Below are 113,590 nucleotides of genomic sequence, written 5' to 3'. Positions count from 1 at the left end.
CCTTTCCCATCCCGCTGCCGCCCCCGGGCTGGGAGCTCTGCCCGCAGGGAAGGCGATACCCGCGGCACGGACGGACAGACGGACGGACGGAGCGGAGCCTCTGGAATCTTCTCCGGGAGCCGCCCTCCCACCCAAATCCCGCTCCCACCCCAAATCTGGGATTCAACCCCGTGAATTCCCGGGGAATCCAGGCTCGGAGAGCGGGGCGGGGTTAATTAGGGCAGGGTTAATTAATGAGCAGGGATTAATGAGGGGCGGCGCGGGTCCTGCTGAGGGCAGCAGAATTCCCGGGCAGCCTCGGGGCATCCATCGATCCCGGAGGATTTATCCCCGAGGCATTGCCAGGAAATGGCTCCAATCCATCAATCCTGAGCCAGTGATCGCCCCGGGAGCGGGGGAAGGGAGAATTCCCGAATATTTCCCGAATATTTCCCTAATTCCCGAATAATTCCCGAATATTTTCCGAATATTTCCCGAATAATTCCTGAATAACTCCCGAAAAATGTCCGAATATTTCCCCAATATTTCCCGAATATTTCCCAATATTTCCCAAATATTTCCCAATATTTTCCGAATATTTCCCGAATATTTCCCTAATTCCCGAATATTTCCCTAATTCCCGAATATTTCCCGAATATTTCCCAATATTTCCCTGATTCCTGAATATTTCCCTAATTCCCGAATATTTCCCGAATATTTCCCGAATATTTCCCAAACTCCCGAATATTTCCCGAATATTTCCCTGATTCCTGAATATTTCCCTAATTCCCGAATATTTCCCGAATATTTCCCAATATTTCCCTGATTCCCGAATATTTCCCTAATTCCCGAATATTTCCCGATTATTTCCCAAATTCCCGAATATTTCCCCATTATTTCCCGAATTCCCTCCCTGCGGGGAAGCTGGGACAGGCTCCCAGGACATTCCCAGGAATGGAATCCCCGGGAATGAGGGAAAGGGGAGCACCCCAAAACTCGAGGATCCCCCTCTCCCATCCCCTCCCTGCTCCCACTTTTCCCTCTCCTCTCCCCCAAATCCCGGGATTCGCGCCCAGGGAGCCCCGGGAGCTGCTCCTCTCCCTCTTTTTTCCCTCTCCCGGGATTTTTTGGCCGGGTTTCCATTCCAGCCCCGCTCTCCTCGGAGCCGGGCGGTTTTTAGGGAGCCGGAATTCCTTTGTCTCTTTTTCCTTTCCCTGGGAATCCGAGCCCCCGCAGCTGACAGAAAGCAGGGAAGTGTCAGCTGCTGGAAACTCCGATTCTGGGAATATTCCCCCCAAACCTCCCCCGGGGGGGGGAAGAGGGGAGGGAAATCGGGATAAGGTTTCCCGTGGAGGCTGTGCTGGGCTTTGTTCGGGATGAGGTGATGATTTCCCGGGATGATCCCGGCCTGGGAGGGATTTATGGAGCACTAAAACCCCGCAGATTTTCCCTCGGCCTCAGCTGGGGAATTTGTTTTCCTGCCGAAAAGCTCCGGGATTTTTCCTTCCTTCCGCCATAAATCCGGGGAAAGAGTTCCCAGCTCCTTCCAGCCTCGGAATTCCCACGAAATCCCGTCCTGAGATTCTCACAAAAATCCAGCCAAGGTCCCATCTGTGGATCCCAGGGATCCCATTCCAGGGAATTGGGGGAGTCAAGCCCCTTCCCAAAGGATAAGGGATCCAGTCCTGGCCCTGCATCCATCCTGGAATTCCCAAATCCCCCCCCCGCTAAATTCCCACATCCCCCCAAATTCCCACATCCCCCTGGAATTCCCTCATCCTCCCCAAATTCCCACATCCCCCCAAAATTCCCACATCCCCCCAAATTCCACATCCCCCTCAGAATCCGATCCCCCCTAAATTCCCACATCCCCCAAATCCCATACCCCCTCAGAATTCCCACATCCCCCCACCACATCCCCCCAATCCCCCCAAATTCCCTCAGCCCCCCTCCACCCTCCCTGCCAGGTGCAGCCGGAGTTCCCTCGGCTCTCCCGGAGCGTGGGAAGTGTGGGGGGAGCTGGAGCCGGGAATTTTTCCTGGGAAAATTCTCCTTTTCCAGGTGTCCATCCCCACCCAGAGGAGCCCCCCTGGACTCACCAGCCCTGGGATGTCCCGGGGGTTCCTAAACCGGGATTGGGGTTTGGGAACCCGGGGGGAACAAATCCCTCAGGATCCCAAATCCTTCCAGATCCCAAATCCCTCAGGATCCCAAACCCCTCTGGACACCAAATCCTTCCACACCCCAAATCCTTCCAGATCCCAAACCCATCTGGACACCAAATCCTTCCAGATCCCAAATCCCTCAGGATCCCAAATCCTTCCAGATCCCAAATCCTTCCAGATCCCAAATCCTTACGGATCCCAAATCCTTCCAGATCCCAAATCCCTCAGGATCCCAAATCCTTCCAGATCCCAAATCCTTCCAGATCCCAAATCCTTCCAGATCTCAAACCCCTCTGGACACCAAATCCTTCCAGATCCCAAATCCTTACGGATCCCAAATCCTTCCAGATCTCAAATCCTTACAGATCCCAAATCCTTCCAGATCTCAAATCCTTCCAGATCCCAAACCCCTCTGGATCCCAAATCCTTCCAGATCTCAAATCGCTCAAGATCCCAAATCCCCCTGGACCCCAAACCCTTCCACACCCCAAATCCCTCAAAATCCCAAATCCCTGGAGATCCCAAATCCCTCATGATTCCAAATCCTTCCAGATCCCAAATCCCTCCAGACCCCAAATCCTTCCACACCCCAAATCCCTCAAAATCCCAAATCCCTCATGATCCCAAATCCTTCCAGATCCCAGATCCTTCCAGATCCCAAACCCCTCTGGATCCCAAATCTCTCCAGATCCCAAATGCCTCCAGATCCCAAATCCCTGGAATCTCAAATCCCTCCGGATCCCAAACCCCTCCGTGCCCATCCCAGGTGGGGGTTGGGGCTCTTTGGGTTCTCCCCCATCCCGGGGGGATCCCAGGGATCCGCCATGGGCTGGGACAGGGTCCCCTCCCCCAGGGGACCCCCAGGACCCCGGCCCGGCCCAGTCGCTCCCAGTCCAGACTGGGAAGGGGCCGGGATCGGGAAATGGGGGCGGGAGGCGGGGCCGGGGTCGCGACCCCCGCGCCAGGGGGGGATTAAAGGCTCAACCGCCATCCCAGAGGAGGAAATTGGAATTAAATCCCTTCCCGGGGGGGGCATTCCCGGCTCTCCCGGGGGTCCTGGAAGGGTTCAAGCGGGTCCCGAGTGCCCGGGATGAGCTTCCCGCGGGATATTTTGGGAAATCCTGGGCTCCAGCTGGGCCCGGGGGATGGAGCAGCGCCCTTGGCTCCAACTGCTTCCCATTACTGGGGAATGCGGCTCCATCTGGGAGGCAGATTGAGCCTTTGGGGGGATCGGGAACGGCTCCGAACCCTCCAAAATCCGGGATGGAAACGGGGAGGAACCTGCGGGAAAACGGGGGAGGTTTGGGGGCAGCTCCGGGAGGGAATTCCGGGGAGATTTGGGATCGTCGGATGCAGCTTGCCCAGGAAATCCAAATTTCCCTTCCCGCTTTTCCCTTCCCGCTTTTCCCTTCCCAATTTTCCCTTCCCGCTTTTCCCTTCCCCCTTTTCCCTTCCCAATTTTCCCTTCCCCCTTTTCCCTTCCCAATTTTCCCTTCCCAATTTTCCCTTCCCTCTTTTCCCTTCCCAATTTTCCCTTCCCAATTTTCCCTTCCCCATTTTCTCTTCCCAATTTTCCCTTCCCGCTTTTCCCTTCCCACTTTTCCCTTCCCGATTTTCCTTTCCCAATTTTCCCTTCCCGCTTTTCCCTTCCCACTTTTCCCTTCCCACTTTTCCCATCCCGGATTTCCTTTCCCTGCTCGATCCCCCTCCAAGGGACGCTCCCATCTCCCCTCAGGGGATGAAGGAAAAGCTCCTCCACCGAGTTTAATTTGGAATTTTCCCCTCGTTTTTTCCCAGCCATTCCTGCGTTTTCCCAGGGCCTGGGGCTGGGGAGGAGTTTGGGATTTTTCCCGGTGGATCCAGCCGGGATCTGGCCCTGTCTCCCCCCCTGGCAGCAGATGTGGGATGAAGCAGCTCTGACCCTCTCCAGAGCCCCATAAAAAAGGGGAAGGAGCTTTTCCAGGGATTTCCCCCAGGCCCCTTTCCAGATTTATTCCCAATTTTCCCTTTTTTTTTCCCCCTCTCTCCCCATAAATCCGCCGTCCCTGATCCCACACACGAAGCCCTCCTCCTTTCCTGCTTTGGGAATTCAGGGATTTGGGATCGGAATGGGAAATGGGAAAGGGTGAAAATCCCACCAGGAGCACCTTGAGGCCTTGTTCCCACCCTGAATTCCCGGGATTTTTTTTTGGGAGGGGGGAGAGCAGGAAGGAACGAGCAGGACGACGACAACGATGCTCTTTATTGGCATCCCAAGGATACACACGGACAAATTCCACCCCCCTGGGCCTCCCCCGTGCATCCCCCCCCGGCTCATGCTGCCCCCAGACCCCCCCAGACCCCCCCAAATCCTTCTACTTCCTACGAAATCGGCCCTGGAATTACAGAGTGGGGAGTGGAGCAACACACGGGCTTGGTACGACACGAAACGAGCTCTGACTTTGGCTTGGGTTTCCCTCCTGGCTTTGGGGTTTTGGTGGCTTTTTTGGGCTTTTTTTTGGGTTTTTTTTAATTTTTATTTCATTTTTTTCCCCTCAGCCAGGGGGGTTTGAGGCAGCCCCCGGCTCCTCTTTGGATGCTGAGTTTGTCCCCGTTCCCTCAACCCTGAAAAATCTGATTTTTGGGATTGGGGGGTGCTGAAATCCCTTCCCGTGGCAATGGAAACCTGAGGGTGAGGCAGGGATGTCCTGAGGAACGGAATTCCCGGAGGGAGAGGCCGGGCTGGGCTGGATCCTCCAGGAAATTCAGTTTGGGTTTGGGCAGCTCAGTTTGTCCTGGAGTGGCTTTCCAAAAAAACCCAGAACAATGGGAAATACCTGAGGGTGGCCAGTGATGGAATCCATCCCAAATCCATCCTGAATTCATCCCAAGTCCATCCCAAAATTCATCCCAAATCCATCCCAAAATTAGTCCAAAATTCATCCCAAAATTAGTCCAAAATTCATCCCAAAATTAGTCCAAAATTCATCCCAAACCCATCCCAAGATCATCCAAAATCCATCCCAAATTCATCCAAAATTGATCCCAAATCCATTCCAGACTCACCCCAAATCCATCCCAAATCTATCCTGAATCCATCCCAAATTCATCTCCCAAATCCATCCCAAATTCACCCCAAATCCATCCCCAAAATTCACCCCAAATCTATCCCAAATTCATCCCAAATTCACCCCAAATCCATCCCAAATTAATCCCCCAAATCCATCCCAAAATTAGTCCAAAAGCCATTCCAGATCCATCCCAAATTCATCCAAAATTCATCCCAAATACATCTAAAATTCATCCCCCAAATTTATCCCAAATCCACCCCAAAATTAGTCCAAAATCCATCCCCCAAATCCATCCCAAATTCACCCCTAATCCATCCCAAATTCACCCCAAATCCATCCCCAATCCATCCCAAATTTATCCCCAAAATCCATCCCAAATCCATCCCAAATCTGTCCCAAATCCATCCCAAATTCACCCCAAATCCATCCCAAATCCATCCCAAATCCATCCCCAAATCCATCCCCAAATCCACCCCAAATCCATCCCCAAAATCCATCCCAATCCATCCCAAATCCACCCCAAATCCGTCCCCTCGTGTGGCTCGCTCTGGCAGGAGCTGGGGGTTCCCAGCCCAGAGGTGCCCACCGTGAGCGGGGTTGGAAATTTGGGGCAAATTTCCTCGGATTTGGGTGGTGGGAGGAGTTTGGGACCGGGATTTGGGATTTTCAGCCCCAGGGGGGGCTCTTCCCAAGGGATCTTGGCAGGAATCCCCCAAATTTCCAGAACATTCTGGGGGATCTGGATGCTGGAATCCCCAAAATCCCAGCCTGGGTTCTCCATCACCCAGAGCACACCAGGAGGGAAATTTCCAGAACATTCTGGAATCCCCCAAATCCCAGCCTGGGTTCTCCATCACCCAGAGCACAGCAGGAGGGAAATTTCCAGAACATTCTGGGGGATCTGGAATCCCCCAAATCCCAGCCTGGGTTCTCCATCACCCAGAGCACAACAAGGAGGGAAATTTCCAGAACATTCTGGAATCCCCCAAATCCCAGCCTGGGTTCTCCATTATAAAGAGCGCAGCAGGGAGGGAAGTTTCCAGAACATTCTGGAGGATCTGGGTGCTGGAATCCCCCAAATCCCAGCCTGGGTTTTCCATCACCCAGAGCACACCAGGAGGGAAATTTCCAGAACATTCTGGGGGATCTGGAATCCCCCAAATCCCAGCCTGAATTCTCCATTATAAAGAGCTCAACAGGGAGGGAAATTTCCAGAACATTCTGGGGGATCTGCCATCCCATGGATGCAGCTCCGGCCCCCGGGAGTCTCCGAGCTCTGCCGGGCACACCCCGACCCCGCTGTGGGGTTTTGGGGTGAACGTTCCTCTGCCTCCCCGTGGAGCCTTTAGGGCCAGAAACGAGGTGGGACCGAAGGGTTGGGATGGGAATTCCCAGCTGGAAGTGGAGAGGGGACAGGGCTGTCCCCAAGGGGGTCACATCGAGCACTGGGTCAAACACCAAATCCTATTTACAGATCTCTCCTCCGGGAGGGCCGGAAAATCCCGTTCTGGGAAAATCCCATTCCTGGAATATCCAGTTCTGGGAAAATCCAGTTCTGGGAAAATCCCATTCTGCCTTCAGGGAGGAATTTTGGGATGAATCCAGAGGGGAGGGATCGGCCACACCTGGCCCGGGGCAGTGCCCATACCTGGCCTTGGGGACATTGCTGGGAGCTTGGTGGCAGCTCAGGGGACACTCCCCAGGCTGGTGACAGCTCAGGGGACATCCCCAGGCTGGTGGCAGCTCAGGGGACATCCCCAGGCCGGTGACAGCCCAGGGGACATCCCCAGGCTGGTGACAGCTCAGGGGACAATCCCCAGGCTGGTGACAGCCCAGGGGACACTCCCCAGGTTGGTGACAACCCAGGGGACATCCCCAGGCTGGTGGCAGCTCCAGCTCACCCAGGCAGACCCCAAACACGCTTTGAGTGATGTCACCTCCCCGGGAGGTGACAGAGGGACCTGTGGGGACATTCCTGAGCCACCCTTCACAGTGCTGGCACAGCAGGAGCCCTTTCAGCAGGGTGGGGACAGTGGGGACAGTGCAGTGGTGGCAGGGTGGCCTGGCCCAGCTCGGGGACAGCAGGGACAGGGCAGTGGTGGCAGGGTGGCCTGGCCCAGCTCGGGGACAGCAGGGACAGTGCAGTGGTGGCAGGGTGGCCTGGCCCAGCTCGGGGACAGCGGGGACAGTGCAGTGGTGGCAGGGTGGCCTGGCCTGGTCCCTGCAGCTTGGGGACAGGGCGGGAGGGAGGAGCGGAGCCCTGGGGGTGTCCCCACGGGGGCAGGCACTTGGTCAGCGCTTTCCACCTTCAGTGTCCCCTCAATGTCCCCTCGGTGTCCCCTCAGTGTCCCCTGCAGCCCCCACGGGGGGGGGTCGTGGCACCCCAAAATCTGCTCCTCGGTGGCTGGGGTGGTCCCGGCTGCTCCCCCCAAATCCCAGCGGAGCTCTGGGGGGGCTGCACCCCAAATTTCACAGTGTGGGGAGCCGGGTCCCCTCCCCCAGCCCCTTGGAGTCCCCAGGGCCCCCAGATTGGGGGGAAACCTGCCGGATTTGGGGGTGCCAGAGGGAAATGGGCAGGAGGAAGAGGAGCCCCATGGAGAAAGGGCTGGAAGGAGAGGAGAGGAGAGGGCTGAGAGCACGGCGGTCTCTCCGTGTCCATCTGTCCATCCGTCCATCCCACAGCCGGGATTTGAGATCAGGAACCGGTACCGTAACCGGGACCTTCACCGGGGCCACCCCACCAAAACCGGGTGGGGGACAACCCCCTGTGGGGCCACCCCTCAGACGGGCGAGGTGGCCGTGGACTCGCTGGCCAGGCTGTCGGCGATGTCCCCTCGCTGCAGGCGGCGCAGGGCGGCCAGGAGCGCGTCCAGCGTGGCCGACTCGCGGCCGGCCCAGTGGGCCAGCAGCGCCCGCGCCGGCGCCTCCTCGCGCGTGAACGACTCGATCAGCTCCTCCTTGTAGCCCAGCTCGCCCGCCAGCTGCCGCCACGTGTCCTCGGCCGAGCTGCCCAGCAGCTTCTCCACCTCCTCCTGCTTGCTGGCCGGCAGCGCCGAGTAAGGGCTGCCCTCGGCCTTGGGAGCTGCTGGGAGAGAGGGGGAACGGCCTGAGGGCCTGCCCGGGGGTGTGTCTGTCCTTCCTGTCCTACCCTGGGGGTGCCTGTCCTTCCCAGATTGTCCCTGTCCTTCCCAGATTGTCCCTGTGCATCCCTGGGTGTCCATGCCCATCCCTGGGTGTTTGTCTGTCCTCCCTATCCTTCCATGGGGGTGCCTGTCCTTCCCAGATTGTCCCTGTCCTTCCCAGATTGTCCCTGTGCATCCCTGGGTGTCCCTGCCCGTCCTCCCTGCCCTTCCCAGATTGTCTCTGTCCATCCCAGATTGTCCCTGCCCATCCCAGATTGTCCCTGCCCATCCCAGATTGTCCATGCCCGTCCTTCCTGTCCTACCCTGGGGGTGCCTGTCCATCCCAGATTGTCTCTGCCCATCCCAGATTGTCCCTGTCCATCCCTGGGTGTCCCTGTCCTTCCCTGGGTGTCCATGCCCGTCCTTCCTGTCCTACCCTGGGGGTGCCTGTCCATCCCAGATCGTCCCTGCCCATCCCAGATTGTCCCTGTCCATCCCCAGGTGTCCCTGCCCATCCTCCCTGCCCATCCCAGATCGTCCTGGTCCTTCCCAGATTATCCCAGTCCATCCCCAAGTGTCCCTGTCCATCCCTGGGTGTCTCCTGCCCACCCAGGGGGTCTCACCTGGCCCCTGGGTGCCCCCTGCCCACTCTAGGAGGTCTCACCTGGCCCGTGGGTGCCCCCTGCCCCCCCCAGGGGGGTCTCACCTGGCCCCTGGGTGCCCCCTGCCCCCCCCAGGGGGTCTCACCTGGCCCCTGGGTGCCCCCTGCCCACCCCAGGGTGGTCTCACCTGGCCCCTGGGTGCCCTGCCCGGGGGGCTGCTGCTCGTGCAGGCTCTGGCTGTCCACGGAGATGCCGCTGTCGCTGTGCAGCTTCTCCCCCTCTGGGGACGGTGTCTGGTTCACCGGGCGGTTGTTGGCCCCTTGTTTGTTCTGCTTGCAGCTGTTCCACCTGAGGGGACAGCGACACGCAGGTGACATCCCCGGGGCTGGCAGGGCTTGGTCACCTTCCCTGGGCTTTGTCATCCCCATCGTCTGGGGTTTGTCACCTTGGTCTGGGGTTTGTCACCTTCCCTGGGCTTTGTCCCCTTCTCTGGGCTTTGTCATCCCCGTCGTCTCGGCTTTGTCCCATCATCTGGGGTTTGTCCCCTTCCCTGGCCTTTGTCACCTTCCCTGGGCTTTGTCCCCTTCCCTGGACTTTGTCATCCCCATTGTCCGGGGTTTGTCCCCTTCCCTGGGCTTTGTCCCCTTCCCTGGGCTTTGTCATCCCCATCGTATGGCCTTTGTCACCTTCTCTGGAGTTTGTCATCCCCATCATCTGGGGTTTGTCCCCATCGTCTGGGGTTTGTCACCCCCATTGTCTGGGCTTTGTCCCCTTCCTTGGGCTTTGTCCCCTTCCCTGGGGTTTGTCATCCCCATCGTCTCAGCTTTGTCCCCTGTGTCTGGGGTTTGTCCCCTTCCCTGGGCTTTTCATCCCCATCATCTGGGGTTTGTCACCTTCCCTGGGCTTTTCATCCCCATCATCTGGGGTTTGTCACCCCCGTTGTCTGGGCTTTGTCACCTTCCCTGGGCTTTGTCCCCTTCCCTGGGCTTTGTCATCCCCATCTCTGCGGTTTGTCCCCTTCCCTGGGGCTTGGTCCCCTTCCCTGGGCTTTGTCACCCCCATTGTCTGGGCTTTGTCACCATCGTTTGGGGTTTGTCCCCTTCCCTGGGGCTTCTCTCATTATTTTCTGGTTTCTGCTCTGGTGCCAGGCCAGGGACAGGGACAAGGAGGGGGACAAGGACAGGGACAGGGGGTGCAGTGGGTCCCCCACTCTGCTGCCACCTCCCTCCTCACCCCTCACACAATTTTGGAAATCCGCCCATCCCGGTGCCCTCGGTGGTGGCAGCTGTGGGACATCCAGAGCGGGGGTCCCACTGCTCCCTGTCCCTGTCCCTGCCCTGTCCCTGTCCCTGTCCCTGCCCTGCCCTGTCACCTCTTGAAGGCGATGTAGGCCACCAGCCCCACCACCACGGCGGCCAGGATGGAGCAGTAGACGGGGATGAGGTTGTCACTGGTGCCGTGGGTCACCACGGGCTGCGAGCTGCCCATGACGGTGGTGGCCGTGTCCCCTGCCGTGCTGGCCCCTCCCTCGGTGCTCAGCGGCTCCCTGGTGGCCACCTCGGGGCTCTCAGAGCCCCCCAGGGACGGGGCCTGCGTTGTCCAGCGAGGGTGGAGTCCTGCCAGGGCGGAAGGGAAATCGGGATCAGGACAAGTCACAGCTGTCCCTGCCCCTGGGGTGGCTCCTGTCACAGCTGTCCCTGCCCTGGGGGTGGCTCCTGCCACAGCTGTCCCTGCCCCTGGGGTGGCTCCTGTCACAGCTGTCCCTGCCCTGAGGGTGGCTCCTGTCACAGCTGTCCCTGCCCCTGGGGTGGCTCCTGTCACAGCTGTCCCTGCCCCGGGGGTGGCTCCTGCCACATCTGTCCCTGCCCTGAGGGTGGCTCATGCCACAGCTGTCCCTGCCCCGGGGGTGGCTCCTGCCACACCCGGGCGTGTCCCAGGAGCAGCTGGAGCCGTCTGGGCTTGCCCCAGGGAAACACCTGGGTGCCCCAGCTGATCCCATCCTGAATTCCCTGTGCCCCCTCCAGGCCTTTGCCCGGTGCCAGGGCTGGGTTACACCCCCCAGCCCATCCTGGAGTGAGGCTGAGCTGGGAATCACGGCAGGAGCTGGGACCTCGCCCTGCCACCCCCCTGCCACCCCCCTGGGATTGTGCCAGGCTGGGATTGTGCCAGGCTGGAATTCTGCCCCACCAGTCCCGGGTCAGCAGTGCTGTCACTGTCACAGGGGTGTTGCTGGGGGGTTGGTGCCATCCTGCTGTGCCGTGTCCCGGTGCCATCCTGCCCTGCCGTGTCCCGGTGCCATCCTGCCCTGTGGTGTCCCTGTGCCATCCTGCCCTGCCGTGTCCCGGTGCCATCCTCTCTGCCCTGTCCCGCTGCCATCCTGCCCTGCTGTGTCCCTGTGCCATCCTGCCCTGTCCCGCTGCCATCCTGCCCTGCCCTGTCCCGGTGCCATCCTGCCCTGCCGTGTCCCGGTGCCATCCTCTCTGCCCTGTCCCGCTGCCATCCTGCCCTGTGGTGTCCCTGTGCCATCCTGCCCTGTCCCGCTGCCATCCTGCCTGTGGTGTCCCAGCCCCCGCTGCCCTCTGGGAGCCGTTCCCGAGCCCACCAGGGACAAAGCCAGCCCTGTGTCCTTGACTTGTGGCTCCATTTACTCGACCCTTCGGCGGAGCTGCCCGGCCTGGCGGTGGCCGGGACAAAGCCGGGGACAAAGAGCTTTTCTCTGGCCGCCCTCGGGGTAGGGAGTGACAGCCGCTCCAGCCCTGGAACGCTGCTGGGCTGCCAAGGAGCCCCGGGGGAAGCAACCCTGGCTGGAGCAGCCCCTCTGGAGCAGAACCCTTTGGATCAGCCCCTCTGGAGCAACCCTGGCTGGAGCAGCCCCTCTGGAGCAGAACCCTTTGGATCAGCCCCTCTGGAGCAGAACCCTCTGGAGCAGAACCCTCTGGAGCAGAACCCTCTGGAGCCGCCCCCTCTGGAGCAGCCCTGGCTGGAGCAGTTCCCTCTGGAGCAGTTCCCTCTGGAGCAGCCCTGCTTCCTCCAGGACCTCAACACAGCTCTGACTTTTGCTCTGTCCCTTTTCCCCCCTTTTCCCCTTCCCCGCGGGGCTGGAGCTCTGTTTGGGATGCAGATGGGGACAGGCTCGCAGCCCCAGATCCAGCCCTGCCAGATCCCAGCACTGCTGCCTAAACCCAGACCCAGCCACGCCTCGGTGGCTGCACCGGGAATGTCCCTGTGGTGGCAGCAGAGCTGTGACAACGACACACACCGGGAATGACCCCGACACACACCGAGAGTGACACTGTGGTGGCAGCAGAGCAGTGACAATGACACAGCCACACCGGGAGTGACCCTCTGGTGGCAGCAGAGCCAGGACAACGACACACACCAGGAATGACCCTGACACACACCGGGAATGACCCCGACATACACTGGGAGTGACCCTGCGGTGGCAGCAGTGCAGTGACAATGACACAGCCACACCGGGAACGTCCCTGAGGTGGCAGCAGAGCCATGACAATGACACAGCCACACCGGGAACGTCCCTGAGGTGGCAGCAGAGCCATGACAACGACACACACTGGGAATGACCCCAACACACACCGGGAATGACCCTGACACACACCGGGAGTGACCCTCTGGTGGCAGCAGAGCCGTGACAATGACACACACCGGGAATGACCCTGACACACACCGGGAATGACCCCAACACACACCGGGAGTGACCCTGCGGTGGCAGCAGAGCCATGACCCCAACACACACCGGGAGTGACCCTCTGGTGGCAGCAGAGCCACGACAAGGACACACACCGGGAATGACCCTGACACACACCGGGAATGACCCTGACACACACCGGGAATGACCCTGACACACACCGGGAATGACCCTGACACACACCGGTAATGACCCTGACACACACCGGGAGTGACCCTGACACACACCGGGAGTGACCCTGCGGTGGCAGCAGAGCCGTGACAATGACACACACCGGGAATGACCCTGACACACACCGGGAGTGACCCTGCGGTGGCAGCAGAGTCGTGACAATGACACACACCTGGAATGACCCTGACACACACCGGGAATGACCCCAACACACACCGGGAGTGACCCTCTGGTGGCAGCAGAGCCGTGACAAGGACACATCCACACCGGGCGCGCCTCTTACCCCGGCACTCCGCATCCGCCACGGCCGTGCACTCCCGCACCAGCACCTCGTTCTCCTCGCAGGTGGTGCAGGGCAGGCAGGGATCCACGAAGTTGGCCTCGCTGGAGAAGGTGCCCTCAGGGCACTCCTCGCACACGGTGTCCTGCAAGTCCTTGCAGGGGAACATGAGGCCGAAGCCCACCTGGCAGACGCGGCACTCGCGGCAGCTCCCGCTGGCCTCGTCCTGGAAGTAGCCGTAGGCGCAGCGGCAGACGGCGTCGTCGGTCTCCACGCAGGGCGCCGACATGCTCTGCAGCCCCTCGCACTGCGTGCATGGCTTGCACGGCTCCGTGGCGCTGGCCGTGTCCGAGAAGGTGACGCCTGATGGAGGGAGATGGTTTGGGATCAAAGCTGGGGTTCTGCCTGAGGGGTTTTCCTCTGGGGTCAGAGGGAGAGGGGTTCCCCCCTCTGCGGCTCTTCTCAGGCAATGCCTCCAGGGTTCCAGCAGAATTCCCAGCTCCTCATCTCCCAGGATCTTCAGCCCATTCACATCTTCACCATTCCCCAGCAATTCCCAGTTTGGAGCACCCTTCCAGGCTCATCTTCCCATCTTCCTCTCCATTCCCGCCTCATCATCCCATTCACACCTTCCCCATTCTCCAGCGATTCAGTTCCCATTAACATCTTCTCCATTCTCACCTCCTCATCCCATTCCCTGCCGTCCCCATTCCCCAGCAATTCCCAGTTTGGAGCACCCTTCCAGGCTCATCTTCCCATCTTCCTCTCCATTCCCGCCTCATCATCCCATTCACATCTTCCCCATTCTCCAGTAATTCCCAGTTTGGAGCATCCATCCAGGCTCAATATCCCATTAACATCCTCCCCATTCCCACCTCAATCCATTCCCACATCCTCATCCCATTCCCACCTCCACATCCCCATTCCCGCCTCATCATCCCATTCACACCTTCCCCACTCTCCAGGGATTCCCAGTTTCAGGCTCAGTTTCCCATTAACACCTTTCCCATTCTCAACTCCTCATCCCATTCCTGCAGTGCAATTCCCAGTCTGGAGCATCCATCCAGGCTCAATATCCCATTAACATCCTCCACATTATTCCCACCTCACCCATTCCCACCTCCTCATCCCATTCCCGCCTCCTCACCCCCATTCCCGACTCCTCATCCCATTCCCGCCTCCTCATCCTGTTCTCGACTCCTCATCCCATTCCTGTCTCTTCATCCCATTCCTCATCCCATTCCCGCCTCCTCATCCCATTCCTCATCCCATTCCCACCTCCTCATCCCATTCCTCATCCCATTCCTCATCCCATTCCCACCTCAATTCCCAGCTCTGGCCCAGCCTGGCTGCCCTGCCCGGTGCCCACCCCAGCTCTCTCTGCTCACATCCCCACTCTAATTCCCGATTTTTTTCCCCCTTTCTGACCTCCCGCCGGTCCCTCCGTGCATCCCGCGGCCATTCCCACCCCTCCCATCCCATCTCTTTCCCTTCCCCATCCTGCCACCCGCGGGGCCCCGCGTGTCCCCGGCTCGGTGCGGTGGCGCTGCGGTGACAGCGCGGAAGCGCTGACTCTGCCTGACCCCGCCGCTCCCGCGCTCCGGTTTCGCCCCTCAGGACGCGCTGCGGGGGAAATCAATCCCCGCGCCTCGCCGTGCCCGCTCCCGGAGGAGCTCGGGGATATTTTTAGCCCCGGAAGAGGCAGCGGAGCCCGTCCTGGAGGGCGCAGCTGCTCCTCTGCCCCCGCGCCGGCCACTCCCGGCCCATCGCACCGGAGCCCCCGCCCCATCGCGGGGAAATTCCAGCCCCAGGGGTGGAGAAGGGGCTGGGGAGCGAGCCCTGGGCAGCCCCAGGGGTGGAGAAGGGGCCGGGGAGCGAGCCCTGGTCAGCCCCAGGGGTGGAGAAGGGGCCGGGGAGCCCGGCTGAGATCCCTGCGAGCCCTGGGCAGCCCCAGGGGTGGAGAAGGAGCCTGGCTGAGATCCCTGCGAGCCCTGGGCAGCCCCAGAGATGGAGAAGGGGCTGAGGAGCCCGGCTGAGATCCCTGCGAGCCCTGATCAGACCCAAGGGTGGAGAAGGGGCTGAGGAGCCCAGTTGAGATCCCTGCTAGCCCTGGGCAGCCCCAGGGGTGGTGCTGGGAATGGTTTCCTGCTCCCAGCAGCTTCCCCCACCTGGGGACACCGAGGACAGGAATCTCAGGCTGCTCCAGAGGGGGATGAAGCACCCTGGGAGAGGGACGGAGGTTCCATCCCACCCCCAGCACCTTCCCTCACCCTGTGCCTGTGCCTGGGTGTCCTGCCCTTCCCCTGAGGCTTTCCCTGGACCTGCTGAGAATGCAGAGTGACAAAACCCTGGAATGATTTTAGGAGGGGACAGGGACACTTCCTGCTATCCCAGGCTGCTCCCAAGGCCATCCTCAGCCACTCCTGGGGACGGGGCAGCCACGGCTCCCCTGGTCCCGCTGTCCCTGCCGCTGCCAGCCCCTGCCCCGTGCCCGAGCAGGCGGAGCAGCCCCGGGGCGGCACAGGCGGCTCCCATTAACCTGGGCTCATGCCTCGCATTATCCTGAATTATTGATGGGCGCCATTAGAGCGGGGAAGTGGCCAGGAAAGGCTTTCGGCTGAGTGGGCACATTTGCAGTGGCAGGCGAAGGGATCTGAGCTGAGCAATTACAGCCCAGCTCCAAACGGGGCCCTCGCCCCCAGCCCCATAAATAAATCATGAGGCAGCCCCCGGGCCCTGGGGGGGCTGGGATGGGGGGAAAAGGGGGAATTAGAGCAACCCCCCCTCCCTTTTGGGGTGGTTTCTGGCAGCCCCCCCGGGCTTTGGCGGGGCCGTGCTTTGGTTGCCGCGGATTTTTTCCGGAACGATTCCCCGGCGGGTCGGGAACGCGGCCAAGGGAGTGCTCGGAGGAGGCAGCCCCGGGTGCAGGTGGGGACCCTCGGCCCTGGGCCGTGCCCACATTCTTGGGGTGCAGTCTGGAGGCTGTGCCAGGAGCGGGGCTGCCTCCACCTGCCCGGCCTGTGGCAGCGGGATCTGGGGGATTCCGGGGGTTCCAGGGGGATCCAGGGGGATCCAGGGCCACAGGGGTCCTCTCCCCATCCCAGCAAAGAACAGATAAAGGGTTTACAGCTTTCCTTCCCTCAGCACCCCAAAATCCCTCTCAGGGAAGAGCTGAGGGTGGGGAGGAACTTTTCCTTTACTGGGATCCATCCCTCACTGGGATCCATCCCCCACTGGGATCCATCCCTCACTGGGATCCATCCATTAGTGGGATCCATCCCTCACTGGGATCCAGCCCCCATCAGGATCCATCCCTCACTGGGATCCAGCCCTCACTGGGATCCATCCCCTCAGCCAGGAGGGATCCAGCCCCGTTTCCCAGCCAGGCTCAGGGAGGCAGAGCTGTGTCCATCGATTTCTCAGGACGCTGAGGTATTTTTAGCCCTGCCCTGGCTCTGCTCTGTCCATGCCTGGCTCCTCCAGCCTCCTCTGCCTCCTGTTCACTCACTCCTTGCCCCAAATTCCCCTGAGCCCATCCCAAACCCCCCTTGAGCCCATCCCAAACCCCCCCTGAGCCCATCCCAAACCCCCCCTGAGCCCATCCCAAACCCCCCCTGAGCCCATCCCAAACCTCCCTGAGCACGGCACTATCCCAAACCTCCTGTGCCTGGGACCACCCAAACCCCCCTGAGTCCATCCCAAACCCCCCCTGAGCCCATCCCAAACCTCCTGTGCCTGGGACCACCCCAAACCCCCCCCGTGCCTGAGAGCACTGCCCAGACCCTGCCCTTCCCCACACCCCAAACTCCCATTTTGGGGGCAAAATCTCCCATTTTAACCCAGATTTTGGCCCGAGCCCCTCCTGGCTCAGCTGAGGGGTGCCCTGGGGACGCTGTGACACCCCCAGGGGGTGTTTGGGGGTTTGGGGTACTCACTGTCCAGGCAGGGCTCGCAGACGGTCTGGTTGACCCCGCAGGGCTGCACCACGCCCTCGCCCACGTTGCAGAGCCGGCAGCACTCCCCGCTGGCCGTGAACAGCTTGGAGACACAATCGTCCTGGGAGGCGCCAGCCCCGGGGCCCTGGAGGGAGAGCAGAGCCGGGAGGTCACTCCTGTCACTCCTGTCACCCCCCCTGGATGTGACAGCCCATGAAGGACCTGCTCTGGGGACACCCCACTGGTGCTCAATGTGTATTTGGGGGAAAAAAGCGCTTTTCCAGGCAAAATTCACTGCTTGGGAAAGGCTCTGCTGAGTTCTGTGTCTGGAGGGAGCCGGGAGGCCCCCAGGGGGTTTTGGGGTGATGTGGCCTCTGTTTGTCCTTGTCCCTCCCTCAGCCACCTCCCCTGAGGGCACTGTGCCATCCGCGCGGGGCTCAGCCCTGGGAATGGGAGAGGAGAGGAGGAATTCCTGCCTCGATGGAGGGTCTGGAGAGCCTGGGTGGCACCTCTGCCCCCCAAAACCCCCTGGGCACCCGAAACGAGACAGAACCGGGGAACTGAGGGAGCAGCGGGAGCTTGGGTGACCTCCCTGTCTGGTGACACCGGCTGTCCCTGCCGGTACCAGCTGTCACCACACCACAAACACCCCACGGCGCCTCTGCAGCCCTGGGAGGGCCGAGCTGCTCCCCAAAATCCCCTCCTGGCCAAACCCTGGGGTGCAGGAGCCCCGTCCCGCAGGTCCCAGCCCTGCCAGCTCTCCTCCCGCTCCCTCCGCTCGCAGCTCCGGGTCGGTCCCTCCCTCTGCCACCCACCCACGGCTGATTTTGGGGAAAGGGGAAGGGGGGGAGAGACTCGGGGGAGCATCTGGCGGCCTCGTCAGCGCCTTGGCCGCGTCCCCGCGCTCGGTGCGGCGCTGGGAGCTCCGCACGCCGCATCCGGCGGGGCCGAGACAATGGAGCGCCAATTCCAGGCAGCTGAATGACAAAGTGCTCCAATTACCCTGCGCTGCGAGGCGGCCGCTCCCCCTCCCCGCCAGCCCGCCCTGGCAGCCCCTGCTTCCAGACCCTTTCTCCAGACCCTTTTCCCAGGCCTTTTTCCCAGACCCTTTTTCCAGACCCTTTTCCAGAACATTTTCCCAGACCTTTTTTCCGAATCCTTTTCCCAGGCCCTTTTCCCATTCCCTTTTCCCATCCCCTTTTCCCAGATCCTTTTTCCAGCCCTTTTCCTATCCCCCTTTCCCAGATCCTTTCTCCAGATCCTTTTCCCAGGCCCTTTTCCCAAACTCTTTTCCCATCCCCTTTTTCCAGCCCTTTTCCCATCTCCTTTTCCCATCCCCTTTTCCCATCCCCTTTTCCCATCCCCTTTTCCCATCCCCTTTTCCCTCTCCAGGCTGGCAGGAGGGATTGGAATATCGGGAACCCTCCCAGCACCCCACACGTCCCCTGGGAAGGGGTTTGGGGTGAGGGGGTGCCCACACACTGCCCGTGGGGGGCACATTTGGGGTTTTGGAGCCAAGCTGGGCACAGCCCATCCCGCTGCTCCTCCGGGGCAGGCTTTGGCAGCTCACACTTTCCTGGGATGCGCTTCCAGCAGCCGGGAATGGGGCTGTGACTGGTGATGGGTATGGCCAGGGGGCATCCAGAGCATCCCACGATCCCAGAGCATCCTACGATTCCAAAGATCCCAGAGCTTCCCATTATTCCAAAGATCCCAGAGCTTCCCATTATTCCAGAGATCCCAGAGCTTCCCACGATTCCGGAGATCCCAGAGCATCCCATTATTCCAGAGATCCCAGAGCTTCCCATTATTCCAAAGATCCCAGAGCTTCCCACTATTCCAAAGATCCCAGAGCTTCCCATTATTCCAAAGATCCCAGAGCTTCCCACGATCCCAGAGCTTCCCGTGATCCCCGAGCTTCCCGTGATCCCCGAGCTTTCCCTGATCCCCGAGCTTTCTGTGATCCCAGATATTCCAGAGATCCCAGTGCTTCCCACGATCCCAGAGCATCCAGCAACCCCAGAGCATCCCCTGATCCCAGATCTCCCCCTATCCCAAATCTTCCCCAGACCTTCCATCTCCCCCACAGCTGCGAGCTGCCCGCGTGGGACGGGCCTGGCCGGGCCACCCGGATCCTCGGCCGGGCCACCCGGATCCGCTCCCGGGCCACCTGTCCCCTCCCCGCGGGGCCACCGCCGGTTCCCCCGCCCACGCTCCGGGAACGCTGCGGAAAAGGCGATTCCCCGCTCCAGGTGCCGCGGGCCCCCCTCGCTCCGGGGCTTTCCCTTCGGGGCTGGGGGCGCCGAGTCCCCCCCCCCCCGAGCCTGGGAAGGGGCACCTGGTCCGCGTTAGGCCGCGGAAATGCGGCGACAAAGCCGCGCTATTAACGCCATAAAGCATCCTGACAGCTGGCCCGGCCCGGCCGCGGGCGGAGGGCGCAGGCGACACCTCTGGAAGCTCTGAATTGATTTTGGAGCCGGCTCGGGCGGGGTTGGAGGCCGGGCAGGCGCTGCTGGGTGAGGACGGAGCCGCTCCGAGCGGGATTTCGGAGCCCTGGCACGGCGGAGCGGCCGGCACAAGGCAGGGGATGCTCCAGCTGGAGACGAGCCCGGCTGCGAGATCCGAGCCTGACGGGCGCGCTCTGCCTCTCTTGGCCGAGCCCCGCGTCTGGGAGAGGCCAAATCCCGGCTCCCAGCGATTCCCGAAGTTTGGGCAGCTCGGGGAGCCGCGTCCGAGCGCTGCCGCTCCGGCCGGCCCTGGGAGGTACCGAGCGGCGAGCGCGGGGGTCCCGGGGGGTCTCGGGGTGCGGGGGGTCCCGGGATGCGGGCACAGCTGGGGGGGCACAGCCGGGGTTCCTGTTGTCCCCTCCCCGGGACACTCCCAGCCCCGCAGGTGCGGTGCCGGAGGGCAGAGCCAGCCCCCCGAGGTGACCCCGGAGCAGGGCAGTGGCGATTTGGGGACATCTGCAGCAGCCGGGGGAAGGCGAGAGGGCGATGCCTGGAGGGGGGAATGGTTGGGATTCATCCGGCTGGGACAGCTCCGGGCTCTCCTGGCCCCCCCAGCGGTCCCGGGGGAGTTTGGGCACCCCGATCCCGTGGAGGTGAGGGGGATGAGGGGGACAGGACCCCCCCGGCACTGCGGTGCCAGCCCCGCTCCGCTCCTCACCCCCTGCCCGGAGCCGCTGAACTCCGCCTTTAATATCCTGCCCGAGGGGTGTCCGGCTGCCTGACGGCTCCCCCGGGACCCCCGGCAAATCCTGACCCCCAAAAAAGCCCCGTTCCTGCCCCAGCTGCGGGCCTGGACCCCCCCGGCCCCACTCCGGGCACTCCCCTCTCTGCTGGCCCCCCCTGCCCCTGCCCTGAAGTTTTTTTGTCTGGGGCACACGGCGAGGGCTCTGCTGGGGCCAAAAGGGTCTCAGCCTCAGCTCTGGGGCAGTTCGGAGCCGGGAAAGTCCGGGAGAGGTTTCGGGGGTGCGTGGGGGGCCGGTGCTGAAGGTACTGGGTGGGTTCTGCCCCCGCTCGCCTCGGGCTGGGGCTCCGTCACCCTTGGCGGTGGCAGAGCTCGGGGCAGCGGCACCGGAGGGGCTGCGGGACCCCCATCCCCACCCAGCTCCACACGCCCCCTCCCTCCGCACCCCAAAGAGCTCTGCCCGCCCCCCCCGGGATCTCCGGTGCCCCCGGGACCCTCCAGCCCCGCACGGCGGGGACCCCGCTCCTGCCTGCGCTGTCCCCTGCCCCTCACCCGCGAGGCTCCCATCCCGGGGTCCCCGGGACCCTCCGAACACCCCTGTGTGAAGCCTCCGGGCCCCTCCAACCCGCCCCCGCCCGGTGCATCGGGGACTCTCCATCCTCCGGTGCCTCCGGGGCCGCTCCCGGTGCCCTCGGGACGCTTCATCCCCTCCCCGCCGGGGCTCTCGGGGCTGCCCCGGGCGCTGCTCCCCGCACTCACCGCCGGCAGCAGGAGCAGCAGCAGCGGCAGGAGCCCGGCCATGGCGGGGGGAGCGGGGCCGGTGACACCCCCGGGAGCCGGAGCGCGGCCGGGCTGCCCTCGCTCTGCCGCTCTCCGCCGCGGCGGCGGCCAGAAAAGGGCTGCAAGTCCCTCCTCCTCCTCCTCCTCCTCCTCCTCCTCCTCCTCCTCCTCCTCCTCCTCCCCGCCCCCGGAGCATCACGGAGCGGCCGAGCCCGCACCCTCCGCCGCCGCCACACAAAGCCCGAACCCCCCCGACCCCCCCCCCGGGACCCCTCCCGAGCCCCCCCGGCCCCGCCACCCGCCCACGGAGCGTTTTTGGGGTGCGCTCCCCCTGAGCTCTTCGGCCCATCCATCGCTTCTCCTCCTGCGCTGTCTGTCCGTCCTTCTGCCCCTCTGCATCTCCCCCTCTCCCCGTCCGTCTGTCTGTCTGTCTCCGTCCTTCCGTCCCCGTCCCCGCCGTGTCCTAAACGGGGTAGGGTCACCGGTGCCACCGCAGCCCCGTGGGGGTGAGATGGGGTGACCAGACCCGCTGCGGCCGCAGGGGACAAGGGACAAGATCCCCACCCTGGGGACACCCCGGGCCTGTCCCAGCTCTGCGGGTGACACCGAGAGGCTCCAGAGGGGGGCAGGCGGCGGGGGCTGAATTAAATCTTTGTACTTCTGCCCTCCACAGCAAAGAAATCCCATCTGCGCGTCCCGTGGTCCCCAAAAGGTCCCCGCGTGCCACCCTCCTTTGTCCTGGCGCTCCAGGGTGACTCTGCCCGGCCTCGGGCCCTCCCCGATCCCACAGCGCCGGCAGCTGGAAATGCCAAGGCTCCTTCCCCGTCCCGCAGCGCTGTGTCACCCCCTGGCACGGCTCCGCGGGGTCACCCCGCAATGCCATGGGGTCACCGGTGCCACTGGGAGCGGCCCCGACTCGCTGTCACCGCCCCGGGGCCGCTCCTGCGGGTTTGGCCTGGTGTGCGAACAGCTCCAGGTGTTTCCTCCCCGCTCCGGGCTCTGCAGGTGCTTCTGGGGCTCCCAAAATCCCTCAGTTCCCACCCCTGCAGCCCCAAAATCCCGCGGGTCACGGCGGGAAGCGCCGCTCCGCTGGATTTCCTCTGGAAAAGCCAATTCTGGACCCTCTGAAGGGCTCTGCCTGGGAAGGGCTTCACGGAATTCCCTCTCTTGCAGCTCCTCCGCGGGATTAAAGCCGAGCCAAAGCTGCCGTTTGTTCTCCGTCACGGGCAGAACATCTGCGAGCCACATGGAGGAGAGTTCACAGCCAAAAACGCCACGCTGGGGCCAGGTGGGAACGGGCTGGGAGCTGCCCGGGGGCTGGGGTGCCCACCTGGGGCTGGGGTGCCCACCCAGGATTGGGATGCCCACCCAGGGTTTGGTTGGGATGCCCACCCGGGGGCTGGGGTGCCCACCCGGGATAGGGATGCCCCCCCAGGATTGGGATGCCCACCCGGGGGCTGAGGTACCCACCCGGGGGCTGGGGTGCCCACCCAGGATTGGGATGCCCACCCAGGGTTTGGTTGGGATGCCCACCCGGGGGGCTGGGGTGCCCACCCGGGATAGGGATGCCCCCCCAGGATTGGGATGCCCACCCGGGGGCTGAGGTGCCCACCCAGGATTGGGATGCCCACCCAGGGTTGGTTTGGGATGCCCACCCGGGATAGGGATGCCCACCCGGGGGCTGGGATGCCCACCCGGGTTTGGTTGGGATCCCAGCCACAATCCCAGAGTTTTAAGGGTTTTTTCTGGGATCACCGCTGACACCGCAGCCCCAGCGGGACGGGCAGGGGGTGACAGGCAGGGGACAAGGGACACCATCCCTGGGGACATTCCGGGAGCAGACGGGAGGCAGGGCTGGCACAGCGGGGGAGCAGCCGCGGGATCCCACAATTAATTTACCGCAGCAAGTGGCAAATCCAGATGTTTTCCTCGGATAAATCCCTCCTCCCCCTCCTCCTCCTCCTCCTCCCCCTCCTCCTCCTCCTCCTCCCCCCCCGTGCTGGGGACACCGAGGTCGTGGCCCGCGGTCCCCGAGCCCCGTCCCTGCCACCCCCGTGTCCCGGTGCCAGTCTGGGAACCATCCCGGGAAATTCCCCAACCCTGGAAGAGCCCATCCCGCCCAGCCGGGCTCCCGGCGCTCCCTGCAGGAGGAACGGGGACAGCCCGGGAGCTGCGGCTCCAAGTGGAGCCCCGGGAGCCCTCAGGAGCACCGGGAGCAGCCCCGGGAGCCCTCAGGAGCACCGGGAGCAGCCCCGGGAGCCCTCAGGAGCACCGGGAGCAGCCCCAGGAGCCCTCGGAGCTGTTTGGAATTCGGGGTAAAAAAACCTTTCCCTGGGTTTGGGCAGCCGGGAAGCTCCCACCCGCCTCTCCCTGAATCCAGCCTTGCCCATCCCATCCCATCCCATCCCATCCCATCCCATCCCATCCCATCCCATCCCATCCCATCCCATCCCATCCCATCCCATCCCATCCCATCCCATCCCATCCCATCCCATCCCATCCCATCCCATCCCATCCCACATCCCATCCCATCCCATCCCATCCCATCCCATCCCATCCCATCCCATCCCATCCATGCCCTGGGTGTTGCCTGGGAAAAGGGGGGAGTGCTCTGGAAAATCGGATCTGAGGGGAGATTTTCCCCTTGGGATGGGGCTGTGATTCCCACAGGGATAGGGTCAGTTATCCCATGGAAATGGGGCTGTGGTTCCATGGAAATGGGGCTGTGCTTCCCACAGGGATGGGATCAGTTATCCCATGGGAATGGGGTCAGTTCTCCCATGGAAATGGGGCCCAGTTGTTCCCACAGGGATGGGGCGATGCCGCTGTGGGTGGAGCAGGGAAGGTGAATTCCCACCGGGATGCACCGCAGGGCCGTGGGGACACAGGGGACTCAGAGGACACAGGGGGCACAGGGGACACAGGGGACTCAGAGGACACAGGGGGCTCAGGGGACACAGGGGGTTCAGAGGACACGGGGGACACAGGGGACACAGGATTGGCCCCCCGGTGCTGCCCGGGGGTCCCGAGCCCCCGCTGGGGCTGGGATGTGACCCCGAAGGGCCGGAGCGATCCGGGGCTCCCCAAACCCCCCAAACCTCCCCAAACCCAACCCCGTCCCCTCGGGCTGTCCCGCTCTGCCCTTCCCTTTCCCTCCCTGTTTTCCAGGCCTGCAATTCCTCCCTCCCTCCCCCTCTCTGGCAGCTCCCGGCCTCCCCCCCTTCCCTTTTTCCCTTTCTTCCCGTGTTTTCCAGCGCCATCCATCACCCTGCCGGCAGCAGCGGGATTCGGGATGGATCCTCGCGCCCTTATAAGGCCGGACTGGAGGAACCTCCGGGAGAGCCGAGCCGGGCTGGGAAAAACAAACCCCGGGGAGAAACCGGGGCCCGGGAGGCTCCAACAACCCCGGGGAGAAAATCCCGGGAATGGGGAAGGGGCAGGGAGGGAGGACGGGGCCACACCCGGCAGCGGCTGCAGCGTTATCGATCCTTATCGGTGATTGATCGATCGCCCGGGCGGGGCTCGGCTCCTTCTGAGCCAGCCCGGGGCTGGATCAGGAATTCCACAGCCCGGAGGAAACGAGTGTCAGTGGGGATGAGCCGGCCGAGAGGAGATTTGTTGTTTTCCTTGGCTCAGGGCTGCGCTTTTCGCTTTTCGCGGCGCTCGTTTCTGGTTTGGGGGTGGGGATTTATTTTAATTGACTCAGCGCTCTCGGCTGGAGGAGAGCGAGAGGAAGGTGGAGTGGAAGGGGGATGAAAAGGATGGAATAGAAATAAAATCAAGGTGAAATAGAAATAAAATAGGGGGGGGAAATAGAAATAAAATAGAAATAAAATAGAAATAAATTAGAAATAAAATAGAAATAAAATAGAGGCGAAATAGAATAGAGATAAATAGAATGGAATAGAATAGAATAGAGATAAATAGAAATAAATTAGAAATGAAATAGAGGAGAATAGAATAGAATAGAATAGAATAGAATAGAATAGAATAAATTAGAAATAAATTAGAAATAAAATAGAAATAAAATAGAGGAAAATAGAATAGAGATAAATAGAATGGAGTAGAATAGAATAGAGATAAATATTAGGAATGGAATAGAATAGAATAGAATAGAATAGAATAGAATAGAATAGAATAGAATAGAATAGAATAGAATAGAATAGAATAGAATATTATTTAAGATTTCCACAGGAAGGGCCCTAAACCAACCCTCTAATCCCACTGTGGATCCAGTGGATTTTTGGGCTCCTCCCAGCCCGCTCCAGGCCGGGATGTTCCCCGAGGCTGTGCCGGCAATTCCAGCTGCCCGCTCAGCCGTGCCTCAGTTTCCCCTGTGCAAATGGGGGTGGGAATTTCGCCTCCGGGTGGGAATTTCACCTCTCCAGAGCCTCTTCCCAGCAGAGCCTGACGCAGGAGGTGGGAGCTCTTCCTCCAGACCGCCGACATGATGAGTGAACTTAATTGCTGCCTTCATCGCTTATGCAAATGAGCCGCGAGCACCTGAGGGAGCGGAGCCGGGAGCGGGCCCGGAGCCGGCCCCGAGTCCCCGCACACCCAGAGGGATCCCGCAGCTCCGATCCCCCCCCCGCCCCCAGCCCCTTCCCGGCCCCGCCGCTTCCCTCCCCTCAATTATCCCGTGATTGGTTTTGTTTTAATTAACGCTTTCCCAGTGGGACGGGGCAGCTTTGGTGGGAATTGGCGCGGGGAAGGGCCGCGGGAGGGGGCGGCGGGAGCTTCGGGAGGCAGGTGAGAGCTCGCCAAAGGTCAGGAGCCGAGGATCGATCGGGTCGGGATAATCGGATTGGGACGGGCAGCGCTGGCGCGGCCCCGCTGGAATTCTCCGAGCCAGCAAACAGCCAGGAGGAAATTGGGTAAAAGCAATTTTATCCTGGCTTGAGGAGGGGTTTGATGAGGGCCAGGACATGACAGCGACAGGGAGAGTGCTGAGAGGAGGGCCCGGAGCGGGGAGAGGCTCCTGGGAGCACTCAGGGCTGCCTGGGGGGGGTTTAAGGAGGGATCCCAGCGCTGGATTTATGGGGAGATGGATCCCTGGCAGCCCCCAAGGTGTGCATGGAGGTTTGGGGAGCTGGAGAGGTCCCGTGCTGGGCTGGGGGGGCTCTGCCAGTCCCAGGGAATTCTCTGCCAGCCCCACGGGATCCTCTCCCAATCCTATGGACTGCTCTCCCATTCATCCATCCATCCATCCCTGGATCCATTCATCCGTCCGTCCATCTGTCCATCTGTCTGTCCATCCATCTGTCCTTCCATCCATTCATCTGTCCGTCCATCCATCCATCCATCCATCCATCCATCCCTCCATCCATCCCTCCATCCATCCATCCATCCATCATCCATCCATCCATCCATCCATCCATCCATCCATCCATCCATCCATCCATCCATCCATCCATCCATCCATCCATCCATCCATCCATCCATCCCTCCATCCATCCATCCATCCATCCATCCATCCATCCATCCATCCATCCATCCATCCATCCCCGTTTCCCCCCCGTCCTTTCCCGGGCTTTCCCCTCCCCCTCTCTCTCCCCACCCGGGATATCCCAGGACAGACCCGGGTCCTTTCCGGGCTCTCTTTGCCCCAGGCTCCCCCAGCCCAGGGGGGTCCGGGGGTCTCTCCCTCTCCGGTTTCCCCCCCGGGCGGGGCCGGGCCGGTGGCGGCAGCCCCGGTGAAGCCCGAGCCGCGCCCTGGCAGTGACGGATGGGCCCGGAGCTGCTGCCCTGGCGAATCCTCCGCTCCTGAAAGCATTCCCGGCTCCCAGGCCGACAGCGCCGGGGATTTGCTGAAGCCGCTTGAGAACCCATTTTCCCTGGAACCCATTTCCATGGCATGAATCACCGAGCGGAATGAACTCAATTAGTCCAGACAGAGGCAGGAGATAAATCAGGGTCCCATTAGGAAACCTGGAGGGTGATTTATGGCCCCGAGCGGCAGCGCTGGCTGTCTCCCTTCCCTGCCCATCTGCAGCCGAGCCGGGACCGCCGAGCTCTCCCGGGACCGGGGATGCTCCGGGCCGGGCCGGCCCCGCCCTGGCCGGCTGACCCAGATCGGAGCGTGCTCCTTTTCCAGCCTCATTCACCCTCCTTGCTCATTCATCCACCGCTGCTCTCCTGCTCCCGGAGCCTTCCTGGAAATCTGGGCTGGAATTTCCCCGGTTCCAGCTCCTCAGGGCGCGTCCCGACCCCGCTGCGCCATCCGGGGGGTTTGGATCCCCCTCAGGGGAAGGGGCCGGGAAGGAGCTGGATGGGTTCGTTCAGAGTGATCAGCCCGGATTTGGTTCGGCCACCCTCCCTGGGGAGGGTCTGTGTGCGGGCAGGAGCCGGAGCTGATTTTATCAATCATTTCTCAATCGTTTATCAATCGTCGTTATCAACCCAGCTGCTCCGGGCTCCTTCCAGTCAGCGGGGAGGGACCGGGCTCTGCCAGGGACAATTCCTGGTGCAGCAGCCCCAGGGCTCTGGGGGCGGCGCGGGGGCTCCCCCACATCCCTGAGCCAGGATTTCCCAGGGCTCAAAAAGGATTTTTGCCTCCCGGGTAAAACCCGAGTCCGGCGCTGGCCCCGGGAGCCTCTCCAAGGGCTGGGAATGCCCCGCGCCGCCCGGTGCTCCTTCCAAAAATCAACCACAAAAAAGTGTCGGGGGCTGCTGTTCCCCAGGGACAGTTCAGGTGCGGGGCTCGATCCCCTCGAGTTGACCGCTGCCTTTCCCGAGGGTTTTCCCGCAGCCAAGGGCAGCTTTTGGGTGACACAAACTTTGCCTCTTTCCCGCCCTCCAAAAGTGGATTTTTCACCTTTTCCCCCCTCGATTCTCCGAGCGCGGCTGGATCCGACCCCCCTCCCCCTTCCCCAGGACCCGCCAGCCCGCCCTAATGGGAGTCAGCGGGGAATTTGGGGGATCAATGGCTGGCAATTAACGCGCCCCGGAATCGGGGGAGGCGGCGGAGAGGTCCCACCCGGGAGGCTCTCGGTGCCGGGGAATGGGAACGCTGGGACGGAGCCATGCGGGAAGTGACGCCTGGGGAGCGCTGCGGGCGCATTTGGCACGGAAAGGGCCCGGCCTGGCAGCGGCGGCAGCCGAGAAATGGAAGCGCTGAGGGGGGCTCAGACAGGGCTGGGGCTGGCAAACCCCCCCCGTGGGCCACCCAACCCCCCCCCCCCGCGGGCCCCCCGGCCGGGCTGCTGAAGGAAGAGGCTGTGCTGGGGGGGGAGCAGGGGATGGGAGCCCCCCAGGAGTGGTATCTGTGACCCCCGATATCTGTGACCCCCTGATATCTGTGACCCCGATATTTGTGACCCCCTGATATCTGTGACCTGTGACCTCCCCAGTGTCTGTCACCCCCCCTTATCTGTGACCCCGATATTTGGGACCCCCCCCGATATCTGTGACCCCCCCAGTGTCTGTCACCCCCATATTTGTGACCCTCAGTGTCTGTGACCCTCAGTGTCTGTGACCCCCCACCGAAATCCGTGACCCGCCCCCCGATATCCGTGACCCCCCCAGTGTCTGTCACCCCGATATTTGTGACCCTCAGTGTCTGTGACCCCCCCCCGATATCCGTGACCCGCCCCCCGATATCCGTGACCCCCCCAGGGTCTCTCACCCCGATATTTGTGACCCTCAGTGTCTGTGACCCTCAGTGTCTGTGACCCCCCCCGATATCCGTGACCCACCCCCCGATATCTGTGACCCCCCCCAGTCTCTCCCTGCCCACCCCTGCCCTCGTTCCCAGCCCAGGGGCCCCGCGCTGTCCCCCCCGTCCCCCCGGGGCTCTGCCCGAGGCACAGGAGGCAGCGGGGGCTCCCTGACCCCGGGCCGGCTCCGGCTCCACAAAGCTCCGGATTGTTCCCCCCGGCGGCTCCTGCGAGACACAGGAAAACGGGGGGGAGGCGTTTCCAGGGATTCCTGCGGGCCCCGGGGTGCTCCGGGCGGAGCCTGTGCCCCAAAGGGCTGCGCATCCTGGGGGGGGCCACGGTGTACCCCACCCCATTGATCCCTTCCCTTCCCATCCCACTGATCCCATCCCATCCCATCCCATCCCAGTGATCCCATCCCATCCCACTGATCACATCCCACTGATCCCATCCTACTGATCCCATCCCATCCCATCCCATTGATCCCATCCCATTGATCCCATCCCACCCCACTGATCCTATCCCATTGATCCCATCCCATCCCATCCCACTGATCCCATCCCATCCCACTGATCCCATCCCATCCCACCCCACCCTACTGATCCCTTCCCATCCCATTGATCCCATCCCACTGATCCCATCCCATCCCACTGATCCCATCCCATCCCACTGATCCCATCCCATCCCACCCCACCCTACTGATCCCTTCCCATCCCATTGATCCCATCCCATTCCATCCCACCCCACCGATCCCATCCCATTCCAGTGATCCCATCCCATCCCATTGATCCCATCCCATCCCAGTTATCCCATCCCAGTGATCCCATCCCACTGATCCCATCCCACCCCACTGATCCCATCCCATTGATCCCATCCCATCCCATCCCTCCCGCGCAGGAAAGTGCAGGGATCGGGACACGGACAGACACACGGACAGACACACAGACAAGGCGTGCCCGCCGCTCGGCGCTGAGCGCGGACCCGCCCCTCTCCAGGGCCCGATCGATCCCGAGCCTTGGACCGGGACCAGGAGGGACCCGCCGGGGTCACCCGGGCGCGGAGAAGCACCTGGGACTGATTGCCCGGAACAAATGAGCAATTAAGGGCGCACCGGGAGCGCTGGGACATCCCGGAGCCCTCGCTGACCCCCGGGCGGTCTCCCTGGAAACGGCCCCACCGGGATGCTCGGCCCCGCCGGCACCGGCCGCACCGGGGCCCTCGGAGCCCCCCCGGCGGCGGAAGCGGCTCCGGCCCCACGGGCAGCTGGGGAGGCCGCACTGAAGGGCCTTTGTCCGGTGGCGGCGGGGATGCGGCCGGGAGGGCAGGATCTGTCCGGGGTAGGGCAGGATTTGTCCCGGGTAGGACAGGGTTTATCCCGGGTAGGACAGGATTTGTCCCGGGGAGGGCAGGATTTGTCCCGGGTAGGGCAGGATTTATCCCGGGGAGGACAGGATCTGTCCCAGGGAGGGCAGGATTTATCCCGGGTAGGACAGGATTTATCCTGGAGCGGGCAGGATTTGTCCCGGGGAGGGCAGGATTTATCTGGAAAATGCAGGATTTATCGGGGAGGGTAAGATTTGTCCCAGATCGGGAAGGAATGGGGGGGATTTGATGGATTTGGGAGGATTTTGCGGGATTTTGGGGGTCCCCAGCCCCTGTCCCCCGCTTTCTCCCCCCTCCAGGACATCAAACCCGAGCCCAGCTCGGAAGGAAATGAAAAACCGCAATCCCAGAGCTGGGCCGGGCAGGGTCAGAGGCTCAGGATTCATTAAGTCATTAACTCCCTTTTAATTGCAGCCCTTGCTGGGGACGCCGCTTCACCTGCGCGGGGACAGCGGCAGCCGCGGGGGTGGCACGGGCTCCTCCCGCCGTGTCCCCGCGCCCCGGGAATGTCCCCAACCTGCCGGGATCGCCTTTGGGTGCCCAGAGCCCTTCGCAAATCCCCTGCGAGCCCGAGGAGGAGGAGGATGGGGAAAGGTGGGAACCGGGGGGATGCGGGGTTTGGGGGGAATGCGGGTTTTGGGGGGATGCGTTTTGGGGGATGAGGGGTTTGGGGGGGATGCGGGGTTTGGGGGGGATGAGGGGTTTGGGGGATGCAGGGTCTGGGGGGGATGCGGGTTTGGGGAATGAGGGGTTTGGGGGGAATGAGGGTTTGTGGGATGAGGGTTTGGGGGATGCAGGGTCTTGGGGGGATGCGGGGTTGGGGGGATGAGGGGTTTGGGGGGTGGGGTTGTGGGGGGAATGAGGGGTTTGGGGGGGATGCAGGGGTCTGGGGGATGCGGGGTTTGGGGGGGATGAGGGGTTTGGGGGGATGCGGGGTTTGGGGGGGGGGGTGGGGGATGCAGGGTCTGGGGGGGATGCGGGGTTGGGGGGGAGGTGAGGGGTTGGGGGGGGATGCGGGGTTGGGGGGGATGCGGGGTTTGGGGGGGGATGAGGGGGGTGGGGGGTGTGGGTTTGGGGGATGCGGGTTGGGGGGATGGGGGTTGTGGGGATGGGGGTTGGGGGGGGTGCGGGGTTTGGGGGGGGTGGGGGTTTGGGGGGGAGGGGGGTGGGGGGGTTGGGGGTGGGGGTTGGGGGGGGGTTTGGGGGGATGAGGGGTTTGGGGGTGGGGGTGAGGGGGGGGGGGTTTGTGGGGGGGTTGGGGGGTGGGGTTTTGGGGGGATGCGTGGGGGGTGGGGTTTGGGGGATGCGGGGTTTGGGGGGGTGCGTGAGGTTTTGGGGGTTGGGGTTTGGGGGTTTGGGTTTTTGGGGGATGCGGGTTTGGGGGGATAGGGTTTGGGGATGTGGGGGGTGCGGGTTTGGGGGGGTGCGGGGTTTGGGGGGATGCGGGGTTGGGGGATGGTTTGGGGGGTGCGGGGTTTGGGGGGCTGCGCTTTTCCCTGACCCGATCCCAATTTCCTTGGAGCTGACAATTCCCAGCTCCCGGAGCCTTCCCGGATAACGCGGCCGGTTCCAGCCGGCGGATGAAATTCCTTTAAGGGCCGGTAGCCACCGGGGAACGGCGACAAGCCCCGGGGAGCGGCGGGGACCCCGGACCGGCAGGACCGTCCCGTCCCGTCCCGTCCCGTCCCGTCCCGTTCCCCCCGCGGCTCTGCGGGCACCGCCCAGCCCGGCACGGGGGGCTCAGCTCGGGGCTGCCCCACTCAGGGTCCCTCCCCGGTGGCATCGGGGACAATCCCTCCGCCATCTGCCATCCCCAAACCGGGGGTCCCGGTGCCACCCGGGGGGGGGGGGAGGGATTTTTGGCTTCCCCGGGGCGAGGCGGGTGGTGCTGTCTGAGCGGAAGACAGGCTGGGTTTTAAAGCAGATTAATTGAGCTGCACTGCGGACAGAGTTCAGAATGCAAACAGCCCTAATTCGATTTCTCTGACTTGCAAATCGCGGCAGGGAACTCGGCCGAAATCACATTAAGGCCGTTTCCACTCCGAGCCGTGTCCTCGCAGGGCTTTAATGCAGTTTCACTAATTGGATTTAAACGCTTATTGAGCCTAATTCGGGTTTGTGCCGGGCGCGGGGCTGGGCTGGGACCCCCGGGAAGGGTTGGGAACCCCCCGGGAAGGGCTGGGACCCCCGGGAAGGGTTGGGACTCTCCTGGGCTGGGCTGGGACCCCCGGGAAGGGTTGGGACTCTCCCTGGGCTGGGCTGGGACCCCCGGGCTGGGATGGGACCCCCGGGAAGGGCTGGGAACCCTCCTGGGAAGGGCTGGGAACCCCGAGCTGGGCTGGGACCCCCGGGAAGAGTCGGGATCCCCGGGAAGGGCTGGGACCCCCTGGAAGGGCTGAGACCCCCGGGAAGGGTCGGGACCCCCGGGAAGGGCTGGGAGCCCCTTGGGCTGGGCTGAGACCCCCGGGAAGGGCTGGGCTGGGACCCTCGGGAAGGGCTGGGAGCCCCCTGGGAAGGGCCGGGACCCCCGAGAAGGGCTGGGAACCCCTGGAAGGGTCGGGACCCCCCTGGGCTGGGCTGCGACCCCCGGGATGGGTTGGGACCCCTCCCTGGGCAGGGCTGGGACCCTCCCGGGAAAGGCTCGGGCCCCTCGGGAAGGGCTGGGACCCCCGGGAAGGGCTGGGAACCCCCCTGGGCTGGGCTGGGACCCCCGGAAAGGCTGGGACCCCCTGGAAGGGCCGGGACCCTCTGAGCTGGGCTGGGACCCCCTGGAAGGGCCGGGACCCCCTGAGCTGGGCTGCGACCCCCGGGAAAGGCTGGAACCCCCTGGGCTGGGACCCCCGGGAAGGGCCGGGACCCCCGAAGGATGGGGTGGGTGGGAGTGGCATCAGCACCAGCCCCACACGGGATTTGGGGTGGAAAACCCCCCAATCCTGGCCCCCCCCTCCCACCCCCGGAACCCCCGCGGGTCCCCCCCGGCCCCGGGGCTCGGCGCGTCCGTGCGGCGGCGGTTCGGGAGCGGGGGGAGGAGAAGAGGAGGCGCTTTGTTCCCAGCCCGGGGGGGACAAGGGGACAATGAATGAGCCCTTCTCGGGCCGCCCGCGCTGCCCGCCAGGAAATGTCCCCCAAAAAGGGACCGCGGCCTCGGGACGGGCTGGGGAGGGGCCCGGCGCTGGTTTGGGGTGCGGGTCTGCTGCCATCCCCCCAGAACGGGGTCCCAGCCCAATTTTGGGGTGCGGGTCTGCTGCCATCCCCCCAGAACGGGGTCCCAGCTCAATTTTGGGGTGCGGGTCTGATGCCATCCCCCCAGAACGGGGTCCCAGCCCAATTTTGGGGTGCGGGTCTGCTGCCATCCCCCCAGAACGGGGTCCCAGCCCAATTTTGGGGTGCAATCCCACAGCCACCCCCCAAAACAGGCTCCCAGCTCAATTTTGGGGTGCAATCCCACAGCCATTCCCAAGAACGGGGTCCCAGCCCAGTTTTGGGGTGCGGGTCTGCTGCCATCCCCCCAGAACGGGGTCCCAGCCCAATTTTGGGGGGCGGGTCTGCTGCCATCCCCCCCGAACGGGGTCCCAGCCCAATTTTGGGGTGCGGGTCTGATGCCATCCCCCCAGAACGGGGTCCCAGCCCAATTTTGGGGGGCGGGTCTGCTGCCATCCCCCCCGAACGGGGTCCCAGCCCAATTTTGGGGTGTGGGTCTGCTGCCATCCCCCAAGAATGGGGTCCCAGCCCAGTTTTGGGGTGCAACCCCACAGCCATTCCCAAGAACGGGGTCCCAGCCCAATTTTGGGGTGCAATCCCACAGCCATCCCCCCAGAACAGGGTGCCAGCCCAATTTTGGGGTGGGATGGGATTGGGAACGGGAATGGGATTGGGATTGGGAATGGACAACATGAACCCGGCACGAGCGAGGAGCAGAGCCCGAGGGGTGCAAATCCCCATCCATAAATCCCAGATTTAATGGGATTTTCCCTGTTGGATCCCGCGTCCTAAAGGGTCACCTGGCAGCGGAACCCGGGCGGTGTTTTTTTCCCTTTTTTTTCCCGTTTTTCGGGATTCCCGGAGCCAAAGGGAGAGCGCTGCTTCCCTCTAGCGGCTCCGGGGACAGGAGGGGACATTAAATCCCGGTGTCCATGGCTCAGGAAAGACAAGAAGCTGCTGGAAAGGGCCCGAGGGAGGGCATAAAAATGATTTGGGGTCTGGAGCAGCTCGGGTGAGGAGAGAGAGGGAGCTGGGCATGGTGAGACTGGAGGAGGGAAGGCTGAGAGTGGAAATATCCCATATTTCTATGGAAATATCCATGGGAATCTGTCACTGGAGAAGGGATCCCGTCAGTGCATGGAAATAACCTCAGATATCCATGGAAAGATCTCCGATATCCATGGAAATCTCTCATTCTGGAGAAGGGATCCCACCAATGCATGGAAATACCTCCAGGAGGTGTCAGACTCTGCTCAGCAGTGCCAGGACGAGGAGCAATGGCCAGAAATTAACCACGAGTCCCACCTCGGCAGGAGGGAGAGCTGTCCATGGAGGGTGGCCGGGACAGGTGACCAGGAAGGGTCTGAGGTGTCCCCCTGGGCATTCCAATCCCACTCGTGTCACCTGCTCCAGGTGGCGCTGCCTGGTCAGGGGGTTGGACTGTGTGACCTTCAGAGGTCCCAGCCTATTCTGGCATTCTGGGAACGGGCAGTGCTGCCCCCAGAATGCTGCCCGTGTCCCCCGCCTGTCCCTTGTCCCCGCACGCCCCCCATGTGCCTTCCCCCGCCAGGACTACATCTCCCAAGAGCCCTTGCGCGAAGCGCGCCCTTCCAGCCAATAGCGCGCGGCCTTGCTCAGCCCCCGGGGCGCCGCGGGGTGCACCGGAATCTATAGGCGGGCCGGCAGCGGGCACGGCAGCTGGGAACTACATATCCCAGAAAGCCCCGGGAGGCACGGACCAATGAGGATTGCGCGTCTTGGCACGGCGCACAGGCGCACTGGGGGGGGGGGCGGCCGCGGATTCATGTGGAGGTCAGCGGCGCGGCGGGAGCGGCGGGCGGGAGGGCGGCGGTGGGTCCGGGGAACCGGGGAAACCGAGCCGAGCTTAACCGAGCTGAACCGAGACAAACCGAGCCGAGCCGCGGCCTGAGGCGGGCGGGCAGGGTGGAGACAGCGAGGCTTTGGCCCCTGGGGTGCCCGTGCTGGGGTCGAGCGGCCTAGCGGGGAGCGGGGAGGCCCGGGGGGCGTGCGGGGCGTGGGGCCGGGGTGTGCAGGAGACCGGGGTGGTGTGGGGGACACACGGGCGGTGTGGGGGCACCGGAGGGGTCCGAGGCCGCGGGGTCCGAGCCTGGGCAGGGTCACGGGAGGGAAACCCCCGGGGCCGAGGTGTTTGTGGGGCAGAAGGAGCCCCCGGTGCGGTTCGGGGCTCTGGGCAGGCATCACTGCCCGGTGGGGTTCAGGGCTCTGGGCAGGGGTCGCAGCCCCTCCGGTGAGGTTTGAGAGTCTGGATGTTTTCAGGAGGGCTCTGGAGCGGGGCCTGGAGCGCTGAGATGGCTGCCAAGGTGTTCGAGAGCATCGGGAAGCTCGGCCTGGGCTTGGCTGTGGCGGGGGGAGTCGTCAACTCCGCTCTTTACAATGGTGAGTGGCGCGGGCTGGGTGCCCCCGATCGCTTCGTTTGGTGTTTCTATCCAAATCCTGACTTGTCAGGAAACAGACTGAGGGCCTGCAGTGCCTGTGAGCTCCTTCCTCCAAAAGTCACAGAGCTGCCCTGTGAGGAGCAGACTGGGGGGCCCTGGAGCTCCACCTGCAGCTCCTCTTTGCTCCAAACCATGCTGTTAATTAAGCCGTGCTGTTAATTAAGTCTCCAAGCCCCGCAGTAGCAGCAGCCCTAAGTGTTCTTTTTCCCCCGTGCAGTGGATGCAGGGCACAGAGCTGTGATCTTCGACCGCTTCCGAGGGGTGCAGGACGTGGTGGTGGGCGAGGGCACCCATTTCCTGATCCCCTGGGTGCAGAAACCCATCATCTTCGACTGCCGCTCGCGGCCCCGCAACGTCCCCGTCATCACCGGCAGCAAAGGTGGGTCTGGGGGCTCCAGGGCTTTGGGTTTGATCCTTCTGCACCTGCACTTGGGCTCCTAAAAGCTCTCAGGGGCCAGAAACGGAGCAAGGTCGGCCTCAGTGTGAGGTAAGGGTGACTGAGCTCTGGGACAGGTGACCAGGAATGGCCTGGAGTGTCCCTCTGAGATGCCAGCCCCAGCTGTGCCACCTGCCTTGGCTGGGTGATGGCCAGAGGTCCCTCTGAGATGCCAGCCCCAGCTGTGCCACCTGCTGCAGGTGTCCCTGCCTTGGCTGGGTGATGGCCAGAGGTCCCTCTGAGATGCCAGCCCCAGCTGTGCCACCTGCTGCAGGTGTCCCTGCCTTGGCTGGGTGATGGCCAGAGGTCCCTCTGAGATGCCAGCCCCAGCTGTGCCACCTGCTGCAGGTGTCCCTGCCTTGGCTGGGTGATGGCCAGAGGTCCCTCCCAGCCCCAGCTGCTCCTGGAAGAGTCAGGAGTGGTTTGGTCTCTTGAATAAAGAACAGCTTGAGGAACTCTTTGGTCCCAAATATTTGGGATCAGAAGGGGCCTTTGGAGATCCTCCAGTCCCAAATATTCCTTGTCTCTGGAGATCCCAGGAACATTTGGAGGGTCTCCAGGGCTTCTGGAGATCCTCCAGTCCCAAAAGATCCCAGGTGTCTCAGTGTGACACGGGAATGGTTTGATCTTCCTTTGGTGCTCTGAATCACTGAATCCTCCTGAGCAGCTGGGGCTGGGAGGGACCTCTGGAGCTCACCTGGGGCAGGTGACACAGGTGGGGCTGGGAGGGACCTCTGGAGCTCACCTGGGGCAGGTGACACGGGTGGGGTTGGGATTCTCCCTCTGCAGCAGCACAGAGCAGGACCCCAGAGGGGAGCAGGGCAGCAAAGCCAGCTCGGTTTTGGTGGCAAAGCGCAGCTGGGGAGTTTGCTGGGCAGCATTCCCTGCTGGTGCAGCATTCCCTGCTGGTGCAGCATTCCCTGCTGGTGCAGCATTCCCTGCTGGTGCAGCAGCCCTGAGGGAGGTGCTGCTCCTGCTGCAGACCTGCAGAACGTGAACATCACGCTGCGGATCCTGTTCCGGCCCGTGACGGCGCAGCTGCCGCGCATCTTCACCAGCATCGGCGAGGACTACGACGAGCGGGTGCTGCCCTCCATCACCACCGAGATCCTCAAGTCCGTGGTGGTGAGCACGCCCTGGGCTGCTGGGCTCTCCTGGCACCGAGTGGGGAATGTGCCGTGCCCTGGAATTGGGGAGTTCCAGCCTGGTTTGGGTGGGAGGCTCCTGGAAGCTCACACAGCTCCAGCCTTGCCGTGGGCTCCAAACCCCACCTGGGGTTCCAGCCTGGTTTGGGTGGGAAGTGCCTGGAAGCTCACACAGCTCCAGCCTTGCCGTGGGCTCCAAACCCCACCTGGGGTTCCAGCCTGGTTTGGGTGGGAGGCACCTGGAAGCTCACACAGCTCCAGCCCTGCCGTGGGCTCCAAACCCCATCTGGCCTGGCTGTGGACATTTCCAGGGGTGGGGACTCCAGACCTCCCTGGGAGGCCCTTTCCATGGGGAAATTGCTGCTGCTGTCCTCCTGGTGCAGCCTGGGGCTGTGTCTGGTCACTGTCTGCTCCCAGCGGTGTCCATCCTGTTCCCAGAGGTGTCCATCCCATTCCCAGCAGCATCCATCCTGTTCCAGCCATTCCCAGCAGTGTCTATCCCATTCCAACCTGTTCCCGGTGGTGTCCATCCTGTTCCATCCCATTCCCAGCGGTGTCCAGCACGTTCCAGCCGTTCCCAGCAGTGTCTGTCCCATTCCATCCTGTTCCCAGCAGTTTCCATCCTGTTCCATCCTGTTCCCAGCAGTGTCCATCCCATTCCCAGAGGTGCCCCATCCTGTTCCCAGCAGCATCCATCCTGTTCCAGCTGTTCCCAGCGGTGTCCGTCATGTTCCATCCCATTCCATCCCGTTCCCAGTGGTGTCCATCCTGTTCCAGCCATTCCCAGCATTGTGTATCGTGTTCCATCCCGTTCCCAGGAGTTCCCATCCCGTTCCCAGGAGTTTCCATCCCGTTCCCAGGAGTTCCCATCCCGTTCCCAGCAGTTCCCATCCCGTTCCCATCCCGTTCCCTGCCGTTGCAGGCCCGCTTTGACGCCGGCGAGCTGATCACGCAGCGGGAGCTGGTGTCCCGGCAGGTCAGCGAGGACCTCACCGAGCGCGCGGCCACCTTCGGCCTCATCCTGGACGACGTGTCCCTGGTGAGCTCTGCCTGCCTGGGACGGGGGGAGCCCGGGGTGGCCACAGCGTGGGGACAGGACAGGAGGGGATCCTTGAGTGCCCACAGCGTGGGGACAGGAGGGAGCCCTGGGTGGCCACAGCGTGGGACAGGACAGGAGGGGATCCCTGAGTGCCCAGACTGTGGGGACAGGACAGGAGGGGATCCCGGGGTGCCCACAGTGTAGAGACAGGACAGGAGGGGAGCCCTGGGTGCTCAGGGTGTGGGGACAGGACAGGAGGGGAGCCCTGGGTGCCCACAGCGTGGGGACAGGACAGGAGGGGAGCCCTGGGTGGCCACAGTGTGGGGACAGGACAGGAGGGAGCCCTGGGTGTCCACAGCGTGGGGACAGGACAGGAGGGGAGCCCTGGGTGTCCACAGCGTGGGGACAGGACAGGAGGGGAGCCCTGGGTGTCCACAGCGTGGGGACAGGACAGGAGGGGAGCCCTGGGTGGCCACAGCGTGGGGACAGGACAGGAGGGGAGCCCTGAGTGGCCACAGTGTCCACAGTGTGGGGACAGGACAGGAGGAGATCCCTGGGTGCTCAGGGTGTGGGGACAGGACAGGAGGGGATCCCTGGGTCTCCAGGGTGTGGGGAGAGGACAGGAGGGGAGCCCTGGGTGGCCACAGCGTGGGGACAGGACAGGAGGGGAGCCCTGGGTGGCCACAGTGTGGGGACAGGACAGGAGGGGAGCCCTGGGTGGCCACAGCGTGGGGACAGGACAGGAGGGGAGCCCTGGGTGGCCACAGTGTGGCAGGCTGGACGCTTGGACACGTGTGACTGTGTTTGTAGGGATGTCATGGTCACAGCTCTGCTGTTGTCCCCGTGACCTTGGGCAGCCTTTGGTGGCCTCTGGGTGGCCTCAGCCCTCCCTGTGCAGGGGTTTTGTCGCCCCACAGGAGCTGCTGAGGGGGGTGGATTGGGCTGCAGGTGCTTTGGGATTGAGCAGCAGCTCCACAGGCACCTCTGGAAGCACCAGGAGGGAAAATTCCCACTGGGACAGCAGAAAATTCCCACTGGGACAGCAGAAAATTCCCACTGGGACAGCAGAAAATTCCCACTGGTTCCTCTGCTGAGCTGTCCAAGGAGGGAGCTCTGCTCTCCCAGCTCCCTTCAGAAATAAAATCGATCCTGCTGGGAGCACAGGGCTGGCAGGAAGCCTCTGCAGAAGGTGACTTTGTTTCTGCCAAATCGGAATTTGGACACTTTGTTTCTGGAGCTTTCCCCGTGTGGGATCCCGGTGGGATTTCTTTCAGGGATCCCGGTTTCTGTCCCCATCCCGGTGTGTCACTGTGGCAGCAGAGCTGCTGGCAGCGATCCCTGCTGTGACCTGGTTTGGTTTGTGCCCCCAGACACACCTGACCTTTGGCAAGGAGTTCACGGAGGCGGTGGAGATGAAGCAGGTGGCACAGCAGGAGGCAGAGCGGGCCAGGTTCATCGTGGAGAAGGTACCTGCTCCTTCAGGAGATGGGCAGCACCTCTGCTGTCCCCTTCCCTCTCCAGGGGTTCTTCCTTGAGTATCCTCTGCCAGCCATCCTGGAGTGCTGATCAGAAATGGGTTTTTCCCCAAGATCCAACATGAAACCCAGCTGGAAAGGCTCCACCTTCCACCCCACAGCTGATTGCAGCTGTGCTGGCTGTTTGCTCCCGGGAGCAAACAGCCAGCAATCATCCCAGGATTCCTTCTGGCTCATCCCTGCTTGGATCCACTCTGCATCATCTCTGGGAGCCTCCAGTGGGGTTTTCATCTCTTGTGGCAGCTCAGATTTCAGCTGGCTGCAGATCTCTGGGTTTGGGAGCTGCCAAACAAGGGGGATCTCCGGGTGGGACAGGACAGGAGGGGATCCCTGAGTGCTCACAGCATGGGGACAGGACAGGTGGGACAGATAGCCCAAAAATCACCAAAATTCAGCTTGAAATTGCCTTTTTTCCTTTTCCCACAGTGGGCAAATCAGTTTAATTTATCCTAGGGTTCATCCACCCAGTTTAAAGAGCAAAACCACAAATCAAAACCATAAATCAAAGCCATAAATCAGAACCTGCCATGGCTGGGGGAGCCCCGCGGGGCGGTGCCGCTCCGTCCGTCCGTCCGTCTGTCCGTCCATCCCCGTTTCCCCGCTCTCCCTGCAGGCCGAGCAGCAGAAGAAGGCAGCTGTGATCTCTGCAGAGGGCGACTCCAAGGCTGCAGAGCTGATTGCCAACTCTCTGGCCACGGCGGGGGACGGGCTGATCGAGCTGCGCAAGCTGGAGGCGGCCGAGGACATCGCCTACCAGCTCTCGCGCTCGCGCAACATCACCTACCTGCCCTCGGGCCAGTCCGTGCTGCTGCAGCTGCCCCAGTGAGCCCCTGCCCTGCCCAGGCTGGGGGGAAACACCAAAAAAAAAAAAAAAAAAAATAGGGGGGAAAAAGGAAAAAAAAAATCATTGGAATTTCCTCGCGGAGGAAACGGAAATTTGGAGAGTGGAGGGATTTTTTTCTTTCTTGGATGGGGAATCAAATAAAAGTGAATGGTGGCGACACCAGGACTGAGGTTCCTCCCCTGTGACTCTGAGTTGGAATTCCCAAATTTTCTTGAACTCCCAGAGATTTGGGAATTGGCCCTCTGCGGGCAGTTGGAGCAGCAGGAGCAGAGTTTTCCTGGGGTGGAGCCCAGGTGAGTCCCTGGCCACGGGCACGGCGTCCATCAGGGCTCAGAGGTGGCTCAGGGCCTTCAGGCTGGCTGGGCTGTCCCCACCTGGGCTGGGACAGGGATGCTCAGGGCCCTGAGCAGTGTCAGTCCTTCAGGTGTCACCTGAGAGCCTGTCACAGTCCTAAGGCTGGCACCCTGGGTCCTGGCATTTTGTTTTTGTGCTGCTGTCTCAGGAGAAGTGAGGGCTGGGCTGGCTGGGACAAGTCCTGGCAAAGAGGGATCGATCCTGACACCTGCAGGGCCTGGAAGGTGAGTCTGACTGGGTTTGTGTCATCAAGTAAGAGCACCTGGGGCAGCCTCAGGGGCAGCCAGGATCTGCTGGGCACTGGGACAGGCACCTGGCCCTGCTGCAGCCACCCCGGGTGGGGCAGGGCCCAAATCTGGGATAATTCCTGCCCTGGAGGGAATTGGAATCATCCCCCAGGTGGGGCAAGACCCAAACCCAGGATAATTCCTGCCCTGGAGGGAGTTGGAATCATCCCCCAGGTGGGGCAAGACCCAAACCTGGGATAATTCCTGCCCTGGAGTGGGCTGGCAGCTCGGGGAGAGCAGATGGGGAGGAGTTTCCTTGTGGCTTCTTTTGTGATGTTTGCCCGAGGGGATCCAGCAGAAAATGTCCGGGAAAAAGAGGGGTGGGGGAGCAGGAACGCCATGGAAAAGAGCAAGAATCACGTGGAAAAGAGCAGGAATAAGATGGAAAAGAGCAAGAATCACGTGGAAAAGAGCTGGAATAAGATGGAAAAGAGCAGGAATGACATCCCAGGTCAGGCTGGAGACGGGCAGCGACCCTCAGGGCCAAGCTGGGGCTCAGCACTCCTTGGCCGCCCCTCCTGTCTTCCATCAGAACTGCACAATTCCAGTGGGATCCTGGGGAAGAGGCTGGGAAAGGACAGGGCTCCAGTTAAACCAGTTTGTTCCTCAGCAGCCAAGGACCCTCCCTGCACTCCCCTGGTGCTGGTGGGAGCAGAGGTGTCCTTTTCCACGGGGCACAGAAATGCCCAGCACCTCCTGAGGTGACGTTTTCATTTAATGATTGCTCCAGCACGGACTTTAGAACTTCCCTGGGGAGGAATCTGTTCTGTGCTTCACTTGAAAAGGCAAAAAGGAGCCCAAAGCCAAGGCTAGCCAGAGGGGAATTTAATTTTTTTGGTGTTTTTTGTGCAGGGGCTGCTGGCTCTGATGGCAGCCATGAGAAGGAACCACCCCAGACGGAGCTGCCCAGCACCAGGAGATGCTGCTGGGTGTGAGCTCTGCTGCCTGGGGGCAATTAATCTTTTAATTGTGCTTTTACACTGGGAAAGGGAACAGGAATTTCCTCTGCTGGAACTTCTCCTCTGCAGTGACACGGCCTCAAAGCCTCCCAGGGCTTCCTGTGGCAGAAGCCAGCAGGAAAATCCCTTTGTTCCCCTTCTGCTTCCTCTCCCGTTGCTCCAGGATCCTGTCAGGAATGGGGATGAGGCAAATCCAAAGCTGCTCCAGGTTTCCCAAGGATCCTCCTGTCAGGAATGGGGATGAGGCAAATCCAAAGCTGCTCCAGGTTTCCCAAGGATCCTCCTGTCAGGAATGGGGATGAGGAGCCCAGAGCTGCTCCAGGAGGAATTTCCTGAGATTCCTGTCAGGAATGGGGATGAGACAAATCCAGAGCTGCTCCAGGAGGTTTTCTGAGATCCTCTTGATGAGGCAGAGCCAGAGCTGCTCCAGGAGGAGTTTCCTGAGAATCCTGTCAGGAATGGGGATGAGACAAATCCAGAGCTGCTCCAGGAGGTTTCCCGAGGATCCTCCTGTCAGGAATGGGGATGAGGAGCCCAGAGCTGCTCCAGGAGGATTTCTGAGATCCTCCTGTCAGGAACAGGGATGAGGAGCCCAGAGCTCCCAGCCAGGCCCCTGAGCTGCACGGCTCCCATGGCCTTGCCAGAACATTCCAGCCCTAAAATCCGTGTGGGACACCGGGAGCAGGCAGAGCCCTGAGCCTGCCCACGGCACAGCAACCTCCAGCTGGGGACATCCCCGAGTGAGGGACATCTGTGTCCCTGAGTGAGGAGATCTGTTCATCTCTGAGTGAGATCTGTGTCCCTGAGTGAGGAGATCTGTTCATTTCTGAGTGAGATCTGTGTCCCTGAGTGAGATCTGCTCATTTCTGAGTGAGATCTGTGTCCCTGAGTGAGGAGATCTGCTCATCTCTGAGTGAGATCTAGGTCCCTGAGTGAGATCTGCTCATTTCTGAGTGAAACCTGTGTCCCTGAGTGAGGAGATCCATTCCTCTCAAGTCAGGAGATCTGTTCCTCTCTGATCCCCTCTCCCCACAGCCCTGCAGCTGCTGCTGGTCCCAAGCAGAGCTCCCTACACCACAGCAATAACCCAAATCTGCTTCCTCAGCAAGCCCAGGCCACTGAAAGCCCAGCAGGTGGGTGACAGCACATTCTGCTGTGTCTGCAGCCCTCGGCCCAGCACATTCTCCCACTTTTGCTGTACTTTTTTCAGCCCTAAGCTGCTCAGACAAAACAAAATCTGCTTTGTAGGGGAGGCCAACGCCACCCACAGCTGTGGGACTGCAGGGGCTCAGGAGGAAATGAAGATTTGTGTCACCTTTACCTGGCACAGGAGGGGTTTTCAGCTGGAGAGAAGGAGCCAGAGCTGCCTCTGATGGCAGCCAGAGCCAGAGGGGACTCGAGGAAATGGGGCTGACAAGGACCTGTGGCTCTGGGACAGGTCCTGCTCAAGCAGAGCTGCAGGGGTGGGGTTGGTTCCCCTCTCTCCCTGCTCCACTCAGACAGGGATGGCTGGGAAGAGGAGCCCCTGTGGAACTCCAGGATGTTTTTATCTGATGCCCTTGCTGGCTGTGGAAGGGGTTGATGGCTCCACTCCCCCTCTGTGCTCCTTTGCTGTTTGCTGTCCCTCAGACCCCGCGTTTGAAAAAGGGGCTCTGTCGCTGCTGCTTGTGCACTCACCTCCCAAAAAAATCCCCAAAATTCTTCTTCCTTCTCTCTCCAAGGCAGGGAATTCCAGCACATCCTCACCCAGAGTTATCCAGCAGCACCTGCCCCATCACCCTCTCCCTGATTTTCCTCCACTGTTTGGGGCTGTTGGGCTGAGCTGGAGCAGGATCCAGGCACTCCAAGGTGACCACGTCCAGCAGAGATTGGGACAGCTCTGACTGGGTCAGGCAGCACCGGCTGCCCCAGGGCTGGGTCAGCGCGTCCCTTTCTGCTGCAGGAACAGCCGGGGCAAGGAGGAGAATGGGGAGCATTGTTCTGATCCCGCCCCGGGGCTTCCCCAGCTTGCCCTACCCTTTTAACTCCATCCTGAACTTTGCCTCTGCGAGCCCCAATCCCCGCTCGCCACGGGAGCTCAGGTCGGGACTTTACGCCCAGGAATCCAGAGCGAGTCAAACCCTCTGGAATTTGGCATTTGGAACTCCGCGGGAGCCAGGGCGCCGAGATTTTTTTTTTTTTTTTTTTTTTTGGCAGAATCTCAAACCCAGCGCCCTCCGCTGCTGGGAGGCATTTGCAGGTGAGGAAACAAACCCCAGGTGGAGATGGTGGACTGAAGGATTTAGGAGAGGAACACAGAGCTGAGAGCAGCCCTGAATCCCTCGGGAAACAGCGGCGCTGCCCAAGGGCTCGGTGCCCTTCCCCCTCTCGGTTCCTGCTGCTCTCGCTAATTCCTCCACGGCTGCCAAACCCAAACCACAGCAGCGCTCTCCCCTCCTACACAGCCCCAGCAGCGGTTTTGGGGCTGCGGCCGAGGCTCGGCAGCTTCCCAGGGCAGGTGGCACCTGGAGAAAGCAGTGCCAGCCCTGCAAGGGACAGCCACAGGTCACCATGTCCCCCAGGATCCTGCCTCGCACCTGTCACCAGCTACCTGCCAGAGGTGCTGCTCCTTGTCGCACCGCTCGCACTCATCAGGGTGTAATCACCAAACCGCAGGCTGGAGTTAAGTAGTTATTAGCGTGTTAAGGTGAGAGGAAGGTTTGAGCAAGCGGGAGCTGGGGTTTGGCACCGACTGCTCCGGCTCCTGCAGAGCGCTCCGGGCCTCGCTGAGGGGGCTCAGGGCCTCACCTGGGCCTCAGGGCCTCTCCTGAGGGGCAGCTCCAGGACAGGAGCCATCCCTGACAGCCCTGAGGGCCCCGGAGCTCCGTGAGGGCTCGGCCACAGCCTGCCCGCCTCCCCTCGGTGCGCTAATTAGGGCGGGCTCGCTAATTACCCGCGCGGAGCAATGGGCGGGCGGGGTTGAGGGGGAGCCCGGGGTGCCCCCCTCTCCATCAACCCCCTCACGCAACTGCTTCACCCGCGCGCCCCGCAATCACCGGACAGCGCTAATGAAGGCACGGTCGCTAATTACCGACGCGGGTAAGGAGCCCGCTCCCTCTCCCCGCGCATGCGCACCCCCCCCGCCTCACCTGCGCCCCGCGTGCCGCCGCCTCAGGTGAAGCAGCGGCGGGAAAGGGGCGGGCGCGCGGGAACGGCCCCCGGCGGCGCATGCGCACAGCGCCGCCTTTCCCCCCCACCTCAGTCTGCGCGCGTCCTGCGGGTGCCCCCGTTCTACCCGTGCGCGCTCCCGCGCTCCCCGCCCTCTCGCTCTGTGTATGTAACCCCCCCCAGCCCGCCGCTATCCGCGGGCGCGTACCTGCTGTCCCCGCTGCCCTCGGCCTACGGTGCGGGGTGTTTCCCCCCCCTCTCGCCCCACATCACGGTCTGTTCCCTCCCCGCCTCCGCACACGCGCACTCGCACACTCCCCCCCAAAACCTTCCCGGCCCTTCAACCTCCGACTCGGCCCGCGCGCGCTCCCGCCGCGCGGGCGCGCTCTCCACCCCCCTACACGCCACCCGCGCGCGCGCTCCCGCCGCGCACCGGTCCGGGCACGGGGCGCGCCCCCGCCATTTCCCCCCCCCCACCACCACCACCGAAACCCGCGCGCGCGCGCCCCCGCGAGGACCGGCGGCGGCTGCGGCGGCGGCCACGTAGCGCTGCGGCGGCGGCGGCGGCGGCCGAGGGACAGCGGGAGCCGCGTCCGCCCGCGGCGGCAGCGCCTGGGCCTGAACGCCGGCCCCGGGCCGAGGCAGCGGCGGCGGCGGCCACTGGAGCGCGGGGGCCGAGCGGAGAGGCCGGAGGGAAGGCAGGGAGGGAGGGCCCCGGCCGCCCTGCCCTCCGCCCTCCGCCGCCGCGCCCGCCCGCGCCCCCCTCCCCGCGCCGCCCGGCATGGACGGCGGCGGGGGCGGCCCCGAGGGCACCGGCCTGGGTGAGTGCGGGGCCGCCCGCGAGGCCGCCGAGCCCCTTTCCCCTTCCTTCCCCCCGGGCCTGGCGGCGCAGCCGAGCAGCGCTAGGCCCGGCCCGGCGGTGGGCGGCGGGGGGAGCGGGGCACGGGCCCCTCACGGCCCGGAGGGGAGCGGGGGCACCGGGGGAGCCCCGGGCAGCGGGAGGAGGAGGGGGCGGGAGGGCAGGGATGGGACTGGAGGGCTCTGCCCGGCTCGGGGGGTTCCCCTGGGGCTGGGGGCTCTGCCCGGGATCGAGGGGGTTCCCCCGGGGTTGGAGGCTTTAGCCGGGGCTCTGCCCCAGCTCGGGGGACTCTGCCCGGGGTGCGGGGGCTCTCCCGGGGGTGCGGGGGCTCGGTGTCCCCTCCCGCGGGCACGGGGCCGTGTCACCTGCCTGGGGGAAGGGAGGGAAGGTGAGATCCCGCAGCAGAGCGGAGGGAAGGCAGCATTCCTGCGGGATTGGGGTTTGCTTTGGAGCGTGTCCCCTCGGCCCCTGCCCTTTCCCGGCTGGTGTCACCCGCGGGCACGCTCGGTTCGGTGCCCGGTGCCGTTCCCCCGGGCTGTGGATTCGGGGGGTTTTTCTCCCTCTCAGCCTTTTCCTTCAGGTGTTTTCCCCTTCCCCCGTGCTCTCGGCTCTGCTTGCGCCCCGGGGTTGAGATTTTGGGCGTGATTTTTGAGCGCCTTCCGCGCAGCTTTGGGTGCCGAGTGGCATCTCCAGGATTCCATCACCAGCTTTGATCGCAGGCGAGTTCGGTGCAAGGGACGGGAAGGGAGAAGCCCCGGAGGTTCCGTGGGCAGGGGGGAATGTGAGAGGACCGGGAGTTTTCATCCTCCCGGGGATGGCGAGCTGAGCTTTGGGAAGCACCTGGGCTCTTCCCAACTGGAAGTTCTGTTCTGTTTCTCTCCCTCACCGCCTGACCTGTGCTAAAAAATTGAATTTTTTTAGATGGTTTTGAAAGGGCTGTGAGGTTGCCAAGTGTGATTTTCAAAGGGCTTTGTGCCTCTGCTATCTGATAATTTCCCTCGCGTTTATCAGATCTGATAATTTCCCTCGGCTTGGGCGTTCTCAGCTTGGTTTTACCCCTCCACCACCTCCCTGCCCGTGTGCCAGGTGCATTTTTTCTCTGCTGCTTTTGTGGCTTTTCCCCCCCATCTCCTGCAGCCTGCAGGGATGCAGATCCCAGTCCCAGCGCCGCAATTCCAGGTGTGATCCCAAATTTTGGGAACAGCTCTCAGGGCAAACAGGGACGGGAGTTCCCAGAGCTTTTCCAGAGGCTGTGTGAAAGAAAAGTGCAAATTCCTGGAGGATGTTTGGTTTTTCCAGCTGGGCAGTTGTGTTTCCTGGGCTGGTTTAGAATTTTATAATTTTGATTTTCTCTGGGGGGGGGGGGGGAAGCTCAGAGCTGCACGAGTGGGGATTTGGGGTTATTTGGATTATTGGTTAAAACACTTTTGGAATGTTGACGTGATCAGAAGAGGCTTTGGCAGTGGAGGTGATTGTGAGTTTTGAAGGGTTTAATTAACTTTATTATCTAGTAATGCTTTAACTGATGCTTTCAGAGGAAATCTTGCTGTGGGAAGGGAGGAAATTGGGGTAAATCATCCAAAAATAGAAAATATTGTGGTGCTGTGCTTTCCTCCTCTCTGCCACAATCATGAAACGCAGGGATTTTACCCCGAGAGCTGCAAATTCACCTGAAAATGTGAATTTTTTATCTATCCAAAGTCTCTTTTTGGTCTCAGAGCAGGAGATTCCCTTGGGAAGGGTTCCCCGAGTTCTGGGATGGATTTTTGCAGTAAACAGGAGGAGCAGGGACGTGCCCAGAGCACACCTGAGATGGCACAGGTGGATTTCAGGTGCTTACAAAACTCCTCTCCTCACTGACCTATTTCTCTCTACAGCTCTCAGGGGCCTGGCCAAAAAAAAAAAAATTAAATTAAATTAAATTTATTCCTGGTTCCTTAAAAAAAAAGAGACAGAACTGGAAGAATGCAGCAGGGAGCTGAGGAGAGGGAGATTTTCTCTGACATTCTGTGAATAATTATTATAGTAAAACATTTAATAATATAATTAATATATAGTATTTTATACAATATTTATGTGTTACATATTGTATATTCATATATAATACAGATATTTATTATGTATCACACATTATATATAATGTATTATTTATTATATGTTATTTATATTATATATTATTTATATTATATTATATTATATATTATTTATATTATATATTATTTATATTATATATAATATGTGATATATGACCTATAAAATACATTTTATATCTTTATTTACATTTTATATATATTTTATTTCTCTTGGTTCAATTCCTCCAGCACAGACTCTCAGCCTGCTCTGCTCTCTCCCTGCCAGATCCATCTAAAGTCGATTTTTAAAGATAATTTTACTTTTCCAAGCTGAATCTGTGCTGTTTGTCCTGTCAGGATTTTATTGAGTGAGCGTTTGGAAGTTTCCCCCCCTCAATAATGAGGAAAAAAAAGTGGATTTTTCTACAGAGTTCATTTTATTCCCACAAAGTTTCACCCTTGAAATATTAAAGCAGATCCAGGTGAGATCTCCCTGCTCTGCCCTGAGCTCCTTCAGGGGAAGTTGGCTGAATTTTTCTGGGTGTTTTCCACCAAAAAATGTGGAATTTTTTTAACCCCTTCTTCCTGGATCCTTCAACTCCACCTGTAAACACAAAACCTTAAAATCCTTTCCTGGATTGGAGCAAAATTTAAGGAATCTCTGGACCCCAAGGGTTGTTTCAGTGAAGCCTCAAAGTTCATTTTAATCAAAATCTGATTTTTTTTAAACACATCCCCATAGAAACGAGACAAATTCCATCCCAGTTTGGACCTTTTTGGGGAGTTTTTCCAGGATTTGGGGGCAAAAACCCCAATTCCCAAATTCCTGGCGTTTCCCAGCTGCTTTTGGACCTGGGATTTTTTGTGGGCTGTTCCTCCCTGGAGGAAATAAAGAAAAAAAAAAAAAAAATAAATGAAATAAATGAGAAGCAGGGAGTGAAACCCTGGCAGGTGCCAGCAGCAGCTCCTGCCCTTCCCTCACCCTTCCCTCGGGAGGTTTCACACTGGGAACTCTCCCAGCAATTCCCAGCAGCTTTTCCAGCACCTTCTGCTGCGCCTGCTCGCCTTGGAAATTGGGGTTTTTACCCCCTGGAAATGGGATTTGTCCCCCTGGAAATGGGATTTATCTCCCTAGAAATGGGATTTTTTTACCCCCTGGAAATGGGATTTTTTTCCCTAGAAATAGGATTTGTTCTCCCCCCTACAAATGGGATTTTTTTTTACCCCCTGGAGATCGGAATTTTTCCCCCTAAAATGGGATTTTTTTTACACCCTGGAAATGGGATTTTTCCCCCTAGAAATGGGGTTTTTTTACCCCCTGGAAATGGGATTTTTCCCCCCTAAAAATGGGATTTTTCCCTCCTGGAAATGAGATTTTTTTCCCTCCTGGAAATGGGATTTTTCCCCCTAGAAATAGGATTTTTCCCCCTGGAAATGGGATATTTTTCCTCCTGGAAATGGGATTTTTTTACCCCCTGGAAATGGGATTTTGTCCCCCTAGAAATGAGATTTTTTTTTACCCCCTGGAAATGAGGTTTTTTTACCCCCTGAAAATGAGGTTTTTTTACCCCCTGGAAATGGGATTTGTCCCCCTAGAAATGGGATTTTTTTTTTTTTTTTCTCCTGGAAATGGAATTTTGTGCCCCTAGAAATAGGATTTTTTTTTTTTCCTTGTAGAAATGGGGGCTCCCCCCCTCCCCAGAAATGGGAATTTTTTTTTCCCCTTAGAAATAAGATTTTTTTCCCCCCATATAAAAGGGATTTTTTTTTCCCCCCTCCTGGAAATAAGATTTTTTCCCCTTGGAAATGTGATTTTTTTTTTTCCTGCCAGGGAAATGTCCAGGTAGGAATTCCAAGGTGGCTTTGGGGCAGGATATTCACACTTCATTTACACCTCTGCATATCCAAGGACACTGAGACACCTCCGGGGCCTCTTTGGGGGGAAAAATGCGAATTTTGGGCAAGAGATCTTGATGACAGATTTCCTTTTTGGGGCTTCCACCGTGGTGCTCAATGGGAAGTGCCATAATTAAAATAAAATCTGAATAAAATCTTAGCACAACTTGAATTTTCTTCAAGACACATCAGCAGAGAGGGATGAAAATGAGATGGTTTAAAGGAAAAAAGGAATTTTGGCATCTATTTGGACAATTTTACAAATTTAAAGGTTCAGAAGACCTTTTAATGTGGTCATAAAAAGCTTTTTTTTTGGTTTAAAAATGATCAAATAATGATAAAAAAGTGATAATAAATTGGAAATGTGAACCAGGGAACCATCTGGAGGTGTTTTAATCTTATTTTCAGGACTTTTTTTGCATTAAAAGATGCAGGAATAGATTGGAATACCTGGAATTTCCTAATTCAGCCACAGCTTTTTAATTTTTTGAGGTATTTCAGGTGGTGGGAAGGGCCTGGAGTTGTGATTTGAGGGTAAAGAACTCAAAGTTATTTTAAGTTTATTTTTTTTCCTACTTCAAGAAAAACTTCGAGTTGGTGCCTGTCAGATCTCAAACCCCTTTAGATTCAATAAAATCTAAATTTTATTGCAAAATCCGAGGGATTTTAATGCTGAATTCCCAAATGGAAACCTCTGGAATGGATTTTTTTTTTTTTTTTTTGGAGATAATGCTTGAAAAATATCCAAAAAATATTGAAAAATATTGTGTGTCTCCCAAAAATTATTTTCCTGGGGATTTGGGAATCTGATTTTCCAGGAGTTTGTGGAACACTTGGAGGGAAATTCCCAGCTCCAGAAAAAAAAAAAAAAATAAAAATTAAGATATAAATGTGCTGAGTCAGCAAAATACCCAGCCCGGGTTATTTTGGGAATGGCCCAAAAAGCAGCTGGAAAAGCAGCAGGATGAGGTGGGAGCTATGGGAATTCCAGGATTTATAGGATTTTTCCCATTTTCCCAGGGTTTTCTGTCCCTGCCCAGGCTCTCCTGCACCCACCCTTGGTTATTTTAGGAAAACTCAAGGAAAAAAGCTGGAAAAACCTTGGAATTCCAAGATTTATAGGATTTATCCCATTTTCCCAGGGTTTTGTGTCCCTGCCCTGGCTCTCCTCCACCCACCCTTGGTTATTTTAGGAAAACTCAAGGAAAAAAGCTGGAAAAACCTTGGAATTCCAGGATTTATAGGATTTTTCCCATTTTCCCAGGGTTTTGTGTCCCTGCCCAGGCTCTCCTGCACCCACCCTTGGGTATTTTAGGAAAACTCAAGGAAAAAAGCTGGAAAAACCTTTGGAATTCCAAGATTTCTAGGATTTATCCCCTATTCCCAGGGTTTTGTGTCCCTGCCCAGGCTCTCCTGCACCCACCCTTGGTTATTTTAGGAAAACTCAAGGAAAAAAGCTGGAAAAACCTTGGAATTCCAGATTTATAGGATTTATCTCCTATTCCCAGGGTTTTGTGTCCCTGCCCTGCCTCTCCTCCACTTTCCCATTGTTATTTTAGAAATGTTTAAGAAAAAAAGCTGGAAAAACCTTTGGAATTCCAGGATTTATAGGATTTATCCCCTATTCCCAGGGTTTTGTGTCCCTGCCCTGGCTCTCCTCCACCAACCCTTGGTTATTTTAGGAAAACTCAAAGAAAAAAAAGGTGGAAAAACCTTTGGAATTCCAAGATTTATAGGATTTATCCCCTATTCCCAGGGTTTTGTGTCCCTGCCCTGGCTCTCCTCCACCCACCCTTGGTTATTTTAGGAAAACTCAAGGAAAAAAGCTGGAAAAACCTTTGGAATTCCAAGATTTATAGGATTTATCCCATTTCCCCAGGGTTTTGTGTTCCTGCCCTGGTTCTTCTTCACCCACCCTTGGTTATTTTAGAAATGTTTAAGAAAAAAAGCTGGAATTACAGAATTTATAGGATTTATCCCCTCTTCCCAGGGCTCTCAGGAATGGAAGGAAAAGCTGTCCAAGGGAATCCGGGGCTGGCAGTGGCAGGAGGGTTTCCTGATTTCCCTGTTTTCCTCAGGGTTTGGGAATGCTGCTCCCAAATCCCCTCCTGCACCATTCCCAGGTGGGATTTCTCTTCCCCCTTTCCCTCTCAGGATTATTTTCCTGATGATTTGAGGTGGGTCCCGAGCTTTGGGAATGGGAATAGGGTCGTTAGCAGCACTCAGCGCTTTGTTTTGCATTTATTTTGCATTTATTTTGCGTTTATTTTGCATTTCCATGGGCTCAGGCAGCTCCAGCACTTCCCATGGAAATGCAAAACTCCACCGGGATGGAGTGAGGCTCTAGGAGATAAAAACACTTAAAACCACATTTTCAGGTTCTTGGTTTTTTTTTTTTCACCTAAAAAAAATGCACAAGAAAGAAGGGATTGAGAGCTGAGAGAAATAATTGAATTAATTCCCATCAGATGTTGTTTGGGAATGGCCGGGCCTGTTGCAGGCACCTGTGCTTCCAACTGGGAGAGTTTATTGAGGCTTTTTTATTGCAATATTGCTCATTTATTGAGCTGTTATGGGCAAGTTTATGGAATCGTGGAATATCCTGATATTGGCCTCAGGGATCGAGGCCAATTCTTGCACAGGACACCCCAAAAAAAGTCATTTTAGCCCTCACTTTTTGTTTTCGCCGTGCGATCTGTGGTTATTCCCTGGTGGTTCATTCTCCAGAATTCACATGACCTGAAGATTTCACAGAGTTTCAGTGGGAAAACATCTTCACACCCTCAGCTTTTCCTGAAATCTTTAATTTTCCTCATATCTTTAATCAGTTTTCCCTCAATTTTCCCCTCACACCCTCAGTCAGTTCCCCCCCATTTTTCCCTCACACCCTCAGTTTTACCTCAGTTTTTTCTCACACCCTCATTTTCCCTCAAATCCTGCTTCCCTCACATCTTCACCTTCTCCTGAAATCCTGTTTTTTCTCAGTTTTTCTCCACTTTTCCCTCAGTTTTTCCCTCACACCCTCAGTCGGTTTCCCCCCCATTTTTCCCTCACACCCTCAGTTTTTCTTCAGTTTTACCTCAGTTTTTCCTCACACCCTCATTTTTCCTCAAATCCTGCTTCCCTCACATCTTCACCTTCTCCTGAAATCCTGTTTTTTCTCAGTTTTTCTCCACTTTTCCCTCAGTTTTTCCCTCACACCCTCAGTCAGTTCCCCCCCAGTTTTTCCCTCACACCCTCAGTTTTTCTTCAGTTTTACCTCAGTTTTTCCTCACACCCTCATTTTTCCTCAAATCCTGCTTCCCTCACATCTTCACCTTCTCCTGAAATCCCGTTTTTTCTCGGTTTTTCCCACTTTTCCCTCAGTTTTTCCTCAGTTTTTCCTCCGGGCCGGCCCCGCTCCCCCGAGCCCAGGCCGGGCCGAGGCCTCCCCGGCCGAGCCCGTCTCTCTCTATTTTTAGTGCCGGTAACACCAAAAAATGCGGTTTTTCTTCAGAAGCTCGGTGTGAAGTTGCTCCCACACACTCACCAGCTTCCTCCACCCACTCTTTTGTCTGCAAATTGTGCTTTTTTTTTCTTCAGAGTTCGAGCTTTTCATGTCGGAGCCTTTGCAAACCTTTGATTGCTGCAGATATTCCCCAGGTTTGGGGCTTGATAAGCATCAAAAATCGCTTTGAAACTCTTGTTTCCTTTTTACATCTTAATCACAGCCTGCATCTCTCATTTGGCAACGTGACTGGAATTTGTTCTGTGGAAAAATCTGCCTTGACAAAATTAAATTCACCTTTAAAACAACAAAAAAACGCTTGGGTGTTTTGGGGATTAAAAACACCCAAACGCTGCTTTGGGATTAGAAATTTAAAAGTGTTTTAAGAGCGTTTTTAGGGCAGTATTTCAGAGCTGCTGTTTGTACTGAGTGGCCAAGGAGGGCTTTGCTTTTTATTTAAATAATGGTTTTGAAAGTTGTGGCTCCCTCGAGGGTGGCAGTGAAAGGTTCAAAGCCACGGCTGATGCTGCAGAGTGAAGTGGTTTTCAGAGCAAACACCTTTGATAATTCAGAATAAACCCCACTGTGGCCTTGATTTGAGGTGATTCCTCTTGATAAAAAGGGTTTTTTTTTTACACACAATATCCCTTTAGTGAGAGGAGGTGAAATATTGGCAGGAATTTTTTGCCGTTTGGTAAATGGGGGAAGAGGTGAAATTTCCTTTTCCTGGCTCTGCAGTGGAATTCCTGATTTCCTTCTGCAGCTTTCTAGAGATGCTTAATATGATGAGGAAATAATCAGGTTTTTTCTATGTAAAACTGAGAATTTCTTGAATAATCCTGAATAATCCATCCCACTGGAAGGAGAACCTAAACTGGGATTCATCCTTCCCACGGCTTCCTGGGTGTAGGATTGGGAATTCCAGCTGGCCAAAACCAGTTGATTTTATAATTTTTTTCCCTCTGAATGCTCACAATGCAGCATTTAGAGCCCATCTCCAGGATTTTCTGTGGGGCTGGGAATGTGGGGTTTGAGGATGGAGCAATGGGAATGGGCTCTGCTCTGGTGCTGAGGCTGCAGTCACTGCCAGGCACCTCCAGGAAATTAATTTGGTGTAATTTGGGAGCCCCAGAGAAGTGCTGGAGTGTTTTAATGAGGTTCATCATCAAACTGGTTATTTTTTGCTTTCTTTCCCCGGTATGGCACTTCCCAAAGATTCTCTTTATTGCTATTAATAATTAATAATTAATATTACTTATTCAGGCCCTGGTCACTTCATCTCCTGTCCAGTTAAAATTCACTCCAAAGTGGGGGGAAATTCTGGTGGGACAGAGGTGACAACACAGGAATCTCTGGAAGAGAGGATTGGGTGGATTTTGGGCAGGAATTCCTGGCTGGGATGGAATTCCCAAGGAAGCTGTGGCTGCTCCATCCCTGACAGTGTCCCAGGCCAGGCTGGAGCACTCTGGGATCATGGAAGGTGTCCCTGGGTGGGATTTGCTGTCCCTCCCATCCCACTCTGGGGTGTCTCTGCCCTTCATTCTCCTCCCCTGCACCCTCTGATCCCAGCTTTAGCTCAGGAATTCCTGGTGGGATCAGCCCAAAACCTCGGGCTCGCTGTTGCCATCCCGAGCTCCCAAACTGGAATTGTCCCGGTGGGAAAAAAGTTTTAAAAAAGCTAAAAAAAAATTAGAAATGTGAGGGATTGATTGCTTTGTGTCCATGAGGGACCACGTGGCGATTCCTGCAGGAGGAAGTGGCAGCAAATCCCGGGCAAATTCCAGCTTGGAAAACCGTGGGGGGAAATGTGGATGGGCAAAGTGAGGTTGTGCCGTGGGGATTAAGGAGCTGGGGGAAGGGAGGGAGAGACAAAGGAAGAATTCCTCAAATCCCTCAAAATCCAGGATCTCCGGGAGCGCTGCAAGGTGAGAAGGGCTCCGCTGAAATTCCTCAGTGGAGGAATTCCTCCCTGGTTGGAATGTGGCTCTGGAGTAGGTGAGGATGGGCTGGGAGTGGGTGTGCCCCGTGTCTGTGGGGGCAGAGCAGAGTTTGGGGCCGTGGGTTCTCCCAGAAACCCAGGAGAAACAGGTCTGGTGGGTGGAGAACATTCCCTGCCTGGGTTTCCATTCCCTGGGACTCTGCTGGGAATTTTCCCAGTCCCTGCTGGTTTTGGGGCTGTCAGTGCTCCCAAAAATCCAGGAGGAGCAGTTGTGGTCCAGGGGTAGTTCTCTGGTGGATGGAGATATCCCTTGCTGGATTTCCATTCCCTGGGAATCTCCACTGCCGATCTGTTTGTGGGGCTGTCAGTGCTCCCAAAAATCCAGAAGGAATGGTTGATGGATATCCCTTGCTGGATTTCCATTCCCTGGGACTCTGCTGGGAATTCTCCTGGTCCCTCCTGGTTTTGGGGCTGTCAGTGCTCCCAAAAATCCCTGAGGAATGGTTGATGGGGAGTTTCTTTTGCTGGATTTCCATTCCCTGTGACTCTGCTGGGAATCTCTCGCGGGACGTTCCCTCGGTGCCTGGTTTTTGGGGCTGTCAGTGCCCCCAAAAATCCAGGAGGAATGGTTGATGGATATCCCTTGCTGGATTTCCATTCCCTGGGACTCTGCTGGGAATTCTCCCGGTCCCTCCCTGTCCCACCCTCAGCTCCCCCGGGCTGTCCCCATCCCCACTGACGCCGCTCTCCCTCCCTCCCGCTGTCTCCCGCAGATAAAATGCTCGAGGGCTCCGCTCGCTGCCGAAGATCCCTCCCCGCCCTGCCCCTGCCGTGATCCCGACCCCCGCCGCAGCCCAGCCAGGACCCCCCGCGCCCGCCGGGCTCCGATGGAAGAGGCGCCGGGCCGGAGCAGCCCCCCCGGGACGGAGGGCGCCCCATGAGCCCCCCCAGATGAGCCACGCAGCCAAGGGGGAGCCCCCCGGGGCCGGCATGGCACAGGAGGGGCCGCCCGCCTTCTACCCCAGCCAGGAGCTGGACCTGTCCACCAAGGTGTACAAGAGGGAGTCAGGGAGCCCCTTCTCGGTGCTGGTGGACAGCAAAGTGAGCAAGGGCCACCTCCACGAGAGGGAGGAGCAGCCGTTTTTCAGGGAGAGCAGAGCGGTAGGAGAGGTCCGGGCTGTGAAAGAAGACAGGGAAAACTCTGACGACTCTGAGGAGGAGGAAGAGGAGGAAGATGAAGTGACTTACAAAAGGGAGCAGATTATAGTGGAGGTAAACCTTAACAACCAAACCTTAAATGTGTCCAAAGGGGAGAAGGGTGTCCCCTCCCAGTCCAAAGAGACTGCTGTCCTTAAGAGCAGCAGTGAGGAAGAGGAGGGTGACAGTGGGGAAGAGGCCACGGAAGACAGTAATGATTATGAGGAGAATGAGAGGCAGAAGAAAAAGGAGAAAAGAGTGGAGAAGGTTAGTGTTGGCCAGAGGAGAAGCAGGAGAGCCGCCTCCGCCGCGGCCGCCGCCGCCTCGCCGGCGCCCCGGGCCACGCGCGGCCGCAGGAAGAGCTCGGAGCCCCCCAAGCGTAAGAAGAAAGCTGCAAAGGAGCCCAAGGCACCTGTGCAGAAATCCAAGTGCGAGGAGAAGGAGACTCTGACCTGTGAGAAGTGCCCCAGGGTGTTTAACACACGCTGGTACCTGGAGAAGCACATGAACGTCACCCACAGGCGGATGCAGATCTGCGACAAATGTGGGAAGAAATTTGTGCTAGAGAGTGAGCTGTCCCTCCACCAGCAAACTGACTGTGAAAAAAACATCCAGGTAGGTCTGCTCGCCTGCTTGCCAGGTCCCCACACCTCCTGGCGTGCCCTGGATCCGGCTGGTGGACGCTTCACAGGGGGAAAAAATCTCTTTTGGCACGGCCCCAGGTGCTGAGCTGGGCCTGGGCTCTGCCTTATCCCACATTTTGGGGTCTCCCAAAAGGAGGGGATGGCAGGGAAAGAGGGCTCAGCTGCTCTGAGCAGTTACTCCAGGAGTAAACTGTGAGTTGGGAAGGCAAAGCTCCTTTAGCAGGGTCAGAATCTGGAGTGAATGGTCCCAAAAATCTGAAGTTCTGTGGTAAATCCTCCTCCTGCTGAGCACCCTCAGCTCTCACTGAGTTCAGAATTCCAGGGGTTTGTGTCCTGAAATGCAGTCCCAGAGCCTGGGAACCAGGTGAGCTCTCCAGGGAAACAGAATTCCTGGAATTCTGTGGTAAATCCTCGTCCTGCTGAGCACCCTCAGCTCTCACTGAGTTCAGAATTCCAGGGGTTTCCATGTCCTGAAATGCAGTCCCAGAGCCTGGGAAACCAGGTGAGCTCTCCAGGGAAACAGAATTCCTGGAATTCTGTGGTAAATCCTCCTCCTGCTGAGCACCCTCAGCTCTCACGGAGTTCAGAATTCCAGGGGTTTCCATGTCCTGAAATGCAGTCCCAGAGCCTGGAAACCAGGTGAGCTTTGCAGGGAAACAGAATTCCAGGAATTCCCTGGAATTGGGAAATCTGTGAGATCCCAGAGGCAGCAGTGGAGTCAGGATCAGAGCTGGGGTTCAAACGGGCTTTAAACCCCTCTGCAATTCCCAGGGTGGTTCCCAAGGGTTGGAATTCTGCACCTGCCTCTTCCCAACAGGAAACCCCAGCAGATCTCCCTGAAGACACAAAAATTCCATTTTTTTGTCCCCCCCAGCTCTGCTGGGAGCCTTTGGGAAGAGCTCCAGAATTCCTGGTCCCTCTGGGGTTGGGAACTGGGGCACTGCTGCCTCCTCTGGCACCCCAAATCTGCTTTTTTTGGCCTTTTTTTCACCCACCTCCTCCTGCAATCCTGCCAGCAGCGTTGGATTTTTTTGGGCAGCTGGAATTTTTAGGGCAAGGAGTTTTTTTTTTTTATTATTTTGTGTGAGGGTTTGAGCACAAGAATTGAACATTTTTCATTGTTTGTTTGCTTTCAATGCTGGACTGGGTTGATCCTCAGCTCCCACTGTGTGGGAGACGTGGAATATTTATTTGCAATTTCTTTTTTCTGAGCTCTGGGCTGGTTTTTTTTCCCCTTTAAGTTCCAGCTCAAGGAAGGATTTATTAATATAAATTTAATTTTTTGCAGCTTTTGAAAGAAATGTTTTAAAAGTTCAGGGAGGATTTAAATGGGAATTTAAGAGATGGCCCAGCAAGCAGGGGGTTCATTCACAGCATAAAATTTAAGCAGGAATTCAGATTTAAGCAGGAATTCCTGAATATTTTAAACACATAAAATGGTGAAATATCCTATATCCATCTACACATGCGTCCAAAAGTGATAAGAAAAGGAGAAATTACAGAAATTTTGATTTAAATCCAGAGGAATCTGGTCCAGAAGCAAATCCAGCAATTCTTGTTCTGTCCTGCCTTTGGGATGTGTTTTTATTCCAATTGCCAACAGGATTGAGGGAAAATTAAAAATTCCCCTCAGTTCAGGGTTCAGTGTGTCCAGGGGGAGCTTTGTCCTGGAATAAAACTGGTTTAAAATCGGGCTGAAATGAAACTCAAGGCTGGCTCCTGCCAGTTTTTCCTCCTGGGGGTGGAATAAATGTGTTTTTCCAGGTAATTTCTGCTTTTTCACCCATCACAGTCAGCACCTTCAGGGGATTTCTGAGCTCTGTGTGGTTCCCTCCTGAATTCTGGTGTGGCCTTGGCCTCTCCCAGGGGCTCCTTTGTGTAAATCCAAGGATTTGGGGGTCATTCCGTGGAATTTCTTGGCTCTCCAGGAATTTTTTGCCCTCCCAAGGGGGGGAATCCCAGCAGAATTCCAGGTGAGAATTCCCAACCCTGCGGAGATCCCAGCCCCGCGCAGGCGGAGAGGAAACATTCCCAACCAGCAGAATTAATTAATTTGTTCGTTAATCAGCACCCAGCCCTTCTGACTGATGGGGAAAGGGTGGGAATTGCTGGGCTGGGAAGTGGAGACATCCCAAAAAACCCCAAAAACCTCCAGGACAAGGCACAATTCCGAGCTGAAGACGATTTGCTTTCCTCACCCTCCGGTACTTCCAGCCGGGAATTTCCACGCTGGAATTTTTGCTGAAGTTTTTGGGAAGATCTGCCTGAAATGCCATGGTGGGGAGATTGCCTGGACATTCCACAGGAGTTTTGGGAAGGAATTCTCAGCCTCCAGTGCCACTTTGGACCTTGGATGAACCAAGAGATCACAGCAGGAGGAGCCGATCCCGGAGCGTCCGGCGGGATGGGAGCTGCTTCCCACGGAGATCCAGAGGGATGGGAGAGCCTGGAGTGGCCACACCTGGATTTGGGGGAGGGGGGCAGGAAGGGCTGGGTGGAATTTGGGAATTGATGGTGTCGGCCTCCTCCAGCTCTGCTGGGTTCTTCCCTCTCCAGGAGTTTGGATTTTCCCACTCCGAGGGTTTGGATTCTTTACCTCACCAAGGGTTTGGATCCTTCTCCCTGAGAATGTTTGGATTCTTTCTGCTCCAAGGGTTTGGATTCTTCCCTCTCCAAGAGTTTGGATTTTTCTGCTCCAAGGGTTTGGATTTTTTTTTTCCTGCACCACGGGTTTGGATCTTCCCTCTCCAAGGGTTTGGATTCTTCCCTCTCCAAGGGTTTGGATTCTTTGCCCTCCAAGAGTTTGGATTTTTCTCATTCCAAGGGTCTGGATTCTTCCTGCTCCAAGGGTTTGGATCCTTCTCGCTGAAAATGTTTGGATTTTCCCACTCCAACAGTTTGGATTTTTCCATTCCAAGGGTTTGGATCCTTCCCTCTTCAGGGGTTTGGATTTTCTCATTCCATGGGTTTGGATTTTCCCAGTCCAAGAGTTTGGATCCTTCCCTCTCCAAGGGTTTGAATCTTCCCTCTCCAAGGGTTTGGATTTTTCCATTCCAAGGGTTTGGATTTTTCCATTCCAAGGGTTTGGATTTTTTCATTCCAAGGGTTTGGATCCTTCCCACTCCAAGGGTTTGGGTCCTTCTCACTGAAAGGGTTTGGATTTTCCCTCTCCAGGGTTTGGATTTTCCCTCTCCAGGGTTGGGCTCTCCCAGCCCAGCAGCCCCAGGGCCTGTGGAGCTGCCCCTGTGCCCCTCCTGGGATTTTGGGATCAGGATTTTGGGATTTTGGGGTCAGGAGGCACCAGAACACCAGCACTGCCTCCCCTCCCCTCAGTGTAATCCCAAAATCCACATCCTCTCTGGTGGACATCCCAAAATTCACATTTTTACTCTCTCCATTCTTCTCAGGTGTAATCCCAAAAATCACATCCTCACTGCCTCCTCTCAGGTGTAATCCCAAAATCCACATTTTCACTGCCCCCCTGAAGCTGTAATCCCAAAATTCCCATTTTTCACTGCGTCTCCTCAGCTGTAATCCCAAAATTCCCATTTTTCACTGCCCCCCCTCAGCTGTAATCCCAAAATTCACAGGTGTAAATCCCAAAATTCACATTTTTACTCCCTCCATTCCCCTGATCTGCAATCCCAAAATTCCCATTTTCCACTGCCCCCCTGATCTGCAATCCCAAAATTCCCATTTTCCACTGCCTCCCCGAGCTGCAATCCCAAAATTCCCGTTTTTCACTGCCCCCCTCAGGTGTAATCCCAAAATTCCCATTTTTTCCTGCCCCCCTGAGCTGCAATCCCAAAATTCCCATTTTCCACTGCTTCCTCTGATCTGCAATCCCAAATTCCCATTTTCCACTGCCCCCCCCTCAGGTGTAATCCCAAAATTCCCCATTTTTCACTGCCCCCCTCAGGTGTAATCCCAAAATTCCCATTTTCCACTGCTTCCTCTGATCTGCAATCCCAAAATTCCCATTTTCCACTGCCCCCCTGATCTGCAATCCCAAAATTCCCATTTTCCACTGCCTCCCTGCTGCAATCCCAAAATTCCCATTTTTACTCCCTCCATTCCCCTGATCTGCAATCCCAAAACTCCCATTTTTCCCTGCCCCCCCGATCTACAATCCCAAACTCCACCTTCTCAATCCCCTTTTTCACCATTTTTGTGCCTTTTTTCCCCACCCCCCCTAACCCAGCTCCCTCTGTGTCCCCCCCAGTGCGTGTCCTGCAACAAATCCTTCAAGAAGCTCTGGTCCCTCCACGAGCACATCAAGATCGTGCACGGCTACGCCGAGAAGAAATTCTCGTGCGAGATCTGCGAGAAGAAATTCTACACCATGGCCCACGTGCGCAAACACATGGTTGGTGAGTGGCTGGGAAGGGAAACGGGGCTGCAGGGGTGGGGATGGTCAGGGAAATTGAAATTATTGGGGGGTTGGGATGATCGGGGGGGTTGGAATGATCAGGGGAATTGGAATTATTGGGGGGTTGGGATGATCGGGGGGGTTGGGATTATTGGGGGTTGGAATTATCGGGAAATTAAAATTATTGGAGGGGTTGAAATTATCAGGGGAATTGAAAATATCAGGGGAAATTGAAATTATTGGGGAATTGAAATTATTGGAGAAATTGAAATTGGGGAGATTGAAATTATTGGGGGGATTGAAATTGTTGGGGGAATTGAAATTATTGGGGGGATTGAAATTATTGGGATTGAAATGATTGGGGGGATTGAAATTATCAGGGGGGTTGAAATTATTGGGGAAATTGAAATGATTGGGGGAATTGAAATGATTGGGGGAATTAAAATATTCAGGGGAATTGAAATTATCGGGGGGGTTGAAATTATTGGGGGGATTGAAATTGGGGAAATTGAAATTATTGGGGGAATTGAAATTATCAGGGGAATTAAAATATTCAGGGGAATTGAAATTATCGGGGGGGTTGAAATTATTGGGGGGATTGAAATTGGGGAAATTGAAATTATTGGGGAAATTGAAATTATCAGGGGAATTGAAGGATCCAGGGAGAGCTCAGAGCCCCTTCCAGTTCCCTGAATTCCTGAATTTCTGTGCTCACCTTCAGCTCTGTGTGGTTCCTCTCAGCATTTCCATCCTGAATTAAATCCATCCTGAATTAATTCCATCCTGAATTAAATCCATCCTGAGTTAATTCCATCCCTGGAGAAGGGAAGGATCCAGAGAGAACTCAGAGCCCCTTCCAGAGCCCTGAATTCCTGAATTTCTGTGCTCACCCTCAGCTCCGTGTGGTTCCTCTCAGCATTTCCATCCTGAACTGAGTTCATCCCACCCCTGGACGTGCCCATGGCCAGCTGGGATGGCTCGAGGTGTCCCTGCCCAGGGAATGGATCTTCAGGATCCTTCCCACCCCCAAAATTTGGGGATTCCATGAAACCCAGCCAGTCCCACCTGTGGCTGAGCTGTCCTTGTCCCCAAATCCCCAACCTGTGCTCCCAAACCACCCCCAGGAGCCCCTGCCCCGCCTGGAATTCTCAGGAATGTCCCTCCCAGGCCTGTTTTCCCTGGATTTGCCCCGCTGTGACCCCCAGCCTGTCTTTGCTGCAGCCCACACCAAGGACATGCCCTTCACCTGCGAGACCTGCGGCAAGTCCTTCAAGCGCAGCATGTCCCTCAAGGTGCACTCCCTGCAGCACTCGGGGGAAAAGCCCTTCCGCTGCGAGGTGAGGGCTGGAAGGGGTTAAATCCGTGGGGGAAACCCCTGGGAAGCACCCTGGGAGCCGGGATGGACCTGGGTGGGGTGGGAAGGAGGGGCGGGAATGGTCCTGGGAATGGGAATGGGAATGGGAATGGAACTGGATGGGGTGGGAACCAGCACAGGTCCCTCCTCGGGGGTCTCTGGAGGGACTGAGAGGGTTAAATCCATGAGGGAAACCCTGGGAAGCACCCTGGGAGCCGGGTGGGAATGGGAACGGGAATGGAACTGGATGGGGTGGGAATGAGGGGTGGGAATGGGAATGGGAAGTGGGGATGGCCCTGGATGGGGTGGGAATGAGGGGCGGGAATGGTCCTGGGAATGGGAATGGAACTGGATGGGGTGGGGGGGAGGGTCTGCGGAGGGATGGAGGGGTTAAATCCACGGGGTAAATCCATGGGAATGCTCCAGGGAAGTGGGAATGGCCTTGGATGGGGTGGGAATGAGGGGCGGGAATGCTCCTGGGGATGGGAATGGCCTTGGATGGGCTGGAAACCAGGGGTGGTGCCAGCACAGGTCCCTCCTCGGGGGTCTCTGGAGGGATTGAGGGGTTAAATCCACGGGGGTTAAATCCATGGGGGTTAAATCCACGGGGGTTAAATCCACGGGGGTTAAATCCATGGGGGTTAAATCCATGTGGGTTAAATCCACGGGGGTTAAATCCACGGGGGTTAAATCCATGGGGGTTAAATCCATGGGGGTTAAATCCACGGGGGTTAAATCCATGGGGGTTAAATCCATGGGGTAAATCCACGGGGGTTAAATCCATGGGGGTTAAATCCACGGGGGTTAAATCCCTGTGGGTTAAATCCACGGGGGTTAAATCCACGGGGGTTAAATCCACGGGGGTTAAATCCATGGGGTAAATCCATGGGGGTTAAATCCACGGGGGTTAAATCCATGGGGGTTAAATCCACGGGGGTTAAATCCATGGGGGTTAAATCCACGGGGGTTAAATCCATGGGGGTTAAATCCACGGGGGTTAAATCCATGGGGGTTAAATCCATGGGGGTTAAATCCATGGGGGTTAAATCCCTGGGGAGCTGGAGAGGAGCTGGTTTGGAGGGAGGCAGAGTCCTCTAGTGGAGAGAGGCCGGGACACCGCAGAAACCCTTTCTGCCTGGAATAACCCCGTCCCTGCCAGGCTGTCCCCACTCCATCCCAGCTTTCCCCACTCCATTCCAGCTTTCCCAACACAATTCCAGCTTTCCCCACTCAATCCCAGCTTTTCCCACTCCATTCCAACTTTCCCCTCACAATTCCAGCTTTCCCCACTCAATTTCAGCTTTCCCCTCACAATTCCAGCTTTCCCCACTCAATCCCAGCTTTTCCCACTCAATTCCAGCTTTCCCCACTCAATTTCAGCTTTCCCCACTCCATTCCAGCTTTCCCTTCACAATTCCAGCTTTCCCTTCACAATTCCAGCTTTCCCCTCTCAATCCCAGCTTTCCCCTCTCAATCCCAGCTTTCCCAACACAATTCCAGCTTTCCCCACTCCATTCCAGCCCTTTACTCTCCCAACCCCAAACCCTCCTTCCATCCCTCCACAAATCCCTTCAACCCCTTCTTCCCCTGAGCTGTTTCTGCCCAGCCCCATCTCCCTCCCAGCCCCTCCAGGGCTCATTCCCAGCTTCCCAAATCCCCAGAATTCCCATTTTTTTCCCCCAGAACTGCGACGAGAGGTTCCAGTACAAGTACCAGCTGCGCTCCCACATGAGCATCCACATCGGGCACAAGCAGTTCATGTGCCAGTGGTGTGGCAAGGACTTCAACATGAAGCAGTACTTCGACGAGCACATGAAAACCCACACTGGTGAGGGCCCTGCAGGCCATTCCCAGGGCATTCCCTCGGGATCTGGGGCTGGAAAAGCAGCTGGGAGAGCTTCGTTCCCTGCTTTGGATCCTTTTCTGTTCTGGTGTGACAGTCGCAGTTCTGGGGTTCCCTGGGGGGGGAATGGGGATTTGTGCCTGGGTGTTTGGGTCTGGGGGAGCCCCTGGATGGAGCTTTTTGGCCCCAAATCCTGATGAGAGCCAGGATTTCAGAGCCTTTTGGGCCCAAACTGAGCAGGATTTCAGAGCCTTTTGGGCCCAAACCCAAACTGAGCAGGATTTCAGAGCCTTTTGGTCCAAAACCCAAACTGAGCAGGATTTCAGAGCCTTTTGGTCCCAAACTGAGCAGGATTTCAGAGCCTTTTGGTCCCAAACTGAGCAGGATTTCAGAGCCTTTTGACCCCAAACTGAGCCAGGATTTCAGAGCTATTTGGCCCCAAACCCAAACTGAGCAGGATTTCAGAGCCTTTTAGCCCCAAATTCTGAGGGGAGCCAGGATTTCAGAGCCTTTTGGCCCCAAACCCAAACTGAGCCAGGATTTCAGAGCCTTTTAGCCCCAAATTCTGAGGGGAGCCAAGATTTCAGAGCCTTTAGGCTCCAAACCCAAACTGAGCAGGATTTCCTAAACCCCTGTTGATCCCTTAAGTCAGTGGTGTTTCCCAGGGCTCAGGTGATTTTTTCCAGGGGGTTCTCCATGGCTCCAGGGGGGGTTCCCAGGGTTCTCCCAGGGCTCAGGGGGTTCTCAATGGCTCAGGTGATTCCCCCAGAGCTCAGGTGATTTTCCCAGGGTTCTCCATGGCTCAGGTGATTCCCCCAGAGCTCAGGTGATTCTCCATGGCTCAGGGGGGGTTCCCAGGGTTCTCCCAGAGCTCGGCGGGGTTCCCAGAGCTCAGGGGGTTCTCCATGGCTCAGGGGAGGTTCCCAGAGCTCAGGGGGCTCTCCATGGCTCAGGGGGTGTCCCCAGTCTCTCTGACCCCCCATCTCTGCGTGTGCCTGGCAGGAGAGAAGCCCTTCATCTGCGAGATCTGCGGCAAGAGCTTCACCAGCCGGCCCAACATGAAGCGGCACCGGCGCACGCACACGGGCGAGAAGCCGTACCCGTGCGACGTCTGCGGGCAGCGCTTCCGCTTCTCCAACATGCTCAAGGCGCACAAGGAGAAATGTTTCCGTGTCACCAGCCCTGGCACCAGCCCCGGCCCCGGCCCCGCCGGCCCCGCTCTGCTGCCCGGGCCCTGCCCGGCCCCTCCGGCCGCGGGCGCCGCCGCGCTGGGGCTGGGCCCGGCCGCGCCGCCGCGCCCCGTCCCGCACCCCTACGGCGCCCTGGCCCTGCCGCCCCACGGGCACCACCCCCACGGGCACCACCCCCAGCACCTGCCCGTGCCCCCCGTGCCGCACCTGCCGCCGCCCCCCGCCCTGTTCAAGAGCGAGCCCCTGAACCACCGCGGGCACGGGCACGGGCACGGCGGCGATGGCTTCCTGCGGCACCTGGAGAAGGGCAGCCCGGCACAGCCGCACTGACACCGGCTGGCACCTGGCACCTGGCATCCAGGTTTGGGAGCTGGGACACGGGGAGGGAGCTGGGGTGGGAGCTGGGATGGGATTGAGGTGCTGTGAGTGAGCACGGGCACGGCTTCCTGCGGCATCTGGGTGAGGGCAGCCTGGCACGGCTGACACTGGCTGGCATCCAGGTGTGGGAGCTGGCATCCAGGTGTGGGATCCAGGATGGGATTGGACCACCATGGCCATGGGCACGGCTTCCTATGGCACCTGGACACGGGCAGCCTGGCACAGCCACGCTGACACCGGCTGGCATCCAGGTGTGGGAGCTGGCATCCAGGTGTGTGTGGGATCCAGGATGGGTTTGGACCACCATGGCAATGGTCATGACTTCCTATGGCACCTGGACACGGGCAGCCTGGCACAGCCACACTGACACCGGCTGGCATCCAGGTGTGGGAGCTGGCATCCAGGTGTGGGGTCTGGGATGGGATTGGAGCACCATGGCCATAGGCATGGCTTTCTATGGCACCTGGACATGGGCAGCCTGGCACAGCCACACTGACACCGGCTGGCATCCAGGTGTGGGAGCTGGCATCCAGGTGTGGGATCTGTGATGGGATTGGACCACCATGGCCATGGGCACGGCTTCCTATGGCACCTGGACACGGGCAGCCTGGCACAGCCACACTGACACCGGCTGGCATCCAGGTGTGGGAGCTGGCATGGGACTGGACTGCCATGGCCACGGGCACGGCTTCCTGCAGCACTGGGCAGGGCCAGCCTGGCACAGCCCCACTGGGATCAGGGCCTGGCACGGGATCGGGCTCTGGGATCCCATCTGGGGTCCAGGTTTGGGATCTGGGATGGCATCGAGACCCTGAGGCACCTGGGTGAGCCCACCTGGCACAGCCACACTGGCACCAGCTGGGATCGGGGACCCGGGATCCAGGTTTGGGATCTGGGATCCAGGTTTGGGATCTGGGATCTGCTCTCCTGCTGCCCCACTTTGTGCTTGGGGTCAGGGTTTGGGATCTGGGACGGGATGGAGCCCCAGAGCCACCACGGGCATGGGCACACCTGGACATGGCCACGGGCTGGGGTCCAGGATGGGATCTGGATCTGGGATCCAGGATGGGATCTGGGATCCAGGATGGATCTGGGATCTGCCCTCCTGCCACCTCACACAGCGCTTGGGATCTGGGTCTGGGATCCAGGATCCAGCTCTGGGATCCAATCTGGGTCTGGGATCAAGGATCCAGCTTTGGGATCCAATCTGGGTCTGGGATCTGGGATCCAATCTGGGTCTGGGATCCAGGATCCGGCTCTGGGATCTGGGATCCAATCTGGGTCTGGGATCCAGGATCCAGCTGTGGGACCCAATCTGGGTCTGGGATCCAGGATCCAGCTCTGGAATCCAGTCTGGCTCTGGGATCCAGGATCCAGCTGTGGGATCCATCCTGGCTCTGGGATTTCTGGGATCCATCCTGGCTCTGGGATTTCCGGGATCCATCCTGGCTCTGGGATTTCCGGGATCCATCCTGGCTCTGGGATCTCCGGGATCCCTCCTGGCTCTGGGATTTCCGGGATCCCTCCTGGCTCTGGGATTTCTGGGATCCCTCCTGGCTCTGGGATCTGCCCTCCCACCATGCCCCAGGGCCGAGCTCTCCCCCCCCCCACCCCCCCCTCCCCAGGTCCCCTCTCGAGGACCCCCCAGGACTGAAATCCCCCAAATTTTTGCGTTTTCCCGGTGACTTTTCTACAGCCCGGCCCCCGAGCCCGGCGGGATTTTCTAATTTCATATCAGCTGACGAGGTTTGCTTGGCTTTTATATCCCGGCCCTCTCCTCAAAGAGGAGCTCTTTGTACTAATGGGAAAGGCTGTGAGTTAATTAATACAGAGCATTAATGATCACTGTGTACGTAATGATTCCTTTCAGCACCCCGAGCTCGGAGCGTTCACCCAGAAGAGCAAAACAAAAAAAAAAAAAAAAAGGAAAAAAAGCAAAAAAAAAAAAAAAAAAAATCTCCCCCTCCCGTTGTTTTTGTGTAGCTCTCCTAACACACTTCTTTATTTTACTACAGAAATTATTTTAGAGGTTTTTTGTATAGATCCTATTTAGTAGAGTCTGTTTCTAAAACAACAAAAAAAAAAAGCCAAAAAAAAGCAAAAAAAAAAAAAAGAATTGATGATGATGATGATGATAATAATAATAATAATAATTGTATTTCCATAAACGGTGTAATTTTTTTCAGTGTAGCTGCACCTCTGTTGTACAATAGAGAAATTTTTATAATCGGCCCCAATGTGATTCCTCAAAGATGCTTTTCCCAAATTCCCCAACCCCACAACTCCAGGGTGCTTCGGAGAAGAGAGGAGAAAAACAGAAAACCCCAAAGTCACCCCAAACCCAGTGGCGATTTCTGGATTTAATTTATTTTTTAGGGCTTTTTTGGTTTATTTTTGTTATTTTTTTAACTTTATTTTCCTTTTTTCCCGGTTTCTGTTCAGCTGTCGGGGTCAGATATTCCTGCTGGGTGTGGATCCAGGTGGGAATTTTATTGGGAGGGAGATTTTATCCTGGAAATTTGGGGAATTTGGGGATGGGAGGTGCGGGAACCGGCGGGATCTGCCGGCAGGGGGAGGGGAAGGAATTCCCGGGGGATCCGGGGCTGGGGAGTTCCTGGAATTCCTGGGAGAGGGGAATGCAGTGGGATCAGGGAATTCCTGGAATTCCTGATTGGGGAATGCAGTGGGATCAGGGAATTCTGGAATTCCTGATTGGGGAATGCAGTGGGATCAGGGAATTCTGGAATTCCTGATTGGGGAATGCAGTGGGATCAGGGAATTCCTGAGAGGGGAATGCAGTGGGATCACAGAATTCCTGATTGGGGAATGCAGTGGGATCAGGGAATTCAGGAATTCCTGGGAGAGGGGAATGCAGAGGGATCAAGGAATTCCTGAGAGAGGATTGCAGTGGGATCAGGGATAGGGAATTCCTGGAATTCCTGGGAGCTCCTGCCTGGATTTTTGGGGAAATTTTGGGATGAAGCTGTCCCACAGCTCTGGATGTTCCCAGACAGCTCCATCCCAGGAATCCAGGATGGATTTTAGGGTCAGAGCCGGGGATTTTGGGCAAATCCAGGTCTGGGATGGGGAGCTGGAGCTGTTCCCATGGGAATTGCCCCATTCCAAGGGCTGGCATCCCTTGGGACCCCTCAGGTTGGATTTTTTCCCCCCCCCTGGATCCAGGAATTCTCTCCCCCTGCCAGAGCAGTGCCCAGCAAATCCCAAATTCCTGGGAATTCCCGGGAATTCCTCCTCTTGTGCCGCTTTCCCACCCCAATCCCACCAAACCCGGAGATCCCACAGGGGAGCTCTGCCCTGCTCGTGGATTTTGGGATTCATTTGGGGCCAGAAAAGGCAGAAACCTCCCCCAGGACAAAGCTGGGGTGGGAATTCCCTCCTCCCTGGATGTTTTCCCTAATCCCAGAGTTGGGTTTTCCATAACATTGGAAACTTTGGGGCCGTTTTGGGCCCAAACCCCTCGGTTTTGGCTGCGAAAAAAAGCCAATTTTTAACCATTTCCTCCAGGATTTTTAATTCCCCCTCATCCCCTCTGGCAGGAAAAAAATCCAATCCTGAATTCCCAATCTTACAATTCCCTGGAATTCTCTGCATTCCCCCCCTGCAGCCTCCAGTGGTGCCACAATTTCCTGCTCAGGATAATCTGGGATAATCCAATTTTTTAATGCTGAAAAACGCCCAAAATGAGCCATCAAAAATTTGTGTTCCAGGTTTTCCAAAGCCATTTTCCCTCCTCAGTAAATCCTCCAGCATTCCGGGCTGCTCTTCCAAGAATTCCAGAATCTGGGATGTTTTTTGGTTTGGTTTTTTTTTGTTTTTTTGGTTTTTTTTTTCCTGCTCTCCAGCTCCGCTCTGTATCGGATCATTCTGAGAATTTATGAACTTCCTTTCTGTGGAAGAAGATTAAAAATTCCAACCCCTCTTCCCGGTCTGGCCGTGATGTGAGACGCTGGGAGGGCGGGCTGGGATCCTTTCCAAAGGAAAAAAAAAACCCAGAAAATGGGGAAATTTGGGTTAAAAGGCAGCAGATCCAAGGCTGGGGTTTGTTGTGGTTTTTTAATCCTTCCATTTCCGTTTTTGCTGCACCCACGGAATTCCACAGGGATGGGAAACTCCAAGGGGTTTGTCCGGGTCTTCCCTCCTTTCTGCACCCTCACTTCTGCTTTATTTTCCCATTCCATTTTCCTTTCTTTTCCTATTTTATTTCGCTGCTTTCCCCCCTTTTCATTTTGCTTTTCCCCTATTTTATTTTGCTTTATTCCCCCACTTTCCTTTGCATTATTGTCCCCGTTTATTTTTATTTTTTTCCTCATTTTATTCCTCGGTGGAACCCGGGATCGGCTCCCCTTTTCCCGGGAATTCCTTCCCGAGGGTTCGGGATTTAACCCGAGGGTTCGGGTTAAATTTTGGGGAAGCGGAGCCAGGAGAGGGCGGCGGAGCTGCCGCAATCCCAAAATCCAGGACGGACCTGGAGCCAGCGGGGTTGGCCCGGCCCCTGCGGGAATCCCGGGCTGGGAAAGGCTCCGGTGGCTCCTCCGGGGTCGGGAAAGGCTCCTGGGGTCGGGAAAGGCTCCGGTGGCTCCTCGGGGGTCGGGAAAGGCTCCTGGGGATCGGGAAAGGCTCCGGTGGCTCCCGGGGGCCGGGAAAGGCTCCGGTGGCTCCCGGGGATCGGGAAAGGCTCCGGTGGCTCCCGGGTGTCGGGAAAGGCTCCGGTGGCTCCTCCGGGGATTGGGAAAGGCTCCGGTGGCTCCCGGGGGATCGGGAAAGGCTCCAGTGGCTCCCGGGGGTCGGGAAAGGCTCCGGTGGCTCCTCCGGGGATCGGGAAAGGCTCCTGGGGATCGGGAAAGGCTCCGGTGGCTCCCGGGGGTCGGGAAAGGCTCCGGTGGCTCCCGGGGTTTGGGAAAGGCTCCGGTGGCTCCCGGGGGCTGGGAAAGGCTCCGGTGGCTCCTCCGGGGTCGGGAAAGGCTCCGGTGGCTCCCGGGGATCGGGAAAGGCTCCGGTGGCTCCTCGGGGATCGGGAAAGGCTCCGGTGGCAGCTCCGGAGCTGCCGGGAGCGCCCGCCCCGGGCTCTGTCCTCGCCTGCTCCCCGGAGCTCTCCGCAGTGGAAAATCACCGGGAGCGTCCGTGCCAAACCCTCGGGGCTGGAACGGTCCGGGATGGAGGCCCGGGAGGGTTGGATCCGGGTGCCGAGGTCCGGAATGAACCCGGTGATGGGGGGTCCGTATCCGGATGATCCGGGGTGGTCCGGGATCTGGGGGTCCGGACGATCGGGTGACCCGGGATGGATCGGGGATGGGTCCGGGATAATCCCGGGGTGGTCCGGCACGGATCCGGGGTGATCCCGGTGGGAAGCGGCGGAGCCCGTGGGGAATTCATTCCCCCTTTGGATTCTCCCGCTCGGAGCGGCTCCAGAGCGGGGAAATGCCCGGGGAAAGCCGGGGAGACCCAGGCTGGGGAGGGGATAAAATACAGAATTCCCTAAAAGAAGTCCTTAAAAGAATTCCCTGGAATAACTGCCTGGAAGGATTCCCTGGGGCAGGGCCGGCACCTCCGGCCGGGGGAGCCAGGAAAGGTCCCAGGAGCGCTCCGAGCTCGGCTCTGAGGCAGAATTTTACCAAAAACGAGCAAAATTCCCCACTTTTGGGGCTCGGGGACAACGTGGCACCGCCAGCTCCAGCCCGGGGGGGGAGCGACTCCCGCCGCTCTTCCCGACCTTTGGAATCCCGGCCGCGCCTTTCCATTCCTGGACGCTTTTAATTAAAAACCACCAAAAAAAAACCCCGAGCTCCGCCGGGGTTTGGCCGTCCCCGGTCCCCCGGGCGGGCCCGGTGCCCCGAGGGCGCTGCCCCGGTATTTTTATCTCGGCGGCTCCTGCGGCCCCCGCGATAGCGGCGGAGCCCGGGCGGGGCTGCCCTGGCACTGCCACCCTGCAATTGCCCGTCTCGGCTCCCAAAATTAGCGCGGGGACCCCGCCCGCTGCGGCCGGGCCGGGCCGGGCACGGAGCGCGCCCGCCGGACCCCCCCGCCCGTCCCCGCCGCTATTTTGGGGACAATTAGGGCGTTTTTCTCACTCGGAGCTCCGGCGCCGCTGGTGGCTCCGGAGACAGAACCCCCCCCACAAACGGCTTCGTTACACAACCCCGGAGCGGTTACGGGGGGGGGAACCGGGCTTTTGTTGGTTTTTCCCGATTTGGCAACTTTTGGCAGCGGGGCGGGGGCGGCGGGACCCGAGCGGGGCGCTCCCCCCGCCCCTCGGAAAGGGGGCGCGGCCTAGGATAACCACGCCCCTCCGCGGTGGGGAAACTGCTCTGCCATTGGCTGCGCTGGCGATGACGTCGGCGCACTGCGGCGGCTCCGCGCGGCCCCGGTGGCGTCGCTTTAAAGGGGCCGCGCTCTCGGCAGCGCCGGCGGCGGCACCGGCCCCGAACCGGCCCCGGAGCGGCTCCGAACCGGCCCCGGAGCGGCGCCGAGCCCGGGCTGCCCCCGCGCCGCCCCCGCACACTCCGGCACCGGGGCGGACCGGGCGCTCCCGGCAGGTTCCGACCCGGTAAGGAGGCGAGAGGCGGCACCGCGGCGGTACCGGGAGATGCCGGATCCGCAACGGCTGCTGCCGGTACCGGCAGGTTTCATCCCCGGTTGGACCCTGCCGGGATCGGATGGTGCCTGCCGGGGGGATCCTGCCGGGAGCCGAGGGGATGGTGCCGGTACCGGGGGGTGCCGATACGGTTGGACCCTGCCGGTACCGGGGCGGCTCTTGCCGGTACAGGGGGGGGTCCTGATTCGGTTGGACCCTGCCGTGACTGGGGCGGATGGTGGCGGTACCGGGGCGGTCCCTACTCGTTTGGACCCTGCCGGTACCGCTGCGGCTGCTGCCGGTACCGGGAGGTGCCACCCGGACACGGAACGGCCGCGATTCAGCCCCGCCGGTACCGGGAGGAGCCGCGGAGCTCGGGGAGGGGCTGTGCCGGTACCGGAGCCGCAGTTGCTGCCCGGTGGCACCGGGCGAGAGGCAGGATCCGGAATCCTGGCTGGATCCCCCGAACCGCCGCGTTCCGGGGCCGAACCGGGGCTGCGGTAACGCCGCGGATTCCCGGCAGGAAAAACAAACCCCGGGAAAAGCCGGAGCAGCCCCGTCACCCGAGGTGACCCGGAACGCTCTGCCCGTGCCGGGCCCGGGAACTCGGGGGGAAAGCGGAGCCCAGGAAGGGACGAGGGGACCCCGGGGCCGGCGGGACCCGCTCCGAGCGCTCCTTAACGGGGATTCCCGTTAATTCCCGCATTTTCTCCTCTTTCGGGAGCCGGGGTTCGCCGCGGGTCGGGTTTAATTCTAGCGGCGGCGGGATCGTGTCCCGGTCCCGGTTCTCCCCCGGCTCGGTTTCCCGGGAATTGTGCCCCGGAGCTGGAATTCGCTCCAGGGCAGAATTTGGGTTTGGATCGTTAAAAACCGGAATATTCCACGCACCGAAATCGGCTTTGGGGTTAAAAACCTCCAGACCGGGCACGGTCAGAGAGCGCCGGGGGCAGAAGCGCCGCTGCCCCGGGAATACTCCCGGTGTCCCGGCACTTCCCGGCTCCGGGAATGCTCCCGGTGTCCCGGCACTTCCCGGCTCTAGGAATGCTCCCGGTGTCCGGGCACTTCCCGGCTCCGGGAATGCTGCCGGTGTCCCGGTACTTCCCGGCTCCGGGAGCGGCTCCCGGTGTCCCGGCACTTCCCGGCTCCGGGAATGCTGCCGGTGTCCCGGTACTTCCCGGCTCCGGGAGCGGCTCCCGGTGTCCCGGCACTTCCCGGCTCCGGGAGCGCTCCCGGTGTCCCGGCACTTCCCGGCTTCGGGAGCGGCTCCCGGTGTCCCGGCTCCCCGCGGCCGCTGCTCTCCGGTGCCGGGGCGGGACCGGGCGCGGCGGGGCCGATTTCGGGGAGCCCGCGGGCACCGGGAGGGCGCGGGCGGCTCCGGCCCCTCCTCCCTCGGCTCTGGGGACAGAGATCCCCAAAACCCCGAAATCCGGGGCACAAACCGCGCCGGGAAACGATTCCCAGAGTTTTCCCACCCTCAGCCCGAACTCGGGAGTTACAAACCTTTATCCCTGAGCGATTGTCCCGGTAATTTCCCGTCCCCCCCGGCTGCGCTTTTTTGGGGAAAACGAAGCGGCTGCTTCGCTTCCCAGGGGAGCCCCTTTAATTGCGGGAAGGCGCTGGCGGCTGCCCCATCCCGCTCCAAAATCTGGGATCGGCTCCCACCAGGATTTCCTTTCCCCCTGCCCCATCCCGCTCCAAAATCTGGGATCGGTTCTGGCCGGGATTTCCCTTCCCGCTGCCCCATCCCGCACCAAAATCTGGGATCCGCTCCCTCCAGGATTTCCCTTCCTGCTGCCCCATCCCGCACCAAAATCTGGGATCCGCTCCCTCCAGGATTTCCCTTCCCTCTGCCCCATCCCGCCCCAAATTTCGGGATCGGTTCCGGCCGGGATTTCCCGTCCCGCTGTCCCCAGGCCCCGCAGGGTTTGTCTGTCCGTCCGATTTCCCAAATTTTTTCCCCTCCTGCGGGATCGGGACCAGGGGAGGAGCTGGGAATCGCTTTATTGGGGTGGGGTTTCCCTTCCCGTATCCCGAGGATTTGGGGTTTTTTTGGGATGCCAGGAGCCCCCCCAGCCCTCAGATGATTTCAATCCCGAAATTCCCACCTGGAGCTCAATCCCCAAACAACGCCGGCTCCGGTCCTGGGGCCTGTTTTGGTCCCGTTCATCGCGGCTTTGGGGCCGGTTTTGGGACAGGTTTAGGGCCGGGTTTTGGGGCGGTTTTAGGGCCGATTTTGGGACAGGTTTGGGGCCGATTTTGGGGCGGGTTCAGGGCCGGTTTTGGGGCGGGTTTAGGGCCCTTTTTGGGGCCGTTTTTGGGGGAGCAGCTCCTGCAGCCGCATCTGGGGATGCTCCGAGCTCTTGCCCCAGAAATCCCACGGGAGCCACCCCGGGGGCTCTGCCCTGCCCGGGGACGGGGGGACACCGGGACAGGGGGACACGGGGACAGGGGGACACCGGGACGGGGGGGCTCAGGTTGAGTTTTCCCGGGATTTGGTGCCGGGAGAGCCGGGAGGGAGCTGGGAATTGCAGCGGGAGCGGGGCTGAAATCCGGGCCGGTCCTGGCGGCTCCCGGAGCTCGGGATGAGCCCAGAGGGTCCCGGGGGGCTCTGGCCCGGCCCGGGTCGGGTTTTGATGCCCAGGAGGGTCCGGGGTGCCCCAGGGGCTCTGTCTGACCTCGCCTGCCCCAAAACCCCAAGTTCTGCCCCTGGAAATTTTCCCACCCCACAAACCCCAACCCCTCGGGCCCAGAGGAATTTTTGGGGGCAGTTCCACTCCCCGCACCCACGCTGTCCCCACCCCGGTGTCCCCAGTGTCCCCAGGGCTCTTTCCCTGCCTCTCAGCGCCACAGACTCTCCCTGAGGCTTCATCCCAAATTATTTCCTCGCTGCTGGCAGTGACCGAGCAGTGACCAAAATTCCAGTTCCTCTTTCCTGTTTAATCCCTTTTTTTTTTTTTCTTTTTTTCCATCTCTCCCGCTTTGGAAGCCGCTCCCAGCCTGGCTGTGGCGTTGTTCGGCTCCAGATTCTGTCTGCCAATAAACCCTCCACTTCTGAGGGCTTTTTTTAGCAAGTAAACACCCAGCGTGTGGCTCCAGGCCTCCCAAAAAAAAAAAAAAAAAGAAAAAAAAAAAAGGGATTTTTCCACAATTTCCAGCCCAGGTTCCACCCCCGGGCTCCGGTGCCGCAGGGTTTTTATTCCAGCCGAGTCACGGGTCGGGTTTGTGCCCAAAATAGCCGCGAGCCGGGCTCGGATCCAGCCCAAAATCCCCCAAATCACCTTCCAGAGGCCGGGCACAAATCCCCGCCATCCTCCCGGCCCGGCTCGGGGTGCCCGGCTCCAATTCCCAGCGGGAATTGCCCAATTTCCAACCGGCTGAAGGATTTTGGGGAGGTTTCCCCTCGCCGGGGACCACCAGGGGTCGGCAGAATTCCGCCGGAGAATTCCCATCCAAAGGAATTACCCTGGAAGAAAATCCTGGGGGTTGGAGCAGGACCGCTGCTCCCGGGTTGGTTTTTTTGCTATTCCCGGGATTTTTGCTATTCCCGGTTTGGTTTTTTTTTTTCTTTGCTCTTCCCGTTTTTTATTTTTCTGCCCTCCCGGGGAATCAGGAGGGATCAGAACCTTCAAACGGGTTCTGCTCTCCTCCAGTTCCCCCAGCCCGGAACAGAAGCTCCCGAACTCGGGAATAACCCGGGAAAAAGCCTCGGGATTCCCGGAATTCCCGGAATTCACGGAATTCCCTCTTTTCTGTGCTCCGCAGCCCTCGGCCCGGGATGGTGCCAGCATGAGGAGGTGCTGCCAGGGCGTGGGGCTGCCATGCCTGTTTAAGGTCAGTGCCACTGTCCCTGCCCCAGGTCACCTCTGTCACCTCCCCAGCCCCGGCCAGGGGGGGAAATCGGGTCCCCAAATTCCAGAATTCCAGAATTCCACCCTGGAGCGGCCGGGAAGGGCTGAGGGGAGCGGGGGGTGCCAGGCTGGGTGGGTTTGGGGTTCATGGAATGCCCAGGGATCCCCCAGGATGGTCCAGCCCTGCAGGACCCCCCCAAAATCCCACCCTGGGCATCCCTGGGGGCATCGCTGGGAGCTGTGCCAGGGCTTGTGCCACCCTCGGGGGGAGGAACTCGTCCCTAAAATCGCACCTGACCCCCCTGGGCTGTCACCTCCTGTCCCAGAGGTGGCACAGGAGCAGGCTGGGCTGTCCCCCTGTCCCAGCTGTCCCAGCTGTCCCCCCCGTCCCCCTGTCCCAGCTTTCCCCTGTCCCCGAGGGCACAGGAGCAGGCTGGGCTGTCACCTCTGTCCAGCTGTCCCCCCCTCCCAGCTGTTCGCGCGCCCCCTGTCCAGCTGTCCCCCCTGTCCCCCTGTCCCCCTGTCCCCCCCTCTCCCAGCTGCCGCTGTCCCCCGTCCCAGCTGTCCCCCTGTCCCCCCTGTCCCCCCTGTCCCCCCTGTCCCACCTGTCCCCCCCTGTCCCAGCTGTCCCCCTGTCCCAGCTGTCCCAGCTGTCCCCGCTGTCCCAGCTGTCCCCCCTGTCCCAGCTGTCCCCCTGTCCCAGCTGTCCCCCCTGTCCAGCTGTCCCCCTGTCCCAGCTGTCCCCCCCTGTCCCCCCTGTCCCAGCTGTCCCCCCCTGTCCCAGGCTGTACCCCCCCTGTCCCAAGCTGTCCCCCCCTGTCCCCCCTGTCCCACTGTTCCCCCCTGTCCCCCTGTCCCCCTGTCCCAGCCCAGCTTTGCCGCCCTCTCTGATCCCGGAGCTCTTTCCCAAGGCCGGAAATTCCCCGATCCCAGGGCCGATCCCAGGGCCGCTGTCCCCTCTCGGCACGGTGACCTCCGGCCCGGATTAGCCCGGCCCGGCCCGGCACAGCCCGGCCCGGCGATCCCCTCACGGGCAGGATCAGCTTTAGGGCCGGATTAACCCCTCCCGCCCCGGGGGTGGCCACCAGGTCCCGGTGCCAGCGGGGTCTGTCCTCCCTGGGGGGGACTGGGAACGGCCGGTGCCACCAAGCCCCAGTAACGGCGGGGTCTGTCTGTCTGTCTGTCTGTCTGCACTCACTAACAGCGGGGTCTGTCTGTCTGTCTGTCTGTCTGCACTCACTACAGCAGGGTCTGTCTGTCTGTCTGTCTGTCTGCACTCACTGACAGCGGGGTCTGTCCGTCTGTCTGTCTGTCTGCACTCACTGACAGCGGGGTCTGTCTGTCTGTCCACTCACTGACAGTGGGGTCCGTCTGTCTGTCTGTCCTGCACTCACTGACAGCGGGGTCTGTCTGTCCCACACCAAATAACAGAGGGGTCTGTCTGTCCCACACCCCAATGACTGCGGGTTCTGTCCATCCCACACCCCAATGACACCGCTGTCTGTCTGTCCATCCCACACCCCAATGACACCGCTGTCTGTCTGTCCATCCCACACCCCAATGACACTGCTGTCTGTCACACACCCCAATGACACCGCTGTCTGTCTGTCCATCCCACACCCCAATAACAGCGGGTTCTGTCCATCCCACACCCCATAGACACCGCTGTCTGTCTGTCCATCCCCCACCCCATAGATATTGGGGTCTGTCTGTCCATCCCACACCCCAATAACAGCGGGTTCTGTCCATCCTACACCCCAATGACACCGCTGTCTGTCTGTCTGTCACACACCCCAATGACAGTGGGGTCTGTCCGTCCCACACCCCAACGACCCCGCCGTCTGTCACACACCCCAATGACCCCGCCGTCTGTCCGTCCGTCCCCCCGCAGGGCGTGGGCATGTCCGGCCCTCATCCCCCCCGCTTCCTGCTGGTGTTTGACTTCGACGAGACCATCGTGGACGAGAACAGCGACGATTCGGTGCTGCGGGGCCGGGCGCTGCCGGAGCCGCTGCGCCTCAGCCCCGGCGGCAGCTACAACGAGCACATGCAGCGGGCGCTGGCCTTCCTGGGCGAGCAGGGCGTGCGCCCCGCCGAGCTCCGCGCCGTCTACGAGAACATCCCGCTGTCCCCCGGCATGGCCGAGCTCTTCCAGCTCCTCTCCAAGCACCAGGAGCTCTTCGAGCTGGTGCTCATCTCCGACGCCAACACCTTCGGCATCGAGGCCAAGCTGCGCGCCGCCGGCGCCCGCTCGCTCTTCCGCAAGGTCTTCAGCAACCCGGCCAGCTTCGACCGGCGCGGCGTGCTGACCCTGGGGCCCTACCACAGCCACAAGTGCCTGCAGTGCCCGGCCAACATGTGCAAGAGGAAGATCCTGGGCGAGTACCTGGCGGAGCGGGCGCGGGAGGACGTGGAGTTCCAGCGCGTCTTTTACGTGGGCGACGGTGCCAACGATTTCTGCCCGGCCGGGACTCTGACGGCGGCGGACGTGGCGTTCCCCAGGAAGGGTTATCCCATGCACAGGTTGATCCAGGAGAGCCAGGAGAAGCAGCCCGGGGCATTCCAGGCCGCCGTGGTGCCCTGGGAGTCGGCGGTGGAGGTGGCGCGGTACCTGCAGGAGCTGCTGCGCAGGAAGTGCTGAGGGAGGCGGCGGCTCCGGCCCCGCTCCCGGCCCCGCTCCCGGGATGTTCCTCGGCCTCTCCCGGCTCCGTTCCCGGCCACCGAAGCGCTTTCCGCAGGCCCCCGGCCCTGCCCGGCCACGGAGCCACGGCCACGGCCGCCCCCGCGCCCTTTGCCCGCCTGACGGGGATTTCTGGTGGAGTTTTGCTTCCTTTCGCTTTGGACCTCGAAAGAGAATTCCTAAAAATCCAGCAGCCGGCTCCCCGCGGGCTGGGCACGTCCTTGCTCCTGCTGTCATCCCGCTGGCCTGCCTGGCCCTGGGCTCCTGATCCCACCGGGAATTCTGGCTGGGAAATCCCTGCTCCTGATCCCACCGGGAATTCTGGCTGGGAAATCCCTGCTCCTGATCCCACTGGGAATTCCAGCTGGGAAATCCCTGCTCCCACACCCCGCCCCAAGCCTTGCTCCGGGCTTTGCTGTCCCCGGGGTTCATCCTCGGGACAAACGGAGCCGGGAGCACCGGGAGAGCTTTGGGAAGGGGCAGAGCCTCTCCTGATCCTGCCCGGGCACAGGAGCCGCAGCCCCGGGGGAGCCGGGCCCGGCCTCGCCCCCGCCCCTCCCAGCCCTGCTCCTCCCCGATGTCCCCGCGGTGTCCCGGCGGTGTCCCCGCGGTGTCCCCGCGGTGTCCCCTGGGCCCTTTCCTGGATCGCGCCGGGCCCCTCCTACCCCAGGGAGGGTCGATGCCCCCTGAGCTGGGCACCTGCCAGGTGCCACAATCCCCTCGGGGGACACTCCTGGCACCGGGTCCCCAGAGGCCAAACCCCCCCCCCCCCGCGCCATCCGTGTCCCCCTCCCCACCGCAGTGTTAATTAATTACCCCTTCTAATTGCACTCTGCAGACCTCCAGCAGCCGCGGCTCTCTGGGGTTGGCTCCCCCTGGATTTATCCCGGGTTTATCCCGGGTTTATCCGCAGCCTTACCGGCCCCCGAGGGCGGCCCCGGCTCCCCCAAACCCTGGGAACCCCAAAACCCGGCAGGAAATGACCAAAGCAGCCCCGAGTGGTTCCTCCTCCTCCTCCTCCTCCTCCTCCTCCTCCTCCTCCTCCTCCTCCTCCTCCTCCTCCTCCTCCTCCTCTGTGCCACCCCAAACCCTCGGACTGCGCGGAACTCAAAGCCATGGGATTAAAGACACAAATGTGTGCCAGACGGACAGAGCTCTGTATTGCAGACAGACAGACAGACAGACTCCAGCCCGGCTGGGAGAGAGCTCCGGGCTGCACCCGAGGGGGGCTCCGGCTCCTGGGGTTTGGGGGATGGCCCTGGAGCAGCAGGGGACAGGCAGGGGACAGGCAGGGGATGGCAGGGGACAGGCAGGGGACAGGCAGGGGATGGCAGGGACGGGCAGGGGATGGCAGGGGATGGCAGGGGACAAGCAGGGGATGGCCCTGGAGCAGCAGGGTGGGCAGGGGACGGTAGGGGATGGCAGGGGACAGGCAGGGGACAAGCAGGGATGGGCAGGGATGGCAGGGACGGGCAGGGGATGGCAGGGGATGGGCAGGGGACGGCGGGGACAGGCAGGGGATGGTAAGGGGATGCAGGGATGCTCTGGGTCAGCAGGGGACAGGCAGGGATGGCAGGGGGATGGCAGGGGACGTGCAGGGGATGGCAGGGGACAGTCAGGGGATGGGTAGGGGTGCAGGGACGCTCTGGACCAGCAGGGGACGGCTGGGATGGCAGGGGACGGGCAGGGGACAGGCAGGGGACGGGCAGGGGAGGGGTTTTGGGGCTGGAACATCCCTGGAGCCCACGGGGACAGCGAGCTCTGCTCTGTGCCCAGGGTCCAGTTCTGGGCTGGGATCCAGGGCTGGGATCCAGGGCTGGGATCCAGAGCTGGGATCCAGGGTTGGGATCCAGGGCTGGGATCCAGAGCTGGGATCTAGGGCTGAGATCCAGAGCTGGGATCCAGGGCTGGGATCCAGGGTTGGGATCCAGGGTTGGGATCCAGGGTTGGGATCCAGAGCTGGGATCCAGGTGTGTGGATCCAGGGTTTGGATCCAGGGTTGGGAATCCATAGCTGTGGATCCCAGGCTGGGATCCAGGCTGGGGATCCCCGTGGCTGTGGATCCCGGGCTGGGTAATCCAGGGTTGGGATCCAGGCTGGGATCCCGGCTGGGATCCAGGGCTGGGACCCAGGGTTGGGATCCAGGGTTGGGATCCAGGGTTGGGATCCAGAGCTGGGATCCAGGGCTGGGATCCAGAGCTGGGATCTAGGGCTGAGATCCAGGGCTGGGATCCAGGGCTGGGATCCAGGGCTGGGATCCAGGGCTGCCCCCTGGGATCAGCTCCTGCCCTGACGCGTTCCCAGCTCCGTGTCCTTGGTGTCCTCCTGCCTCGGGTCCGGGAGCGGGGACACCGCTGGGGGACAGGGACACACACGGAGCCACCATTGGGGGACAGGGACACACACATGGGACCCCCTGTGCCCCTCCCCAGGGGGTTTGGGACCCTCTGTAAGGGGTTTGGGACCCCCTGTACCTTCCTACAGGTAGCTCTGGGGGTCCCACGGGGGGTCCTCTGCGGCTGGTGGCGGTGGCAGGGCCAGGTCCCCAAAGTCAGGCACAGCTGAGGGTGGTGGCGGCAGCTCGAGGTCCTCGGGGGCTGCGAGAACCCCAAAAGGGGTCAGGGATGGAGGGTGAGGGGTGGAGGGTGAGGGATGGAGGGTGAGGGATGGAGGGTGAGGGGTGGGGACAGGTCCCACGCTGCCCCCCGTGCCCCTGTCACCCCCCCGGAGCACTGAGCACTCACCTGGGGGTGGGAGCTCCGGTGGGGGCACGGCCAGGTCCCCAGGGGGAGGTGGCAGCAGGTCCCCAGGGGGAGGTGGCAGCAGGTCCCCAGGGAGGGGTGGCGGAGGTGGGACGGCAGTGGCAGGAGGGGGTGGCCCTGGAGGGGACGGTGCCAGCAGGGGTGGCCCTGGCAGTGGTGGCGGGGCTGGAATTCCGTCCCCAGGAGCTGCCGGGGTCCCGCTGGAGCTGGGGGGGTGGGGGAGGAGCAGCAGTGTCAGGGTGGGGGTCCCCGTGTCCCCACCCCGAGCACAGACACTGTCCCGTGCCAGGACAAGGTGGCACCGCGTGGCACGGGACTCCGCAGCTGTGCCAACCCTTCCCCGTGCCATGCCCTGTTTCCCATCATTCCCATATTTCCCATCATTTCCCATATTTCCCATCATTTCCCATATTTCCCATAACTTCCCATATTTCCCATCTTTTTCCATTTTTCCCATCATTCCCATCTTTTCCCGTATTTCCCATTTTTCCCATCATTCCCATTTTTTCCCATATTTCCCATCATTTCCCGTATTTCCCACCTTTCCCATCTTTTCCCATCTTTCCTATCATTTCCCATCATTTCCATCATTTCCCGCATTTCTCATCATTCCCATCTTTTCCCATCATTTCCCATATTTCCCATCATTTCCCATATTTCCCATAATTTCCGATATTTCCCATATTTCCCATAATTTCCCATAATTTCCCATATTTCCCATCATTTCCCATCTTTCCCATCTTTCCCATATTTCCCATAATTTCCCATATTTCCCATCATTTCCCATAATTTCCCATCATTTCCCATCTTTCCCATCTTTTCCCGTATTTCCCATAATATTTCCCATCTTTCCCATCATTCCCACCTTTTCCCATATTTCCCTTCCTTCCCCACCGTCCCCCCTCTCCCCTGCCCTGCCCACCAGCCCTGCCAGGGCAGCCGATGCCCCAATTCCCGTTTTTTCCCCAATTCCCATTTTTTCCCCCCAATCCCGAGGGGCGGGAGCTGCCCGGGTACCTGGGGGGCAGCGGGGAGGGGCCGCAGGAGCCGCTCGGGAGCTTCCCCGCGGGAACCACGGGCGGCGGCACCGGCTCGGGAACGCGGCTGCTCCTCCTGCGGGGTCAGCGGGGTCAGCGGGATCGATGGGATGGGATCCATAGGATCAATGGGATGGGGGTCAGTGGGGTCCGGGGGGTCAGTGGGATTGATGGGATCAGTGGGATCGATGGGATGGGATCCATAGGATCAATGGGATGGGGGTCAGTGGGGTCCGGGGGGTCAGTGGGATTGATGGGATCAGTGGGATCAATGGGATGGGATCCATAGGATCAATGGGATGGGGGTCAGTGGGGTCAGTGGGGTCAGTGGGATTGATGGGATGGGATCAGTGGGATCAATGGGATGGGATCCATAGGATCAATGGGATAGGGGTCAGTGGGGTCCGGGGGGTCAGCGGGGTCATGGGATTGATGGATCAGTGGGATCAATGGGATGGGATCCATAGGATCAATGGGATGGGGGTCAGTGGGGTCCGGGGGGTCAGCGGGGTCAGTGGGATTGATGGGATCAGTGGGATCAATGGGATGGGATCCATAGGATCAATGGGATGGGGGTCAGTGGGGTCAGTGGGGTCAGTGGGATTGATGGGATGGATGAGTGGGATCAATGGGATGGGATCCATAGGATCAATGGGATGGGGGTCAGTGGGGTCAGTGGGGTCAGTGGGATTGATGGGATGGGATCAGTGGGATCAATGGGATGGGATCCATAGGATCAATGGGATGGGGGTCAGTGGGGTCCAGGGGGTCAGTGGGATTGATGGGATGGGATCAGTGGGATCAATGGGATGGGATCCATAGGATCAATGGGATAGGGGTCAGTGGGGTCCGGGGGTCAGCGGGGTCAGTGGGATTGATGGGATCAGTGGGATCAATGGGATGGGATCCATAGGATCAATGGGATGGGGTCAGTGGGGTCCAGGGGGTCAGCGGGGTCAGTGGGATTGATGGGATCAGTGGGATCAATGGGATGGGATCCATAGGATCATGGATGGGGGTCAGTGGGGGTCCGGGGGGTCAGTGGGATTGATGGGATGGGATGAGTGGGATCAATGGGATGGGATCCATAGGATCAATGGGATGGGGGTCAGTGGGGTCAGTGGGGTCAGTGGGATTGATGGGATGGGATCAGTGGGATCAATGGGATGGGATCCATAGGATCAATGGGATAGGGGTCAGTGGGGTCCGGGGGGTCAGCGGGTCAGTGGGATTGATGGGATCAGTGGGATCAATGGGATGGGATCCATAGGATCAATGGGATGGGGGTCAGTGGGGTCAGTGGGGTCAGTGGGATTGATGGGATGGGATCAGCGGGATCAATGGATGGGATCCATAGGATCAATGGGATAGGGGTCAGTGGGGTCCGGGGGGTCAGCGGGGTCATGGGATTGATGGGATCAGTGGATCAATGGGATGGGATCCATAGGATCAATGGGATGGGGGTCAGTGGGGTCCGGGGGGTCAGCGGGATTGATGGGATCAGTGGGATCAATGGGATGGGATCCATAGGATCAATGGATGGGGGTCAGTGGGGTCAGTGGGGTCAGTGGGATTGATGGGATGGGATCAGTGGGGATCAATGGGATGGGATCCATAGGATCAATGGGATAGGGGTCAGTGGGGTCCGGGGGTCAGCGGGGTCAGTGGGATTGATGGGATCAGTGGGATCAATGGGATGGGATCCATAGGATCAATGGGATGGGGGTCAGTGGGGTCCAGGGGGTCAGCGGGGTCAGTGGGATTGATGGGATCAGTGGGATCAATGGGATGGGATCCATAGGATCAATGGGATGGGGGTCAGTGGGGGTCAGGGGGTCAGTGGGATTGATGGGATGGGATGAGTGGGATCAATGGGATGGGATCCATAGGATCAATGGGATGGGGGTCAGTGGGGTCAGTGGGGTCAGTGGGATTGATGGATGGGATCAGTGGGATCAATGGGATGGGATCCATAGGATCAATGGGATGGGGGTCAGTGGGGTCAGTGGGTCAGTGGGATTGATGGGATGGGATCAGTGGGATCAATGGATGGGATCCATAGGAATCAATGGGATAGGGGTCAGTGGGGTCCGGGGGTCAGCGGGGTCAGTGGGATTGATGGATCATGGGATCAATGGGATGGGATCCATAGGATCAATGGGATGGGGGTCAGTGGGGTCCGGGGGTCAGCGGGGTCATTGGGATTGATGGGATCAGTGGGATCAATGGGATGGGATCCATAGGATCAATGGGATGGGGGTCAGTGGGGTCAGTGGGGTCAGTGGGATTGATGGGATGGGATGAGTGGGATCAGTGGGATGGGATCCATAGGATCAATGGGATGGGGGTCAGTGGGGTCCAGGGGGTCAGTGGGATTGATGGGATGGGATGAGTGGGATCAATGGGATGGGATCCATAGGATCAATGGGATGGGGGTCAGTGGGGTCCGGGGGGTCAGCGGGGTCAGTGGGATTGATGGGATGAGTGGGATCAATGGGATGGGATCCATAGGATCAATGGGATGGGGGTCAGTGGGGTCCAGGGGGTCAGTGGGATTGATGGGATGGGATGAGTGGGATCAATGGGATGGGATCAATGGGATCGATGGGATCGATGGGATCAGTGGGATGGGATCAATGGGATCGATGGGATCAGTGAGATGGGATCAGTGGGATCAAGGGAATCAATGGGATCAATGGGATGGGATCCATGGGATGTTCTCAGTGGGATCAATGGGATCAATGAGATGGGATCAGTGGGATCAATGGAATCCATGGGATTCATGGGATGGAATCAATGGGATCCATGGGATCCATGGGATCAATGGATTCAGTGGGATAAGATTAATGGGACCAACGGGATCCATGGGATCAATGGGATGGGAGGGGACGGGTTGGGATCAATGGGATGGGATGGGACCAGTGGGATGGGATGGGATGGGATCAATGGATGGGATCAATGTGTTGGGATGGGGATGGGATGGGATCCATGGGATCAATGGATGGGATCAATGGATGCGATCAATGTGTTGGGATGGGATGGGACCGATGGGATGGGATCAATGGAATGGGATGGGATGGGCTGGGATCAATGGGATGGGATGGGATCAATGGGATGGGGATCCATGGGATCAATGGGATGGGATCAATGGATGGGATCAATGTGTTGGGATGGGATGGGCTGGGATCAAAGGGACGGCACGGGAAGGGATGGCACCCTGCCAGGTGCCAGGTGCCACCAGCCCTGGGTGACACAGCAGCGCCCGTCTCACCCCAGCGTTCCCGCAGCCACTGCCGAGGAGGATTTGGTGCTTTTCCGAGCCAGCGTGCCGGTGCGGGACAGCTGCGTGCTGGTGTCCTGCGGCACGGGGACACGCGGGGACACGCGTGGGTGCCACCCCTGCCCCGTCACCTCCGGGCTCCCCGGGGCTGGGACTTTCCCCCCACAAGGGGAAGCAGCCCCGGAAGGCGCCGCCGGAGCCGCCGGGGCTGCGGGGGCGGCCCCGAGGCAGCGGCACCGTGGGAACCGCGACCACGGCGGCACCGCCTGCCCCGAGCCCTCCCGTGGGGCTTTCCGGAGTGGGGGAGGATCTGTGGGGCTCCCAAACCCCTCCTGTGGGGCTCTGAGGATCCCAAACCCCTCCTGTGGGGCTCTGAGGTCCCCAAACCCCTCCTGTGGGGCTCTGAGGATCCCAAACCCCTCCTGTGGGGGTCTGAGGATCCCAAACCCTCCCGTGGGGCTCTGAGGTCCCCAAACACCCTCCTGTGGGGCTCTGAGGATCCCAAACCCCTCGCCGTGGGGGGGCTTCTGAGGATCCAAACCCCTCCTGTGGGGCTCTGAGGTCCCCAAACCCCTCCTGTGGGGCTCTGAGGTCCCCAAACCCCTCCTGTGGGGCTCTGAGGCTCCCAAACCCCTCCCGTGGGGCTCTGAGGATCCCAAACCCCTCCCGTGGGGCTCTGAGGATCCCAAACCCCTCCCGTTGGGCTCTGAGGATCCCAAACCCCTCCTGTGGGGCTCTGAGGATCCCAAACCCCTCCTGTGGGGTGCCAGGTCCCCAAACCCCTCCTGTGGGGTTTTTCAGAGCTGGGAAAGGCTCCGTGGGGTGCCAAGCCCCCAAAGCTGAGCGGGCACGGGCAGAACCCACTTCTCCACAGAGGAGGGGTCTGAGCCACCCGTGCACCCCTCAGGGGACATTGGGGACAGAGAAATGGCACCCAAGCCCCCCCGGGGGACCCCACCTTCACCCCGTGGCCGACGTGGTCCAGCGTGCTGAAGCTGAGGGGTCTCCTGTAGTAGGGTTCCAGCACGGGGGGCTCCGGGGGGGCCGCGACCTTGGGGAGGCTCGGGCAGCTCCTGGGGACGGTCAGGGCGCCGATCTCGCGCCGCGCCACCTTCTCCTGGTGGATGTCCACGCTCTGCCGAGGTGACACCGTCCCCAAAGTGCCATCCTGGGTTCTTCCACCCCTTTCCCCCCCCAGGTGCCACCGTCCCTGCCAGCCCTGTGTCCCTGTCCCTGCCTGGGGGGGTCAGGGTTGTCACAGGGTGGGTCCTGCTGTGCCCCGCCACAGCCCTGATGTCACCGAGCTGTCCCAAATTGGGGAATGGGGACGTGGCCCTGCTCAGGGAGGGGACAGGAGGGGCTCAGCCACCCCCCCCCAGCTGCTTCCTCAGGGTCCTGTCCCCTCCCGTGGCTGCACAGGCTCCAGGTGGCTCCCAGGGGACAGGAAGAGGAGGGGGGGCCACAGGACCCTGCAGCAGTGTCCCCAAGTTTGGGGTGGGGACAGGACTCTGTGTCAGTGTCTCCAAGCTCGGGGTGGTCACAGGACTCTGTGGCAGTGTCCCCAAGTTTGGGGTGGCCATGGGACCCTGCAGAAGTGTCCCCAAGCTCTGGGTGGCCACAGAACCCTGCAGCAGTGTCCCCAAGGTCAGGGTGACCACAGGGCTTTGCAGCAGTGTCCCCAAGTTTGGGGTGGCCACAGGACCCTGCAGCAGTGTCCCCAAGCTCCGGGTGGGGACAGGACCCTGCAGCAGTGTCCCCAAGTTTGGGGGGGGGACAGGATCCTGCAGCAGTGTCCCCAAGCTCTGGGTGGCCACAGGACCCTGCAGCAGTGTCCCCAAGCTGAGGTGGCCATGGGACCTGCAGCAGTGTCCCCAAGTTTGGGGTGGCCACAGGGCTCTGTGGCAGTGTCCCCAAGTTTGAGGTGGCCACAGGGCTTTGCAGCAGTGTCCCCAAGGTCTGGGTGGCCACAGGACCCTGCAGCAGTGTCCCCAAGCTCAGGGTGGGGACAGGACCCTGCAGCAGTGTCCCCAAGAGCAGGGTGACCACAGGACCCTGCAGCAGTGTCCCCAAGCTTGAGGTGGCCACAGGACCCTGCAGCAGTGTCCCCAAGCTCTGGGTGGCCACAAGACCCTGCAGCAGTGTCCCCAAGTTTGGGGTGGGGACAGGGCTCTGCAGCAGTGTCCCCAAGCTCTGGGTGACCACAGGGCTCTGCAGCAGTGTCCCCAAGCTCAGGGTGGCCACAGGACCCTCCAGCAGTGTCCCCAAGTCCCGAGAGGACAAGGCCAGGCCCCAGCACGGGGACAGTGTGGCAGCCAGGCCAACGCTCTGAGCTCCCCCTCGCAGATTTGGGGACAGTTTGGGACTGGCAGCCGTGACAGGAAAACACCCCCGGGCCAATCCCTGCCCACCCGGGGCTGGCTCTGCATTCCCAGGGCACAGGGGGGGTCTCCAGCCCCTCGGAGCCACCCGGAGCCCCTGTCCCCAGCCCACCCACAGGTCCCCCGTGGTCCCCACCTGTGCCACGCAGGTGACATCAGCCTCCACCTGGCGCAGCTGGGCCGCCTGCAGGTCCAGCAGGCGCAGGAAGGCGGTGGCCAGGCTGCTGACCTGGTAGGTGACACTGGCCAGGGACTGCGTGCTCAGAGCCATCGTCTCCTCCAGCGCCTTCCTCTTGTCGCCGGCCTGCAGGGGACAGAGCCGGCCGTGGGACAGAGCCATCCCCGCCCGGCTCGGAGTTTCCTTCTGCTTTCCAAATGCCTCAGACTTCCCGCCGGTGGGCGGGGAGGGGTTCCAGGGATTCCCCGCGATTCCTGCCGGGAATGATGTCCCGGAGAGCTCCGGAGGTCACCCCGTGCCCGGCCACCCTTGGGGACAGCCAGAGGGGCCACGTGTGGGACAGCCGGGGTGGCAGCGGCCGTGCCGGGGCTCTGGGCTCCCGGAATAGCTCGGTTCGTTTCCCTTCGGTTCTGCCCCGCTGGCTCCGGGCCCTCGGACGGAGGAGCCGCCCCGGGGCTGGCAGGTGACACGGCCCCGACCCTGGTGGGGACACGGGGACCCCTGCCCGGCAGGGAGGGCCGGGGGGGCATTTTCCTTCTGACTCCATCTCCTGAGCTCCTGCCCGCGGCCCTCGGTGGGCCAGGCAGGGAGGAGGAGGATGAAGAGATGATGATGAGGATGAGGATGAGGAGAAGGGATGCACCAGCAGCGCTTCCCGCCCGCCCTGCGAGCGCAGGCCCCGCCAGGTGCCACCCCCCAGCCCCCGTGACACACACCTGGCCCCAGCCCTCTGCCAAGGCTTCTCCAGCAGCCCCAACCCCTCGGACAACCCCCCCTGCACCCCAAACCCCCAGAACCCCCCCTGCACCCCAAACCCCCGGAGAACCCCCCCTGCACCCCAAACCCCTCGGACAACCCCCCCTGCACCCCAAACCCCCAGAGAACCCCCCCCTGCACCCCAAACCCCCAGACACCCCCCCTGCACCCCAAACCCCCAGAGAAACCCCCCTGCACCCCAAACCCCCCGGAGAAACCCCCATGCACCCCAAACCCCAGAAACCCCCCCTGCACCCCAAACCCCCGGACAACCCCCCATGCACCCCAAACCCCCAGAGAACCCCCCCTGCACCCCAAACCCCCCGGACAAACCCCCTGCACCCCAAACCCCCGGAGAACCCCCCTGCACCCCAAACCCCCGGACAAACCCCCTGCACCCCAAACCCCCGGACAAACCCCCTGCACCCCAAACCCCCAGAGAACCCCCCTGCACCCCAAACCCCCGCGGGAGCTGCTGGGGAGCGGAGCAGAAGCCAAGGCACAGCGAAACCCCAGCGGAGGGCGGCAGGGCCAGGCGGGCCGGGAGCCAGCGGGGATGCTCGGGCTCCCGGGGCACCGCTCCAGCGGCCACCCCGCGGGGCTGGCATCGCCCCCAGCCCGGCCCAGCCCGGCCCGGCCCGGTTCGGCCCGGCTCTGACCTGCAGGTAGTTGCTGTGGCAGTAGTCGGCCACCCGCAGCAGGTTGCCGTGCTGCTCCCGCAGTCGCTGCCGGCCCTCGGGGATGTCGCTGAGCCGCAGCCGCTCCAGCTCCGACATCGCGCCGGGCCCGGCTCCCACTTCCTCCCCGCCGTGGCGTTTTGAAGCCGCTGCCGGTGCTGACGCAGGGCCCGAGGGCGCCGCGGTGTCCCCGTGCCCCCCGAGGGGACACCCCGCCCTGCCAGCGACAAGTTGGGGACCGGCGGGGAGGAAGGCGCGGGGCCCCGGCCGTGGTGGGGACAGCACCGGGCTGGCGGCGAGGGCAGCGGGGAAGGATGTGAGTCACGGGGAGCCGGGGCTGCAGGTCGGGGAGTGAGCCCAGGAGGGTCCCGACCCCAGAAGGGTCCGGACCCCAGAAGGGTCCCGAACCCTAAAGGATGCAGACCCCAGAAGGATCCTGAACCTAAAGGATGCAGACCCCAGAAGGATCCCGAACCCTAAAGGATGCAGACCCCTAAAGGATGCAGACCCCAGAAGGATCCCGACCCTAGAAGGATCCTGACCCCTAAAGGATGCAGACCCCAGAAGGATCCCGACCCTAGAAGAGTCCCGACCCCAGAAGGATGTAGACCCCAGAAGGATCCCGACCCCTAAAGGGTCCCAACCCCAGCAGGATCCCGATCCCAGAAGGATCCCGACCCCTAAAGAATTCTGACCCCAGAAGGATCCCGACCCCAGAAGGGCCCTGACCCCTAAAGGATGCAGACCCCAAAAGGATGCAGACCCCAAAAGGATGCAGACCCCAGAAGGGTCCCGACCCCAGAAGGATGCAGACCCCAGAACGATCCTGACCCCAGACAGATCCTGACCCCTAAAGGATCCCGACCCCAGAAGGATCCTGACCCCAGAAAGGTCCCGACCCCTGAAGGATCCAGACCCTAGCAGGATCCTGACCCCTGAAGGATGCAGACCCCTAAAGGATCCTGACCCCAGAAGGATGCAGACCCCAGAAGGATCCCAACAACTAAAGGATCCCGACCCCAGAAGGATGCAGACCCCAGAAAGGTCCCGACCCCAGCAGGATCCCGACCCCTGAAGGATCCCGACCCCAGCAGGATCCCGACCCCAGAAGGATCCCAACAACTCTAAAGGATCCCAACAACTAAAGGATGCAGACCCCAGAAGGGTCCCAACCCCTGAAGGATCCCGACCCCAGCAGGATCTCGACCCCTGAAGGATCCCGACCCCTAAAGGATCCCGACCCCAGCAGGATCCCAACAACTCTAAAGGATCCCAACAACAAAAGGATGCAGACCCCAGAAGGGTCTCGACCCCTAAAGGATCCTGACCCCTAAAGGACCCCGACCCCAAAATCACCCTGACCCCCATCTCTGCCACCTGCGCCCACCGCCCCCGAGCTGCCCCCGCCCCACCGGGGCTGGGCACGTCCCGGAACCCACGGAGCCGCCGCCGCCCTTGGCCGCGGGCCTCGCCCGCCCGGTAAAGGCGAGGGAAGGCAATGTTGGAATGTTCTCGTCCCCCGGGACGCTCCCGGTGCCAGGTGCCCCTCCCGGAGCAGCCTCTCCCGGAGCTGGCAGCGCACAGCGGGACGTGCCCGGTGCCCCCCGAAGTGCCCGGTGCCCTCCGGGGAGGGGACAGCGCGTCCTTGGCCGGGCGCGTTTCACATCCCCGCGGGCGAGGCCGCAGGAAATTCCCGCTTCCCCGTGCTCGGAAAGCCCCGGCGGCCTCTCGCCTGCTCCTCCTCCGCCCCCAGGTGCTTCCCTGGGGCCTCCCGGGCTCTGTCCCCAGCCCTGGGGCCGGGCCCTTCCGGAGCCCGTCCCGAGGGAAGTGATGGATTTCCTCCGGTCCCGCTGCCCACGCCCCGGCACCGGCACCCAGCGGCCCCGGCGGCTCCCGGACCGGCCCCCGACAAAACCGGGGGGAACTCTGGGACCCCCAGGGGTCAGCCCCGGGGTCAGTACTGGGGTCAGCCCACGGGTCAGCCCCGGGGTCAGCCCAAGGTCAGCCCTGGGGTCAGTGCTGAGGTCAGCCCCGGGGGTCAGTACTGGGGTCAGCCCAGGGGTCACTCCCAGGGGTCACTTTCAGTGGTCATTCCTGGGGGTCATTCCTGGGGGTCACTCTTAGTGGTTACTCCTGGGGTCACTCCCGAGGTCTCACTCCTGGGGTCACTCCTGGGGTCATTCCCAGTGGTCACTCCCAAGGGCTCTGTCTCGGGGTCGCTCCCGGGGGTCACTCCCAAGGTCTCACTCCCGGGGTCCCTCTCAATGGTCACTCCCGGGGTCACTCTCGGGGTCACTCTCAATGGTCACTCTCAGTGATCACTCCCGGGGTCACTCCCGGGGTCACTCTCAATGGTCACTCCCAGGGTCACTCTCGGGGGTCACTCTCGGGGTCACTCTCCATGGTCACTCCCCGTGCTCACTCCCAGGGTCACTCTCGGGGGTCACTCTCAGGGGTCACTCTCATGGTCACTCCGTCCTGTCACTCCCGGGGTCACTCCTCAGTGGTCATCACTCCGGGGTCACTCCAGGGTCACTCCGGGTCACTCCCGTGCTCACTCCCAGGGTCACTCTCGGGGGTCACTCCCAAGGTCACTCTCGGGGGTCACTCTCAGTGATCACTCCCGGGGTCACTCCCGCCGCTCCGGGCAGGCTCCAAACACTCCCCGGGCTCCGCCGCCCCGGGCAGGTCCTGGGGTCTCCCGGGCTGTCCCGGCCGGACCCCCCCAGCCCTCCTGCCCCGCCCCGGCCCGATTAGGCCGGGCTTTGGGGCTAATTCCCAACACCTGACCGGCTTAGGCTCCTGAGTCCATTATCAGCTTAGCAGCAAAGACATCTGCTGCCTGCCGGCACCGGAGGAGCAGCCTCTCCCCTCCTCTCCTCTGCTCTCCTCTCCTCTCCCCTCCATGGGGCTCTGAGCGGCCCCAGCGCACACAGGGGCGGCCCCCCGGCCCCAGGTGAGTCCCTCTGCTCCTCCAGGGCCCTTTGGGAAGCAGGAGTCGCTTCCCTGCCGGGTTTGGGAGCTCCCGGGGCTGGCGGCGTCCCCAGGGATGGGTGGGCACCGAGAGGGGCACGGGGTTTTTTTTTGGGAAAAAAGAGTCGGGTTTGCTCAACCTCCACGGTCCCAAAATCTGTCAGGGGAGTGGAAATAATGGAGCTCAGGGGGTGGAGGAGCCGTGCTGTGAAAAGCTGGAGGGAAGGAAAGCTGAGATGTGTTTAGTTCCTCAGGAAAGCTGGGAAGGGGCTGCCAGGGGGTCCCCAATCCCACGGGCACACAGCAATAACCCCAATAATCAGTTCCAGGGCGCGATGGCTCAGGACATGACCGAGAAGGAGCTGCTGAAGATGGAGCTGGACCAGCTGAAGAAGGAGGTGAAGAACGAGAGGCAGATGGTGAGTTCCTCGCTGAGTTCCAGCCAGGGGGGGCTGTCCTTGCTCGGGGCAAAGGAAAGGACCCCAGGGCCTGAAATCCACCCACGCTGCCCCCAAAGCCCCCACACTGCCCCCAAAGCCAGGCAGGAGAACCCACTCTGCCCCTAAAGCTCTGGGAGGCTCTAGGACACCCCAGGGGTGGCTTTGGGATGGCCCAGGGGTGGTTTTGGGATGGCCCAGGGGTGGTTTTGGGATGCTCTGGTTTTGGGATGCCCCAGGGATGCCTTGGGATGCTCTGGCACAGCCCAGGGGTGGTTTAGGGATGCCCCAGGGGTGGTTTAGGGATGCCCCAGGGGTGGTTTGTAGGTGCCCCAGGGGTTATTTGAGATGCCCCAGGGACGGTTTAGGGATACCCCATCCCGGGCCCGTGCTGTCCCACGGCTGGTCCTGGTGCAGATCCTCCCTGGGGCAGATTCTCAGTGTTGATCCCTGGGGTTGGATCCCCAGTGCGGATCCCCAGGGTCAGATCCCCCCTGAGGCAGACCCCCAGTGCAGATCCTCAGTGTTGATCCCCGGGGTTGGATCCCCCCTGGTGCAGATCCTCCCAGTGCAGATCCCCAGTGTGGATCCCCCCAGTGCAGACCCCCAGTGCAGTCCCCCAGTGTGGACCCCCGGTTCAGACCCCCGGTGCAGATCCCCCCGGTGCAGATCCCCCTGGTGCGGACCCCCAGGGCTGGATCCCCAGTGCAGACCCCCAGTGCGGAAACCCAGGGCTGGATCCCTGGTGCAGATCCCCCCAGTGTCAGACCCCCGGTGCAGATCCCCCCAGAGTCAGACCCCCAGTGCAGACCCCCAGTGCAGATACCCCTGATGCAGACCCCCAGAGTCAGACCCCCCAGTGCAGATACCCCCGATGCAGACCCCCAGAGTCAGACCCCCAGTGCAGACCCCCAGGGCTGGATCCCCGGTGCGGACCCCCAGTGCAGATCCCCCCAGTGCAGACCCCCAGTGTCAGACCCCCAGTGCAGACCCCCATTCCCCCCCAGTACAGACCCCCAGTGCAGACCCCCAGTGCAGACCCCCGGTGCAGACCCCCAGTGCAGATCCCCCCCCAGTACAGACCCCCAGTGCAGACCCCCAGTGCCGATCCCCCAGTGCAGACCCCCAGTTGCAGACCCCCCCAGTGCAGATCCCCAGGTCAGACCCCCAGTGCAGATCCGCCCCCCAGTTCAGACCCCCAGTGCAGACCCCCGTGCAGACCCCCAGCGCAGACCCCCAGTGCAGATCCCCCAGTGCAGACCCCCGGTGCCGATCCCCAGCGCAGACCCCCCCAGTGCAGACCCCCGGCGCAGACCCCCGGTGCAGACCCCCCCTCACTGGCAGCATCTCCCGGCCGGGGCAGGTCTCCAAGACGGGCAAGGAGATCAAGGATTACATCGAGTCCATGGCGGGCGAGGACCCGCTGCTCAAGGGCGTGCCCGAGGACAAGAACCCCTTCAAGGAGAAGGGCGGCTGCACCATCAGCTGAGACCCCCGGCACTCTCGGCTGCCCCCAGACCACAACCCAACCCCGGCGCAGAGGAAGGGCAGAAAAAGAAGAAAAAGGGAAAAAAAAGCATGAAAAAAAAAAACCCCAACCCCAAGCGCCACCCCCGCTGCCGCAGCTGAGCTTTGGTTTCCCACCGGCCCCAAAAAAACCCCAAATTTCTGCATTTTCAGCAGCCTGAGTGGGCGGGGGATGGGGGGAGCACCGAGCTCGGCTTTGTCCTTTATCCCCAAAATGCCAGAGCTGCATTTCCCTCTGGAAAACCCCTGGGAAATCAGCGCGGGGACGTTCCCGCCGCTCCCTTTGGGGATTTTTTGGGGGTTTTTATCCCATTTAATCTCGGGGAAAACTCTCCCCAAACCAGCCCGAGATCATCGATCCCAAACGAGAGGCAGCAATAATTTGAATTTTGGAGTCCCTCGGGGCGCTGTGCACAGCCCTCTCCCACTCCTCCCCTTCTCCCAGCCCGGTGAAATCCCAGGAAATCCCTCTGGATCCCAGGAAATCCCTCTGGAGCCCAAGGAAATCCCTCTGGATCCCACCCAGAGTGATTTTCCTATCCCTGGATCCCAGGAAATTCCTCTGGATCCCACCTGGGAATTTTCCCCTGGATCCCAGGAAATCCTCTGTCCCTGGGATTCCCACTGGTCCAGGAAATCCCTCTGGATCCCACAGAGTGATTTCCTACCTGGATCCCAGGAATCCTCGGATCCCCCAGGGATTTTCCTGCCCCTGGATCCCAAGAAAATCCTTCTGGATCCCAAGGAAATCCCTCTGGATCCCACCCAGAGTGATTTTCCTGTCCCTGGATCCCAGGAAATCCCTCTGGATCCCAGAAAATCCCTCTGGATCCCAAGAAAATCCCTCTGGATCCCACCTGGGGCACTTCTCCTGCCCCTGGATCCCAAGGAAATCCCTCTGGATCCCAAGGAAATCCCTCTGGATCCCACCTGGAGCATTTTCCTGTCCCCGGATCCCAGCTCAGCCTCCCCACGGGGCTCCGGACACCCTAAAATGGGGAGGAAAAGACAGAAAAAGTGGATTTTCCTCCAGCAGGGAGTCGCCCCTGCAGCCAGAACCCCCTCCCTGCACTCCCTGGCCCCAAAACACCCCAAAAAACCCCAAAAGAGCCCAAAATCGAGGTGGTTTTGTTCTTTCTCAATAAACCCGCCAGCACCGCCACGGCCTCTGTTTCTTGCACGAAATACTCTCAAAAAAATAACATTTATTTGCTTTATTTTTGCCCTAAAGTGGATTTTATTTTATTTTATTTTATTTTATTTTATTTTATTCTTTATTTTATTTTATTTTATTCTTAATTTCTTTTATTTTAATTTTATTTTAATTTTTAAATTTTATTTTATTTTACTGCAAACCTCACAGTCCCAAGAGCCGGCTTGTGACTGACATTATTCCTTTAATGCTCCAATAATTAATTTTTTTCCCTGCCTTTAAAACACAGGTGCACAGCGGGGCTGAATCCTGCTCTTTGGTGGAGTTTTTGATGGTTCTTCTGGGGGTTTTTTTGGGTAGAAATCTATTTTTTGATGGAATTGGTTGGTGGGGTTTTGTTGGGGGGTGATGGAGCTGAATGTGAGATATTCCATATTTAATTTGGGGCGCACCCTAAGGTGCTGCTTCTTCTCCTGGCCACTGCTCCAAGACAATTTCAGGCTATTTAGGTTAAATAAATAAATAAATAAATATATCCCTGGTCTTGAGGCGATCGGCTCCTCTGGGGCCTGAGCTGCCCCTAATCCGGGGCAATAACCGGGCCGTGGCCGGAGGGGATTGACCTGTTAATCGACGTTAAAGGGCTGGGAACGTGCGTCAGAGCCGGCTCAGCCGCCTCTGAGGGGATTCGGGACAATGGCGGCCCCTCAGCGCCTCAGGGCAGCGCCGCAGGGGCCGCGCAGCTTCGTGAGGGCTCGAACCCGCCATGAGGGCTCCGGGCGGCTGAGGGGGAGGCGGGCCCAACTGCGCTCCCAGCCAATAGAAACGCGGGATTGGCAGAGTGACATCCGTTCAGCCAATCAGCGGTGGAGAACGGAGGGCGCGAACTCGCTCCCCGGGGATGGCTGAAGTGGGAGGCGGTACAAAGGATGGTTGCAGCCAATAGAAACGCGATATTGCGAGAATGACAGTGGATGTAGCCAATCAGCGATGGGGAAACGGAGACCACGAAACCCCCGAGGGAGATACAGATTGCGGAAGAAGGAGGCGGTGCAAAGAGCGCTCTCAGCCAGTAAAAATAAGAGCTTATCAGAGTGACAGATAGAATAGCCAATCAGCGATGGAAAACGGAGATGAAGCGTCTCCCCCGAGGGCTCCGTGCCTCGCCGGTGGAAGGCGGGGCGAAGCGCTAGGCGAGCCACTAGAAATGCGAGATTGACAGAGTGACGTCCCGCTCAGCCAATCAGCTGTAGAACACGGAGAATGCCCTCCGGCTTCCTTTGGCCGCCTTTCTCCCGCGCCTGCGCCATGAAGCGCGGGCGCCCACGCATAAAATGGAGCGCGACGGGCTCCGGTACAACCCCCGCACTCCCGGTGCGACCCCCACAACCTCTCCCCCTCCTCCTCTCCTTACCTCTCCCCTCCACAGCCTCGGGGCGGCGGCGGCGGCAAGCAAAAAGAAACACGAGGTCCCACCGAGATTTGAACTCGGATCGCTGGATTCAAAGTCCAGAGTGCTAACCATTACACCATGGGACCGCTGGGTGTACCGGGAAGGTGCCGAGCGCCCTCCCTATTCTCCACCCGCGGGAAAATAATCCCGAGCTCCAGTGCCGGGAATTCCGGGAATTCCGGGAATTTTGGGAATTCCGAAACATTCCCGCCTCTCAAAACCTCCTGGAATCCCTGCACCGCCGCCCTTCCACCCCGTTAAACCAACCCCCACCTCCGCCGCTCTGATTTCCACCTTTATATTTGTATTTTTTACTCATTTTCGGATTTTTTTTTACTCATTTCTGCCCTTTATTTCTTTGGGGTTTTCCCCTTATCTTTCACTCTTTCTTTCTCTGTTTCCCACTTTATTTATTTTCATGTTTTTCCTCCATTCCCCCTTTCTTTATTCCCCTTTTATTTCTCCTTTTCCCATTTTATTTCCCCTTATTTCTCCTTTATTTCCCTTTCCCCCTCCCCATTTCCTTTCATTTCTTTAATTTCCTCTTTCTCCTTTCACTTTTCCCCATTTATTTTCCCTCTTTTTATTCCTTTTCCTATTTATCCTCTATTCCCTTTTCTTCCTTCCCCCTTTTTTTTCCCTATTTCCCATTTTTCAGATTTTTTCCCTCTATTTCTCCTCCATTTCTCCCTCTAATTTCCCCCTTTTTATCCCTTTTATTACCCCCATTATTTCTCTATTTTTCCTCTTTATTCCCCCTCCGTTCCTTTTTTGCAATTTCTCCCTTTAATTTTCCCATTTTCCCCCATTTTCTTCCAATTTCCCCCCTTTAAATTTCAATTTTCCCCTTCATTTCTAATTCCTCGATTTTCCCCTTTTTCCCCCTCCCCAATCCCACAAATCCACACCAACACTTGAATTTTAATTTTTTTTTTTGCTTCTTTCTCTGGTTTTGCTCTTTTATTTTTCACAGCGAAACAGCGGAAATAAAGCGATTTGTGGCCCAAAAAAAATAAAATTAATTAAAATAAAACCCTCCTCCCTGGCAAAGGACTGGAGCCCACATCCACCCCAAATCCCGTGGATCAGGAGAGGTAAGAGGGGCAAAAAAAAAAGGTGAAAACAACTCCAAAAAGAGGCAAAACATCTCAAAATTTACAATTTTTTACCTAAAGAGGCTGAAATTTCCTGGGAAAAGCAGCACCTTTGGATGCTCCCAAAATTCAGCTCCATCACCCCCCCAAAAAAAACCCCAAACTATTGGAAAAATAGGAAAAAAAAAAGCAAATTACTGGCTGTGAGGGAAGGAGGAAAAATCCGAGGAAAACACACCAAAAAAAGAGGAAAATTGAGTAATAAAAATAAAAATAAAAATTAAAAATAAAAATAAAAAATAAAAATAAAATCAGTCCCAGCCCAAACTGGGGCTGGTGAGGTCTGGAGCTTCCAAGGACTCAAAAATCACTTTCCTTGAGGGAAAGCAATCCCATAAATCCTATTTATTTATTTTTTTTAAATCCTATTTTTATTTTAAATCCTATTTTTTATTTTTTTAATCCTATTTTTTTTTTTAAAAAAAAGAACGTGTTCTTTGGAAAAAGTGTAAATTTTATTTTTTTTTCTATTTTAATTTTCTTTGCTTTTTTTTTTTAATTTTTTTTTTTTTTTTGCTTTTTAAATTTAAAATTTTTTTCATCTTTTTTTAAAAATTTTTGTTTTCAATATTTAATTTTCCTTTTCTCCCTAAAACTACACCCGGGGAGTCGCCCCTGCCCAGAGTCACCCATGGCTAAGAGGTAGATAAAAAATCGGGATTGGATGGGGGGAGGATCCCTGGGATCCTTCCTGGATCATTCCCAGGGTCATTCCTGGATCATTCCCAGGGTCATTTTTAGGATCATTCCTGGATCATTCCCAGGATCATTCCTGGATCATTCCCAGGGTCATTTTCAGGATCGTTTTTAGGATTTTTCCTGGGATTGTTCCTGGATCATTCCTGGGATCGTTCTTGGATCATTCCCAGGGTAATTTTCAGGATCATTCCTGGGATCATTTTCAGGATCTTTCCTGGGATCATTTTCTGGATTGTTCCTGGATCATTCCAGGGATCATTCCCAGGGTTGTTCCAGGATCGTTCCTGGGATCATTTTCTGGATAATTCCTGGGATCTTCCCTGGGATAATTCCTGGGATGGTTCCCTGGAATTGTTTCCAGAATAATTCCTGGGATCACTTTCAGGATCATTCCCAGGATCGTTCCTGGATCATTCCCAGGGTCATTTTCAGGATCATTTTTTGGATTTTTCCTGGGATTGTTCCTGGATCATTCCTGGGATCGTTCCTGGATCATTCCCAGGATCATTTTCAGGATCATTCCTGGGATCATTTTCAGGATCTTTCCTGGGATCATTTTAGGATCATTCCTGGATCGTCCCTGGATCATTCCTGGGATCATTTTTGGGATCCTTCCTGGATTGTTCCTGGGATTGTTCTCAGGATCATTCCTGGGATCGTTTCCAGGATCTTTCCTGGGATCATTTTCTGGATTGTTCCTGGATTGTTCCTGGATCATTCCTGGGATCATTCCCAGGGTTGTTTCAGGATCGTTCCTGGGATCATCCCTGGGATAATTCCGGGGATCATCCCTGGGATCGTTCCCTGGAATTGTTTCCAGAATAATTCCTGGGATCATTTTCAGGATCCTTCCTGGGATCATTTTCAGGATCATTCCTGGGATCATTTTCAGGATCTTTCCTGGGATCATTTTCTGGATTGTTCCTGGATCGTCCCTGGATCATTCCTGGGATCATCCCTGGGATAATTCCTGGGATCGTTCCTGGATCATTCCCGGGATCATTTTCAGGATCATCCCTGGGATAATTTTTAGGATTTTTCCTGGGATTGTTCCTGGGATCATTTTCTGGATCATTCCTGGGATCATCCCTGGGATTGTTCCCTGGGATCGTTTCCAGAATAATTCCTGGGATCATTTTAAGGATCATTCCTGGGATTGTTCTCAGGATCATTCCTGGGATCATTCCCAGGGTTGTTCCAGGGATCCTTCCTGGGATCATTTTTGGGATCTTTCCTGGATTGTTCCTGGGATCATTCCCTGGGATTGTTCCTGAGATCATTCCTGGATCATCCCTGGGATAATTTTTGGGATTGTTCCTGGGATCATTCCCAGGATCATTCCTGGGATCATTCCCAGGATCATTCCTGGGATAATTTCAGAGATCGTTCCTGGATTGTTCCTGGATCATCCCTGGGATTGTTCCCAGAATAATTCCTGGGATCATTTTAAGGATCATTCCTGGGATTGTTCTCAAGATCATTCCTGGGATCATTCCTGGGATGATCCCTGGGATCATTCCCAGGGTTGTTCCAGGGATCCTTCCTGGGATCATTTTTGGGATCCTTCCTGGATTGTTCCTGGGATCATTCCCTGGGATAATGTTTGGGATTGTTCCTGGGATTGTTCCCAGGATAATTCCTGGAATCATTTTCAGGATCATTCCTGAGATCATTCTTAGGATCATTCCCGGGATCGTTCCTAGATCATCCCTGCGATGGTTCTCAAGATCGTTCCTGGGATCATTCCCAGGATCATCCCTGGGATAATTTCAGAGATCGTTCCTGGATTGTTCCTGGATCATTCCTGGGATCATTCCCAGGGTTGTTCCAGGATCGTTCCTGGGATCATTTTCTGGATCATTCCTGGGACCATTCCCTGGGATCATTTCCAGGATCATTCCTGGGATTGTTCTCAAGATCATTCCTGGGATCATTCCTGGATTGTTCCTGCATCAAACCTGGGATTGTTCTCAAGATCGTTCCCAGGGTTGTTCCAGGGATCCTTCCTGGGATCATTTTCAGGATTTTTCCTGGGATCGTTCCTGGATCATCCCTGGGATCATTCCCGGGATCGTTCCTGGGATCATTCCTGGGATTGTTCCTGGATCATTCCCAGGGTTGTTCCTGGATCATCCCTGGGATCATTTTCGGGATCGTTCCTGGGATCGTTCTTGGGATCATTCCTGGGATGGTTCTCAAGATCGTTCCTGGGATTGTTCCTGGATCATCCCTGGGATCATCCCTGGGATCGTTCCTGGATCGTCCCTGGGATCATTTTTGGGATCGTTCCTGGATCATTCCAGGGATCATTCCCAGGATCATTCCTAGGATTGTTCCTGGATCATTCCAGGGATCATTGCAGGGTTGTTCCAGGATCGTTCCTGGGATCATTTTCACGATCATTCCTGGATTGTTCCTGGATCATTCTTGGGATCACTCCCTGGATCACCCCTGGGATCATTCCCGGGATCGTTCCCAGCTCCGCGGGCGCTGCGCGTTCCAGACTCTCGGGATCACCTCCCGCTCCCCTCCCGTTTCCCGGGATTTCCCTGATCCCAGATCTGGAGCAGCAGGATCGTGGGTTAAGGCTGAGTTTCCTCCTGGAATTCCATGGAATTCTCCATCCCAAGCGGAGCCGGATGTCTGAGGAGCCGATGGGGTTTGGGGCCAACTGTGGATCCCTGAGTTCCCGCCCTGGTTCCGGTTGATCCCGTGGATTTCCCGGGATCGGCTGTGGGAGAGGAGGAGTTCCCTGCTTGGGATCAGCTCTTCCCGCCCTGAAAATTCCCTCCCCCAAAAATCATCCCCTTCCCAGGATCCCAAAACCCATCCCAACGCCGGGATCCAGGAATCCATCCCAGTGCCGGGATCCAGGAATCCATCCCAGTGCCGGGATCCAGGAATCCATCCCAATACCAGGATCCAGGAATCCATCCCAATGCCAGGATCCCGGAATCCATCCCAACACCAGGATCCTGGAATCCATCCCAACACCAGGATCCCGGAATCCATCCCAACGCCGGGATCCAGGAATCCATCCCAACACCGGGATCCAGGAATCCATCCCAACACCAGGATCCAGGAATCCATCCCAATGCCAGGATCCAGGAATCCATCCCAACACCAGGATCCCGGAATCCATCCCAATGCCGGGATCCAGGAATCCATCCCAACGCCAGGATCCAGGAATCCATCCCAGTGCCGGGATCCAGGAATCCATCCCAGTACCAGGATCCAGGAATCCATCCCAACACCGGGATCCAGGAATCCATCCCAACGCTGGGATCCAGGAATCCATCCCAACACCGGGATCCCGGAATCCATCCCAGTGCTGGGATCCAGGAATCCATCCCAACGCCGGGATCCAGGAATCCATCCCACTCCTGGGATCCAGGAATCCATCCCAACACCGGGATCCATCTCGTTCCCATTTTCCTGCTGGTTTTGGGGAATTCTTCCTGATTTCTCCATTCCAGTCTGGATCCATCTCATTCCCATTTTCCATTTTGGGGAATTTTTCCTGTTTTTTCCATTCCAGTCTGGATCCATCTCATTCCCATTTTCCTGCTGGTTTGGGGGGAATTTTCCCCATTTTGGGGGGAATTTTTCCTGGTTTTGGGGGAACTTTCCCTGTTTTTTCCATTCCAAGCCGGATCCATCTCATTCCCATTTTCCATTTTGAGGAATTTTTCCTGTTTTCGGGGAATTCTTCCTGATTTTCCCATTCCAGTCTGGATCCATGTCATTCCCATTTTCCATTTTAGGGAATTTTCCCCGTTTTCGGGGAATTCTTCCTCATTTCTCCATTCCAGTTTGGATCCATCTCATTCCCATTTTCCTGCTGGTTTTGGGGGAATTTTTTCCTTTTTTGGGCAATTTTTTCCTGGTTTTGGGGGAATTCTTCCTCATTTCTCCATTCCAGTTTGGATCCATCTCATTCCCATTTTCCATTTTGGGGAATTTTTCCCATTTTGGGAGAATTTTTCCATTTTTCCCCATTCCAGTTTGGATCCATCTCATTCCCATTTTCCATTTTAGGGAATTTTTCCCATTTTTGGGGAATTTTTCCTGTTTTTTCCATTCCAGTTTGGATCCATCTCATTCCCATTTTCCTGCTGGTTTTGGGGGAATTTTTCCCATTTTTGGGGAATTCTTTCCCATTTTTCCATTCCAGTTTGGATCCATCTCATTCCCATTTTCCTGCTGATTTTTGGGGGAATTTTTCCCATTTTTGGGGAATTCTTCCTCATTTTTCCATTCCACTCTGGATCCATCTCATTCCCATTTCCCAGCTTTTCCCAATTTTCCACTTTTTTCCCAGAGAAAAGCAGGAGATGCTCCGAGGTCTCTTCCTTCCCACCAACTCTTGGACAGAAATGAAATTCCCCCTCGGAATTCCGACAGCGCCGACGGGAATGGGAAAAATTTTGGGAAAAGCCCCAAAAATTCCCGGAATTTTTTGGGGATTTTAGGTCAGAGAATGTTGGGATGGGGAAGTTTGGGATCCTCGAGGTCGGGATTTGCCAGGAACGGGAATTTCAAGTATTCCAAACCGATTTTCCCTGCCAAAAAATTCCAGGAAAAACCTGGAAAACGCCCCCAGAGGGACTGGAGCTGCCTGACCCCAAATCCGGCTCCTTTCACCCCAAATTTTTTTGGGAATAAAAACTCCCAAATTCCTCAATCCCAAATATTTGGGATGGGGTGGAGTCGTGGGGAAATAGCACCAAAATTGGCTTTTTTTGGATGATTTTTGGAATATTTTTAAATTTTTTTTGTCGAATGTTTCGTCCAAAAATTTGGATTTTCCTACAGGGTCAAAAGAAAGGAAAAAAATGGGATTGTACCAAAAGGGAAAAAAAAAAGGATTTTATGGAGAAAAATTGGGATTTCAATAAGAAAAAAAATTGGATTTTGTGGAGAAAAATTGGATTTCAATAAGAAATAAATGGATTTTGTCGAGAAAAATTGGGATTTCACCAAGGGAAAAAATGGATTTTGCCAAGAAAAATTGGATTTCAATAAGAAATAAATGGATTTTATGGAGAAAAATTGGATTTCAATAAGAAATAAATGGATTTTGTCGAGAAAAATTGGGATTTCACCAAGGGAAAATTGAATTTTGTCAAGAGAAATTGGGATTTCACCCAGCTAAAATTGGGATTTTACCATAAAGTTGGGATTTCAGCCCAAAAACCAGGGATTTCACCAGGAACAATCACCCTGTGAAGGTTTTGGAGCAGGGAGAGGTCGATCCCCGGCCGTGCTGGGGTCGGGAATTCTCCTCTCCCTCCTCCCTGTGCGTTTGTAGGGAATAAAAAAATCAGCTCCCACTTAACGAAGGAATTCCTTAATTAATTTCTCTCCCTCCTCCTCCATTTTTTAAAAATTATTTTTAATATTTTTTAAAACTTTTTTTAAACATTTTTTTAAATTATTTTTTTCCTTTTTTTTAATAAATCCTTTTTTATATTAATTTTTTTCCTTTTTTTAAAAATTATTCTCCCTTATTTATTTTTTTTAAAAAAAAATCATTTTTTCTTTTTTTCTTTAATTATCATTTTAAATTCTTTTCTTGAATCCATCTCTTCTTTTAATTAATTTTATTTTTCTCCCCCCCTCGGTAAAACGGAGGCAAAAAAAAAAAAAAATCTTTTTTTAAAATAAATTTTTTTGTCTTTTTTTTGGTTTTTTTTTTTAACATTTTTTTTATTTTAAATTTCACCGTAGTGGAGAAGATGGATCGACACCACCCCCCTGGAATTCTGGGATCTTTAGGAATTTTCTATCAAATATAGAGAAAAAAAAAAAAACTCTTTATGGCTTCTGAGAGTGTGGAAATAAAACCAGCACCAAAAAATTCCTTTTTTTGCCCCTTTTTGCATAGAAAAGCTGCCCAGGAGTGGAAAAATTCCCAAAAAATTCCACGGATTTGGCTGGATCTGATTGGGAAAATCCTTTCAGCCAGAGTCGGGTTTGGGTTTGGTTTTTCACCATTTGGAAAAAAAATTTAAAAAATCAAAAATTTTAAAAAAATTTTTAAAAATTTAAAAAAATTTAAAAAATTAAAAATAATTTAAAAAATTAAAAAATTAAAAATTAAAAATAAAAATTAAAAATTAAAAAATGAAAAATAAAAATTACAAATTCACAAAATTAAAAATTAAAAAATTAAAAATTAAAAAAATTAAAATTAAAAAATCCAAATTAAAAATAAAAATTAAAACATTACAAATTTAAAATCAAAAATTTCAAAAATTAAAAAATAACAATTAAGAAATTAAAAATTAAAATTAAAAAAATTACAATTAAAAATTTAAAAATTAAAAAATCAAAAATTAAAAATTAAAAAAAAAAATAATTCAAGTTTTGCCCGCTGGGAAACCAAAATTGGAATTTTCCCGGATTTTTTTTTTTATTTATTTTGGAGATGCCTGAGAGCTGAAATTCCTCAGCTGGATGGGAAAAGGCACCAAAAAAAAAAAAAAAAATTCCATAAAAATAATAAAAACATCCAAGGAATATTGGAAGCTGCTGCCATCTTTTCCACCAGGTCCAGAATTTCTTCCATTAAAAAAAAAAAAAAAAAAAATTTAAAAAAAAAATGAAATTTTCTCTTTTTTTTTTCTCTCTTTTTCATTAAAAAAATAAAATCTCCCCCTTTAGCACCTCTTATATAAAATATCAGCGAAAAAAAAACCCAAAAAACCCCAAAATAAAGTGAAAACAACCCAAAAAAATCAGAATATTCCATAGCTGAGGTAATCACACCTGAGGTAGCTTTTTTTGAGCTTTTTTTTTGTGGTTTTTTTCTCATTCCCGGGGTTGTTTTTTTTTTACCCTGGATTGGCAGAATTCCAGGGAATTCCCTCTGCCGCCTTCCCTTCCTTAAATCTGATTTTTTTGGGGGGGAATTTTCCCCCAAAATTCCCTCTGGGAAGGGCTGGGCTCCGGGAAATCGACGGCAAAAACGTCAGGGCCGGGTTTATCCCGAAATTCCCGATTTTTAAACTCATCCCAAATTCCTCCCATCACTCCTGGCCCTCAAAATCCATCCCTATTCCAAATTTTTATCCCAAATTCCCACTTTTTTACCCCGAATTCCCACTTTTTAATCCCAAAATTCCCACTTTTTCATCCCAAATTCCCACTTTTTCACCACATTTAGGAATCTTTCCATTCCCCCTCAAAATTCATCCCAATTCCAATTTTTTTATCCCAAATTCCCACTTTTCAACCCCATTTGGGAACCCTTCCATCCTCTCTCAAAATCCATCCCAATTTCCACTTTTTTACCCCAAATTCCCACTTTTTTACCCCAAATTCCCACTTTTCTAATCCCAAATTCCCTTTTTTACCCCTTTGGGTACCCATTCCATCCTCCCTCCAATTCCATCCCAATTTTGGGGGAAAACCCTGGAAAATCCCCGATTTTGGAGCTGGAATTCCTGGAGCCCAACCCTTCCAGAACCTTCCCAAAACATTCCCAAAATCCCAAATCCCTTCAACCCCCCCGGAGTGCCGGGAATCAGCGCCCGCCGACATTCCTGAAATTCTCTTTTTTTCCCCTCTTGGGAACAGGGATTTTCCTGCAGAAATGAGGAATTTGGGGAAATTTTTTTTTCCCTTAAATCAGGAAAAAAAAAATTTCAATTTTAGCCCCGGATCTCAAATTTTTTTTGGGAATTTTTTCCATGCTGGAGGGGTTTGGGAATGAGGAGCCTCGGAATTCCCAAGGGATTTTCCTGCTCTTCCCAGCTCCCCCCAATCCTTCCCACACAGAATTCCCAAATTCTGATGGTGGGATGGGGAATTCCGTGGGGTTTTTTTGGGGGGGATGTAATTCCCAATGGAATTCCCAAATTCTGATGGTGGAGATGGGGAATTCCGTGAGGGTTTTTTTTTTGGGATGTGATTCCCAATGGAATTCCCAATGGAATTCCCAAATTCTGATGGTGGAGATGGGGAATTCCATGAGGGTTTTTTTGGGATGTGATTCCCAATGGAATTCCCAATCCCTGCTGGGGGATGAAATTCCCAATCCCCGTGGAAGTGATTCCCAGTCCCTGCACATTCCTGATCCCTGTGGATTCCCCATCCCTGCACATTCCCAATCCCTGCACATTCCCAGTCCCCATGGAAGTGATTCCCAATCCCTGTGGATTCCCAATCCCTGTGGATTCCCAATCCCTGCCCATTCCAAATCCCCTTCCATTTCCTGATCCCTCCACATTCCCAACCCCTGCACATTCCTGATCACCATCCATTCCCAATCCCTGCACATTCTGAATTCCCATCCATTCCCAATCCCTGAGGCTTCCCGATCCTCTTCCATTTCCTGATCCCTCCACATTCCCAATCCCTGCACATTCCCAATCCCCATCCATTCCCTATCCCTGCACATTCCCCATCCCTGCGGATTCCCCATCCCTGTCCATTCCCCATCCCTGCACATTCCCCATCCCCGTCCATTCCCCCCATCCCTGCACATTCCCATCCCTGTGGATTCCCCAATCCCTGAGGATTCCCCATCCCTCCATTCCCCATCCCTGTGGATTCCCCATCCCTGCGGATTCCCCATCCCTGAGGATTCCCCATCCCTGCACATCCCCAATCCCCATCCCTGTGGATTCCCCATCCCTGCGGATTCCCCATCCCTGCGGATTCCCCATCCCTGCACATTCCCAATCCCTGCACATTCCCAATCCCCATCCATCCCCAATCCCTGCACATTCCGAATCCCCTTCCATTCCCCATCCCTGCACATTCCCCATCCCTGCGGATTCCCCATCCCTGCACATTTGCGATCCTTGCGGATTCCCCATCCCTGAGGATTCCCCATCCCTGTGGATTCCCAATCCCTGCACATTCCCCATCCCTCCATCCCCAATCCCCATCCATTCCTGATCCCTGTCCATTCCCCATCCCTGTGGATTCCCCATCCCTGCAGATTCCCCATCCCTGTCCATTCCCCATCCCTGATCATTCCCCATCCCTGCGGATTCCCCATCCCTGCGGATTCCCCATCCCTGTGGATTCCCCATCCCTGCGGATTCCCCATCCCTGTGGATTCCCCATCCCTGCGGATTCCCCATCCCTGCAGATTCCCCATCCCTGCGGATTCCCCATCCCTGCACATTCCCAATCCCTCCATTCCCCATCCCTGCGGATTCCCCATCCCTGCGGATTCCCCATCCCTGCGGATTCCCCATCCCTGCGGATTCCCCATCCCTGCGGATTCCCCATCCCTGCGGATTCCCCATCCCTGTGGATTCCCCATCCCTGCGGATCCCTCCCTGAGGATCCCATCCTGCCATCCCATCCCTGTGGATTCCCAATCCCTGGATTCCCCATCCCTCCATTCCCAATCCCCATCCATTCCCCATCCCGTCATTCCCCATCCTGAGGATTCCCCATCCCTGTGGATTCCCCCATCCCTGCGATTTCCCCATCCCTGCGGATTCCCCATCCCTGCACATTCCCAATCCCTCCATCCCCATCCCTGCGGATTCCCCATCCCTGCGGATTACCCCATCCCTGAGTTCCCCATCCCTGCGGATTCCCCATCCCTGCGGATTCCCCATCCCTGCGGATTCCCCATCCCTGCGGATTCCCCATCCCTGCGGATTCCCCATCCCTGCGGATTCCCCATCCCTGCGGATTCCCCATCCCCGCGGTCTCCCGGCGGTTGCTGATTCCCAGGCGCTCGGAGCCCGGCCTGGCCGTGCCGTGTCCTCGTTCTCCCGGGATTTGGGCTCCGGGGATGTCCCTATTTCCTCCGGGATTGGCTCTGGCCGCCCTGGCCCTTCTGGTGCTGCTGCTTCACCTGCGCCAGGATGTCCCGGATCTTGCGCTGAGCCATCTGGAATGACAGCCAGGGATTCATGGAATGCTGCCCTCCCACCCCCGGCCGCTCCCAGCCCCATCCCAACCCCCCCTCTGAAACCCCTCGGATCCCAAATTTCCACCCAAACCCAGCTCCTGTCCCAAGGTGCTCCCGGGGTTTTTTCTGGGAATAACGGACGGGATTGACGGGATAACGACCAAAACTGTGCGGTCTGAGAAATGCAGCCCTGGAGAACCCCTGGAAAAACCTTGGAGAACCCCTGGAGAACGTCTGGGGGAGTCCTGGAGAACCCCTGGAGAACCTCTGGAAAGACCTTGGAGAAGCCCTGGAGAACCTCTGCGGAAGTCCTAGAGAACCCCTGGAAAGATCCTGGAGAACCCCTGGATGACTCCTGGGGAAGTCCTGGAGATTCTCTGGAGAACCCCTGGAGCACCCCTGGAGAACCTCTGGAGCAGCTCTAGAAAACCTCTGGAGAACCTCTGGAGAACCCCTAGAGAACCTCTGGAGAACCTCAGGAGCACCTCTAGAGAACCTCTGGATCACTCCTGGAGAACCTCTGGAGAACCCCTAGAGAACCCTTGGAGAACCTCTGGAGCACCCCTGGATCACTCCTGGAGAACCTCTGGAGATCCCCTGGATCACCCTTGAAGAAACCCTGGAGAACTCCTGAAGTATTCCTGGACAAGCTGTGGAGAACCCTTGGAAAAACCTTGGAGAAACCCTGCAGAACCTCTGGAGAACCCCTGCAGAACCCCTGGAGAACCCCTGGATCCCCTCTGCAGAACCCCTGGAGAACCCCTGGAGCACCCCTGGATCACTCTTGGAGAACCCCTGGAGAACTCCAGGACAAGCTGCAGAGAACCCTTGGAAAAGCCTTGGAGAACCCCTGGAGAACCTCTGGAGAACCCCTGGAGAACCTCTGGAGAACCTCTGGATCCCCCCTGGCTCCCCCCTGGCTCCCCCCCAGGCCGTACCTGGCTGGCGTAGAAGTGCCCGATGATCTTGACGATCACCTGCTCGTTCTCATCCGGGGTCTGCTCCCGCGGCACCACCACCTCGGCCGCCGTCAGGTTCTGCAGCTCGTTCACCTGCAGGGGAGGGGGGACAGGTGAGGATGAACCCTGGGGATTGTCCCATCCCACCCGTTTTCCCGGGAATTCCGGCCCCGCTGGCACTCACGGTCTTGCCGCCCTTGCCGATGACGCGGCCGGCGGCCGAGGCCGGCACGCGGATGTGCGTCTCCAGCTTCACCTCCTCCTTGGGCCCGAAGAAGTTCTCCTCCTTCAGCTTCCCGTAAATCCTGCCCTGAGCCTGGAGAGGGACGGAGTCGGGAATGTCCCACCCAAATCCCATTCATGGATTTGGGATCCCATAAAATCCCGGTGCTTTGGAATTCCAAATCTGCTCAGCCCCCAGGAGCAGGGAGTTGGGAATGTCCCACCCCAACTCCATTCATGGATTTGGGATGGGCTTCCCATAAATCCTGCTCTGTAGCCTGGAGAGGGACGGAGTCGGGAATGTCCCACCCAAATCCCATTCATGGATTTGGGATCCCATAAAATCCCGGTGCTTTGGAATTCCCAACCCACTCAGCCACTGGGAAAAGGGAGTTGGGAATGTCCCACCCCAAACTCCACCCATGGATTTGGGATCCCATAAAATCCCGGTGCTTTGGAATTCCAAATCTGCTCAGCCCCCAGGAGCAGGGAGTTGGGAATGTCCCACCCCAAACTCCATTCATGGATTTGGGATGGGGCTTCCCATAAATCCTGCTCTGAGCCTGGAGAGGGACGGAGTCGGGAATGTCCCACCCCAAACTCCATCCCTGGATTTGGGATTCCATAAAATCCCGGTGCTTTGGAATTCCCAACCCGCTCAGCCACTGGGAAAAGGGAGCTGGGATTGTCCCACCCCAAACTCCATCCCTGGATCTGGGATCCCATAAAATCCCGGTGCTTTGGAATTCCAAATCTGCTCAGCCCCCAGGAGCAGGGAGTTGGGAATGTCCCACCCCAAACTCCACCCATGGATTTGGGATCCTGTAAAATCCCAGAGCTTTGGAATTCCGAATCTGCTCGGCCATTGGGAAAAGGGAGTTGGGAATGTCCCACCCCAAACTCCATCCCTGGATCTGGGATCCCATAAAATCCCGGTGCTTTGGAATTCCAAACCCCCTCGGCCCCCAGGAGCAGGGAGTTGGGATTGTCCCACCCCAGATCCCATCCATGGATTTGGGATCCCATAAAATCCTGATTCCTTGGAATTCCCAACCCGCTGGGCCCCTGGGAACCCCGATCCCGGAATTCCCCAGCTGTGGGTTGGGGGTCGGTCGGGGTCACCCCCTGCCCTCGTTCCCAGGGACACCCCAATGTCCCCAAGGGGTGACAGCAGTGACAACCTTGAACTGCGCCTCGGGCGGGCCGGTGATCACCACCATGCGCACCTTGGAGTCCGGCGTCTCCGGGGGCGCGATCTGCAACGGGACGGACACGGATGGACACGGGATGGACACGGGATGGACACGGGATGGACACGGGATGGACACGGGATGGACACGGGATGGACATGGATGGACACGGGATGGACACGGGATGGACATGGATGGACACGGATGGACATGGGATGGACACGGGATGGACACGGGATGGACACGGATGGACACGGGATGGACACGGATGAACGGAGACACGGGATGGACAGGATGGACACGGGATGGACACGGATGGACACGGATGGACACGGGATGGACACGGATGGACAGGGATGGACACGGATGGACACGGATGGACACGGATGGACACGGATGGACCGGATGGACACGGGATGGACACGGGATGAAGGATGACACGGATGGACACGGGATGGACACGGGATGGACACGGGATGGACATGGATGGACACGGATGGACACGGATGGAACAGGATGGACACGGATGGACACGGGATGGACATGGTGGACATGGATGGACACGGGATGGACACGGATGGACACGGATGGACAGGATGGACACTGGATGGACACGGATGGACACGGATGACACGGGATGGACACGGGATGGACACGGATGGACATGGGTGGACACGGATGGACAGACGGGATGGACACGGATGGACACGGGATGGACACGGGATGGACACGGATGGACACGGATGGACACGGGATGGACACGGGATGGACACGGATGGACACGGATGGACACGGGATGGACACGGGATGGACACGGGATGGACACGGGATGGACACGGGATGGACACGGATGGACACGGATGGACACGGATGGACACGGATGGACATGGATGGACACGGAGGACACGGGATGGACAACGGAGACTGGGGACACGGATGGACACGGGATGGACACGGGATGGACACGGATGGACACGGGATGGACACGGGATGGACATGGATGGACACGGATGGACATGGATGGACATGGATGGACAGAGGATGGACACGGATGGACACGGTGGAACAGGGATGGACAACGGA

The 113,590-nt window shown here is 58.2% G+C and overlaps 9 protein-coding genes, 1 long non-coding RNA gene and 1 other non-coding gene across 42 annotated transcripts in view; 6 read left to right on the top strand and 5 right to left on the bottom strand.

The window, feature by feature from the left end:
- NXPH3 (neurexophilin 3) overlaps positions 1-1,896 on the bottom strand; it is a 3,085-nt gene extending 1,189 nt beyond the window's left edge. Inside the window, exon 1 of the mRNA XM_050985512.1 lies at positions 1,865-1,896. Coding sequence (XP_050841469.1) covers positions 1,865-1,896 — 32 coding nt within the window. The remainder of the gene's footprint in view (positions 1-1,864) is intronic.
- A 2,561-nt stretch (positions 1,897-4,457) lies between these two features.
- On the bottom strand, positions 4,458-21,045 carry NGFR (nerve growth factor receptor). Its single transcript, XM_050985892.1, has 6 exons — positions 20,959-21,045; positions 17,011-17,155; positions 13,079-13,438; positions 10,291-10,534; positions 9,106-9,266; positions 4,458-8,276 (listed from the first exon to the last, which is right to left on the bottom strand). The coding sequence occupies exons 1-6, from the start codon at positions 20,998-21,000 to the stop codon at positions 7,975-7,977; spliced, it is 1,254 nt and encodes a 417-aa protein (XP_050841849.1). The 5' UTR covers positions 21,001-21,045; the 3' UTR covers positions 4,458-7,974.
- An 8,829-nt stretch (positions 21,046-29,874) lies between these two features.
- On the top strand, positions 29,875-32,104 carry LOC127060893 (uncharacterized). The gene is made up of 2 exons (XR_007780255.1): positions 29,875-30,611; positions 31,540-32,104. It is a non-coding gene; the product is annotated as an uncharacterized LOC127060893 (long non-coding RNA).
- Positions 32,105-34,947: 2,843 nt separating this feature from the next.
- PHB1 (prohibitin 1) lies at positions 34,948-40,864 on the top strand. Of its 2 annotated transcripts, none has more exons than XM_050985923.1 (7): positions 34,948-35,030; positions 35,517-35,636; positions 35,913-36,074; positions 37,114-37,256; positions 38,199-38,315; positions 39,686-39,781; positions 40,464-40,864. In XM_050985923.1, the coding sequence occupies exons 2-7, from the start codon at positions 35,549-35,551 to the stop codon at positions 40,674-40,676; spliced, it is 819 nt and encodes a 272-aa protein (XP_050841880.1). In that variant the 5' UTR covers positions 34,948-35,030; positions 35,517-35,548; the 3' UTR covers positions 40,677-40,864. The 2 variants fall into 2 exon arrangements, with proteins under 2 accessions (XP_050841880.1, XP_050841879.1); XM_050985922.1 differs by having other exon boundaries at positions 34,991-35,069.
- Positions 40,865-42,139: 1,275 nt separating this feature from the next.
- On the bottom strand, positions 42,140-46,224 carry LOC127060891 (uncharacterized). 3 transcript variants are annotated; one of them, XR_007780254.1, is made up of 2 exons: positions 45,423-45,641; positions 42,140-42,743 (listed from the first exon to the last, which is right to left on the bottom strand). XR_007780254.1 is itself a non-coding variant. In XM_050985929.1 (2 exons), the coding sequence occupies exon 1, from the start codon at positions 46,222-46,224 to the stop codon at positions 45,673-45,675; it is 552 nt and encodes a 183-aa protein (XP_050841886.1). In that variant the 3' UTR covers positions 42,140-42,743; positions 45,650-45,672. The 3 variants fall into 3 exon arrangements, 2 of the variants coding, with proteins under 2 accessions (XP_050841886.1, XP_050841887.1); XM_050985929.1 differs by lacking the exon at positions 45,423-45,641 and adding an exon at positions 45,650-46,224; XM_050985930.1 differs by lacking the exon at positions 45,423-45,641 and adding an exon at positions 45,650-46,224 and having other exon boundaries at positions 42,140-42,577.
- On the top strand, positions 46,124-68,514 carry ZNF652 (zinc finger protein 652). Of its 24 annotated transcripts, none has more exons than XM_050985885.1 (8): positions 46,124-46,262; positions 56,468-57,506; positions 61,758-61,905; positions 63,126-63,241; positions 64,942-65,086; positions 66,104-66,811; positions 67,054-67,073; positions 67,183-68,514. In XM_050985885.1, exons 2-6 carry the CDS (start codon positions 56,646-56,648, stop codon positions 66,619-66,621), a joined length of 1,788 nt encoding a protein of 595 aa, XP_050841842.1. In that variant the 5' UTR covers positions 46,124-46,262; positions 56,468-56,645; the 3' UTR covers positions 66,622-66,811; positions 67,054-67,073; positions 67,183-68,514. The 24 variants fall into 24 exon arrangements, with proteins under 24 accessions (XP_050841842.1, XP_050841841.1, XP_050841834.1 ...); XM_050985884.1 differs by lacking the exon at positions 67,054-67,073 and adding an exon at positions 66,921-66,940; XM_050985877.1 differs by having other exon boundaries at positions 66,104-66,922; positions 67,054-67,182; positions 67,312-68,514.
- Positions 57,513-61,575, top strand: LOC127060885 (uncharacterized). 4 transcript variants are annotated; one of them, XR_007780252.1, is made up of 2 exons: positions 57,513-61,291; positions 61,455-61,575. XR_007780252.1 is itself a non-coding variant. In XM_050985894.1 (2 exons), the coding sequence occupies exon 2, from the start codon at positions 59,810-59,812 to the stop codon at positions 60,986-60,988; it is 1,179 nt and encodes a 392-aa protein (XP_050841851.1). In that variant the 5' UTR covers positions 57,513-57,899; positions 58,038-59,809; the 3' UTR covers positions 60,989-61,567. The 4 variants fall into 4 exon arrangements, 2 of the variants coding, with proteins under 2 accessions (XP_050841851.1, XP_050841850.1); XR_007780251.1 differs by having other exon boundaries at positions 61,414-61,567; XM_050985894.1 differs by having other exon boundaries at positions 57,513-57,899; positions 58,038-61,567.
- Positions 68,515-73,029: 4,515 nt separating the features above from the next.
- Positions 73,030-80,773, top strand: PHOSPHO1 (phosphoethanolamine/phosphocholine phosphatase 1). Its single transcript, XM_050985925.1, has 3 exons — positions 73,030-73,234; positions 77,024-77,092; positions 79,001-80,773. Exons 2-3 carry the CDS (start codon positions 77,048-77,050, stop codon positions 79,748-79,750), a joined length of 795 nt encoding a protein of 264 aa, XP_050841882.1. The 5' UTR covers positions 73,030-73,234; positions 77,024-77,047; the 3' UTR covers positions 79,751-80,773.
- Positions 80,774-81,461: 688 nt separating this feature from the next.
- On the bottom strand, positions 81,462-90,969 carry ABI3 (ABI family member 3). 2 transcript variants are annotated; one of them, XM_050985921.1, is made up of 8 exons: positions 90,840-90,969; positions 89,383-89,550; positions 87,827-88,003; positions 86,860-86,945; positions 83,569-83,664; positions 82,534-82,757; positions 82,264-82,386; positions 81,462-81,670 (listed from the first exon to the last, which is right to left on the bottom strand). In XM_050985921.1, exons 1-7 carry the CDS (start codon positions 90,954-90,956, stop codon positions 82,268-82,270), a joined length of 987 nt encoding a protein of 328 aa, XP_050841878.1. In that variant the 5' UTR covers positions 90,957-90,969; the 3' UTR covers positions 81,462-81,670; positions 82,264-82,267. The 2 variants fall into 2 exon arrangements, with proteins under 2 accessions (XP_050841878.1, XP_050841877.1); XM_050985920.1 differs by lacking the exon at positions 81,462-81,670 and adding an exon at positions 82,011-82,143.
- Positions 90,922-96,331, top strand: GNGT2 (G protein subunit gamma transducin 2). Of its 2 annotated transcripts, XM_050985932.1 has the most exons (3): positions 90,922-91,173; positions 94,154-94,249; positions 95,631-96,331. In XM_050985932.1, the coding sequence occupies exons 1-3, from the start codon at positions 90,922-90,924 to the stop codon at positions 95,754-95,756; spliced, it is 474 nt and encodes a 157-aa protein (XP_050841889.1). In that variant the 3' UTR covers positions 95,757-96,331. The 2 variants fall into 2 exon arrangements, with proteins under 2 accessions (XP_050841889.1, XP_050841888.1); XM_050985931.1 differs by lacking the exon at positions 95,631-96,331 and having other exon boundaries at positions 94,154-94,487.
- A 2,083-nt stretch (positions 96,332-98,414) lies between these two features.
- Positions 98,415-98,486, bottom strand: TRNAQ-UUG (transfer RNA glutamine (anticodon UUG)). The gene has a single exon. It is a non-coding gene; the product is annotated as a tRNA-Gln (tRNA).
- Positions 98,487-113,590: the final 15,104 nt, after the last annotated feature.

Source organism: Serinus canaria, chromosome 27, assembly GCF_022539315.1.
Source record: "Serinus canaria isolate serCan28SL12 chromosome 27, serCan2020, whole genome shotgun sequence".
Taxonomy (NCBI): Eukaryota; Metazoa; Chordata; class Aves; order Passeriformes; family Fringillidae; genus Serinus; species Serinus canaria.
This window is presented reverse-complemented; position numbering and strand designations above follow the sequence as displayed.

What these genes read in the sequence shown, in the direction of transcription:
- NGFR (XM_050985892.1), bottom strand. Translation starts at nt 21,000, where the DNA reads ATGGCCGGGCTCCTGCCGCTGCTGCTGCTCCTGCTGCCGGCG. An exon ending in TGCTGCTCCTGCTGCCGGCG is followed by an intron (nt 17,156 to 20,958) that starts GTGAGTGCGGGG and finishes CTCTCCCTCCAG; the next exon opens with GGCCCCGGGGCTGGCGCCTC. An exon ending in GCCTACATCGCCTTCAAGAG is followed by an intron (nt 9,267 to 10,290) that starts GTGACAGGGCAG and finishes CTGTCCCCTCAG; the next exon opens with GTGGAACAGCTGCAAGCAGA.
- PHB1 (XM_050985923.1), top strand. Translation starts at nt 35,549, where the DNA reads ATGGCTGCCAAGGTGTTCGAGAGCATCGGGAAGCTCGGCCTGGGCTTG. An exon ending in CGTCATCACCGGCAGCAAAG is followed by an intron (nt 36,075 to 37,113) that starts GTGGGTCTGGGG and finishes CTCCTGCTGCAG; the next exon opens with ACCTGCAGAACGTGAACATC. An exon ending in CCAGGTTCATCGTGGAGAAG is followed by an intron (nt 39,782 to 40,463) that starts GTACCTGCTCCT and finishes CTCTCCCTGCAG; the next exon opens with GCCGAGCAGCAGAAGAAGGC.
- LOC127060891 (XM_050985929.1), bottom strand. Translation starts at nt 46,224, where the DNA reads ATGCCGGGCGGCGCGGGGAGGGGGGCGCGGGCGGGCGCGGCGGCGGAG.
- ZNF652 (XM_050985886.1), top strand. Translation starts at nt 56,646, where the DNA reads ATGAGCCACGCAGCCAAGGGGGAGCCCCCCGGGGCCGGCATGGCACAG. An exon ending in ACTGTGAAAAAAACATCCAG is followed by an intron (nt 57,507 to 61,757) that starts GTAGGTCTGCTC and finishes TGTCCCCCCCAG; the next exon opens with TGCGTGTCCTGCAACAAATC. An exon ending in AAAAGCCCTTCCGCTGCGAG is followed by an intron (nt 63,242 to 64,941) that starts GTGAGGGCTGGA and finishes TTTTTCCCCCAG; the next exon opens with AACTGCGACGAGAGGTTCCA.
- LOC127060885 (XM_050985894.1), top strand. Translation starts at nt 59,810, where the DNA reads ATGGTGGGGAGATTGCCTGGACATTCCACAGGAGTTTTGGGAAGGAAT.
- PHOSPHO1 (XM_050985925.1), top strand. Translation starts at nt 77,048, where the DNA reads ATGAGGAGGTGCTGCCAGGGCGTGGGGCTGCCATGCCTGTTTAAG. An exon ending in GGCTGCCATGCCTGTTTAAG is followed by an intron (nt 77,093 to 79,000) that starts GTCAGTGCCACT and finishes GTCCCCCCGCAG; the next exon opens with GGCGTGGGCATGTCCGGCCC.
- GNGT2 (XM_050985931.1), top strand. Translation starts at nt 90,922, where the DNA reads ATGTCGCTGAGCCGCAGCCGCTCCAGCTCCGACATCGCGCCGGGCCCG. An exon ending in CGAGGGCAGCGGGGAAGGAT is followed by an intron (nt 91,174 to 94,153) that starts GTGAGTCACGGG and finishes CCCAATAATCAG; the next exon opens with TTCCAGGGCGCGATGGCTCA.
- ABI3 (XM_050985921.1), bottom strand. Translation starts at nt 90,956, where the DNA reads ATGTCGGAGCTGGAGCGGCTGCGGCTCAGCGACATCCCCGAGGGCCGG. An exon ending in GCCACAGCAACTACCTGCAG is followed by an intron (nt 89,551 to 90,839) that starts GTCAGAGCCGGG and finishes TGTCCCCTGCAG; the next exon opens with GCCGGCGACAAGAGGAAGGC. An exon ending in ACCGGAGCTCCCACCCCCAG is followed by an intron (nt 82,387 to 82,533) that starts GTGAGTGCTCAG and finishes GGGTTCTCGCAG; the next exon opens with CCCCCGAGGACCTCGAGCTG.